Below are 144,179 nucleotides of genomic sequence, written 5' to 3' on the forward strand. Positions count from 1 at the left end.
CCAATTGTAGCTTTATGCTTTTGTAGACCACTCCCAATAACGTGGCTTAAAAAATATAACTGTAAGATTCTCTCAAGAAAATGTATTTCATTTCTATAAAAATCGTTCTTTACAGTGTCTCAATGTTTGTTTCCTACTAAGCTTCTCAATGTTCTTTAGGCTTAACAATATAGTAGAATCAAGCTCCTATAATCTAGCTTTTAATCCCACAATCCGGAAAGCTCTATCTCAAGGTCATCAACGACCTCTTAAATCACCGAATAATATTATTCCCATTTTATAAGTGCGAATACTAGGTTTGAAAGAAGTCAAGTTCATGCCCAATATTGTTTAGCTAGTAAGAGGCAGAGCCTAGATATGACTGACTCCTGCTGTCTGATTCTAAAATCCATAAGCATAACCTCTAGGTATACAGCCAAACATAACACTCTGTATTCTTGCAACAGAATAAATGCATTTGCTTTTTCTTTAATATCTGTAACACGGTTCTTAACTATTCCAATACATTGGTTTCTCCCTTTCTGTAAATGAGAGTGTTCTTCAAAGTACCTTCCTTCCTCTCTGCTCTTCTCTATACATTCCCTCCACTCCCAGTTCTTGAATTCATTTAACAAGCATTTATTTTATTGAGTCCATACAATTCCAGACCCCATGGAAAAACAATGAAAAAAAAACAGTCCCTGGCCTTGAAGGATTTACAGACTACTAGGGGAGAAAGCCCTATAAGCAAGTCCAATACTATTTTCAAAAAAAAAAAAAACAAGTTTGAGTCTGCACAAACACAGAAGGCTATCTATGCCACACAGCACGGGTTTTCAAGCCTTTTCTGAGGAGGACTACAGTTTTTTAAGAAATAGCGTTTAAAATTTCCAAAAGAGCACGCAAGACCTAGAACTTCCCTGATCCACTGTCCCCTTCCCACTACAAGCCATGTTTTTTCTAAGACTCTTAAGAACATCGTTTGAAAACCACTATATTCTAACATCTTAATAGTTTTGCCTTTCATGCCTAGGTCTTTAATCTACCTGGAATGGATTTTTGTGTACGGAGTAAAGTAGGGTTCCAATTTGAATTTTTTCCATACTGATATCTAATAGTCCCAGGACCACTTAAAGAAACGCCCCTCCTTTGCCCTCTGCTCTGTAAGAGCACTTCTATTAAAAGAAATCAAGTTTCTGGATACACGTGGAACTGGATTTGGGTTCTCTACTGTTTTCCACTGGTCTAACACTGTGCTAATACCAAAGTGCTTTAGTTACTATAGCTTTATATATAATAAATCAGGATATCTCATAGATCAAGTCTTCTCACCTTGACCTGCTGCTTAAAAAATATCTTGGCTATTCTTAGTCCTTTGTATTTCCATATGTATTTTAGAAAAGACACGTAATTTTGAGCTCTGTAATTTCCTGGCAAACTGGTAAAATACCCACAAAACAAATCTAGATCAGTGTTTCTCGACCGGGGCAATTTTAACACCCCCACCTCCCACCCCAGGGACATTCAGCAACGTCTGGAAACATCTTTGGTTGTCACAAAGTGGGGGGTAGGTACTACTGGCCTCTAGTGGGTTGAGGCCTGGGAGATGCTGCTAAGCATCCCACAGTGCACAGGACAGCTGCCACAACAAAGAATTATCCCATTCAAATTTTAATAGTGCCACTTTTGAGAAACCCTGTCCCAAATAAATCAAGGGGCAAATTTGCATGGGCCCATTAAAGGCCAGGCAACGTCTACCAAAAACAATAATTTAGTTTTAGAAAAACTGAACTGCCGTGTGCCAAATGAGATTTACCCCAATTCATTAAAAAAAAAAATCATATTATTTGCATAGACCAAAAGGCTATCTTCCTCTTCTCTATAGCAGGGACATTTACAGGAAGCTTATTGGAGGGGTTAAGTCTTTAAAATACAAAGTTATAAAGAAACAAGACGTATCCAGAAGATATTTAAAAAAAAAAAGAAACTCATAGAAATCAGTAAGAAACAACCCAATAGAAATATGGGCAATCTAAATAGGCAATTCACTAAAAGGAATATTCAAATGACCAATAAACATATAAAAAGATGCTCAACCTCATTAGTCACCAGAGAAATACCAATTCAAACTCACGAGAACACCATCCATGCACCAGAATGGCTAAAATTTTAGAAGACTGGACATAGCAAGTGTTAACAAGAATGCTGAACAACGTAATTCCCATATACTACTGGATGTAGGGAAGGGGTTGCATAAACTGGTTCAACCACTTTGGAAAATGTTGGCAGTCTCTACTATAGCTGAACATATCCATACACTATGACCAGCAATGCCATTCCTAGGTATATATCCAACAGAAAATACTTACCTATTTGCAAAAGAATGAACAAGAATGTTCATAAAAGCATTAAAAGCCTAATGTAGAAACCATCCAAATGTCTAATAACTGCAGAACAGATTAATAAACTGTGATATGTTCATAGAAGTAAATAATATACCACAACAAGAACTACTACTATATGCAACAACACAAATGAATCCCCAAAATACAATGGTAAGCAAAAGTACGCAGACTCAAGAGTACAGATATCACTCCATTTCTATAAAGAGGCAAAACTCATCAATGGTGACAGAAGGGAGGATAGCCAATACCTGTGGAGAGAAAGGATAGTGACTAGAAAAGAGCATAAGAAGGGGCTATAGGGTGTTGGTAATGTCCTATTTTTATCTAGGTGGTAGATACACGAGTGTGTTTACTTTGTGAAAATTCATCAAGCTATACACTTAGGATTTGTATGCTTTTCTGTATTTAGCTTATATCTTACTAAAGAATTTGCTTAAAAATAGAAAGAATCCAACCCTGATTTATCGCATCTGATGCTTCAAGAGACTATTCTAAACAGCCCAAACTCACAATGATGCTAAAATGCAAGTTGCGTATATATTGACAACGGATTTTTTACCAAGGAACAAAGGCAATGCAGTGGATAAAGGATAGCCTTTTCAATAAATGGTGCTGAACAATGAGCTATCCATAGGCAAAATAAATGAACTTGGATCCATACCTCACACCATATACCAAAAATAACTCGAAATGGATTTTAGACCTAACAGTAAAACCTAAAACTATATTTGATAGAAAAACACTTGTATTCAAAATATATAAAGAACTCTCGAAACTTAACAATAAGAAAAAAAAACAGGCAAAAGTTTCAAAAAGACATTTTATCAGAGAAGATATACAGATGGCTCATAAGCACATGAAAAGACGCTCAACATCATAAGTCATCAGGGAAATGCAAATTAAAACCACAATGAGATACCACACTACATGCCTATTAGAATGGCAGACAAGACTGACCATACCAAGTGTAAGCAAAGATGTAGAGAAATGGGAACTCTCCGACACTGCTGGTGGGAATGTAAAATGGTATAATGTATAAACACTTTGGGTAACAGTTTGGAAGTTTCTTAAAGAGTTAAACATAAGTGATCCACTCATTCTACTCTTATGTATTTGCCCATAAAAAGGAAAGCACATGTCCATAACAAAGACTTACATACAAATGTTCATAGCAGCTTTATTTGTAATAGCCCAAAACTAGAAACAACTCACATATACATCAACACGTGACTGGATAAACAATTTGTAGTATATCCATAGAACAGAACCTTACTCAGCAACACAAAGGAACAAACTGTTGACACACACAACATGGATGAATTTCAAAAGAATTATGTTAAGTGACAGAAGCTAGACAAAATTGGTGTACAAATTGTCTGATTCCATTTATATAAACTCTAGAAAATGCAAACTAATCTATAGGGATGGAAAGCAAATCAGTGGTTGTTTGGGGAGAGAAAGTCACAGAGGGGTAGGAAGGAGGGATAACAAAGGTGCATGAGAAAACTTTTGAAGGTAATGGATATGTTCACTATCTTGACGCTGACTGAAAGTTTCATGGAGGTACACCTTATGGTGGAGGCCATAACTTATCAAAGCGTACCATTTATTTTATTTTATATTTTTTCATTTATATATTTTTATTTGGAAATGTTTATATCAGTACAGTGAAACTAAATTTTAGAGACACGGGATGTCATTAGTTTGGATATCATTAGTTTATTATAAAAGAGAGACATGGAAATTATTTACATGATGAAAGATTTCAGTACTTCAGTGGAATGGGCAGCTTCACGTGATGCCATTTCAATAGTAATTCATTTCAGTCTACATACTTTCCAAGAATGTCACCATCTCTAAATAAGAAATAATCCTTGTCGTCTAGAGCTACTTTGGTGCCTCCGAACTCTAGGAGAAGAACTTTATCTCCCACTTTCACACTAACTGGTTGAATCTCTCCACTCTTTCCTTTAGAGCCCGATCCAACAGCTACTACTGTTGCTTGCAATACTTTTCCTTGAGATTTTTCTGGAAGCATAATGCCTCCTTTGGTTACAGTTTCAGCTGCACTCCTTTCAACCAAAACTCGGTCAAAGAGGGCAAGAGACTTTCTACATGCCTGTCCTGCCATGACTCCGGCCGCCGCAGCCCAGCCCACGCTCTGCTCTAGCGCGCCGCCGTTGCAAGCAGAGACCCGCAGTCCCACCCTCGAGACACGTGAACTTGGGACAAGGCACCCGGCGCGCAGGCGCGCTCGCCCCCGGCCCCTGCCCCTCCCCGCCCCCCGCCCCCGCCCCCGCCCCTCCCCGCGCGAGGGGGCGGCGAGGCAGCGGGCGCCGCGATTCGCCAGGAGGGCCCTGCGCAGACCCTGACGCGAGGACCCCAAAGCGTACCATTTAAATAAATGCAGTTTGTTTTGTCAAGTATGTTTCAATAAAGCTTTTCTAAAAAAAATACAGGTTGTATATAAATATTATAAACCAGAGTTTCTATAATTTGCTCAAAATCAACTCCATTCATTCACACAACAAATAGTTATCTAGCACCTACTATACGCCAAGCACTCTGCTAGGTTCCGGGGTTACAATGGTAAGCAAACTGACATGGCTCCTGACCTCATGGAGAACACAGTCTGCTAGGGGAAACAGAGATCAACAAAAGATGCACACAGACACATGGATAATAAAAACTTCACAGACAAGTGCTGTGAAGGAGACAAACACAGTGAGATGACACAAAATAACAGGGAAACCAAATCTGATCTAACGGAAAGGTCAGCATGGCTCCCTCAAGGAAGTGAAATTTAAGCGATACCTAATGGAAGAGGAGGATAACAAGTTGAAGATGTAACTTTCCTCAGAAGAGACACTAACACAAGCAAAGGCTCTGAGGCAGAAGAAAGCATGACCCTTTGAAGGAATGGAAAGAAAGTCAAAAGGGTCAAAACACTGTAGACAACACTATTGGTCACCTCTCCAGTAACTATTCCATCTCCTCTTCCTCACTCCTAACACAATCACACTTGGGTTCCAGCAGCCACCCTCCTCCACACATAGTCACGTGCTTTAGAGGAAGATGACTCCATTCTTGATTTTAGGAAGTGGATACGTTGAGACTTAAGTCAGTCATGGCCACCTCTTTTCTCCCTGCCAGTGATTAGTTAAAGAATGGCATGAGTGAAAGCAGGAAAAGAAGTTATTGCATGCTCTAAACAAGAGATGGTAGTTTGGACCAGGGAGTTGTCAATGGAGATAGAGATTTGCACGGAGAAATAAGGTAGAGCAACGTGTACAGGATGTCTCCTAGGTTTCTGGCTTAGGCAAATAACGACCAATCTTTTCCATATAGTCAAAGCCAGAGAAATATTTTTTAAAAATTAAGAGTCTTATGTTATTCTTAATATATTTCACTTAAATAAATCTAATTAGAACTATTCAAGGATCATACCTAAAACATATCTCATCCTCATGCAGGATACTGGCTTCAGAAGTTCATGCAAACTTATCAGGAATGAATGAGGCTAACTAGATTTTGTCTTACAATACAAATCAGTGTTTTCTAAAATTCTAACTTATAATTAACAATCCTGCCTACAAATAACATCAATTTCTGAATATCATTTATTTTGCCTTGCCTGCTTCAAAAAATGATTTAAGCTAGCAAAATGTCCAAATCAATTAAAAGCCAAGCCAAGAATAAAGTAGTCCAAGGATTTCTGACCACTCTTGTGTTATCTAAAAATAATTCCAGAGAAATTAGATGGCGGTACCTAATGAATTATGCTCATCAAATTTATCAAATTAGGTCTCATAACAACAGTAATGAAGGTTCCTATTACACATACCAACAGACCCAGGCAAAAATATAACCTACCTTGACAAGTTGATGAAGCGCCATTTCTTTCAGAAGCTGGTGTACTTGGACTGTTGAAATGACGTGAAGCTCCTCGGTCCTCGCCATCGTTTGTAACACTCTTTGAGCGGCACGTTTTGGTGTGCCACAATCCTTCTCAAAATAATGAAATAGAGAGCCAGCTACCTGTTCAGTGTGCTTGATGGAAAAGGATGAAACCTAGAAAAGGAAAAAAAATGGATCATATCCTAAAACATTATCATCCACATTTTGAGAGAATTTCCTACAACCAAGACCAAATCACTTTTATTTTTATGGCACCATTAAAATTAGCTATAACTTATGTGAGTTTTTTGACATATCATGAGAAAGTTATCTAATTTATTCTTTGAAAAATCAACTTTCCAATATCATCTATTAAATAATCACATTTTCCATTAATTTGAAATATCAAATCTAACATATACCAAACAATGCCTAGTATAAGGCATAGTACTTATATTTGTAAATTTTAATTTTATTCCATTGATCTGTTTCTTCATTATTTTCATATAGTGTTCATAAGTAATTCTGTATGATATGTTTTTCTATTAATTTTTATAAATCCACATAATTATACAGTTTGGTATATTGCAAATGCTTTGTTAATGCTGATAACAAATTAGATTATATATTTTGCTCATCAAATTAAAACAAGGAGATTTTTCTGAGAAAGGATTTTAGATACGCTGTTTCATCTCTATAATGAGTATCACTGATGTTTTCTCTCTCCTTGGCCTATATTACTCCTTAATTTTTATATGCACTGCAATTGATATAACATCAATGAGGCCACAATAAATGTTTTCTTCTTCCTTCTTTCCTGGATACAGCTCTTATGCAGCCCTTCCTGGTAAATTATACTCTTATTTTAAATCTATAGTGTTTATTCGTTTCAATGCAGGGCCTCTATGACAGCTGTTCTGAAATGCTACCAAGGGAATTCATTCATTTAGATGCAGTTCCTTCTGAATAACTTCAGTTGCCTGAGATTGCCAATGGTCTAAAGTGTAACTCCTACTCACTTGGACTGGCCTGAAACTTGTGCCATTAAACTAAGCTCGAGGGTTTCAGGAAATCATAGCTAGATTGGTCAATTACTGTGCAATAATCCACTTAGGGAGGCAGCTTCCTAGGACCACTAGGGTTAAGGGTAATTTTGTAAGAATTCTCGATTTATAAGGCAGCACCCACTCTTATACCTGTGCCACACTGGACTCATTTGCCTGCTGCCAACATATCCGTGTGAAGAGATGTGAGAACTGCTGTAAAACGAGAACCACAACGATTTCCCAGTGATAGCATGGCTATGTTCTGATTTTAATATATGGAACTAAAAATCCAAGTCACGCTTCTTTCTTCCAAACTCTAGCTCATAATAACTGTCTACTAAACCAAGTGTGCCTGGTAAACTAGCATAATTGACCCAGTCAGCAACAATAACAAAAGAGTAGAGGCAGCAGCGCTTAGCACAGTGCTAAACACTTTAGTTGCATTTATTATTCACAAGAATCAAACAAGTAGACTCTGCTAACACCACCCTCCCCATTTTAGAGATGAGGTAATGGAAGTTTAAGAGGTTAAATAATTTGTTATTGTCACACTGCTATTACGTTGTGGGCCTAGCACTGGAATGCTAGTCTATGTGACTCTAAGTACCAAGCACTCTATAAATATTTAACCAAATACTTCAAGATGGTGGCAGTTAAATACCCTGTCTCTGAACTGAATTTGATTTCCACCATCCCAGAAAAATAAGTTTATAACCTTTTCTTAAATGCCCCTTTCTTCCTCAATAGCATCAACTAATGCCTTGCAATTTTAATATTCTTTCCAATAATTAATTTTTTGTTTGTTTTCGGAACTAATTTTAATTGGCTATGAAATTAAGAAAATCATAAACTAAGCTTCTTAATTTTCTTTTTATTGAGGTTACATTGGTTTATAACATGTAAATTTCATGTGTACATCCTTATATTTTGGCTTCTGTATAGATTGCATCATGTTTACTACCAAGAGTCTAGTTTCCATCCATCACCATATATATGTGCCCCTTTACCCCTTTCGCCTTCTCCCCCCCCGGCCCCACTTCCCCTCTGGTAACCTCCAAGCTGTTCTTATCTATGTGTTTGTTTGGTTTTTTGTCTTTCACATACGAGTGAAATCATATGGTATTTGTCTTTCTCTGTCTGACATTTCACTTAGCATAATACCCTCTAGATCCATCCATGTTGTCGCAAATGGCAGAGGCAACTATAACCTAGCCAAGTTGACACATAAAACTAATCATCACACATTCTGAATTGAACAAATGAATGAATGAAAACCCATTCACTTGTTATCCCAGCTTTATAATTGCAGAGGATAAGCCATTATAACTGGGAAGAGAATGGAATTTGGAGAAGCTAAAAATGACCAACTCTATCCCAACACAAGAAATACCAGTTTCTTGTGCAGAGGAATTCCTCTGCTACACCAAAATGAAAAGTTCATTATCTCCCTGACTTAGCCCACATATTGTGCTTTCCAATCTTTGCTCAGTATTACATGTCTATTGGAATACCGTATCCTACCCTGCAGTCCAAGTAACAGCCTTCCTTCAAGGTTCAGCTAAGCACTGCTTACGGAGTGAAGCTTGCTTAGAGGGCAATTTGCTCTGGACTTCCATTGCAGGTAAGGTTTACAGTACTTATTTAGCAATTCCATCCACAGCTTTTATTATTATTCATCATTAGAACTAATCCCCCAGCTAGACCATGGTAATGAGTCCATATGCAATTTTGTGTTCCCTAGATGCATAATAGGTCAAAAACGATTATGACCACTCAGGTCCCTGTCAGACAAAGAGAATGGCTTCGTAAGCTAGTCTACTTTTATTAAAAGACCATCCTGATGGCAAAGTGAGCAGAAATATGTAAAGAGATCACTACATTCTCTGCAGCGCAGTATGTGCCTGTTGGTGTGCAGCCGAATCTGTTTTGGCTGCATCTGCTTTTGTTTTTTCTCCTCTTGCATTTCCTTTTCCCTTTCCTCCCCTTCTCACTGCACATGCCCATGCCTCTAAGAAGCCATACTAATATCTCTTGACAAATGCATGGGCTGCAGGTCTTACCCTGCCTCCTCAGCTCCGCCACACAGACCCTGTGCTTTAGCATGACTCACAATAGCAAGACCCAGCTAGGGTCCCGTCACCTCAGAGTGCTTCCGTGCCTCTGTAGAGACACGCTTAATTCCTGCTGGTGTTGCTGGGAGCTTATTTACAAGTGTGGGATCGAGGAATAATCCCCTAAAGGCATTACAAATGATACTTGCTTTTCAAATCTTTTTGTCTAGTGATTTAATCAAACACTGTGCTCAAGTTAAGTATCACAGATTGTAGGATATGAAAGCAGGAAAATGCCACATTACATCTTCTTCTTTTCCCTGCCATAACATGATGATCCTTGTGGTCTATTTCTTGGAATAATTAAACCCTATCTTACACCTAAGTTGTACTACAAAATTAAACCCTGAGTCATTTGTCTGGAACTTGGAATGTCTTTTCCCATTGAAAGATGTTATTACTATTGGTCAATTTCCTGAAATAGGCTAAAAAATCTCAAGATAGACTTAATTCCGCAAACTAGGCTCAGTATATTATCAATATTTTGGATTTTTTTCCCCAGTAAACTGTATTGAAAATGCAGCCATTATTTATAGCACAAGTTTCACTTTGTGACAATGGGAGCTTATCTTCCTGCCAGAAAGGCGCTGGATAGAGATGTGGATGGATATTTGTACTTGTAGATTTCATCCACTGGATGTTTATATGAAGCGTGGCCACAACCCATGTATTTTCTGAATGAAAAAATATATTTATGAATAAGCAGATATCCTATCTGCTATGTACCATGACAGAGGAAAAACGTTAAAAATACCTCGTTTGGTATCAAGCAGCAAGAATCACAGGGAATGTTGGATCACATCCTCTCATTGAACAATTCCCTTTTGCTAAAATAAAAAATCTAACCTTTCCTTGACATTGTGTGGATAAACTCACCCCAAAATCAGGCAATTAAAGACAAGGTGTTGGTATGATGGAAGCTGTCTATATTTACGTAGTTTGTTCAAATGAAGACTAGCATTAAAGACTCTACCAGGAGAGTTGACCATGTCTGTCCCTCCAAAAATCTCAGATGTCTTTCTGTTCCCTTTTTAGAAGACTTGAATAAAAAATGCAGAGTACTTAAAAACATACGCTCAGCTGGAGAAAGCAGATAGAGAAACAAGAGAAAGCTTCCTTGCCTGGTGCAAAGGGAGGGAAATGCCTGCCTTTTATATATAAAACCCTGAGACTAATTACATTAAAGGCATATTCAGTAATATCATTTAATAATTTTTTCCAGGATACTTACGAGTAATTTTAATATATATCTTTTAACCTATACCTCATGTTCCATTATACATAATTATTCTGCTTGCTTATTATACCCTTTAAATTACAATGATTAATCATACACATTGCATAATTGAATTGTGAAAAATGATTAATCATCATTGTATTATTGTTTAATTATACTACACATTTCATTTTAACTAGAAAATGCAAAGTGCTTTAACTCATGGGCTAACCACATTGTTATATGGCTAATTAGCCAGGATTTTATTACAGGTAAAGAAATTAAGGTCCAGGTTGGGTGACTTATCCAAGGTGAAACAAGAATATTCCTTGCCCTTGGTCTGAATTAAGAATAGGTTAGAATGCAGAACTTTTAGCCATTTTTTCACAAAACCAAACCAAAGAAAAACAAAAAGTTTTTCTCTCTTATATGATAACTCTTAAAGAATATGTACTCTTCTTTCCCAGAATCACCTGGTTCCTATAGGGTTTCAGAGAACATAGTCAATGAGGATATCTGATAACCTCCTATTGACATTAAACCCAGGTAGGCACACTATCCCAGTCCCAGCCTCTGACCCTATACAGTTCCACAGCATCCTGGAACAGCTTCAGGATATCTTACCTCATAACTGGCCTCCAGACAGGTGTTGTCTCCAGAGGGCAGTAGCGGAGAACTGCGATCCTGGACATAAACGCTCCATCTTTTCTTTTCTATTATAACGCCTATCCACAATACAAAATGGACAGAGACAATAAAAAGAACCGATGGGAATTGTTCTAAATCCCAAGGCAGCTTTTTCTGATTCTTAAGGAAGTAGTTAAATTCCCTCTCGAGTAAACTGCATTTGGTTTAGTTAAGTCCATTGATGGATCTTTGGATTATTGTTCAAGTTAAGACTCAAGCCTTAACCAGGAAAAGACAGGAAACAAGTGAATGAACATCAACAATAGCAACAAATTGGTCTCTGTTTTATCTCTTGCATGATGTGATATTCATAATTCCTGAGAGGGAAAGTCTCATTGCTCAATGTTAGATCATAGCACTGCCCCCTACCCCAGTTTAATTATGGGGAAGGGAGGACATTTGATATGAGATACTTGACTGAAGGAGTTTGCAGGAACCCTCTAGCTTCTGTTGACTGTAGGCAGAGCACCTACATTAATGTCACACCCAAACTCCACATAACAAGTGGGAAACATTCCTCAAGGTAGATTGGAAAATTGTTAGAAAGGGAAAATAGACGCTGAGCAGCAAAAGGTAAAAATAAAAATATACGTCCACTACAGAGTCTAATTGACACACTGGGATTTTTAAAATATGCATTGGTATCTGAATAAGGTTAATATTATTTCAAATATTCTACATTTATATTTTTACGTATGTGTGTGTTTATATCAAAATTTACAACTGGGAAGATACAACTCAGTTATTCTTCAAGTACCTCTCTCTTAATAAAGAAACATGGGAAAATCCAGCGAATACATTTTTATTTGAAGAGAAACTCTAAAATCAAGGATCATATATAAGGTATATTAACTTGCTTGTAACAATTTTTCTGGTAAGAGCTTCAAATTGCAAATTCTCTAAAGTGAATATTTTTTAAAAATATGGTAAATATCTTTATTATACACAGTCTTCTTACATGCTCTCATAATTTGTCCCTGTTAGCGTTCTTGACTGGATACAACAGACTCAAGAAATAATCCTCCTATTTGACGTTTTTAGATCTGGCATCTAACTGCAGATACCATGGTTACAATGTCAAGTGTTAGGCATGAAACTGTAGGCTTTAAAACGCAGCAAAATTGATATATTGGCTTTTTAGGACATTCAACCACATCTGGCCCAGATCACATATTTATTTATGAAGAAATGGTTGTCAGTAAGATAAGGTGATGTAGACCATTAATTATAGATGAAGCCAGGAGATAAGGAAAAAGATGATTATTTATACAACCTGGTTCCAGAGTGCTGTACGGTGCAAGAGCTAATAAAACGGCTCTAATAACTTTGAACCCAAGAGGTAATTTACATTTTATTAGGTGGAAGAGATTTGAAATTGTTTGTTGCAGAAGATTAAAAAGAAAGAAAATAAAGAGAAAGAGACTGAAGCCTAAATTAGAAATGAGATTCATGATTTTCCTTTTGATCCACAGAAGAGCAACTGTCTGTAGTTCATTATAACTTCATATAATGTCCCATCAGGTTGTCGGAAAATTGACTCTTTAAAGGTGATGCTGCTGAAAAATGGTGTCTAAAAAAAAAAGATTTCTTTTTTCTTTTTTTTAACATTACTGTCTCCTGCAGCATTTTGCTAATGAGATACACAATAAAATTATATCACTCATGCATTATTTAACATCACACCCCCCAGATTTCCATCTCTTGATTTTAGATGACTCTCATGCCCAAAAACAGAACAGCCCCAGGCATTTTAGATTTTGAATATAAATCACCTATATAGTCTAAGAATGTTATTTTAAATAAAATACTCAATTGTCTGCCCTCTATTACATGTGAAAGAGAATATGTATTTTTTATTAATTATAACTTCATTTACATATTGTAATATTTCTTTTGTTCATTGAACAAATTTTTATTGAATGCCCATTGGTACAGATGTCATGATAGGGATATAGGATATTGTTTAATTTAATTAAAAAATCATTAACTCCTAGCATATTCCACACCTCCCATGCCGGCACTTGAAAGAAATACTTTGATAACTTGCTGGTATAAATTAAAATATTTACAGAGATAAGATATCCATTCTACATTCAAAATGGCCCGGGACTTTAACATTTAAGTTGCAGAGGGAAATATGTTTATGTGGCCAAACCATGTAATTAAGTAGGAAGATTTATACAGTGGTGTGTGTGCTGGAGTCAGCTTATTCTGGCTCAAGGGAACTGTTGTAAGAATCTCTTTCAAATCCACGTTCACTACTGTCAAGTTACTGACTTGAAATTGGCCATAGTAAGTATTTACACCAGAGAAATTGTAAATGCAGCAAACCAGTGGTTTTTGTTTTGTTTTGTTGTTTTCAGAGGGCCAGTTGTTAAACATTTACCAGTGCACTGCTGGATTCATGCAATATTGTTTAGAGAATCACGCACACAAATAAAATGCAATCTTGAAAGAGCAACAATCCTTTTGAAAGATTTCCAATGTTGTAAATGTTGTACCAAAATAACGTTACATTAAAATAATATTGACAAATTATATATTTGGCATTTACCTTAAAATAATCCATCTCACCTAAAAAAATGACTTGGTATGGTGATAGGAAATAGATAAAAGAAACTGGTAAAAAATATTAATATTTTTAAAGTTGGGTGATTAGTATATAAGTTCATTTTCCATTTTTATATTTGTGAAGATTTCCATAAAAACATGTTAAAAATAACTAAGAAAAAAGTCAATATGCGTACACATATATATATATTCACTGATATATACTCATATATGCATGTGTATATATATTTACATTTTTATTAATAATTATATGTATTCATAGATAAGTAGTATATTCTCAAAAATAAACACCATATAAATATTCTCAAAAATAAAGACAAAGCATTTGCTGTATAGACATTCCATTATTTTCTTAGTATTTCTCTGTATCAGGAAGTTATAGTTTGTAGTTTAATTATGAAAAGAATATTTTTCATTAATCTCAAATATTTCCTTAACTATGATTCAAATCTCATCTGGGAACAAAAAGAAGGGACCAAATTTTCTTCTTAAGTAAATGTATGACAAATAAAAGCACCAGAGGTTATAGTTTAATATTATCTTAATAGAGGTATTAAGGGCTTGTATATTTCAAAACCCTGTAAGATTGATGAGGTCCTTTGCATACTATTGAGTCCAACTATTTTATTTTGTGAATGAAAAAAAAACAAAACTTAAAAAAGACCAGGGATTTCTTCCAAGTTAGTTAACTAAGTTCTTGCTACTCAAAGTGTGGACCAGCCCCAACGTCTCCTAGGAGCTGGTCCCTACCCCGGAACAACCGGAAGGGAATCTCTAGTTAAACAAGACCCTAGTGATATACATGCGCTTCAAAAACTGAGAAGCACCCAACCAGGCAGTAACAAATTTGGGCTAGAAATCAGGTCCCCTAACTCTTTCTCTGATTCCCCCACCTCATTATACCACACTCCCTAGCGAGTGGATGAACTTCCTTTTGTTAATCATAACAGGAATATAGCCTTTCCTCGTTCTATTTGTATTTTCCTCGTCTAGGTTATGTTTGTGCAGACATATGCAAATACTGGAGAGGCAGCAAGAGACTTCTGCCAGGTTTTGCCTATTTCCTTCAATCTCGGGTTGGTCATTTTATACAAGGACCATGTTGATATTCTGCAACGCGAGAAAAGTTACCATATGCTAAAAGAATCGGCACTAGGGACAGCAGTGATCTGTGATGATGATGATGGTTAAAAAAAAAAAGTCTGCATTCTGCATGACAGAAAAGGAGTCACATAGATTCATCAAGATTCATACGTTAATGAGTTTGAGAAGAACTGAAAACGCTGTGCTAATGGCCACATACTGCCCTTAAACGGGTGTATAACCTTTCCCCTGACCTCAATAGCACTCTCTTTATTTAAAGAAAAAGCGCATGTGGAAAGCACATGGTGTCGAGAACGCAGAGCTTCTCGGACAGAGAGCCTCTGAGAGAATTCAGACATTCAGACGGGAGGGAGCTGCCACGGGTTAAACCGGTTACCCCCCCACACACAGTAAACTTAATTGACGAATAATTTATAGAAGCCAAGAAATGTTAATTGAGCAATGAATCACTTAGACTGAAGGATAAAATGCACCTGGATTGATCACTAGAAAGCAAACAAGATTGAAAAGAGCTTAGGAGGACTTGAGTACCTTGAAACTTGCAGCCGCTAAATAAAGAACGTCATGACAGCAGGACTAGCAAACACTGGAGAGAGAAACTGGCAGAGCTTGTGGGGTCCCAGCGCATGGCTTGACGGCAACAGGTGTTTGTGCTTTTGTTCAATTCTTTTGCGGAAGTAGGGCACTGGGCTAGGAGAATTCTACCATATTTTTTTAACCATGTTCTTCAAACACTATTTCTTTTTTCCTTCAGGCATGCTACCCCCAAGAAATTAAGACAACTGTCATTTCAATATTTGGAACACACAGGGTGTGGTGGGCATTAATTAATTTCCTACAAGGCTTAAGAAGCTGTTCAGGTTACAGTTGAGGGGATGGCTGATGAGAGAGAGAGGAGTCAGGCTTGGTCATCAGGCCAACAGAAATTGGTACAGAATTAAACACAAATCTGAGTGCAACGCCTGGAGGGAATTCTGGTCAAATAGTGTTAGCGTAAGCTTGCCAAATTAAGTAACGTGACAGCAACAGGAAAAGGATACTAAACAGCAAAACACTCAGTTGAGTTAGGATCTGCCATCATACCTGTTTGTCACTGAAAATATAATTGTATTTATACAAGAGCAATGTTTATTTTATTTATTTATTTATTTATTTATTTATTTATTTATTTTTGAGGAGGACTAGCCCTGAGCTAACATCCAATGCCAATCCTCCTCTTTTTTCTGAGGAAGATTGTCCCTGGGCTAACATCCATGCCCATCTCCCTCTACTTTGTATGGGGGATCACCTGCCACAGCATGGCTTGACAAGCGGTGCATAGGTCCTCACCCGTCCTCACCCAGGATCTGAACCTGCGAACCCTGGGCCGCCAAAGCAGAGCGTGTGCACTTAACCACTATACCACCCGGCTGGGCCCTTATTATTTTTTTAAGCAAGGATTGTTTAGCAATTTTGATAAAGTTTTGCTTGTTTTTAAGCTAATGTGGTATGACTGGGTCACAATTTGCTGGTTTTCTAACTCTCTCCAAGTTCTGGTGTGGATCCTGGTAAAATAATCTGAGAGACTTACTTCAGTCTTTGACGTTGGAATGACAGATTTGCTGAGCCTTTCTTTTCCCTGAGAGACAGCACGGAGCAGCAGGGGATCTCGGCAGGCAGGCAAAACTCTGGCTCTGCCCTTCTCAGCTACTAGCCACAAGCAATAACCACGCCTAGTTGTCAGCGTCCTCATCTTTGCATCTCAGATCATCCTTCACCAGCTTGCTGTGGAGACTAAATGAGATGATAAAAGTAGATTGTTCTGCACAGTGCCTGGCATACAAAATGAGAAAAAATCTAAAAGCTCTTTTCTCCCTTCCCTCCATCTGTGATGGAAGATTTCTTCAAACACAAATCACCCAGAAGTGGCTAAACGAAGTGATTTATGGGAAAACAATAATTTCCTCCATTTTGAATAATTTACTACTACGAATTATTGAGTGTGTCACTATGACCATCTAGCTAACTATTCCCAAACAAGGGGATATGTGTGCTCACATTAAAAAACAAAAAAAGTCAAAAAAAGGAAATCCAAATAAAACAAAATTTAAAAGAAACAAAAGTCAAAATTACAGAAAATTTAAATAGTTTTCTTAAATGTTCAGAGTTTGGTCTCCTCTTCTCTCCCAGCTATATTTGTCTGTAAGGTTGACCTCAATTTAGTGATCGTTCTTACTCTGGGATGCGATAACCTTACGTTTATGGAAAATTGCTTTGAATTTTCTTAAGGTGATAGCCATTCGAGCATAAACATGCACTGTCATTTGTTTTGGGCTCTGTTTTGCCAGGAGAGGTTGTGCATCTTTCAGAAAGCATGTTTCCCTTTCACTGCTTGTGTTTTCTAAGAGATCAGCCTGGCAGTGTTATTTTATGGGTTACTTTATGCTTTGTGATTTTCCTGTGATTGACTTCTTGCACTTAAGCTAAAGGGACTTACTGATGTTAACTGAGGTTGTTTCATTCCTGTAAAAGCTCAGGCTTTAACTAGGCAAATCTCAGATGGATAAAGATGCTTCACATTCTACACTGCATCAGGATATGCATAGGATTTTACAGCAAGGGGTTTGGAGAACAGTTAGGAAAAGTTAAATAGATACACATTTGTTAACATCATTCTTCACTTCGCTGTGTATTTACAGTTTGTTGAGAACATACTTCTTGACCCCCAAGAATGATGATGAAGTGACTAATTTTCTTTGTGTCACAGTTGCCTCATTCTAACATGAAAGATTTAAACTAGATGAAACAATGACTTAATAAATGTGAAAAATTTTGTCAAATCTAAAGTGTCTGTAAATATGTATTAGCCAGCCTCCAAGATGGTTCCAGTAATCTCTGTCTCTTGTATTCACGTGCCTGTGTGGTGCCCTCCCATATTAAATAGGACTGGCCTGTTGAACCTACAGGATATCGTGGAAATGATGGTGTGTGATTTCCAAGGTTAGGTCATGAAAGATATCACAGTTTACACCCTGATCTCTTTCAGATCACTTGGTCTAGGGAAAGCCAGCATCTACGACATGAGCACACACAAGCAGTCCTAAGGAGAGACCCAGACATCACGATCGTAATCTCATGAGAAACTCTGAGCTAAAACTGCCCGGCTAAGCCAATTCCAAATCCGTGACCCACACAAACTGTCCAAAATAATAAATCTCTATTGTTGACATAAGCCAATAAATTTGGGGGCAATTTGTTATGTGACTATAGTTAACAAATAGGAAATGGTGGTTCATTCATTCATTCATTCAATGTGTGTAGAGCATGTTGTACCAGACACTGTAGTGGAAGGTTGGATACAAAGATGAACAAGCACTCAATTCACTGAGAAAGAAAAATGTGAAAAAAACCTAAAAAATGTTTTACTTGGCACACTGTATTAATAATGACTTTGATTGTAAAAGCACCATTGCTGTAATTCTTTAATCTATGATTAAGTAGCATTTATATAATCCTTGGGCAAACACAAAGTAGAAGGAAAGAAATTTCCCTCAGCAACCTGGATAAATGCACTGTGATTATTACCACTTTCATTTTCTTTCAAAATGTGTCCAGGCTAACTAATTAATTTGATCAAAAGCATGTCTCATGAACCAGAGTCAAATGCCCAATCCTTGGCCAGAGAGTTTTCCATTCCATGGCCAACACCAAAGCTCCTTAACTTGGCTTCCCTCTTCCTCAGAAGACAGGCCAAGAGAAGGTGTCACAATCAGCAGAAATAGGAAAATTAAATGCAAGCAAACCAACACAGTGAGCAAATAAACCCATCATTATATATATGATGTGCGCCTTATGAAATTTTGAAACTATCTATAGCAAGTTAAAATTGTTACATAAACTTACCTGAGTTTCAAGAATTACAAGGAGTTGTGCACAAAGACACCATGTTGATCACTGATCCAAATGATGCATTTTACAGACGTAGCAAAAGTTACAGATAAAGTAGCTTACCATCAGTCACAGAATTAGTTAATTCAAGAAGCAGAAATATAACACAGAAGTCCAATGCAGATGATTTTGCAAACTCCCTAAGTGGCTTCTTTGGCAGTTTAAGAATCACAATAACAGGGGCCAGGGCATAGTGGTTAAGTTCATGCACTCCACTTCAGCGGCCCGGGGTTTGCGGGTTCAGATCCCGGGCGCAGACCTCTGCACTGCTTACCAAGCCATGCTGTGGCGGCGTCCCACATATAAAGTAGAGGAAGACGGGCATGGATGTTAGCCCAGGGCCAATCTTCCTCAGCAAAAAGAGGAGGATTGGCAAGAGATGTTAGCTCAGGGCTAGTCTTCCTCACCAAAAAATAAAATAAAATAAATAAGAAACACAGTAACAGAAATGTGGCTGAACTCACTGCTCTGTAAATTCTAATTTAGGTTGATGACATAAACTTCTCGCTGTTCCCTTAGTAGGAGTGTCAAATGTCTATTTGATACACATTATACCAAAGAGCAAAACAATTTCTTTCTTATGCCACAAGAAGAGATAATCTTGTGGATTTGACAATGTCACGTCAGAAAGCTGTATAATACTCCCTCAAAACTACACTTTAGAGAGCATCAAGAACAGAGATCTTGCCACAGGGCAATCAGACCCTAGAGTACGACTTTTCAAACAGCAGTTGTTCCCACGTTTAGAGTCAAATAAACAAGATCTGTAAGGCTCCTAGAAATGAGGTGCTGGAACTGGGTGTGCTTTGACATTCAAAACTTTTCCAGAGGGAGAAATTGACAGTCTGACAACAGCATACGTCAGAGTTTTTCACGATTTGATATTGCTGGGAAGGTAGAGCTCCGAGCCTGGAGTAGCCAGGTTTCACATTTTTCTTTCGTAATACAACTTTAGGCTATAGCATAGTGTCAAATGAATTCAGTGATCTTCTTGATTGTTTTATTCTTAGAGAGTACTATTTACAGTTTTCAGGTTTAAAATTAATATTCAATATGTCACAGAAACAAATACGGAAATATTACTTTCCTCATAATTTCAGTGTACAAATAGTGTTATTCTATTTATTAATCTAATGAAAAAGACAACAATCTTCACTTTTTCTTTGATTAACTCAAACAAACTAAACCTCCCCTCAGAAAAGTTTTATTTACAACTCAGTTAGAATTCACATTTAAAACCACTTCAAAATTTAATAATTCTACTTTATTTTTATAGTCTTCAAATGTATGACTTAACAAGCAACACCTTTCCAAGTGCTTAAAAATAGTTTTTAAGAATCTAGCAAATTAAACTTATGAAAATAGTTACTCAAATTATTTTGATTATCCCAACATAGTTTAGAGTAGTGGCCAAATTCCTTTATATTTTTCCTGCTGAAATCAGAAGTCCAAAATCAATTGTGCATTTTAAATTGTAAATTTTAATCTAATAAAATCTCGATAGTCTATGTCAAATTCTCTTAAATGTGATAAACATTTAAAATGCCAATTACATATACTATTCTTAACCCTAGCACCAAAGTATGAATTCTTTAGGTTTGGTTTCTTTTGTCATTTTATTTTCAGCTCTAACCATTTGCATACTGGAAAGATACTTATCTAATAAGGAAATATTTTGATCATCTCAGGTCTGTTGGTTGCCAACTCAATAAGCTATGGGGTCACTGATCAGCCAAAAGAAGTGCTCAGGTCTGGGCCAGAGGGGCTGCACATCCAGAGTGATTCCTCCTCCACCAAAGAGGCGTGCACTGAGCCATTTTCCATATTCACTTTGCAAACTGAGGAGTCAAAGCCCATACTTTTCAGATAGGATGCTAACTTTCACAAGTTAAGAGTTAAAATTCTATAATTCAATACTTTATTTCACTATATGATTACGTAAATACAACTAAAATTGCAAATAACTGAAGTCTTTACTGAACTTCTTATTTTTTCTTTCTCTTCATTTTTCATATTCACAATTCTTTACAGTTACCTTAACGACATTCGATTATATTTTCCATGTGTCTCATAACTTTGGTGATGCACAACTCTAATGTCACCAAATGAAATGTGGAAGAGAGGTTTATAAAATATCAATACAGCAGGACAAATCTACTGAAAGCCCTACACACACAACTGTAGGACTTTCAGTAGATTTAATACTGTCGTTGGGTCTCTCCTCCTAGAATAGTTGAGCAGAGTTGGCCACCTATGGATGCTTATAAGACACTTTGCCACCATAGGATCTGTCAGCGTGATGATGCATTGTTTCATCCATTCTTCACACCATTCCTTTTGACTGGATAGTATATATTTCCTTATTTAAATGTTTTATAATTATGATAAACAAAAGTATTAATTAAACTTGTGAATTTAACATTAAAAGGAATCTTAATGGAGTTGAATACTGTCTCAGAGGCACAAAGAAAAAAATGGGAATTAAATTATATACACTAGAAAGGTTATACTTCCAGTGCCATTTCAGTGACAAAGACCAATTTCTTAAAAGGGATAGTCCTCGTGAGAATGTCGTCCTGAGAAATAGGCCACTTTAACTACCAAGAGAGTGCTCAGCAGAGCTGTGTGCTTCCCTCTCGTATTAGTTTGTTAAGGCTGCCATGACAGAGAACCACAGACTGAGTGACAAACAACAGAAATTTATTTTCTAACACTTCTGAAAACTAGAAGTCTGAGATCAAGGTGTGGGCAGGGTCATGCTCCCTCTGAAGGCTCTGGGGAAAGATCTATTCCAGGCCTGTCTCCTAGCTTCTGCTAGTTCTTTGGCTGTGGCAACATAACTCCAATCTTCACATGGAATTCTCCCTGTGTGCTTGTTTGTCTCTGTGTCCAAACTCTCCCTTTGTATAAGAACACCAGTCATATGAGATTAGAGCCTAGCCAAATGACCTCATCTTCATTAATCACATCTGCAACAAACTTATTCCCAAATAAGGTCACATTCTGAAGTACTGGGAGTTAGCACTTCAACATATGAACTTTAGGGGGACACAATTCAACCCATAACCCCTCTCCAGTGCTGTCTAAGAGCAGAAGGACCTCAGAGTTATTTGAGACTGACGGGAGCAAGCGACAAGTCATCATCACTCTGGGAGTGGAATGGCTTGAGACCTGAGATTTAAACATCTTTCCTGGAGGTGAAACATCTAATGCAGGGGTACGGGAGATGCTCTTGAGTAACAAGTCACTGACTTGGACATGAGGGGATATTTAAGAAAGAAGTAATGCAAAATATTTTTCCATAAATGAAGAACATGTTTTCATATTTTAGAAAGAGTTTAAGGAGATAGAAAATTTTTCTGAAGATAACCTTACTATTTGCAATTCTTAGCCCTGTTTCAACACAGCTTAGGACCCTTAAAAGAGAGAAATTCATCTATCCATTTAGCTCAGATATTTCTAGAAGTAGGTAAATGTGGTCACACTAAGAAAAAGCACTATAATTACCTACCATTGGATCTAATAAAACAGATTACTAAATTATAGAAATTAAATTAAGATCCCTCTGATTTCTAGAAGAAGGTGTCTCCAAAGTGTAAACACCATGATTTGGCAAAAGCTGAGTTCTGTCATTATATTTTTACCTTATTTTTATTCTATGATCTATTTTGTCCTGCTAAATCAAGAGAACTGAAAGACATATTGCACTTTGATTCAATGAAGTCAGAACATCTGATTCCATGCTCAGCCTAAGTACCAGAGCCCCCTGCTCTACCCATTGTCCCCCAAATATGTTTTGTACATCCTTATCTTAGCTTAAGTTGACATCTGTGGCCTTGCCCTATTCAGAATCATTGCATGTATTACTATTGAGGTCTCTATCATGTCAATAAACGACCATATATTCTGGGAACTCACGAAGGACACAGAGTAAATTAAAATTGTTGTAACATTATATTCTCCCGTCGAGCAGTAAAATCTCTAGTGTCTCATGTATTGGGAAGGCAAAGTCTTAAATACCAACCTGGGAGTCTATGCTTATCCTGAAGATTTCTCAACCTCTCTCACAATTTCACTGATAATGCTTTAGTAAAAGCAATCTCCACTCCAAACCTGTACAAGGCAGGCTGGCTTGAGGGACCCTGACACGGTGGACAATGCAATGGCCACGCCCCAATAGGGCAAAGTGGAGCCCAATTTTAGAAGCAGGGATAAGCTCTTCCAATATCACGAGAATCTTCTGCCCCAGAACTGAGAATCTGATCACATTAATTTCAATTGCATTCCTGCCGTATTAACTATTTTTATGACCTTACTGTGCAACTGGGTGTGGCTTAGCCGACGCTGGTGTCTGTTTCAGTTGGCTTTCCAGTCTTCGGTTTGGATCTTGGCTTTGTCAAACCTTAGCTTGCAGTTGTGCGAGCACACGCCCCGCAGCTTTAGCTCTTCTCTTCTTTCCTCACCAGTCTGGATCTCCGGGAAAGTCCAAGGGCTTGTCTCACCTTCACTGCAAAACCTGAGGGAGGTGGCGCCCAGATTTTTGGATTTGGGACTGGTGCTCTGCTGCCCCCTACTGGCCCTAAGCCATACTTGACATTGAAGAACAACCTCTTCAAAAGCCAAGCATTTCTAAAGGAGCTATTCTTTCCAGAACTCAATCAAACATCTATAAAGTTGACTAATAAAGAGAAAAAGCCTAATACATATTGAGAACTTAAATTCCCAGCCACCACGCTTGGACTTTTGTGCATATTCATGAGTTAATCTTCTTAACTTCCTTGTGAGATAACTGTTATTATAACTCACTAGATAAATTGTTTTCAGGGAGAATTGGAGAGATTAGATAATGTGCCTAAGAAATCAAGCATAGGTCATACCTGGGGTTTTGCTTTTTCGGTAACTGTTCATACCTGCTTTTCTCTGACTCAGGGCACAGGTTCACTAACTCTCTTGGCTCAGAGTAAATTCTTAAATGCCTAAAATACCATTTTATCATTCGCAGCAACAGGGTTAAAATTAAGCTATGTACGAATTTGGGCTACAGTTCAAATTGTTTTTTCTACTATTTTCAGGACATAGAGAAATACTACAAAAGAAAATAAACATTGGATAGGAAGTCAAAAAGGCTGGATATAAATTTCAGGCTGTTGCTTGGGCAAGTCAATACACAGCCTGAGTCACAATTTCCTGAAATGTAAAACAGAGAGCACCCTCTTTCTGCCTCAGCAAGGAGTCGTGTGGATCACACCACAGTGTGGGGAACTTAGTGCACGCTCTGCAGAAGTGCCGGCACTTCTTGCGTGTCTCATTCTAGATTCCCCAATGTACATACGCATAGTGACTTTAATAAGGATCATAGATTATGCGTGAGAGAAAGAACACCGGTATTTCCTATTAAACAACAGTAGGCTTATATTGAAAAATTCAAACATTAATAATATTATAGCAATCAATATGCAAAGGATGATGTAAACAGTAGAAAGGAAAATAATTCTTGATGCAGGAGCTTACTCAAATGAACAAGCATGAACCTAAATGCTTTTTATTATTTTAACTCAATAAGTTATAAGACGACTACAACTGCCGCTACTATTACTACTACTCTTATTATAAGGTAGAAAAGGGAAGAAATTATGTTACTAATTTTGCCTCTTTATGTATAATAATCATGTAAGATGTTTACAAACTTTCTACAAAAAACATATAGAAATCATTGTAATGGTTATACAATATGCAGTCAACTTTTTTTCTGGGAAATATTATTAGCAACAATGTTGACTTTTCTCTCCCATTTATGTTATTCCCATGAGAATTAGTTCCCCTGTGGTTAGTGTGTTTTGTTTTCACTGAAATTTAAAATGGAAAATAAGTAGATTATTTCAAAAACAGTGGTCCTGTAAATTAATCCTTATGACTGTAGAACAATGTAATCTATATTATCCAAGGCTATGTTCAAGAACCTCATAAGCTGTTTTCTGCCTCCCTTCTTATCTCTCTCAACCTATTGCATCAGAAAGACCTATGCAAAATCCAATCTCACCAATTCACTCATTTTTTAAAAATACTTTTAATTTATATCCATTGCTTGCAAGGGAAAGTCAAATCTCCTTTGAGGGACGTATGATTCTTTTCATGATCAAGTTCCTGCTTCTCTCTTTAGCGCTCTTCTACCACTCCCCACTTGCACTTTACGATTCAGTCATATCAAACCGATGGCATTTCAAGATTATGACGTCACATCCATCTGTCTTTGTCAACTGCTCACCCTTCTTTATTCCTGGGCTTCTCTACAACCCCTTTCATCCTTTAGAGAGTTTTTATTCAGCCTTCAAGAGCCAGAATCTCTGCAAGAGAACTTTCCAGGAAGTCATCCCTAACCTTCCTCACCAATCTAGGCTCCACTAGTCACAATGATAAATTATATTTGGTTAACAATTTAATTCTAGCTCTGGGCTAAGCATGTCACATACATCAATTATGTAATCCAGACAATAACCATATGAGTAGTTAATATTATTATCCCTTTGTGTATAATGAAATAAAAACACAGAAAAGTTAATCAACTTGGCAAAGACCACACAGCTACTCAGTTGCAAAGCTGAGAATCCAAATTCCGTTAGTTTAGCTCCCGAATCCATCAGCTTTAACATCTCTGCAGACACTATTTTTCACGTACAACACTATACTGAAATGACCCCTTCAAATAGTCATCTCCCCACCAAGATTTACCAGGAGAAAAAAATCAGGTCATTCATGTTTCTATCTACAGCATATCATATGTTATAGCGTTCGATAAATATTTGTTGAGGCTAACCATGCTCTATTTTTTAAATTATGTTATTTTTCAATTACATAGAGCTTTTCAAGGGGAAAATGTATACTTATTGAAGTAAAGAGTATATAATATAAAATGTTCTTCTGAAAAGAATTTGAGATAAGTCAATAAAACCCATGTACATAGTAAGGCTATTAAATTTGCAGATAATAAAATAAAATGTGTAGTTTTCTCAACATTTTTATAACCCGATGGAATAATATGATGAAAAATTTTATGAACTCAGAGACTCTAATACACCTTCCTATGGGAGGCTTCTCTTTCCCTGACTATTTAGAATCAATGATGCAGAACAAGCGAATAGATCAACCTCTAAGAGTAATGATTAAACATCAAGTCTAACTCTGAACTTCTCAGCAACAAAAGCAAAGTATGAAATATGATATGCATGTGTCTCCATTATAATGAAGCAAACTTTTAATTCAAATCATAATTTTAATAGTAAATTAAGTAGTAATCATAATCATAGCATTTTAATAGTAGGTATTTATATTGATTTTTAATTATACATTAATATATTTCCAAGTTATTTGGACGAAGCAAAAAATATTAAAAAATATATATCTTCCTCCTTAAACAATATGACTATCTACAAGAAAAGATTATATATAATATCATATGTATATACTTATTTTATGATAAACAGTATATAATTGTATAAATAGGTAGGTCTATACATATATAGATAAATAGAAAGATTTACCTACTTGACAAAGTAGTAGGTTACATATTTCTATCAGATATTTGCTTGTTTCTGTCCACTTGAAGCAGGTATGTCCAGAATTATTCCTGACATCCAACTGTGAACACTAGATAAACAAGTTCCTTGGATACAGTCTTTGTGTTGACTATTTTTAAGATTTCCAAATTATTTAGAGACAGCAAACAGAATGTTGATGTCTAACAAATAAGACACATATCAGTACCTTAAACTTCCACCATAAATAATGTAGTTTTCTACATTGTTAATATTCTGTGATACAGAATTCTATCAAGATTTTTACTGTTTTTGAGCACTCAGACCCAGGCATGCTCATTTGCTGCAACTCTGAACACCAGGAAATAAATAAAACTTCCTTGAATATAATTCTTATATTGGAATCAGACACTCATCTGTTCATCTCTATAATGGGCCTCAGCAAAAGAATGGTTTCCTCTGGGTTGCAAACATTTGCTATGCAGGGGGAAAAAAGAGAGAGAGAGATCATTTGAGATCATCATGAATATTGTGGGGCAGTCAAGTGGGATATGTCTAATACATTGTGGTCATCATAATCTTTTTTTCTAAAATACATATTTTATAGGACAAGCTAATCTCTGTCTATCTGCCTTCCGTTAATATTTTTCTAAATTGATTCATCTATTTAATTTTCCTAGTCTAATTTGTTTTGCTGATGTTGAGTGGCCTTTTGTATCAATTTACTCAAAGTTTACTCTCCCATCTATTCTCTCATTCTTAGCTGTTCTGATGTTATAAAATTGTTGATATTTCTATAATTTTATTGATGATAAAATTAATATAATTTGGGTTAAAAGGTGACTTAAACTGTTTAAACAATTTCCTTAATTTTGCCTTGGCTCCCAGAAAATTATAGCCGGAAAAGTAGTAAATAGAAATAAATACAAATAAATAAAGCACATACTAGGATAAAGGGTTTTAAGTACTATGTAAAAAAAAAGCCAAAAACAAAGTAAATCAGGGTAAGATATCGTGAGAGACAGGGAGAGAGAATGATTCACCCATTGTATGTTAAGAACATTTTTGGCAATGGAGCAACTACTGACATGTCCCCCCTTGCCCCATGTGCCCTGTTGAAGAATGCACAGTAGCTCACATTGTAAATGAAGACAATTATTATACGCCAGGATTCCATAATGTTAATTATTTATTAGTAAAAAGCCTTTGCATTATACACATTAAAAGAGAAGAAATATGTAGTCAAAATGTAGCTAATATTGCCTTTAAGAGAGGAAAAGTCAAAATGTATAACTAATGAGATATGCTATTAAGTCAATACAATTAATTATATACTCTTTTTGATAAAACGAAGACATTTTAGAAACGAATTGAATATGCAGATGGAAGGGTCCCAAATCATTGAAGAACCAAGTTCTAGAAGAAAAATGTCAATTGAATTAAGGACTATTCTACGTTTATTTTGATAAGAATTGAATATTATTAATATTTTCAGGTTTTAAAACATCATACAGTCTTTAATTTAGATGACAGGAATAACTTGAGGCTTGCGGTGATTTTTTTCCCCTCTTTTTTCAGACAAACTAAGGGTGATTCTCTTTTCAATTATTATTGCCAGGTCTTAGATATAGTGATAATTTTTTCCTGAAATTTAATTTACATATGAATGGGATGAATTTACATTTCTTCCATTTCTCACACTTTTCAAATTAACTTAATTAAAGAATATCAAAGGAATTTAAGTTACAAACAGAATAATTCTGAAAGAGAGAGTTTGGCTCTATCCTTTAAGACAAATAAAGAAACAGATATTAATTCACAGATATCAGTGAAGGGAAAGTACCGAATAAGAGTTTGAGTTAAATAGGAGTCATTGTGTGTGTGTGTGTGTGTGTGTGTGTGTGTGTGTGTGTGTGTGCGTGTGTAAGTGAAGCTTTGGAATCTTTGGAATATCACACAGTGAAAGTGAGATAACTCAGTCTATGAGGATGAGGACGCCAAACCAGAAACCCTGACACTGTCGTTGCCAGGTAGCCACGGGCGGCCACTCCACTCAGGCATTAGGAAGCTGGTTAATCAGGACCTGAATTTCAGGAAAGCACTTAGTCGCCAATGAGCTCGAGTCTGAAAGGGCAATCGAGTCACCCCAAGGCAAAGAAAACAAAGATGAGCATCAGCTGAACAGCAGAATCCATAGAATCCTGCCGCCTGGAGTGCGCTGAGACCCGGAGCAAGGTGGATTCGGGGGTCAGGATTAGAAGGATGGTGAGAGAATGTCCCAGATGAGGAAAAGCAAGAACCAGGAAAGACAGGAAGACAGACCGAATATTCCTGCAACTCCCGTGATGCTGGCTGTCTATTGTGCCTCTCCCTTGACCACCTCAGACTCCCTAAGCTTATTTCACTTTGAAACTTCTCTTAAATTTGGCAATTGATCAATAAAAAGAATTGTGAAGACATGTAAATCAAGTATTTAAAAGATGAGTCATTTTTAAACCACACAATTCTCCTAGTGTATTTTGCAATAAGCAAAGTTGTTCAATAAGAACTGTCAGATCAGGGAACTAACAATTTCAAAAGTGGATAAAATAACTAAAATGTGTGTTATTTAGCATGCAATTTGCACTCATTTGAGTTTATTAATGTTATGAAGCAGCAGCCCATTTTTTATCAGATTCCTTTCTTCATGCCCCAAATAAAATTTCCTGGAAATTCATATATAAATATCTATGAGGATGCAATGAACACAAAGAGCAGGATGCTGCTACGTGCTGGAGAGAAAAATTGATGCAGTTAAGCACATGACACTGGAGGAAGAAGAAAAACCTGAAAATGTGTGAAGAGACATTTCCCTCTAGTGTTTGTATTTTGCCCACACAGACACTAGCTCAGCTTTTATCAAGAGGGCCATAATCTGTTTTTTCTTTTTTCACAAAGGAAGCAATGAGAAGAGTGAGACTAAAGCAGTGTACTGCCACTTCCCTGAGCTAGACAGGGTCAATCAGGGTCAGAAGACACCAGGGCAACACAGCTTATCAGGGCGTGTCTTTGGAGCCCTCAAGCGAGAAACATCTCCTGAGAGCAACGAAAGTCAGAGAGAGACGCGGAGGGATACTCACGAGGTGGGGGAAATTGTAGGACTGACTTGAATTTTGTAAAGTAAATAATGTGTCTGTGATATGAGACGTAGTGGAAACACAGAGCCAATTAGTCTAACTTTTTAGACTTGTTCTCTACTAATCTTAATTATCTGACACAGCAGTGACCTTATCCAGTAATAAAATGAGGTTGAAAAACTCTCTTCTTACAACCACTTTATTGAAACGTGATTGACATACAAAAAGCTATATATATTTAATACATACGAATCGATGAGTTTGCAGGTAAGTATACACCTGTGAAATCATCGCCACAATCTATGTGGTAAACATGTCCATCAGCTCCAAAAGTTTCCTACTGCCCTCTTTAATGATTCATTACTATTATTTTTTGTGATAAGAACACTTGACATTAGATCTACCCCTTCAGCAAGTTTTTAAGTATACCATATATTATTAACTATAGATACTATCCTGTACACTAGATTTCTAGGTCTTATTCATCTTGTATACTTGAAACTTTGTGCTCTCCTATTAATATCTTCCCATATCCTCTTCCCCCCATCCCCTGGTAACCACCCTTCTACTCGCTGGTTCTATGAGTTCGACTATTTCAGATTTCTCCTGTAAGTGGTATCATGCGTATTTGTCCTTCTGGACTGGTTTATTTCACTTAATATAATGACCTCCAGGTTCGTCCATGTTGCTGCAAATGGCAGAATTTCCTTCAATAAACATTAACGTTGCTTCCATGTTTTGTCTATTGTGAATAATGCTACAATGAACATAGGAGCACAAATAATGTTTTTATCTTCTTCTTACTATTTAAGTGGTTAAATATAAAAGAAAGTACAGTGCCAAGAAAGAGAATATGAAAAGGAATATGCAGCCTGGTATATAAACCTATGAAGCTAAATTTAAAAATTCGAATATAGGGGGCTCGCCTGGTGGTGGAGCAATTAAGTGCGCATGCTCCACTTCGGCAACCTGGGGTTCGCAGGTTCGGATCCCCGGCCTGGACCAACACAGCGCCTGTCAAGCCACGCTGTCACAGCGTCCCATATAAAGTAAAGGAAGATAGGCATGGATGTTAGCTCTGGGCTGATCTTCCTCACCAAAAAAAAAAAAAAAAAAAAAGTGAGAGAGAGAAATGATTATTGGGTGTGTATATGTATGTATTTTTTCCTAGATTATAAAATAGTTTACATAATATGAAAGGTGAATTTTTGGCTAGGAAAAATTGCAGAAACATAATGGATAAAAAGCCAATATCTTTTTAATAAGAGACTTTGTACAAATCTATAGGAAATAGATGAAAACTCCAGTAGAAAATGTATAATGATGTATAAGAATATTATTAGACCATTTAAAAAAATTTAATATAATAAACAAATGTTTAACTTCTTGTTCGCTTAAATCAAAGCTAATTAAAATATTTTTGAAAATATTTTAATGCTAATATCAAACATTTAGAAGTTTTGTGGAAAAGGAAAGTCTCATTTACTGCTGGTGACAGTGCAATTTGCTGTGACAGCAACTTGAAAATATGTATCAGTTGATGTATTGGACAATATGTATCAACATATCAAAAACGGTTAAAAGATGTTTTGCTTTATGATCTACACTTTACTACTGGAAATTAATCCTAGAGAAGTAATCACAGACTGTAGTAACCAAAGTGTTAGCCACAGGAATTTACATTGGTGCACTATTGACAATAGCAAAATATTGAAAACAGCTATTCAACAATAAATTGTTGGGATTTTCTAAATCTTATAAATTTTTAAATAAATTTTACAAATTTATAAAATTGTGGGATTTTATTAATAAACTATAACATAGTCCCTCGATGTAGTTACAAAAAAGAAAACTGTGGGTAATAAATGTGTCCTTCTCTCCCTGTTTCTCTCTGTCTCTCTCTGTCTGCCTCTTTCTCTGCGTGTGTGTGTGTACATATATTTTTTTATGTGTGTGTATATATATATAAAATGGAATTGTATACTCCTAATTTTAAGAAGGATTATTTATTTTCGGGTAGCGGCGTTTTAGAAGACTTTAGTTTGCTTCATTTTCTTATGCATATTTTCAAAAGTGTTCTGCAGTAAATGTGGATTTATTTTACAATATGTAAAATATAAAAGTTATAAAAGCAAATCTAAGAGAGCTTTCTCTCATACATTAGAGAGGGAGAATTAAACTAATTAAATGGCCTAAAACTCATTTAAAAACAAATAAAAAAAGCCACTTTGTCACAATGGCTTTCTAAGAACACTACCTCACAGTTGAAAACGGTGGTTTAGCATTTCATTTGACAAATCTATATGCCTGTCTGTTGTTTGCTGAAGAATTGCAACAGTCATTGCCAGGAATGTTTCTGATTTATCAGTCACTCTCTTATGAGTGTTATTTGTAAACTGTGAGAGTAAAATGATTCTTCCTTATGATATACTAAATAATAAAGGACAATGTATATTTCTTAAATGTAAAATGCAGGATTTTACTTCTTGGTGAAATGCTTGATTTCCTTTTATACTCACGCATTTTCTTTATTAACAAAACATTGGATATATGGAGAAAACAATTGGGAACACAGATAGTATTTTTGCACGTCAAGAGATCAAAAAAATTATAGTTATAAATTCCCAAAGATATCTTGAAGAATAATATATGATATGCAGGGATGTGCAGTTTATACTTGATAATCTACTAATGCCCATGCTAAAACCTGCTTTAAGAGGATACAGCTCCTCCTCTTCAATATGCATTTTAGCATCCTGTCAGCAAGCTTTACTAACTTAATTTTGTTGGATGCTCCAAAAAAGAAAGATAAGTATTGACAGATTAATCAATGTCTGCTAAGCCTGGAATTTGTCTATACATTATGAATTTAATGTCACTCAATTTAAAAGGGAAAGAATATATGTTGAGCTAGTCCTGCACATTGTAATACTTCCATAGGCCAAATCTGAAAGTAAACTAGAGTCGTCCTAAGGTTGAATAATTAAAAAAATTAAACAGTATAAGATCCAAGGAAAAGTAATTATTCATATCATTAACATTTTTCTTAAACTGTACTCAGCTTTTTCATTTAAACCTATACAACAGGAGATATAATATTTATTGGTATTTTAATCTAATTAGTTCCTATTTTCTTTTAAGAAAACTGGAAAATTTTGGTTATCTAACCATGTGACTTGAAGGATGTTTTGCCAGTCAAATCATTTTGGGCAACTATATGGGAATACAAATGATTTACAAATGATCAAATGATATTTCCAAAAACAATCCTCATCAGTAAAATAATGGAAGTAATATTTGGAATTATAAAAAAAAAATCAATGCAAATTCAAATTAAAGATTTTGTAACACGAAATCCATGTTTAAGGCTCTTGAAACAAACTATTTTTCCAGATATGAATCTAAACTTTTGTATATGATATTACCAGTATAGTACAGTCATTCAGGCAGATTTTCATGGATTTTGCCATTTTATTATCTGATATAAGTGGGATATAAGTTATATCCCTCTTACTCAAAAATCTTAATTGAAAATGTTATATGTTTTATGTATATACGCATTGTTCTCCGATATGCTTTCAGAATTTTCACTTAAGGAAACTGTGTTCCAAGATATGAATATTCATCCTGTTTAAATACAGAAACTCAGCTGTGGTTTTTTTTCATTTTTTTTTCTTTGCATTGAAAATAGAAGTATTGTCACTCAGTTCCTCTGAGAGTTGGAGGATTAAGTCGTCCTTTTCCTCCTGGAAAAGAAAAATCATTTCTATTTTGCTATGATTTATGAGTAATGGACATGAAAGCATATTATGAAAGAATAAGAGAGGAATGTCTTTTTTGTTTTTAGGAGTAAAAAATTGTTAGAGGTTGGCCAGAACATCTAGAAAGGAGCTAGCTGGGTGAATTCCCCAAAGATATACAGAATTCTGGAACCTAAACCAAAGAAAATCATCCAAGAAAAAGTGCCTGCTCTCCTGGAAGAGCCCAGTCAATGTATCTGATGACGGAATAGACTGTTTCAGAATTCACAGGGGACCTATATTCTCCACCTCCAAGTTTGAACCATACGTGTTTCTCAAGGCTCAATTTAATGACACTGCCAAGGTATATACAGCTGATCCTTATTATTCAGATTCAGTATTTGCAAATTTGCCTACTCGCTAAAATTTATTCATAATCCCCAATTAATACCTGCAGCACTTTCCCAGTCACCGTGGACATGCTAAGGTGCAATAAGACTATGACCTCCCTTCTTATTTCAGCTCTCAGGCTGTAAACAAGTGTCCTTTTCAAAGTCTGTTTAGTATGTTTTTCACATTTTTGTGCTTTTTGTTGGTTATTCCACTATTTAAAATGCTCCCAAACATAGTAGGGTAGCTCTGTCTAGTGTTTCTAAGCGCAAGAAAGCTGTGATGTGTCTTATGGAAAAGATGTGAATGTTAGATAAGCTTTGTAAGGGACTTATAGTATTGTTGGCTGTGAGTTTAATGTTAATGAATCAAAAATATATATTAAGTAAGGTGACTTTAAACAGAAACACACATAAAACCATGTTTGCATTGATTGTTTGACAAAAAGGTTGTGACCAAAGGCTCACAAAATCTTAACCCTGTATTTCCCCTTGGAGCAATGATTCAGTATTCACTAATTCATTGTTTGAGGCAACTTTATAGACCATAACTATTGCAAATAATGAGAATCAACTCCCTATCTATCTATCTATCTATCTATCTATCTATCTATCTATCTATCTCTATCATGTATCATGTGTTGAATGCATACATCTAAGCCAAACAAGTCTACAGCATTCTTATTCAGAAACTAGGATGTCCAAATGCTTAACTTTGATAAACCCCATAGTTTCCAAAAAAATTTAGAAACAAAATAGGAGACTTTTAAATAACTAATGGGTAAAAAAAGAAATCAAAGCAGAAATTAGAATGTATTTTGCACTACATGAAAATGAAAACACAATATATACAAATCTCTGGGATACACCCAAAACAAATTCAAAGGGAAATTTATAGCACCAAATGCTTTTATTAGAAAGAAGAAAGGTCTCAAATCAATGACCACAGAGCTCACTTCAACACACTAGAAAAAGAAAAGCTAATTGAACTCACATACGGAAAAGGAAGAAGATGATAACAATCAGAGCATAAATAAATGAAATAGAATACACAAGGGTCTTCAGCATTTTATTTTACCCCCCTCCTGTCTTTCACATTATTATTGTCATTATTATTGTGTTTTTAATTCTATATATATTTTAAATTGACAGATGATATTATTATGGTTTTTACGATCAATATTCATTTACATTTACCCATCTGTTTATCTTTTTCATTGTTCTTCATTTCTTCTTCAATTCTTATATTTTTATCTGGGATTACTTTCCTTATCTCTGAAAAACTCTGTAAAACTCCTTTAGTATTTCACATAGTGCACATCTGCTGGCTATGAAATCTTATTTTTGTTTGCCTGAAATATTTTTATTTCCCCTTCATTTTTAAAGAATATTCTACTGGTTACAGAATTCTATGTTGGCAGTTGTCTCCTGTGAGCACAATAAAGTTGTCATACTATTGTTTTCTGACTTGCAAACTTACTATTCTCGAAGGTTGGTTCTCAGTTCCAATGTTAACCGTTTGATGATAATGAATCTTTTTTGTCTTTGACTGTCTTTAGTATAATTTATCTTTGTTATTTAGCAGTTTCATTTGGATATACCTAGCTATTTTTGGTTCCTAGATCTTCTTGATCCTGTAGATTCTATATCTCTCATCAGTTTCGGAAGACTGTCAACTAGAACCATTTTAAATATTGCTTTTGTCTACTCTGCCTCTCTTCTTCTGGGATTCAAATTAAGTGTATATTAATGCTTTTCACCATGACCTCTTACAATCATTTCTGTATTTTCCTTCCTTTTATTTCTCTCCATGTCTCAGTAAAGATATTTTCTACTTTCTTTTCTTCAAGTTCACTTATCCTTTCTTTCGTTGTGTCTAATCTATATTTAAACTTATATATTGAGTTCTTAATGTCAATTACTGTATTTTCCATTCAATTATTTTTAAAGATTTCACTTCTCTGACAAAATTTTCTATCATATCAAATGTTTTCATGAACATAATAATCAGAGATATTTTAGACTGAGTAGGCTGGTGAAATACTTGGCTGTGGGTCTGTATCTATTATTTCTTTATTCTTTGGTTTGTGGTCGTTTCTTCCTTGACCCTAATATGCCTTGAAATTTTTTTATTGGATTCCAGTCATTTTGAATAAAAAATTACAAAAACTCTTCTCTGATAATTTTATCTTCTTTCAGAGAGATTTTACTTTTTTTTCCCGTAAATGACAGTCAGAGCATAAACAAATCATTTTGATCCAATCAGGGTTTTAAGATGATAAGAAGGTGGGTTTTAGTCTCTTTGAGGTATGGTCTAGTTCTGACTTGCTCTTTTTTTTCATAGAGCATAACTTTTCAAAGGTCTCAAATGAAATACTAGAGCAATTTCCGGGCCCCTTTCTTCTTGACAGACCCTAAATTTCCAATTTTGTTTTCCCAGCACATTGAACCTGACAAAACATCTGCTTCAGTTTTTACCTTCTGAGTGTCAGCTGTCTTCTTGTCGTCTTGGTCTCTCAGTCCACAACAGCTTAGAAATGGACAAACGCCTTACAGTGAATATCAACTTAGAAAATCAGACACACTTCTCTGTGTTTCCTATTTCTTGAGGATCTTGGTCCCTCCAATTCTGACTGGTTGGTTATACCTGTACTTCATATTATCTTGTCTCTTTAGCCCTGTAAGACTGTCAAGAGTCCTGAGTTTTTGCTTTCTGCTTAGTTTCTCTGCCTTCAGCCACTTAGCGATGGAAAATACCTCAAGGGGAAATTTTGTGGAAAGTTGGGCTCATACTGTGTATTCCTTTTATTAGGATATTGTCCTAACAATTGCTGGATGCCCTAGATACTCTCCAATGCCTCCAATAAGTAAGGTGTTTTCTTTTTCTTTTCTTAAATGTGATTTTTAGAGTTATTCTTGGTCAAAGTTGGTTTGATACAAGCTAGTCATTTACAACTATATGGAGAATTTTAAATTCAGAGAAGTACTGTTGTTAAGAAATTGTGAACGTAGATTGCCTGTTACCAAATAGATAATCAGCAATTTAATAATATTATGTAAAGCTACTTTTGAGTCACAAAAATATTCTTTAAAGGAATATTACTTGGAGGAAATGTCTACATTAATTAATATGGACAAGTAGAAAAATATATATCTATTACCATTTTTCAGGCCCAGTTTGCTAATGACCTCTGTGTGTTGTTTTGGGCACAGTTAATCATCAAAAGTGGAGGACAGACAAGAATTGTTTGAAGTCTCTTTCAGCATTTTTTTCTGTTTAGTCATAAGTAATATTAGAACAAGTGATCTTAGAGCCAACTTTCAATGAGCAGTTAATGGTGGTATTTGAGCAGTCAGAAGATGAGTTCTGGAACATAACATAGAGTTAAAATATATGCAATAAATCCAAGAAGGATATCAAACACTGAGGTCTTACTAACCCCTTTGGAAAACAAAACTGTGTAAGTATTTGCACAGCATAAGTAAATGAGATAAATACCAAAACAAACACAAGTTATTTATTAAAAGAGGTAACAATTAAAAAATTGAACACAAAGTCAAAAAACAACTCAAAGTAATCAATCATTACAGTAAAAAGAGTTTTTTGTTGTTGTTGTTGAGGAAGATTGGCCCTGAGCTAACAGCCGTGCCAATCTTCCTCTATTTTGTATTTGGGATGCTGCCACATCGTGGCTTGATGAGTGGTGTGTAGGTCCACACCCAGGATCCAAATCTGCTAACCCTGGGCCACTGGAGCAGAGTGCGTGAACTTAACCACTATGCCACCAGGCCAGCCCCCCTCAAAAGATTTTTTTAATATTAAAATTGATTATTATCTAAAAAGCATGACTCTTGGAATGTGTTATTTCTCTTTTGTTGTCATAATTATTACGTGATTTGTAATTTGCAGTTAAAGTACTCAGATTCTTGAGGTTCATTCTCATTCCGCTGGAGTCTAGGAAAGTCATCTCTTAGAGGTTGAGCTGAAACAAAATAATAATAACAATAAATAGTTTCTTTTTTTATATAACAGCCTCAGCCTTAAGGGGAAACCATACAGTTTTGGACAACACGAAGGGGTGAACTCAGTTGGAACAGGTTAAATGTCCCACTCAATCTCCATTGTTGAGTGAAGGGTGAGTGGACCACTGGCCCTGTTTGCATTAATCTGTCCACAAACAAAACCTCTTCTTTGGCAATGTCATGTGAACGTAATCACTAACTTCAAATTCGTCTGACAAAATATTCAACATTAATAAGGCAGTAAAATTAAGATTCTTACCATTCTCAGTCAGATTTCCCTATGCCAGCAAAAATAGTCAATCAGTAAAATCAGTGATGTATTTAATAGTCATAGCTGATCATTCGATTTTCATTGAAGACATATTTGAACTCTCGATTTTCCTAAGGCTTAAACACTAGACTTTGCAGCCTTCATATTATACAGAATATTCTGTTCGTGCTAAAATTATATCATACAACTGAAAATACATTTACCACTTTGAGCTTATTTTATGCAAGGCAAAAGACAAAATAGGCATGGCTATAACATTGTACTTGTCATTATCTTCTTCTATGACATTCTTTTTTTTTGTGAGGAAGATCAGCCCCGAGCTAACATCCGATGCCAATCCTCCTCTTTTTTTTTTTTTTGCCGAGGAAGATTGGCCCTGACATGACATCCATGCCCATCTTCCTCTACTTTATATGGGACGCTGCCACAGCATGGTGTGACAAGCAGTGCGTCGGTGCGCGCACAGGATCCGGGCCCGTGAACCTCGGGCCGCCTAAGCGGAGCGTGCCCACTTAACTGCTTGCACCACTGCGCCAGCCCCCAACATTCTTTATTAACTTCAAATTTGAAGTGATATGTTAGCAATTTGAATCTTCATGAGAATGATTGAAATGTATTTTTGTTGCCTTTGTGTAGAATGGAGTCCAGGCTCGCGTCACCCGTATGCCATGCTTTTGTACATATGTGTTAATGATTATAAGTGATCATTCATTAGATCTAGTCCACAGAGAGTCTTCGTCATATAGTCTACATAATAGCACATAGAAGGTTCAGGATAGAATTATCTTGAGAAGAGTAATAAGATTATATAACATAGTTTTAATAATATTCATATTTTAATAATATTCATAATTTTTTAAATTTTTATGTCAAATTTTAAAAGGACAACTTTATCACTTCAGCAAGAAGTTAGCATGCTCTTTGGATAGATTCTGTACTATGACTTATAGATAGAAAGTCATCTTTGATGATAAAATCACATTTTAAGCATTTTCTTTCCTAGTCTCTGATATTACATCAGTTCTTAATATAAATTCAACTCATAAACATCTACTAGGTATCTCAATTCATAGTTGTGAGACATTATGCTTACCTAATGTATTAGGCACTTTTTTCCCCCAGAAGTGATATTTTCTGATGTTACAACCATGAAAATCAGGGTGAAACTCTGGGATTTCAGGGAGGCATCGGAAGACAAGAGTGAAGAATGAAGTACAAAAATAAAAACACTTTAATTTCATGATTGGAAAAGTCATTACCCTAATCCTTGAGTATATCTTCTATGCCCTTCTCTTGCATATGCCTATATCGTTGCTGTGGTATCTGCCTCCAGTGCACCAGAGAGCCACCAAACCAGGCACCTCCATGCTAATGAAACCCTTTGCTGACCACTCAGGGCACATTGTAGAAGAGGAGGGGCCTGCAAGATTTGTCAGAGCTGGTCACCAGGGGTGGAGAGTTGGAGAAGGTCATCAAGAGTATGTGATCACCAGCTGAAACTCTAACTAGACCGGAGCAATTGGAGGCTCCTCATCCACTCCCCTGTCCTTGGAATGCACATTTGGCCCACCATTCGCACTAGGAGCCACTTCAAGGACACAGCCTTGAGCAAGTAATGTGTTGTTGAGACCATGTGGATGGTATTCATGACTGAATCTCATTAAGGACTCTAAATAAACTCTTAAATTAAGAACTTGGCAGGCGGATGTGGAGATCTACTCGTCTTGCGGCCAACCAAGATTAGCCTTGTATGTAAGTTGCCTTGCTTATTAAAACAGCCACCTAACCCCCTCCCCATAAAAATCGTAGTATTTTTATATTGTATCGGTGGGTTTTTTCCTGAGCAACTACAAATAAGGTAGAAGGAAAGTGAAATTGCTCAGGTATCTGCCCCCTTGAGAAAGACTGCATTCCTAATTGCAGTCAACCGCGTTACACATATGCACCATATATAAAGTAGTATTTAAGAGTTCAGACTGAACTGGCTTTAAATGTAGGCATATCGCTAAGTGTAAATTTACATTTTACACTTAGCCTCTCCAAGCCTTAGTTTCGCTACCTGTGAAATGTTCTATGGTTGCTGTGAATTTCACAAAAAATACAAAAAAGTCTAACACAGTACCTGCACATGGTACGCATATTGGCTGTTTTATCATAAGTATTATTATAGCTGATTTTATTAGTAGGAATGAAGAAATGTTTATATAGTTGAATGGAAAAGTAACTCATGTATTTATGGCAGAATCGAACATCTATACAGCTCTACAGTCCCCTATAGAGCTCTCAAACTAATCATATTCAACTGGTCCTATATGAATAACCCCAATCAACATTTCTACTTATGATTTTCCACTTCAAATTTTTTAAGAAAATATTAATAATTATAAATACTTATGGGAATTTTATTTTTATGTTGGATAAAAAGTAGAATCATTCTCCAGATATTACACAACAACCTGCCTTTTTCAGTTACCATGAACATCTTCCTAGTTCAATACATACTTGTTGCTATTGTTAATCATACTACCAGCTACTCAATCACCAAAGCAAGAAAATTGAAAAAATTATTCTTATTTGTCTCTTTCCCTCTCCCTCTATGTTTGGTTTGATCACCAGATTTTAATTTCTAAATATTTATTATATCAAATCTTCTATGTCCTTATTATAACCACTTTATTTCACTCTCTCAAAATTTCTTCTCGTAAACATTGCATTATCTCCCTAACCAGGCTCCTTCCATGCAGACATTTATACCAAATAAAAATACTCAATTATATTCTTACTAAATTGCGTCTCTGATTTTATTACACCTTTGCCTAAATTTTTTCAAATTCTTTCCTGAGAAGATAAGGTCTAAGCTCTTTATATGTCATTTAAGACCTTTCATAATGCAATTTCTATCTGTTTCTCCAACTTACCTACCACGCTTCCTACCTTATACTTTATCCTCAAGCAAGCTATGCTGCTTATAAATTTTCCCATATCGACCTTTCCCTTTTATATCTTCAGTTTATTCTCTTTACATGAAATTCCCATTCCCTAAATTCATCATTGGCTAACGCAATCGAAGCATCACTCAGTAGAAGCAACACCACCACTTCCCACATCAGTCTCCCTCAGTATGGCTTAAATGGCATTCTTCAGAGTCCTGTGACACCCTCTGTATAATCCCACCATTTTTCACATCACATTGAATTATAATTTTCTATTCATAGGTCTAATTATGAACTTTTGGAAGTTGGGAGAATTTTCTTATTTTAATCGTATTTATTGTATGTTTCTAGTATATACATAGGTGGTAAGTGTTTTTTCAATCAAAATGGTGGATTTGAGAGGTTGAATGAACATAACCTGGCTGCTTTTTAGGTCTTAGGAATTGAGAAAAAGAGTAAGAGAGACAGAAAACTTCAATGTTTCTATTTTTTGGTAATGAGAGTATGATATTACCATATTCTGAGTTAAGGAATATAGAAGGAAGATCAAATCTGGGTAACAATATGAAAAATTCAGTTTAATAAGAGATATCTACACTATACCCAAATGGAGAGGTGCAATAATAAATGAGATCTAGAAGCCTAAACATCAAAGAAAACAAAGAGAAATACGGTCTAGAAATATAAATGTATGACTTTTCACTGTAAAGTTGAGATTAGAAGCCTCCTAGAAAGATTCCGTAGGATGAGAAGAAGGCCTTTCATAGTGTAGTCCTATCTGTTTTTCAGATAGGAGCACCATCATTTAAGGGATGTACAGGTGATGAGAAGTTTAAGTAAGAACTCAATATAAACAACCCAAAAGTAGGATTAAGTGATGCAACCAGTAGTCAAAAATCAATTACCTATAGTAGTCAGTCTTATAACACAAAGGGGGAAAGTGAGCCTCACGTAAGGATTCTGGTAATGTCATCATATTTTGTTCTTAGTTCTGCAGCTGACACTCTGTCTCAGTGTTAGAAAGACACAAAGGATTGGATTACTGAAAATAGAATATCTTATAGCAAGGAGACCGCAGCTCTTTAGCACTATTCGATGATTTCCACAAGAAGACATAGAATCTTTGTTGCCCAATATTCTCACTTTTCAATCCAGACTTTTATGCTAATTTCTTATTTTTAAATATTAAACAGTGCATGAGACAAAGAAAAGACAGCTCTAGGCTGGGTTCAGGATGCTGACCACAATTTTGGAACCTCTGTACTACTTGGAAAAAAGTCTGTGTTCAAGATGGTATAGAAATATCTGATTTAAATAACTGAGGTTCCAAACATAGGCAACAATTTTAATATATGTGTGAAACACTGAAATTTATCTAACAGCAGTGTAGCTGAAAGATGGCCAGATTGGGTTTCAGAAAACCTGTTCTTTCATTCGATTATATTATTTAGTAAATATATATGAACATCATTAACTCATCATCTATTTTATGGGAATAAAATGAGAAAAAGAAAATGCTTGGGAAGTCATAAGATATTAAAAAGTTCATAGCATTATAATTAAATTTATTAGTCATATGGTTCATTTGAAATCAATAACTTCAATGTGGTTCTTCGTAATTCATGTCAATGTATATATGTAGTACATATAGAATGTAGAGAAGTATACAGCAAAAATTCATCTCCTCCTACCCTCTTATATAAGCAGCAGCCCCAACATGATGCTTATCACTCCACCTCACCACTTAATGAAGATAGACAATATTTGGTGGCGGTAGTGGTGTGGTTATGACAGGTAATTTGTATTAAATACTCTCCTAGATATAGTAATTTATAGTAATACACTTAATTCTGAATGATAATTCACATATACCATTAATCAGTTAGAGAAATGAAGATGACTCACGTTTGATAATTTCCAGATATATTTAGAAGTACAATATGTTCCTTGAAGTATAGTCACTTACCAACCAAAATCTCCAAATCATAGAAGAATGATTTCTGTCTGACCTCAATGTTTAGTAAGCTAGAACTAGATGGGAAATATTCTCAAGCTTCAGAAGAATTAAAAAAAAACTTCAAAAAGAAAATGTAGTCATCTGAAAAAGTGTGATAAAGTATGCTCATTGGAATTGAAATGGTCCTTGGTTAAAAAGTTTAAGAAAGTAAATTAAAATGCCAAGCACGACGGATAAGTTGAGCAATAAAGAATATGTTTTATTCTCTCTCCACAGTAACAGGAAAAGAGTTCAGTCCGATTAAATATTCATGAAACAAAAGATCAAGGCTTTAAGTCTTAGATCAAGTTCAAGACTGGGCATGAACTAATGATCCAATAGTTTATATGAATATTAAACATTTAGTAGAGAAATAACTCAGACTTACATTTTGGAAGGGATTCCATTTTAATTTAATTCTCTGATAGTTAATTTTACCAATTCTAGGTAAGAAATTGATTGACATTTAACACAATTATATCCAAGACCATATACTGAAGATTACTCAATTGATGGTTGCCCTAAGTTTCAGCAGTAAAAGATGCACTGAGTAATTTTTATTATATTGTGGTAACAGTTGCTGTTCCTTCCCCAAATCTTTTAACTTCTCACACATAGGAAAATTAAATATGAGCTGATAGGCAAGGATACATGTGTGAATTTAATTACTATACTTTGCCCCAAAACTTGCTGCAAACTTAGTTTGAAGGGGTGTTCCTATGTATTATTTTTAGCATTAGTTGTTAGTGAGGCACACATTGCATGTATTAATCATTTGAAATGAAAACTCCCTCCTGAGACCTCCCTAGAAACAGGTGTAAGCAATTTCGTTTCAAAAGATTGATGGAATAGAAATACACCCAAGGAAGCTTTGACAGGTTTGACATCCTCCTTTTAAAGATCCAGGAAAAAGTGAGGTTAATCCTGCCACAGGCAGAATGCCTCCTCTAAGTGTCTATAAACCAGTGAAATGTGCAGGGGGCCTCAGACACCGCGGAGAGGTCCAGCGAAAATAATCATCTGCTCTTCATGCCGAAAGGCAGCAAGCACTGCAGGGGAGATCAAGTCCCAGACTTCCAATCCATCCTCCGTGCAGCAGGCCTGTGGCCATACTTCCCCGGAGAAGGCGCCTTGTCCGTCACTACAACCAGTTCAACCAAAGTATTTTACCCATTTATTTATTTTCAAGTTGTCTACGGTGTTTTTGGAAGCAACGGCAGACAAAGCTTCCTCTAGAAAGCCTAAGGGATCTGTATTCCTTTTGAGCAAAATTGCCTGCAGACATTTTTGCAAAACTACTGATAAAAGAACTCTGAGTACCAACATGTTGGCTGAACCAAAATAAAGCATGTACCAGTACATGCCAGTGTACACACCAGTGTAGTGTGATGAAATGGGAAATTTAGAAAAGAAAAAAACTAAAGGGAGCAAAGAGGCTAGATAGAATATAACAATTTATTATTACATGAATTTATTCTCATTTGCCCAGCCTAGTGTTTACTCAAGATATCAGGAACTTCTACCTAATGACAAAATATTATTTGAAATTACACCATGCACTTTCATTAACAAAGAAAGAAATCACTGAGATAAGAATTCATATACTTTCCTCAGAGGTGTCTTGTATCATATTTTATTTTAACACCTGCATGAGCTTATGTTTTATACTATGAGTATCTAGGGTTCATGAGTTTCAATTTACTTTTTTCTGTACACACAATATATTTCACAGTCATTGCCATATAACGGATATTCAATAAATGTTTGTTGAATGTTTTGATGAATAAAATTCTTTTTAGATCAAAGAGTCTTAACTTTGAGTCAATAGAGGATATTTAATAGACTCATGAGCCCCTAAAAGTGTACACCAGGTGCTTGTGTTAATGTTCAAAAGTCCATTTTATTCCTGTGGAGAAATCCATATATTTCACCATATTTCCAAAGAGCATCATGATTTCCCTCCCATAAATGATTGTCTCTTTTCTTTAAAGAAATGTAAAGATACACTCTTTCAAGGCAGTATGATATAACAGAAAGGTCTAGGACTTACCGAAAACTCTCAGAAAACCTCATACTTTACAGTGATTTGTTAGAAACGTTTCTGTAAAATTAGAAAAGACAAGGATGTTGATCAGGACCATTTGTTTTTAACCCTGTAATGAGGTCTTATCCAGAGCAGTAATAAAAATTTTTTTAATATTAATAAGAGATGTAAAGTTTGGAAAGAATTGTAAAGAAGAGCATGATTGTGTGTAGATGGTATGATCATCTATATAACAAACATGGGATAATGTGTAGATGATAATTAGAATTAATATAAGAATTCAACAAGATTGCCAGACAACAAAATCAATATTTTAAAATAATGGGAGTTCCAATAAATTAGGGAGAAAAAAGTAAAGAACACATAATTTAAAAGATTCATTTACTAAGAAGCTAAAATTATAAGAACTTTGGAATATATCTAGTATCGAATGTACATTTTATAGAAAAATGTAAAAGTGTATTAAAGAATATAAATATTGAAAAATAGAAATTTCATAAAATAAACACTTAATAAATGAAAAAAGAAAGTTCATCTAGTTTCTTTTAACAAGGCACAACAAAACGCTAAAACATAATAATAATAAAACTGATTATATTGAAATTAATGATTCATTTAACATGTAACTCCATAAAAGACAGTCTACCCAAAGGAATCAGAGCTTTTCAATGTATATAACTAGCAAAGATATGGTATCCAGAATACATTCAAAATGTTTACAAATCAATAATAATTTTAAAAAATAGGTATGAACTGAATATATAGTAAAATTGGGAATAGGCATAGACATCAGAGTAGAAATAGTTATGATTATTATTATTAGCATTAGCATCATGATTACTATGGTTATTTAACCTGGACTTGATTTAAGCAATCTTTTCTTCCAGTTCTTTCCTTTTCCAGATCAAGTTTTAACAATCCTGAGAGGTTTCACCCCAAATCACAAAGATTTCCAAAACTACTTTTTTTTAATCCCAAATCTAAATTTCAATCTATTATCACAACACTTAATCCATTGACTCCAATTATTAGATAAATAAATGCTTTTCTATGCACACGATAATTAAGATGACCACCAGCGAATAAGGGAAAACAAATACTCACAGCAAATTATAAGGGAACTCAGTATAGAAAAAGTTAGCTCAGCCTAAGAGTAGCAGAGTGAGACTCAGCCAGTCATCACAGCAATGTAAAGCAAACTACAAACTAAAACACTCTGACAAATAAATTATGATTTATTATCATAATTCTAATTAATCTTTATCAGTTAATTTTGTGGTTGATATGCATAAGTAACAGAGATATGAAAATTAAATAGGGGGCCGGCCCCATGGCCTAGTGGTTAAGTTCGGTGCGCTCTGCTTTGGCAGCCTGGGTTCAGTTCCCAGGTGCAGACCTAAACCACTCATCAGTGGCCATGTGGTGGTGGTGACTCACATACAAAACAGAGAAAGATTGGCACAGATGTTAGCTCTGGGCTAATCTTCCTCAGCAAAACAAAAATTAAATAGTAGGCATTTTCATCATATTTTCTAGCAATAAGATTAATGATCTTACATCATGACCCCTGAAGATAATTGGATTTCAAGGTATAAATATTACATATAAACAACGCATTTTCATTTAGATGTCATGACTCTAATTCAAAGTATTTTACCAAGTATTAGTTCTGTCAATTAAGGACTTTTTGAGGCTAAGGTTCATAAAGTAAGAATTTTTGTATATTTCTAATTTTTGAATATTTTATCTGTATAGCATGACCTTCTTTACATCTAGTGATGATTTTAGCTTTAAATCTATTTTGTGTCTTATTAACATAGTCATGCCAGATAGTATCATATTGTTTTTCACCTTTTTACTTTCAGTTCTCTGATTTCTGATATTTTAGATATGATCTTTTGAATAGTATAAAATTGGAATTCATGTTTTTATGCAGCCTGATTTTTTAACTTTCATACCAAATATTTATTCCATTAACATTCAATTTAATTACAGATATATCTGGGTCTATAACTACCATCTTATTTCATTCTACTAATTTATTTCTTTCATTCTATGTTTTTTCTTCTCTCCATTATTGTCTTTTGGTGGTTATTTTGTGTATGTTTGAGTAGGTATTTTTTCTCACATTCTACTCTTTTTAACTTTACTACATTGGACTGTATGCTGTCTATTCTATTCTCTTAAGGTTATAATAACACATATATAACTTACCAATGTTGAAAATTAATCAATACACTTATTCTCTTCTCTCATCTTACAAGGACGTCAATTACTACTCTTCCTCACTTATATGTTATTATTTTGTTTGTTTTAATTCTATCTTGTCCCTTTTAACCTCACAAAACAATATTGTTTTTAAAAGATTAAAGATCACTTAGATTTACTACACATTTACCACTTATTTTATTATTCATTCCTTCTCACAACCTCCAATGTTTTCCTTGTTATCACTTCTGCTTTTCCACATCTTTTAGATTTTCCTTTAATGAGGATCTACTGGTGGGAACATTTTTGCTGATTTTGTCTCTTTTAGGACGTATACCTTTTTACCCTAATTCTAGACATCTGCTTTCACTAAATATAGAATTCTAGGTTGACACATTTTCTTTCAGCACATTGAAGATATCACTGTTCTTTGTCTTGCATTGTTTCTTTTGTTGATACTGAGAGGTAAGCTGTCCATCTAATTGTTGCTCCTAGAATCTGTGGATTGGTGTCTTTATGACCAGAAATACCCCAAGCATTATTTATTCCAATATTGTTTATTTTCCACTTTTCTCTTTTCTCTCCTTCTAGAACACCAATTAGATATATGTTGGACTTTCTTATGTTAATACTCCCTGGATTTTTTCTCTTTTTTATGGTTTCCTTCTCTTATTACCTCTATATTCTAGATAATTTCTTCTATTCAATCTTGTAGTTCACTAATTTTTCTATTGCTTCATCTAGTTAGCTGCTAAATGTATCCATTAAGTCGTTAAATGTTATTTTCAATTATTTTATCTATTATTTCTTAGATAGTCTTTTAGGTTATTTTTCAAATCGGTTTGATCCTTTTTTATAGTTTCCTATGCTGTGAAGATCTTTTCAAACTTCTCTTCTTTCAAATACGCTAAGTATTGTAGTTTAATAATGTGAGCCTGATAGCTCTAATATTTGAAGTTTTTGCAGGTCATTTCTTCTTTCTAGTATTTTTGTTTTGGTTTATTTTTTACTCTTGCTCATGGTCAGCTATTCTTTTTCCTTGGCGCGTTATTTGTGGGAATTCTTTGAGGTCTAGAATTAGTGGGCCTCCTTCCAGAGAGCATTGACATTTGCCTCGGCAAACCACCTTGGGACACTTCCACTTTATTTGTTTATTTTTTTGTGAGGAAGATCAGCCCTGAGCTAACATCTGTTGCCAATCCTCCTATTTTTGCTGAGGAGGATTGGCCCTGGGCTAACATCCATGCCCATCTTCCTCTACTTTATATGGGACACCACGACAGCGTGGTTTGATAAGCAGTGCCTTGATCTGCGCCCGGGATCCAAACCTGCGAACCCCAGGCCACCAGAGCGGAGCATGCAGACTTAACCACTATACCACCAGGCCCGCCCCAGGACACTTCCACTTTAAATGAAACTTACATCCCAAGGCATTTGGGGCAGCTGGCTGATGTGATTTGTCCTATAAAAGAGCATCGGCAAGCTTGTGGTTGTAGTGTCTGACAGGGTTTTTTCCCTTTTCTCTGTTAAATGAAAAGGCAACTTTCCTTGTAGCACTTGGGGATGGCCGGTTTCCTCCTGGTTCACACACACTTAGAAGTTACAGTTCTTCCAGCTCTATGGTTGCTACCAAAGAATTCCCTCTTCTAGCCAACCTAGAACAGCGTTTCCTCCTCACTCTTCTCCCCTTTCCTTAGTATAGATTGAAAACTTAAAATCAGATTCTCCAGGCAAAACCCCATAGGTTAAAATTAATTTCTTTGCTTATTACAACATTCTGGGTTCCAAGTTTCATTAAATTTTTGTCTGATAATGCTTTAATAACCTGTAAGCTTCTAAGTGTTTTTAAGATGATTGAAAGAAACATACATATTCATAATTTTAACTTTTCAGCAGAAAGGTGTCAAGTCCCTAAGCAACAGCAATGACTACAGGTGTTAGGTCAGCTTGCCACTGTTCCATAGAATGGATTGGGAAGGAGACAACAAGCCTGAATGGATTTAGACAGCTTATTATCTATACCATAGCAAGCAACATTAGCTTCTCATCCACACTGGTTACTCTTGCTCTCCCAAGTCCCACGGGGTAACGCAGAGGCAGGCCAAGGCAAGGACCACATATATAAGTAGGACCTTTGTCACAGCTAAGGAATCTCAAGATTAGGAAACTCAATCTTTTAAAGATTCTAAAACCTGCCTAACCTTTCCCCACAGAGAATCATCATCTGTATATTCCTGGTCAGAAAAAAAAAAAAAAAGAATCTGCTGATGTGGAGAAAGACATGTCTCTTGCTTCCAGAGGTATCTGCATTTCAAACACAGTTGACAAAACCTGTCAATGCCCTTGGTTCAGAAGACATGCAGATAAAACAATTATCTCACAACAAAACATTAAGTCCCAATATCTAGCCAACCATATCAATGAGATTAGAAAACATCTCTCTCCAATGTCATATATGCTAAATACAAAAAACAATATGCAATAATATATGTGCCTTAAAACAAAATAAAATAAGAAACACTTGTATCCACCATCAGCCCAGAATTCTGAAGGAAAGAAAATATGTTCTGCTAAAAAAGAGAGCAACCTCTTTGAATTCAGCAAGAATTATTTCAATCATCCATAAGGTTAAATATCATTTATTGAGTCCCTACATTGTGCAGAATCTGGTGATAAAACAATTAGAAAAGGATTTATTAAATAATCAAATAAATATATAAATGAGCATTTAATTAAACAAAGGGAAGAAATGTGGTTCTTCAAAAGTACAATAAAACATAAATAAAACCTGCCCTAGACTGGAGAATTGAGATTATCAAAGAGGACTGCTCTGGGGAAGTGATGCTTCTGTTGAGAGCTTTAGGCTAGGTAGGAAATAAATGACTTCAGTTTGTCACTTATTTTTCTGGAAATACACAACTTAGCACAACATTTTTAAAGGGAAGTTTCGAAGTGGAAATGATGACAGTTCTATTAACATATCCTCACTTTTTGGAAGTTAATATTTTGAGAACTTAGAATATCATCCCGTGATGCCATTGGTCCTGGGCTCTTCACATTCACGAATCTTTCTGATTATTCTCCCTGGATAATTCTCACACACGCAGCGAGGTCAACTTGCATTGAGTGGCCTCTCCTCTTCAGACCATTGGGATAACATCCATACCTAGCATTTGATGCTATGATCTATTCTGCAAGGCTCAATCTTATTTGATTTATTCTAATTTAATTAATAATTTCGTAGAAAAATAACAGTGCACTGTGCTGATTTAATCAATAAAATAACTTATGTATGGTTTACAATTAGAAAGCAAAGTGAGCGCTGCCCCAGTGGCATAGTGGTTAAGTTCACGTGTTCTGCTTCCGCAAGCGGGGGTTCGTGGGTTCAGATCCCGAGTGTGGACCTACACATCACTCATCAAGCCATGTTGTGGCAGCATCCCATATACAAAATAGAGGAAGATTGGCACAGATGTTAGCTCAGGGCCAATCTTCCTCACCAAAAAGAAACCAAAACAGCAGAGTGAAATAATAATCCAATACCAAAGACAAATGCCATGCAATATCTAAAAGGAAAAATACAAATACCGCAGAGTTTGAAAAATCTTTATTCATGCCTTGAAAGCAAATCTTGTGGGTGTATATGTGTGTGTATTCCAAAACAAACAAACGTTATTTAATAATTGTATTTTTCTTTTGTTAGTTTCTTTTAAAAAAATCTACTTGGCTGACTCATGCAGGTTACATTGAGCCAAAAAATGACTCAAAATGTTAAAAATATATAGTCCAAATTATTTAAAGATTCCTGTGAAGAGAAAAATAATGGAAGGTCTTTTAGTGTACCCCAAAATAATTAATTCACATATACAGAGATAACCGAAAACATTCACGTATTTTTTTTTAATTTTTTAAACTTTTAATCATTACCTGTTTTAACCCTTATGAGGTATCTGTCCTGATATCTGTCTGATTTGGAAATGCTGATTTGGGGCCTCTGTGGAGACAATTTGAGTCTAACAGAGTAAGACAATCATTTGAATTGCTGTCTGGAGTAATGGCTCCATCCAAGATTTTTTTCCTTTTTCTACCCAATAAAAATCTGGGTGTATTCTATAATTTTTAGTGTCTTAAGGGCCATGGCATGTCATGAATCAGTAGAGACACTTGGCAGATTTTATGAGTATCACCCTGCACCTGTTCTGGTGGCCATCCTTGCTCCTTTATAATCCAAAGAGGAAAAGAGAACCAGGGAGCAGTTGTGCACATTTGTTCTCGTTAACCTAATGTCAAAACAAGTAGGCAGTTAAATTAATAGCTATGCAGAGGAATGAAGAGTGAGTAGAGGAATCCATCTCTGTCTCATAATTTAATGTCATATGGAAAGGACATCCTGATGTTTGTCTCATCTTATCACACTTCAACCAGTTTTTTATTTATATTCACATTTTATACTTTGCTATGTACTTGCAAGGCTCAGAGTGGCTTTCAGAAATACAATACCAAATGAATTTAAAATAGCTGAAAATTTGAGGTAAAGAAAAATACAGTTGTACGAGTAGGATTGAAAAAAAAATGTTTACTATGAGATTTCAAAGAGAAGACTCTGTATTATGTAGTAAACAATATCAACAAGTCAAAATAACTACAATAATGACCATCAGAGAGAAGTTTCTTCTAATATCTCTTAGTATAAGATGCTGACAACTCACCAAACAATTCAATAACAGGCAGTTGGGTGGGAGACCGATGTGAGCCAGACACACACAACTGTCTGAGGCTCTTGACAGGTACTTAGAATGTCTAGAAAAATGGGTGGATCAGCTATACTTAAGCAAATAGAGTTGTTTTCAAAGTGACTTTTATAGCTATTGAGCAGCTCTCAGATCCAGATTTTACTCCCTGGTAAGTATCTGAAATACAACTATATATCCTATTATGTAAACTTCCATGTGCATTAACAATCTGAGAAGATAGGTATTTTCTTGGAGAAAGCGAGAAGTTTAACAAGTATACTTTACTTCCAGAGTACCCTTAGAAAATGTATTTTTCTACTTTAGAACTGACAAATAAAATCATCAATATAACAGTCACTTCTACCCATTCTGTTGGCCAAAGCAAGTCATATGGCTGAACCTCAAGTCAAAGAGTAGGTAATATGGTGACTCTGTGAAGATGAGAGCAAGAGAATATATATGTTTTAGCAATAGGCTAATCAAATACAGTTAAATATACAAACATATTGCAACAGTTTTTCGTTAACATATGTTTAAGATGTTCATCAATAGAGAATACATTCTATAAAATGAAGTGTTTTCATATAATGAGAAAACTATATAGCCATTAAAAAACTATTATTTCTGTAGGTTCTGATAACAAGCACAATACAAACATATCTTAAACAGAATAAAAGAGAAGTGTGCACAGTGTTGTGAGATAAGGGTTATAGCAACAGATCTTCAATCCACTTATATCCTGTACCTGGGGAGGGATTTTGGTAGGTAACACTCCTAGAAAAGAAGGCGGCATATAATCCAGCCCAGTCTCCTTGTACATACGCTGTGTTTTTTGCTAGCAGTAGATTTCTTTTCTTCAGTATGCTTTTAACAGAATGTACCTGGTTTTCAAGAATTGCTATGCTAAGCAAACTTTTAATCTATAAATTTATTGAGCATGGCTCCCTGGAAAATGTCACAAAAGCAGTATAACTGTATGAGCTTGTGTTAGTTTTCTAGGACTGCTATAACAAAACTCTACAGACTGGGTGGCTTAAACAACTGAAATTTATTTTTTCACAGTGCTGGAGGCTGGAAGTCCATGATCCCAGTGCCAGCAAATTTGGTTCCTGCTGAGAGCTCTCTTCCTGGGTTGTAGTTGACTGCCTTCTTGCTGGGTCCTCCCATGATCTTTCTTCAGTGTGTGCACACAGAGAAAGAGCGAGTTCTCTGGTGTCTCTCTCATAAGGACACTAACCATATTGGATCAAGGCCCCACCGTTACAACTTCATTTAACCTTAATTGTTTCCTCAGGGGCCCCATCTCCAATTATAGCTATACTAGGGGGTTAGGGCTTCAACATATGAATTTGGAGGGGACATCTGGTTCATAACAGAGCATAAAATTAAGATATTTCCTGATTTAAAATGTTCTTCCTTTCTAAGGAAAGCATCTATACACTTCATCTGTTAACTGGAGTCAGAGGGCATCCAGTGAGAGAATAAAGAGTTGAGCAGTCATTCTGGGGGACTTGAACATCTTCTTGCTTCACCTGTGCCTCTTGACTATTGGATAATTATTAATAAAGCATGGCCTGAGTAAGATCTTCACTTTGTGTACATTTGACTTAACAATCTGATCCTGTGTGTTATCTCCAGTGTGTATAGTGTTTTAGCAATTATGGAGAATTTTTAAATAAAACAATAAATCAAAGGATGAATAAGAACATAAATTACTTATCATATTTAGTCAGCCGTTTAAAGATTTTCAAATTTACTAATGAGTAAATTCTAACATCAAAATTCAACTCCTCAGAGAATGCTTGTGCATAGTTAAAGGGCCTATAAGAGTTAATTTTATTAACCTTAAATCAACAAAATTAAATTTAGAGCTTAAAAATATAGGCTAGTACATAAAAAAATTTAAAAAGAAATAAAAATTAAAACAGACAAAAAAATAAAAAATAGACTAAGTGATAAAGATAAAGAAAGGATCATAATAGTACCAATAATCTTTGTTTTTAATTAGATTACATAATGAATAGCAATGTGTAAGCAAAAAAAAAAAGTGACAGGGTTTGCATTGTGTTTGTTATATTTATTCTCACCTACTGTGATATAACGGCAGGTGCTAGTCTCATAACCAAGTGTTAATGAATAAATCCTAATTCTCACTGTGGGATGCATTTCTTGACACATACTAATTCCCATGAAAAATATAAAAAAGGTAAAATCTTTTCAAAACTGAAAGCTAGAACTTCTAATTAAAAGTTCTTCAATATGTTCCATAATGTGGAGGGCTCCAATAACCTCTGTACATAGGTTAGAAGGATGCAAAGTTCTTGTTGGTGGAAAGTTCTTGTCTTTGCCACAGGTGGTGTACCTATAGATCAGCAGATCAAACTGAGAACAGAAGCTTATCTTTTAAACTGTCAAAATAGAATCACACCCCTCCGCTTATTTCTGATCATTTAAGCATATGCCTTGCTCAGTGGTACAATAAGGATGTTTTTCCCTACATTTAAATATTCACTGAAGAATTCAGTCCTGGGACATTTGTAATCCAGTCCCGGGAAAGTCTTACTGGACCATGTTAGCATACATTAATTATTATTTTGTCATTATACTCCAAGTTCTATATAAAAATAAATAAATAAATACATAAAACATTTTTCTTCAGCTCCTTAGAGAGTCTTTGTCTTTTTGAAATATTTTCTCAAAGCATTATTCACTGTAACTCAATATACCTAATATAAACCCCATTTTCTGAATTGCTGACTTGAGAGTTCTTTCCACACCTGCTTGCTCCTATCCACATCTTTGGTTTAAATACAAGCTTTTTGAATCAATAGATAAATCAACCAAAACTGTATAACTTTTTGCCTAGACCCCAAAACTAATGAATCGTGCAATTAATTAGCTCACCGTATAGGCCCATTAAGTGATCTAGAGTCCACTTTTGTTTACTTTTTTTTTTTAATTTTATTAAAGCTGGGTTGTGTAAGTGCTATGTGGAATCATTTTGTAAGTGAGAACAAAATCAAGGTATAGACATAATTTTCCTCTGTTTTACATTTGGGTACAAAATATAATTTGCTCTAATACCCAAGGAGACTATTTGACTTGAGGAATGTGACTTAGAAACCCAACTATGCTCTATGAATATCAAGGGTAACAAGAAGAGGGCTGTTGGGGAAAGGTGTTAGTCCATAGCAAGTCTCTATTATTCCTAACAATCCAAAGTAAGCCTATGATTTATTTATCAAAACAAATGAGTTTATATGCAAAGACATCTTTAAATCACATTAAATTATTACACAACCAAATTCAAAGAGTATTTTCTATTCCCAGTTAGTGTCAAAAAGCAGCTCTACTAGCCCTGATAGTCTAGTGGTTAAAGTTTGGCACTCTCACCACTTTGGAGGCCTGGGTTTGCTTCCCAGTGGCAGAACCACACCGCCCATCCATCAGTTGCCATGCTGTGTTGGCAGCTCACACAGAAGCACCAGAAGCATTTACAACCAGGATATGTCACCATGCACTGGGGCTTTGAGGAGGAAAGAAAAAAAAAAAGAGGAAGATTGGCAACAGATGTTAGCTCAGGGCAAATCTTTCCCTGCAAAAAAAAAAAAGCTCTAGTCCCGGCCCAAGCCCCTCCTAGAAATTTTGAAGGTGCCACTGAAGAGTGCCCCCACCACCTGCTTCTCTCTGTGACAGTGGTGAAATAATGTAATCTCAGCTCCTTCACCTCTAACTTGAGAACAACAATATCCAGTTCCCTGGCATAGCTGTTACTTTCTCCTTGAACCCTTACTTCCTGGATCTAAAAATACTGAGTAGCACATTGCTACCAATAACCTTCAATTTTAGAAGGCAATTAAGTGAGTTTTTCTAAGCAAAAATTGTTGCTAATTCATTGAAATTATAATTCCACCTGTTTAAAAATATAAATTGGATGATTATGTGATAAATCATCAATGAAGGAGGATCTTACATTTTAATGCCAGCCTATGGAATCTGGGTACCACTGGGACTGAGGCACCTAAGATAAAATTTATTCTGAAGTAGGGAAAGTTCTAGAAGCAACACCATACAAAACAAAAGGAAGAGCTATTATCACTTTTCATTACTTTTAGGTGTTTTTTTTTTTGTTTTTTTTTGTTTTTTGGTGAGGAAGACCAGCCCTGAGCTAACAGCTGTCAGCAATCCTCCTCTCTTTGCTGAGCAAGACCAGGCCTGGGCTAACTTCCATGCCCATCTTCCTCTACTTTATATATGGGATGCCTGCCACAGCATGGCTTGATAAGTGAAGCGTAGGTCCGCGCCCAGGATCTGAACCTGGAAACCCTGGGCCTCTGAAGCAGAGCATGAGAACCTAACCACTATGCCAGTGGGCCAGCCCCACTTTGTGGGTTTTTAAAAAACATTTTTGATATCTCTTTTTGATATTTAATGTGAAGATTATTAGTTATGAATTCTCAGTAAAAGAAAATATTCGCACAAAATGTTTGAGAAGCCCTTCTCCCTTGATTTTAATGCCCCAAATCATCCAGTCTGCATAATGAAGAATTGTTTAGCCACAGAGCAGAGAAGGGAAAAAAGACAGCAGGAATCAGGAGAAGTAGAGCAATGTGAATGGAGTAAAGATAAACAATGCTTTGAAGAAATGTTTTGGATTTGAAAAAGAGAAATATTAATTTATATAGTGGATTTCAATTCATTTCTTATATAAGTAAAGTGTTTTTAAAAAGAGATACTATTCAGTTAGGTGATTTCATTTCACTTTATCTATTTTCTAAAATCCTAATAAAATACCAAAACAAAAGAAAAAAGCATCACGTGTCAGCATTACATGTGGACTTAATACAAATATTTCTTATCAATATATTCCTAATTAACAAAACTTATTTTTAGCTAATGTTATTTGAGCATCATTAAATTAAATATATACATTAAATATTTAAAGAATTTACCCTTTGAGATTTAAATAATGTATACAGTAACATTTACCTCATATGCACCTCATCTCAGTATATATTTATATTTCAAAGTGGAAAGTTGAGAAATAGGAATTAAGGAATTATTACAAGTGAAAAAAACATGAGGGGGAAGAAGATCTTTAAAGGATCATTTACAGGCTTAGGAGTTCACTAAATTGAAAGCGCCTATGACCCTGACAAAGCGGTACTCAAATTCCAGTTGAAATAAACCATTTAAACTCATAAAATGATTTTTATTACCCTCTGAGAAAAGAAAAATCCAGTAGAGTCATCAATCGATTTGTTACATTTTTTTGTGCGTGGCGTTTGAGAAAGCGTCCTCAAAATCATTTTTCTGAGTTTATTATTTCAACAGCAAGGAATGCTTCCACAAGGCTTTTGTTATTAAAGAACGTGCATATAGTGTGATAATTTATGTCTAGTTCATTAAGCGGGTGTTCTGGGCAACATAATATAGGGGAAATGGCAAATATGACACACTGTTTTCCATTAACCCCTCTGGCACTGACAGGCTGAAGCTCCCTTCTGAAGACTAATCCATTTTGCTGAATGCTTAGCATTTTCAGATCCTAGCTCTGGGTGCCAGAAAGATTTCATGTTTGAAGTAGAAGAAAAGTATGTGGGCATTTTGGGCACCTAGTCAGCTATCCCTTATGAAAATCAATTGATAAAATCCCCAGTCATCAAAAGGAGAAAGCCTTTGTACACACAGTGCACACCAAACCAGGATGCTTCATACTCTGTCACTGGAGCAGATGCTATAAATCCCTTCTCATCAAATAGAAGGAAAGCTTTTTTTTTTCTTTTTTAATGTGACCACTATTGTCACCCTTTAGAAGGCTCCCTAACCCCATTTATATTTATTTCAAAGACTATTACTTAGGAAAGGTCGGGGGGGGGAGAAAGATATTGAATATAATTATTCACAATATCTAAACCAATGGTCACAGGACCACAAAACGCCTCCCCTCCGTGGTCAAATTTAGCTCACAAACTTCCTTTATCATTTTGGACTTGAATGGATTTGCACGTTGTACTTTAGCTCCAGTTTGCCAGGATTCCCACCAACCCTGCTATTCCTAATCTGTTTTCCACATTTACTTGATCTGCTTAATCCCCACAGGCATTGGAATCCCATCTAAACATTCATCTCCCCAAGTAAGGCTCTACTAACTTTTTCCCTTGGGTTTTATTTTTTCTAGGATTCAACAGAATTTACTATTGTTCACGGTTAGGACCACTCTGCTCTCAGATGACCTAGATTCAAATTTGAATCAGCTTCTTTCTATGTAGGCTACTTACTTAACCTCCCCAAACCTCACATTTTTCATTTGTAAAGTGGCAATTGTAATAATACTACAGTAACATTTATCGCATATGTACCAGATCTGTCTAACCACCAGTGCAGACTCCTGGGTATGCACAGAGACCCACACTCAGAAGGGCTACATGATAGGTAAGTACTCTATTGTCTCTGACTTTAAATTCTTAAAAATATTCCAACAAAGAGCCTAGCATTTCATTTTGCACTAGGCCTTGTAAATTTTATAGCCAGTTGTGCTAATCACAGAGAACTCTTCACCACTTAGTTTAGAGATTTCTCCACATTACATCTTAAAATTGATTAATATGATGTCGAAATAAATGGACTTACAATGATATGGAAAGATCCACATCCCATTTGACCCATTATTTTCTTTTTATTGCTTCCATTTTCTCAGCTGTATTTTTTCTTATGTATATATATTGACTCAAAATTATTGACATTTTTATTCTATAACTTTTGGAAAGATTTAACAAACCCTCAAAACCCAACTCCTTTGGGTTGCCAGATTTAATAAATAAAGATATAGGATGTACAGTTATATTTAAATTTCAGATAAACAATAAATAAATTTTTTAAAAGACATCTCATGTAACATTTGAGAAACACTTACATGAAAAAAATTTAATTTGCATTAGAATCAATAAAGAAAAAGAATGGCATTGCATTACATTTAATCAATAATGTCAGCAAAATTCTAGAATAATTCTCCAGATTTCAAAGAAAAGAAAACAGATGGAAATGAAGAATTGTATGAATATGTATGGAGGTCAAAAAAAAAGAGACAAAATCATATGAATGTGCATCCTTGAAAAGATTGGGCTATTCATTATGCCCTATAAAATATTTAAATAAATTATAAAATAATTTTCTTCTAAAAATAGAGGGTGTACTATTAGTCTCCGGGGTACACATCTCTGGTCAAGCTACTATCTCCCCATGTTTTAAGCAGAAGAAACAGCATAAGCTCTTAGCCTGTAGAGGGGTCTGAGGGTTTCCACTCCTACCATAGATGGATCTCTCAGATGTTCTCTCAAAACCAATTTCCTGATATCTTCTAACCCGCCATCTTGCCTTTCTTCAGGAGCAAGGTATATGTTTACTGTTTATCTCCATTACTCCATTAAATAAGAAATGTCATATGCTCTTACTTCTTTAAGAATCTAAAATTTGTTGACATTTCTCCAAGCTCTATATGACTGATGTATCGAGAAAGTGATAGAAATCAAGGCTCCACATTTCGGCTTCAACTGGTTGTGAACGGCTCTGATTCCACAGAGCTGGGGGAGACAGCCAAGATGGAATGACAGGCTTCCTATCTTCCAATCTGGACCCACAAAAGTAAAATTAAGCTGCTAACTGCTGAAATTATTCAAAGTATTCAGCCAAATATCCCCAAATAATCTGAATTTATTTATGAAAATGTTTTCCTATATACACTGTTAGTAATCTTTCTAAAAATAATATTGTATTACCTTCATTTCTAGGGATGTTACACAAGTAATTCAAACATGAGATGGTTCTTCCAGCCCCACTCCCCGAGAATGAAAAATCAGTTATCTCAAGTCCATGTTACAATTTTTTTAAGTAGATGGTCATTATATTAATTATCAAAACCGTGAAAAATAGAAAAAAAAATCAAGTGTGGAACATAACATTAATTTCAAAGTGCTTCTTTTTTCCTCCAAAAAATCTGACGTCTGAAGAGAGCATGCTGGTGGAAGTTTAGCTAGATTTATCTACTCGGAAAAGTAACCATAAAAATCCACACAAGGAAGTGGTAACAATATTGGAAGTCAGTTTTAAGTGGGACTGGGTAGCATAAACAACAGAAATGGATGTTTCCACAGCTCTAGAGGCTGGGAAGCACAAGATCAGTGCCAGCATCTGATGAAGGCTCTCTTCCTGGCTTCTAGATGACCACCTTCTAATTGTGCGCTCACAGGGCGGAGACAGAGAGAGAGCCAGCGCTCTGGTGTCTCTTCTTATTACGGCACTAATCCCATCACGAGGCTCTCACCCTCACAGTCTCATCCAAACCTAATCGTCTCCCAAAGGCCTCCACCTTCAGACACAATCACACTGAGGGTTAGGACTTCAACACACAAACGTTGAAGGGACACAGTTCGTTCCGTAGCAGTGGACTTTGCATTGTGAAACAGAAACTGCTTGAAAAAGATGGGAAGGCGCCTTGCACATTCTCACCATATAGTCGCTAATTTAAAGATGTATGAACCCACGAGAAAACAGAGCAGCTCGCTTTCCAAATCCCTCAAAAGCTGTTTGTGGTTATGACAAACACAATTTCTTTGACATTTATTCCACCAAGTCAAGCCATCCTTCTGCTTTCCCTAGTAATTTTCACCATCAACATTTTCTATGTAAAATCATCAAATCCAGAAAACACCTGCCCAGATATTGAAAAAAACTCTCAGTAAGCTAACACATATTGAGTGGTGTATTCTAGGAGGCAGACCACACAGTGGTTAAAAGCCTACTTTCCAGAACCAGCCTGCCTAGGTGTGGAGCCCAGATCCACCACTTACAGCTGGGAGAAAGTAGTATCCGCTTGCCCTCCTGTAAAATAGAAAGGAATTGTAGTGATAGCAGTACTTATAGGGTTGTGAGGATTTAATGACGTAACGTGTCTAAAGCGCTTAGACAATGCCTAATACATGGTAAATAAATCTACTGGTTTATATCGGTATTATCTGCAAAGACTGTTAAAAATACATATGTCCGGGTCCCATCCAGAGCTAGTAAACACCAGTTAGGAATATATGTTAGTAAAACTAATGTGCTGGTGGCTAGTCCTGTTAGGGAACCACCTACGTATTCTCCAAACAGGAAGCTTATTCAGGTGCTTAGTGAGACAGATAATACCTGTAGCAGCGTTTGCTGTAATTATAGGTTTTTATTTACTGTGTAAGATTGGATGGAAGGAGTATACATTCAACTGCAATAAAGTGCATGTGAGAAGAGTATTTGACTACTGTCTCATTGGGCAGAGAGCAGAATCTGTCCCCAAAAAACAAATCAAACCAAAATTAAAGTTCACAATATAAGCAAATATAGCCTATTCAAACTGAGCCCAGGGAAATAAATGCAGCTTGAGAAAGAATATGGGAAAACAAGGGAAAAGAAAGAGCCCTTGAAATACTTAAAAGGAGGCGAGAGGAAACTTTTGAAATGAGCAGAAATCCTCAAAAAAAAAGTACATGGAAAGGGTTAAATAAAATATTGCACATCTACATAAAAAGACTCTATGTAATTGTCAAAAACAATACCAGATTAGTATATGTATTAATGAAAATGTAAAATAAAATTGGACAAAGTAATCTTTTATATAAGATTGTAATATTTCATTATCATACATATACTAATTATTATGGGAAAACCAAAATATAAAGATAAATAGTCTCTTATTATAGCTGTATTCAGAGAGAAGAAATTGAAGTTAAGATACTTTATGCTTATATTTATGTACACGTATGTATTCATATATGTATGTATATACTTACAATATCTTCTTGGCATCCTCATTTGATCTCTTTATTGTCACCCTTACTTACCACTCACGTTTTCTCCACTTTATGACAAAAGATTATTTTAAAAATATAAATCTGATTATAATACCCTGATGTTTAAAACACATTCCAATATCTTCTCGTATCCCTGAGGACCAAGTCTTAAATCCTTAATATGTGTGGAAAGACCATCTATACTCTAGTTTTGTCTAATTTCCTGCTTCCTCCTTCTCTAACTACTCTAGTCACACTTACTCTACCTGCTTAAGTCTCTCAGACGTGGCATAATTTTTCTTTCCTTCAAGACTAGAGAACTCTCCTCTAGGATCTTACCTATCCCTCTGTCTTTTCCCTAGATAACGTACTCATTCTTCAGCTCTGCAGTATTTTGAACCAAATGTTTCTCAGATTAGAGCATTGATAATAGTGCAAATAATGCTTGCAAGACTTAAGAAGAGGTAGCAGAATTTAAATTGGCTTTTGCTAGAAACCCAAAATAATAGGTTAGGCAACACATTTTATGAGATTAAACGATGAGTAAAACGTAATCCAGACCCCCAGGCAAGGAGAGAAAGGTAAATGGACTAAACATTTATAGAGTATTCAATATGCTCTATATGCTTTACAGACAAAATCCCATATAATTACCAAACAATCCACAAAATACGTATTTACCCTATTTTACGAATGAAGAAAGTAAAGATTAAAGAGATGACGAAAGATTACTGATATCAAACTGGATTCCAATCTAGAACTGTCTAAATCCAAGACACACACGTGTTCCGCCATCCCCGCCACCACAGCTCAGCAGCTTACAGCCCACAAATAACTCTAACACAAAGCACAGCATGATTGGCGTGGCAATAAAGGTGTTGTGGTAACGCTCTGAAAAAAGCGTCTTTCAGTAGAACTTTATCTGGTTGCTACAAACAGTGTTAGAGAATCATAGGCGAGGATTCGGGAACCCTTCCTGAGGGAGGGAGTATTTGAGTCGGACCTCACTTACCAGGATTTTGAAATGATTCATAAAACACTTAGAAATGAATCATAAGTAGAAAAACCAGAAAGAATCATATTAGAAATATAGGCCACCAGAGGTGCTATTTTCACACTTTGCTAGGGTTCACACATCCTACCCAGTCCTCCTATCCAACCTCCCGATTGTCACAGATAGCTTGGCAGAGGAGGTAACTCTGGCAACTTTTCAGGGAAGGCAGTTAATCAAATTCTTACAGCCTTAGACAACAAGTTCCTGAGAAGTTCCCTTGGGTAGATGCAGTGTAGACTATCTGTCTTTCATATCTACCAAGGAGAGAAAGCTGCGCTTAAATGAGATGGTAGCAATGAATGATAAGGTTTAGGTATATGACAACTCAGGACCTTTCCCTGATAGGATAGGCTGCCACGCACTGAGGTAGATTGAAAAGAGAAGTTGAGGATATTTTCATTTGTTATTGTGAATTAAAATTTTACAAATTCTGGTATCAAGAGTATGCCTAAATCCCCCTTTTTTGTAGATTTTTTTAAATGGAATCACCAACAAACATCCTTATAGAAAGATTCTAAAGATAGATATAGAATAACAAGCATATGGGAGCAGATCATGAACACAAAATATGTTATGCTTCCGGGAATATTTTCTCAGTCATGTTCTGGGATAAAAGTATTTGTAAATTCTGCTCTATAAAATTATACAGAAAAGTCACATTTCTTTAGCTTCTTGTTTGAATGATAAATGCAAGTTCTACTTGAGAATTTCTTCAGAGAAATAACTATCCATAATTGTATCAGAGACTTATTTGAAATAAACAGACAGACTTAAATCTTTCACATATGGTTAATTCTAACAAATTATGTTTTTCCCATATTTACAAGTAAAAAACATAGCATATATTTTAGTTGCCTAATTACTATATATCTTTATTAACTATTTTATTTTATTAAGTTGGAAAAAATAGCTATGAATATATTTTGCAATTTAAATCCCCAAAATTAGTAGAAACAGAAGCATGGGACATTCACATCCTTTAGATTCCACAAGCAGGAACAGAACGGCTATCAGTAAAGTAGCAATATGATAAAATCAGTGAATCTTTCTAAAAGAGAGTCGCATTCCTTGTTCTGTCAAACCTTTTATTAAATCAAAACTGAAGTCATTTCGAGCAACTGAAATTTACAAATGTGTCTTTCTACAAATAGATTATCTAATTGTCTGGATAAGTGAATAATGCAGACTCTTCTGTTCCTCTCTACTCAGAGCACCTGCACGGGCTGCTCTTTTTGCAGAGAAGGTTCTTCTCCCAGGTGGCCCTGTGGTTGGCTCCTCTTCATCACTAGCCATTGGTTCAAAGTTCACTTCCTCAGAGAAGTACCACCCTATATAGAATACTGACCCAACACACACACACACACACACACACACGCCTATAATGCTCTACTGCATTAGCATATTTTATTAAGTCAGGGTTCTCCAAGTGTAGTACAAGGACTTCTGGGGGACCGCCAGAGTTTTTCAAGAGGACTGAAATTTAAGACTATTTTCATAATAATGCTAAGGCATTATTTGCCCTTTAAATTCTCATTCTCTCATCATTGTAAGTATGAATTTCAGTGATATGGTTTCAGATTCCACATTGCAACTAACCCTTAAGTTATATGCTTCATTTTAAGTTATAAGAAACACTTGTTCTATATACTCAGGATATGCTGTCTACATGCCCTAAAAAACTTTAAATGCTACATGTACACACATATATGTAACATATATAATGTATATATCTTAAATGTTACACATATATATGTAATTACTGTGGGTGTATACACACACACTAACATTTAAGGTGCTTTAGAGCATGCAGATAGCGTATCAGGAACTTTGAATTGATTCAGATAATAGTACCGTTACTATTCCGTTATATACACTATTCCAGATAACATACCATTACTAATAGTTCCATTACGTAGAACCATATGAAATTGCCAATATTGGACTATGTTTGATCTACAAAGATTGCAATTTATTATGACCCAACAGTAAGAAAAAACCTTATATGAGGAAAAAGTTAATAGGAAAAGTTTACCTTTTCATATAAATAAGCATATTCATTATAATCGAAAGTACTATCCAGCTCTTCTTTTCCCCAAGAATTTAACCTTGCACAGGTAGTACAAAAAACATCTGCCATAAGACCCTAAAAAGAATGTTGCAGTCTTTTCAGTCAGCGGGGACAGGTGTACCAAGAAGAGCAGGCTAGTTAGTTCCATCAGCTCCGGAAAAGGATTGATCCCAAAGGCAATGAAAGGGGGACTTGACCATCTGCAGTTCCCAAGAAGAAAAATAAATCAGCTTCCGGTGTCTGCTGCAGCTCTGGATATGATCAGAATGTCCCCTAATTCTTTATAGCATGGAACAATGACATATAATATATTGTTGCCAACTGGCACCAACTGCTCTACTTGGCAGTCAGTCAAGGGAAAGAAGGTGGTTTTCTCTCCCTAAATGTCTTCAATCATGCTTTTATTTTAGAAAATAAACAAGGGAGGGTAAGTACTAGTTATATATTACATGGCATAATATAAATATTGTTAGATAAATGGTAAAGTGTTGCTTTGAAAATAGCATATCCTATGTTTGGATCATTTCAACGTGTGTGGTGATGTGGGAAATGCCCTATTTCTAATATTTCTCTCCAGGGGAAGAAGTTCACTGTCTATAGCAACACTGGCCTGTCTCAATTCCCTCCCTCACTTTTCACCTAATTATGAGTTTGAAAGGAGAGTTGTATGTGAGTAGAACAGAGACTGCTTCTGGCCTTCTTGGAATTGAGCTCTTTCAGGAAACACATGTCCCAATCTGTTCCTCCATGCCACCAATTTTAAAGGAGCCTCCCAGAGTGGCCACAGAGAAGCCTGCCCAGTCCAGCCCTGTTGTGTGGCTAAGGCTACTACTTCTCAGGTTCAGTGTTGCCCGTAAATATAAACTTTTATAAAAATAAAGGTGATATTTTGGCCTCCACGCGCTAACCTTTTGATCTTCTTTCTCAATTGGATCAAGATCTCCGTAGAGAAGATTATTGTTAGGTGTCAAGAGCCTCAACATTTGGCATAATCAACTTCACTGAAAATAAACACACATTTACAAATCAATTCTCTGAGCACTATCATCTTTCTCATCTCTACAAGCTTGGAATTAAAGAGGTTGCTGGCCGTTGCCTTACACGGCAGCTCAGAGAGCCTGGGAAAAAAGAGAATTGGGCAACCATTGGCTTGAAGATGTTACATAGTGACTTGTTTCCTTTTCTGCTTTCTAATGGATCAACTCAGGACGTATCTTCTGCCACTTGAGGCAAAAAGCCAAATAAACAAAAAACTCACAAAGCTATCCTGCCTTTTAACACTCTGTGAATTCTGATGGATTAATACAAATGGGGCTGGCAAAACCTGTGTCTACACTGGCGGGTACCGCCAAGCTATGGTGAAATAACGAACTGCAGCCAGTAAAAGCTGCAGCCAAGACTAGAGTTACAAGAACTTCCCTTACTTCATTTTGCTATTGTGAGAAGACAGTTATGAAGAACTTTGCTCAAATTAAATAGCACTCTATTTTTACATAAGATAGATGATCATAACAGTCGATGACACTTTTTAAGGGAAATGCTGCTGGAAAAATTATCAGGTGGAGCAGGCCTAAACAGCTGCCTCTGTTGGACTGGGTCTTCGCAGCTGCACAGAGCCCAGGATAAATGACAAGCAATTCTTCTCACTCAGTCCTCTATTACTTCTAAATCTTCAGACTCATATTTCATACTTCAACATCACATCATTTTTCTTATTGAGCTGCCAGGGGAAAAAAAAAGATAATTTCACTAAAGATGATAAAATAAAGTGGACAGACTCTTTGTCATAGGTATGAATGAGAGGAAAAAGTCATCTAATTTTAACCCTGAGTTAAAGAAGTATTTTCAAGTTTTTTACCTGGGTCAGCATGGAACCTCTGGGACAGATAGTAATAGAACTAGAGTTTCATAACCAACAAATGAATTGAGAGGTCACATTAACACAGTAATCAAAGCAGTAATGTCATATTACAAAAATAGTCCTGCTGTATCCAGAGTTCCTGATTTCCCAAAATTAAGCAATAAAACGAACTAGAGTCAAGCGAACCTGCCTACAAATCAGGAGATAACCCTGTCACAACATAAACTCTTGGAGCTCAAACACCATCATCTGTAAAATAAAGCTGTGAGAATTGCTGAATTTTAAGGTTTCTTTTAACTGTAAGATTTTCTGTGTCTATTATCTTTGTTTATTGTAAGAGAAACAGATGGATAACAGGCACTTCTGCTGAGGGAAATGGGAAAGAAAACAAAAAGTCAGTACTAATGATAGCTAAACATTTTATGGAGGAAGGAAATCTAGTTATTCTGCTTTTCATTCTGTGCTATTTCTTTTAAGTAATTATACTATCAGTTCCTGATTCTAAAATCTTCATTTTCATTGCTTGCGTTTAAATGTGCCAATTACAGATGCATTTTTTAAATCATATTTATTATTTTTTTCATATTAGAAAAGTGCTACATATTCATTGCAATGAATACAAATACAAAAATTCACAAAACGAAAATGAAAATTATCTATCATCCTACCACCCAGACATAACCATAGTTGACATTTTCTATATCGGTGTATGTGTGTGAAATGTGAAATAAGTTCCCAGATATTGGCTTATCAAGTGGTACTGAAGTGCTTTGAGAATGGGTCCCTGTTTAGAAATATTCAACTACATACCCTCAGTGGGCAAATTGAAATTGGCACCATGAGAATAAAGAAATCACTTCCAAACAAGTAATTATTGAGGTCCAAGAATCCACTCTGGGGAAACTGGGATAACGAGGGAAGAAGAAAATAAACTCCTATGCTACAATTTGCTAAGCAGAATGGACTAAGAAATTGAGTGCCCCAATTGAGAGAGTTCCACTTATTAATTACCCTGCTACATGGCATGCCTTCTTAATTGGAATAACCAGCAAGGCAGAGACTTAGTTCAGAGCATTCAAATGACTCCTAATAGTAGTTAACTGGCATGCCCATCTCATTTAAATGGAACACCTGGCCTTATATCTCAGCCTCCTTCCCAGGAGTTGGCTCTACGATATTTACTCACAAAACTTCTACAGGGCAAGGCTTTTATGGTTGCCTCACTGCTACCCCGTGGGGAGTGCTAAGAAAGTTTCATCAGGGCTTAGTTTCCTTCATAGCACCTTTATCAAGTAATTGCACATTTGACACTGAAAATCCAGAGTGGTAGACTGCGGTTAGTGACACACTTAGAGCTTTACTAAAGAGTATAGTCTTCAAGAGTATATCTTCAATTTTATGAAGTACCTATTCTGCAGCCTTACAATTATAAATCTGATGTCACATTCAGCTATTATGGTGAAATTTCATTGATAAGAATGACAAGGAGACACAAAAGGTCAGCCTCAAATGAGTTTAGTTCAAATTATCCAATTAAATTTAAACTGCTAGAAAACAGATTCTCTACTACACCTGCCTCTTTAGACAAATAACCATTAAGACTATTGTTCTGGTGGCGATAAACAGTGTAGAAATTTCATTCAGTTCAAATCTTACAAGCTAAAATTAAAAAAAAAAATCAATCTCAATACCATGACCTGAAAAGTACTCAGTATTTTTACAATTGAATACAAAACATATGAAAGCCTACTGCTGTCTAACAACCATTGAAATATACGCAGCACTTGATCATTTTTTAATATCCCACAAACAGTTTCTTGGCAAGATGGGGAACTAACGCAGACAGTTGGCTCTCTCTCCTAAACCCAACTCTAGTGAACTGACAGAATCAACAAGGAAATTGTTGGATGTGAGAAACTAACAGTCAACTTTTAAGAAATTTTATATTTATGTCCCTTTGTTGGAGGAAAATGGCAATCCAGAATGGAAAGACCAAAGGAGAGCTTCTAATCATGTTCTTTCCCTCCTCCACATTGCACAGGACTGCACATTGCTCCATGCACTAAATCTATGAGCCACAGACAGGGATGACAGGGTGATATCAGGGTAGCTATCATAGGTTGGGTTTTTCTGAGGCAGATGCTGAGATAGGGTTTGAGGGACAATGCATTTATTAGAGACCAATACCTATGAAAGGAGAGAGACTAAAGCAGGCCTGGACAAAGGGAGAAGTCAAACTATGATGCTGGCCTAACACAGCTTTGGCCTAACAAGCAGAGAGTTTGGGAGCAAGAACTACCATCACAGGTGTCCTGTATCAAGCCGAAACAGTCAGGTATTTGTACCCCTGCCTCACTCAGTCACCAGATGTGGATTTCTCTGGAAAGGGAATGACCTTGTTGAGTCAGCTTTCTGCTTCTGATGAAGACCGTGAAGGAGTTGACACATGGCTGGGCAGTAAGTCCTCTCTTGAAATGGGGTCTGGGTGGTACATCTCCTGTCTACTACAGTGGTCTAGCAGCCAGTAAGGATGATGAGTGGATAACAGTATCTATCTGCACCCACAGACCCACAGTCCCTTAGCTCTTCTTGTTTCATCCTCATCCTTTATACTCTCAGGATTAAATTACCGTAGTTAAGAAAGATATGGAAAGGGAAAGTATAGATGAATTTTACTAATGAATATAGAAGCAATAATTATAAATAAAATATTAAAAAATTAAATATACATATATTTCACTTGTATATGAAATGTAAGTGTTGGAACTATGTGTACGCAATGACTGAATGACTTCTCCAGCATTTCTCCCATATGCATATCTAGGCTCCACAGTCATGAGAAATTCATGTGGCAGCCATATTTGTTGTGGGGGGATTCCTCAAAGAATTAAGTTAACAGCAAGGCTTAAAAACATAAACCAATAAACAGAAACCTAAACGTGGATGACTTTAGTAGAGGCTTGGTAACAGACTTATTGTTAATAGTTTATCACGGCTTTGAATGTCTATGACATGTAGCTCTTTGCAGTTCTGTTGTGCATGTGATTTGAAAAAAACACGCACGGCAGGCAGGCAAGTGAGATAAGCTGATCGCCAGAAACCACTGCTCCATGAGGCTGTAGTAGTGGTTGTAGTGTTTGGAATTGTATTTATTTATTCATACAGAAAATCCTCGCAAACCTCGTTTACGTAAAATGTAACATGGTTTAGAAGTGAAAACCTACTGAGAGTGGATATAGAAGTGAAAAATATTTGATAAGGCCAAAGAGATTCTAAGCCATAAAACAGTAGTCCTGTGGACAAATTATATGTTGTCTTCGTGCTCACACACTGGGGTTATTGAGAAGCCCTCTAGATATGTTCCTCTGTGTCAAAATCTATTCCATTTCTGGCCTACCTGACAAGGAAGGCCATAGGTTTTGAGGCACAGGTTTTTGAGAATAGATTTCTTCAGCCATTCACCAGCTGTATGACCTCGTTCAAACTACGTAGGTTTCTTCAGTTTCAACTTCCTTGTTTGTAAAATAGTTTAGAATATATTTAGAATTGTATGATTATTAAATGAAGTTATAATAATGCTACTCACTTATCCGTATCCACATCACTCCCTCCTCTTTGCCAATCGCTTGCAAAATTGGATTCTTCACTTGATTATACCACAATTATAAATTTATGTATTCTAGTGAAATTTAAAAAAAATGTGTCCAGGGCTATATAACAACTCTTACTCTATTTATTTATCTAAATAGATATTTATTTGATGTGTATTATTTCAATGTCTTCCTAGATACGAATTAGCCTATTCTAGACAAATTTTTTCAAGCTCTTAGATTATTACCACATAATGGAAGAAGAGGAAGAGAAAGATAAGAGTCTTAGGGATAATCAGTAGTATATCAAGTAAGAAAAAATATCTAAAATCCACATCTAAATCCAGTAGAGCTAAAATTATATTTCAAAAGTCTAACAAATGGGAGCTTTTTGAAGTATTATTGAGAAAATTAGTATTTTTAATAACTCAGCTTCATGAAATGCATGATGTTTACATTCTGTTATAATTTTAGATTAGGAGAGTGGCATCAAATAATTCATTGTAATAATCTGAAATTCACTTCCATGTGTAAAATAGGCCTAAAGACAGAATACTGAATCCAGTTTTATTTAAAGAACCAGGAAAATTTATTCAGATATATGTAAGTCTAGGCACCGAGTGCAAAATTACTATAGTCTGTATGGGATAAAAAGCTATAAAATTTTCCTTTTTTCATTAAAGATTAATTTGGAATGTTAATGACTAATACTAAATCTAAATAAAAATTTTCTTTGCACTTATACGTCAGTATATTTCTTCTTTACTTTTGAGTAAGCTGTTACCTGGAGTTATTGCAAAATAAATTACAAATAGACCCCCAGTACTAAAATAATGAGATAGTAATTCAACTTTCTAGATAAATATATAATGCCATTTTCCAATAACAGAAGAGAGCTAAACAGCAATGGACTTGGATATCTTTAGCGATATATGGCACTCAAATCCATTATTAATTTTGTGCCTTACCCAGCACACAGGGGTGTAGCTAAGATTAGAGCTCACTGGATAATTTAAAATTCATAAAGTTTCTTGAGCTTCTCAGAGTAAGGTGCTATATAAATATTAAATAGCAGTAATCATAATGACGAAATTATTATTCCAATCTTCATCTTGCACATGCTGTAAGTAATTCTCAGCCACTTTATCACTTGGCTATATGCACATACACACAGTCAGGGAGGTTTTTGGGAGTATGGAATTCCCTTTGAAATCAATGAGAGTTCAGCAATCAATTCAACTCAGCAGGAGGCTTGGGGGTGTGGAAGAAAGAAAAATTGCACCATAACACTGAACAGAATCAAAGCAAATAGAAAACACAGTTCAATGGTTTCAAAGTTAAGAAAAATGAGGTAAGGCTGCTATTTTTAATTAAAAGAAATAAAATTCTAAATATTATTTTATAGGAAAAAAATAAGAGCAAAAAGAATAAATTAAAATTGTAAAGAAAAAATAAAAAAGCCATGCACTTTCTTGTATAAGAAATGAAAACTCTCCATTCTTTTAAATAAGATCTAACTATGTTCATTTGTATTTCTTGCAAGTTCCTAAACCTTATTTTGGATTTGAAAATATCTCTTTTGTATCATAATTTAAAATCCTCTTTGTGCCTGCTAAAATTGGTTGCTGTAATTGTCCTGAAGAGAAGGTAATAGATTGTATTAAAAAAGACAGCCTTCTGCATTACTGAAGACTACATCAGCACCTGTGGCCAAGAAAATTATAAAAATGGATGCCTTCCGAAAAGATGTGATAAAGTGCATTTCCTTATAATTAGAATAGTGGAAACTACAAATATGGTCATTTTTAATATTGAAAACATGGTACAAGTTTCAGGGAAAGGTATCTTTATGAACTGCTATTTATATAGCTTAAAAGCTGTCTCTTCCCTAAATTTATTCTCAGACTCATACTTAGCCCAGAGATGGAAACCATATTTACAGAAACAATCTTCAGATTCTTTAAGATAAGAGGGCACAAACCAACACCTACAAGTTTGTAGTTTACTCAGCCAGCCTGTAACCATGGAAACAGATGGCCCATTTACACAGAGCCAGCCCTTGCGAATTCAACCCTGTCTCCCTGTCTTGAAAACCACTAACAATGTAATCTGATTACTTTGTCTAAGAATGTGTTACCATTCAAACAACCAACCAATCAAGAAAGTATATTAAAAAGTTCTTGCTACATTAGTGTATAAAAAGGCTTAAAACACGTCTCACACAAAAGTTTAACATAATCCTTTCCACTGAATCTTCTTTTATTGGAGAAAGACAGAGATGCTACATCAATAAGGCTCTTGATTCTGTGCCATCTGCCCACATTGTTCCCCACTTATTGTATCCCACACTTTATTGTTCTGTGCATCCTCAAACCTGCACACTCTGTCATGCACGTGTTCTTTATAACATTGACTTCACATCCTGTTCAGCCTCCGTGGAAATGTGTAGAGAACAATGACTATTGACAATTCTTTGAGAGATGAGATATATCATGAGTCTTTGGTCTTAAACAATGACAATTACCTATTTTTATTATATTATTAATATAAATAACCATAAGCATCACATTTGCTACTTTAGTATATCTTACAGCCTAAAATGAAAATCTCACGTATATTATTAATGTTGACTCTAACAGCCCTGTCAGAAACACATCCTCATTACTGTTTGCACAGAGAAAGTTCAAGAGACTTCAAGTATCTTGTCCAAGGTAAAAGTAAATGAATAAACAAAATAAATACAAGTAAAGTTTTTTATGGCAGACTCAGGATTCAAACTTTGATTTTTTGACCCTAAGTCTGTCTTGCACTCTGTACCTACAATTATTCAATTCCCAGGTAACATCCTAAGATAAACTGAACTTTTTTAGTTAACCATATTTACTGAAAAACAAAGTTTCTCTGTACATCTAACTGTCATCATACATCATTTATTCTTCTTATATGGCCCGTGGTGACTATAAATATTTTTATTGTGGCATAGTCTATGTAATCAAATATCAAAGATTAAAAGATTATGCTAAAAAATATTATCAAACTAATAACTTTCCTTTTGTTATTACAAGTCTCGTATTGTGATAAAATATAGATTTAAAAAAAAAACCCTTGACACTTTCTGCCCATGATAACGAAGGCATAGTTGACATATTGGAAAAAATGATTCCTTAATATTTCTACAACACTATAAATTGAGTGCTTTTATTTTCACTATCTTAAAGGATACAAAACATAGAAAGATAAATGAAGAATAATGTACTTGTTTCAGTTTTTATTGGAGGAGATTAAAAATTAAATTGTATCCTATTCATATTTTGTTGTTTATAATGAAGATAGAGTTCAGGAAAGTATTGCCTGTGGCATTTAAACAAATATAGTAAAATAAAATCCCTTTAGTATACCCTCTACTACTATAAATTTCTATATGCAGTGAATCAAAATTCTTTATTATCTTCGCATATTTCTTATAAAATTTATCACATTTTATGTTTCTCATCTGTTTCTATGTAACTCCTGAAAGGTAGAGACTATAAGTTATTCAGGATGTATATACAATTTCAACAAAGGACATGGCACTTACTTGACATTCAGTGGAAAAATTTATGAATAATGTAACTGAGTAATATATCATAGGTGTTAGCCAGGGCCAAAGACACCCATGAAGTTGGGATTACTCTGAAGTCTGTAATAGATTATATACACACACATATATTATATGTATATAGATTATATATGCATATATATGCACATATATGTTTAACATGAGGAAAGACATCTTTTCCCTTGATATCATTTAAATAAATTCATTTTTTTGGAATAGCATTTTTCAGACTTTTTTCTATAAAAGTGAAAGTTTAGAAATTCAAAGCATTTCAGAAATCTTAAGGTATAGCATTGCAAGTTACTTATGACTCTGATTTATATCGAGCCAGTGGTAAACTGATCCCACACGTGAAATGAGTCAAACTCTTTCAAAACATTAAAGGCGTATTGAAGGGAAGGGAAACTAGTAAACAGTTCGTGCTGTTCTACGAGATTTAATATTTCACAGGGGAAAATTTCTTTCCTCCAAGAGAGCGGCTTACTTGTGAAGGCTCGCTGTGTTATCAGATCTATTTGGATTGGACCTAAGCCTAGAAACATGGGTTAAGACCTTACGTTTACAGAAACTGCATCATACGCCTCCTGTATAACCAGACCCCTTTACAGAGGCTCTCAAAGAAAAAGAAAAAAAAAAACCTCCTCTTACTGCCAACGATGTAAAACCAAAATAGATGTTTACAAACATATTAAATCATCTGAAGCATTTTAATTAATTAAAAAGAAATCAGAACATTTTTATGATTATTTATGTTTTAATATCATATTAGTTTTCTACCGCTGTGTAACAAAGTACCACAAACACAGCACTTTAAAAACCATTCCTACTACCAGAGGGGAAGGGGGGAGGGAGGAGGGTGAAAGGGATAATTCGGCACATGTGTGTGGTGATGGGTTGTAATTAGTATTTTGGTGGTGAACATGATGTAATCTATGCAGAAATAGAAGTATAATGATGTACACCTGAAATTTTTACAATGTTATAAACCAATGTTACTGCAATAAACAAAAAATTAAGAAAAAAAAAAAACATTCCTTATTTCCCTGTTGTCTAAGTTAGAAGTGTAGGTGGGCTTCACTGGGTTTACTGCTTTCGGTCTCACAAGGCTGAAATCAAGCTGTCAGCTGGGGTAGCTCTTCTCTACAAACTCGGGGAAGAATCCACTGCAAGGATCATTTAGGTTGTTGGTGGATCTAGTTCCACGTGGCTGTAGGACTGAGATCGCAGTGTCCTTGGTGGCTGTCAACCAGGGTGGCTCTCAGCTTTTAGAGAGTGCACCTCGGTCCTTGGATTTGCTCGTCCCTCTTCAAAGCCAGCAATGGAGCAATGACTCTTTCTCTATGCTTTGACTCTCTCTCTTGCAAGTGGGAAAACTTCTCTGCTTTTAAAGGGCTTGTGTGATTAAATTAGGACAGACAGAAAAATTTACCTTTTTCCATATAACATGACATAATCATGGAAGTAACACCATAGGGTGAAGGTCATGGGAGCCATTTAAAAATTAGGCTTACCACAAATATGTATTAAAATCTTAGTAGTTAAAAGAGCAAGCAATTAAAAAAATTACTATACTAATGTTGAATCTAGAGAATAATAGATTTAGTTTAAAAATGAAACCCCAATGAAGGCAGAAAGCTATTAATAACAATTTTAATTGTGTAAAATTTCAACATACGACGACATACATAAAACAGAAATAGTAATGGTTTTATATTAAAAGTATTTAGGCTATTAATCTGTATAGCTAATAACCTAATAAGTAAACCATCTAAATTTTAATTTATAAGATAAAAAATAATATGGATAAAAAGAAAGGTAAAAATGGTTTCATCACATGAATTTTAAAAATTCTTTGAAAGTGTCAATTATATTTAACAGTAATCATGTTACAATAAATTAGCATTCAGGTATAATTTAAATGTTAGAAAATCTGATTATATTTTAACTTCCTTCAAAAGGTGTTGGAGTCAGTCTTTTCCACCCATTTGCCTCTTAGCATCCTCAAAATAAATCAATAAAATTAAAAAGTACATGAAAAGAAAACTTCATCTTTAATTTAATTATGCAATAGACACTATCTGCAATTAAAATAGTATTATTATCTATAAAACAGAATGGAGTATGGCCCAAATCAAGGAAAACACCAGTTATTACATATACCAGCCAAGATGTCTAACGAGATGCATTATTCTCATGTATTATGACCTACAAATAATTCACATAATCCTTTAAAACTCCAACAACATTTCCCTGAAGCCATGTGGCAAACAGTACTGACAAGCCAATGGCAAAATCAAAGATTCCCATCGAATCTTAAAGATTTCCTTAGGAAACATGGAGCAAAAAGTGATAAAACTCAAACATGCGATCCTTTTCCTTTTCTGTGACTGTCTTCAACCAACAGAAATGGCAAGAACTTGAAGAGTAAAAAAGAGAGAAGGCACAGTCACCGTGTAGCTGTGGACCAGCGTCAGTTCAGCAGAGATAATTAAACACAAGATCGATAGCTCAAAATGCTGTGGTTGTACTAGAGTCAAGAGAAACCTCTGCTAGACGCTCTTCCTCCAAATTTTCTTGATTGTTCGTGTCATTCAAGTCTCTGCTGACATATAACCCGCTCAAGACTGCCTTGCCTGACCAACTTATCAAAAAATACCCCTCACAAACACATATACATACCTAATACCTTTTATTACCTTAACTGCTGTTTTCACATAGCATTAATTATTCCTAAAATCATGTTTACTGTCTTTTCTTCTAGAATATAAGTTCCAATAGAGGAAGAAGGAATTTTTTCTACATTTTTTACTGCTTTATCCCTAGCATTTAGAATAATGCCTAGCGCATATTGGGCATTTACTATATACTTAATGAGTGAATGAATGACAAATATTAAAACAATTTTAAATACATACTTGAAAGAGAAATGTCAAATTCATGATAGCAGTTTCTTCTGGGGAAAGATCAGATAGATAGATAGACAGATAGATAGATAGATAGATAGATAGATAGATAGATAGATAGATAGACAGATTGATAGACAGATAGATGACAGATAGGCAATTACAGATAAAGAGAGAAAGACAGAGAGAGAAGCATAGAAACAGAGTGAGACAGAGAGACAGACATAGTGAATATGTTCTCACAGGCTATGCTTTGCCTTTTTACTTTCTTATGGGAGGGGTCGAAAGAGGACTATAACTTTGGGGCAAGCTTATATTTCTTTATCAAAAATTTGAGGCTAGGGGCCATCCCAGTGGCGCAAGCGCTTAAGTGCGCCAGCTATGCTGCGGTGGCCCAGGGTTCGCCAGTTCGGATCCCGGGTATGCACCGACGCACCACTTGTCAAGCCATGCTGTGGCGGCTTCCCGTATAAAGTGGAGGAAGATAGGCATGGATGTTAGCCCAGGGCCAGTCTTTCTCAGCAAAAAGAGGAGGATTGGCAGATGTTAGCTCAGGGCCGATCTTCCTCACAAAAAAAAAAAAAGAAAAAAAAATTGAGGCTAGGGGGCCTGTCCGGTGGCATAGTGGTTAAGTTCACTCGCTCCAATTTAGTGGCCCCGGGTTTGCAGGTTTAGATCCCAGGTGTGGACCTACACACCGCTTATCAAGCCATGCTGTGGTGGCGTCCCATATAAAGTAGAGGAAGATGGACACGGATGTTAGCCCAGGGCCAGTCTTCCTCAGCAAAAAGAGGAGGATTGGCGTGGATGTTACCTCAGGGCTGATCTTCCTCACAAAAAAAAATAAATAAATTCAAAAAGGGGCAGAGTATTTACATAAACATTTCTCAAAAGAAGATACACAAATGGTCAATAACCACATGAAAAGATGTTTAACGCCATTATTCACTCAGAAAATGCAAATCAAACCAAAATGAAATACTACTTCATGCCCACTATAAATGGCTATAATTTAAACGCCAGACAACGACAAGTGTTGACGGGGATGTGGAGGTGCAGGAGCTCTCATATGTTGCTGATGGGAATGGAAAATGCTGCAGCTGATTTGTAAAACAGTTTGGAAGGTTTCCTTCCTTCCTTTAAGGAAAGAAGTTTCCTTCCTTAAAATGTTAAGCATACGTGTTTGACAAAATGTTACCTTATAACCTAGCAATTACATTTCTAGCAAAACAAAAAAATGAAATTATACATCCGTACAGAAACTTGTACATAAACGTTCATAGCAGCCTTCAAAGTAGCATAAAACGTGGAAACAATCAAAATGTCTATCAACTTATCAATGAATAAACAAATGCATGGAATATTATCTGGGAATGAAAGGGAATGAAGTGATGATATGTACTACAATGTGGAAGAAACTCAAAGGCACGCTAAGTGAAAGAAGCCAGACACAAAAAAAGCACATACCGTGTGATTCCATTTATATGAAATGTCCAAAATAGGCAATACCAGCGAGACAGAAATTAGAGTAATGTTTGCCCAGCAGAAGGTTGTGGTGGGGGGAAAAAAAAAAGGAAACTAACTGGAGGGGTATAAAGCTTCTGTTTTGAAAGGCAAAAATGTTCTCAAGTTAGGTTGATTAATTGGCAACGATTGCATAACTATGTGAATGAATTACCAAATAAACATGGAATTGTATACTTTAAATGACTGAATTTAAATGGGTTAATTGTATTGTATATGAATTATACCTCCATGAAGCAGTTGAAAAATATGAGTAAGATCAACTTACCTATTTATTAGAAGGAAAAAGTGATGTCAGACTGAATCAAGAAACAATATCTATTTTTTATGCAGTAATTAAATTAAAACTGCATCTTGAAGAAAATAACTCGGAAATGTTGCAAGTAGCAGGTTACGCAAATACACATCAGAGAAAAACAAAAAGAAGAGTTCATGATATCAATACCATATAAAGTTGAACTCAATGCAGAAAGCACTAAGAAAACAAGGAGTTCTCTCTCATATGAAATGTTTCAAATATATAAAAAATCATGTAGTATAATATGAGGAAGAGCTATGTGCCCTCCACCTAACGTTTACAAATTTTAACTTTATGCCATATTTGCTTCAACTTTTTTAATTTCTTTCATTGTTCTGTATGAAACTCCATGTGTTGTCCCTCATCCTATCTGCCTCCTTCCTTTAATTTTGTTTTTTTACTTAATTATTTTATGGAGGTCATATTGGCTTATAACACTGTATAATTTCAGGTGTACATTATTATGTATCGGTTTCTGTCTAGACTGCATCGTGCTCACCACCAATAGTCTAATTTGTATCCCTCACCGTACATGTGCCCCTTACTCCTTTCATCCTCCCCTCCTCTTTCCCTCTGGTAACCACTGATCTGTTCTCCTTATCTGTGTGTTTGTTTATCTTCCACATGAGGGAAATCATATGGTGTCGTGCCCTGTCTAGCTTATTTCACTTAGCATGATACCTTTAAGGTCCACCCGTGTTGTTGCAAATGGCACAATTTTCTCTTTTTTATGGCTGAGTAGTATTCCTTTGTGTGTGTGTGTGTGTGTATATATATATATATAGCAAATCTTCTTTATCCACTCATTCATGGATGGGCACTTGAGTTGCTTCCATGTCTTGGCTATTATGAATAATGCTGCAATGAACATAGGGATGTACACACAGATCTCTTTGAATTGTTTGTTTCATGTTCTTTGGATAAATACCCAGAAGTGAGATAGCAGGATTCCACTAGTATTTCTATTTTTAATTTTTTGATAAATCTCCATACTGTTTTCCACAGCGGCTACACCAGTTTGCATTCCCACCAGCAGGGTATGAGGGTTCCCATTTCTCCACATCCTCTCCAACACTTGTTATTTCTTGTCTTGGTAATTATAGCCATTCTGACAGGTGTGAGGTAGTATCTCATTGGAGTTTTGATTTACATTTCCTTAATAATCGGTGATGTTGAACATCTGTTCATGTGTCTGTTGGCCAACCATATATCTTCTTTGGAAAAATGTCTGTTCATATTCTTTGCCCATTTTTTGATTGGACTGTTTTTTTGTTGTTGAGTTGTGTAAGTTCTTTGTATATTTTGGAAATTAACCCTTTGTTGGATATATGATTGGCAGACATTTTCTCCCAGTTGGTGGGTTGTCTTTCATTTTTTTCATGGTTTCCTTTGCCTTGCAAAAGTTTTTTAGTCTGATGTAGTCTGATTTGTTTATTTTTTCTTTTGTTTCCCTTGCCTGAGTAGACATGGTATTTGAAAAAATACCACTAAGGCCAATATCAAAGAGTGGACTGCCTATATTTTCTTCTAGGAGTTTTATTGTTTCAGGTCTTACATTCAAGTCTTTAATCCATTTTCAGTTAATTTTTGTGTATGGTGTAAGATAATGGTCTACCTTCTTTCTTTAGCTTTTCTACATACTTTCTCTCTAGAGAAAACCTCATGCAAGGTCATATTGCAACAGTGTTCATAGCCACATTATTCATAAAAAGAAAAAATAGTAAACAATATAAATTTCTATCAATGTGTATGTTGAGGAATATTCTTGCAACTCAGTATGTTATGGAAATTAAAAATGAATGAAATGGGGCTGGCCCCGTTCATTAACCATTAAGCCGTAGTGGTTAAGTGCCCACGCTCCGCTGCTGGCAGCCCAGGTTCGATCCCAGGTGTGCACTGATGCACCACTTGTCAGGCCATGCTGTGGCGGCGTCCCATATAAAGTAGAGGAAGATGAGCACAGATGTTAGCCCAGGGCCAGTCTTCCTCAGCAAAAAGAGGAGGATTGGCATGGATGTTAGCTCAGGGCTGATCTTCCTCACAAAAAAAAAAAAAAATGAATGACGTAAGGCTACATTTATCCTCTTAAAAATATATATATATTATTAAATGAAAAGAAAAACCAAGTTAGGATGTTATTTATGAAATGTTCATATATATAATGTTTGAAAATCCATAAATATGTAATAAAGTATTAAAAACAAGTTAAGCAATAATAAAAAATGAAGTCGTGTGATATCTTTTGATACTCAGAATACTTAAATTTTAATGAAGTCAATGCATCAGTTGGTTCCTTTAGGGATTGAGCTTTTTTGTCATCTTGAAATTATCCTTGCCAACCACCAGATCATAAATATGACACCAATATTTTCTTCTGAAAGTTTTTAAAGGTTTGCTTTTTGCGTTAAGGTTTTTTTATCCTAGCTAGAATTGATCTTTGTGCCTGGTGTAATTAAAATCTAAATTGATTTGTTTCTATAAGGTTAGTCAATTGTCCCAGAACCATTTGCTGTATTCTTTCTCCACTGATGTGCATGCTCCATCTGTCATGGATCAGGGCTCCATATACTCACAGCCTGTTTTGGAGCTCTCTATTTTGTTACATGGCTCTATTTTTATTTATCTCTACCCTAATACTACTCTGTCTTTATTCTCCTAGATTTATAGTAAGTTTATATAGGATAAGGAAAGTTTCTCCAACTTTTTCAAAAATGTCTTGGCTCTTCTTGGCACTTAGATCTTATGTATAAATATCAAGATTAGCTTCTGAAAGTTTTGTGAATCTTATGATCCCTAAAATGGCATATCCTTCGTTTATTCAGATTTTCTTTTATATCTTTAAATATCTTTCTATAATTTTCTCCATATACACATTGCCATTTTTTGTTAAGTTTATTCCTAGATGCTTATTCATACCTTACTTGGGAACATGTAAATCTTTTTATCAAAGTACCAGGCAAACAGTACATACTCAAAAACTGTTAACTGCTATTATTAATGTGTTTTTTATTATATTCTCTATTAGTTTTTCTTGTTGTGTAGGGATGCTTTTGAGCCTTTGCATGTTGATTTTTTATGTAAGAAAACTTGCTTCACTTTCTTATTAGTTCCAATGCTCTTTCTGGGGATTTTCTTGGATTTGCTTCTGGTTTAACATATTTTATCACTTTATGGATATACTCTTCAATTTCTAGTTTCCTAAGAGATATATCTTCAGTAAATGTTAAATCATTCAAATGTTTTTCCTGTATATTTTTCTTTAATGTACAGTCACAAGTCACTTAACAATGGGATGCATTCTGAGAAATGTGTCCTCAGGCAATTTCATCGTTGTGTGAACATCATAGAGTGTCCTCACACAAACCTAGATGGTACAGCCTACTACACACCTAGACCATATGGTACTATTATAATGGGACTACCATTGTATATGTGGTCCATCATGGACTGAAACATCATTATGCCACACGTGACTGTACTAGTATTATTTCATCTTTAGTTGGGTTTCCCACGATGCAGATTCTGAGATGGAAATTAACATGTAGGAAGATGATCAGGAATCAAGCCTTGGGATCATCATCTGTGGAAGGAAAGGGAAAGAGGCAGGATGGGGCAGAGCGAGAAGTTAGTCTGTAATGAAATCTCAAGGGAAACATCAGCCAACACTACAAGAGGCTCCACAGCTGAGGTGGGATGGTATGTCAGACTTTTCTTAAATTGGCGGGAGGGGGCCATGGCCTTAACTTCCTTCATGGACCAGTCATTTAATGCAAATTTTTAGGAAAAGGAGCTTAACCTCGGACAAGGTGACTCTCTTCATCCACTCATTTCTTGGAAATGACCAGTAGCTGAGGACTATCTGCTAGGAAATAGCATTCCCAGCCATAGGAAAATAGTCCTCAAGTCCAAAAAGAGTATCTAGTGGTACATCACACTATCAACTAAATATACACTGCGATAATAGATTTTGTGGTGTTGAACTTCCTTGGATTACTGGGATAAACCATATTTGATCATAATATGATTTTTTAAACGTATACACTGATAAATTCAGTTTGCCAATATTTTATACTTTTTTATAAGCACTGCTAAGTTTTATTTGCTAATATTTTATTTCATATCTTTAGTCTTATGTTCATTAGTGATATTGGTCTATTTTTTTATTAATTTATTCATGGACTATTTATTGAGGGATTACTATGTGACATATACTGTTGGAGTGTTTAGGATATAATTTTTGAGAGCATAATTTTTTATTCTCTTTTCATAGAAGCTAGGTATTAATTCGATTTGTTGAACAGCCACAACATACTTAAAGTCTCTATCAAAATATTATAGAAAATTGTTTTTATCCAGGAAAAATTATTTTTTCTTTTTTTTTTTTTGTGAGGAAGATCAGCCCTGAGCTAACATCTGCTGCCAATCTTCCTCTTTTTGCTGAGGAATATTAACCCTGAGCTAACACCCATGCCCATTTTCTTCTATTTTGTATGTGGGACGCTGCCACACCATGGCTTGAGGAGCAGTGCATAGGTCCGCACTCCGGATCCAAATCAGTGAACCCCAACCCGCTGAAGGGGAGCACATAAACTTACCCACTACACCACTGGGCAGGCCCCTTGTTTTGTCTTCTTAGCATGATATTAAATGCACTTTAAAATTTTATTCTCAGGTTCACATTTGGTGGAAGATTTCTGTTGTTATTACTAATACTGCACATGCTCTTCCTCTCCCTCTTCCCCACTCTCTTTCCTCCTGTGCATCACCCCACTTTGGCTCTTTTAAAGATGCCTGTAGCTGGCCCTATCTGTCAAAAATATGGGTCTACTCCCAGTGTGTTAAGGGACATGGCAGAGTCAGTCAAGGTACTTTGACTGGGCTCTCGGAAATCAATTTACAAACTTGGAGGCAGTTTTCTCCGGCCACATCTTGTGAGCAGGTGTCACATCTTAATCTCTATTTTCAACCAATGAAATATTTTATTTGAAAATCATTTCTAATGCACTTTACTGATAGGAGCTAAACTTCCGGCTTCCACTGCGCATCTACTAACCCAGAGGCCAGCAGGCCCACAAAATCAGCTCTGTTTACCATGGTGCACATTCTGCTCCGTGGAGATACATGCCTTATATTTGAGCATAGCTATAACTCTATATTTGTTTTTATTATGTTATCTTCCATTAACATTTACATTTAAGCACTAACTCACTTTACCACCTTGTCCTAAAATATCTGGGAGGCATGTTAAAAGATAAATAGGGGCCGGCCTGGTTGCATAGTGGTTAAGTTCATGCGCTCCACTTCTGCAGCCTGGGGTTTGCCAGTTTGGATCCCGGGTTTGTTGTGTTTGGACCTACGCAACACTCGCCATGCTGTGGTGGCATCCCACATACAAAATTTGGGGAAGATTGGCACAGATGTTAGCTCAGGGCCAATCTTCCTCACCAAAAAGTAAAAACGATACATAATGTAGTACTGCCTTGATCTTCAGTGAAACAAATAATAGTATCTATATTATTTATACAGATTATTATCTGTATTATTATCTAATATATTATCTATATACTTATATAGATTATATATATTCTATATTATATATCTATAATAGTATCTATATAATAGTATCTATAAGCAGACATAAAATTATTTAGATAGAGAAAGGAAGAATACATAGGAATCTAATAAATCAAATAGTAGGTGGATCTAACAGCTATTTCTCCCTCTCTGCAGTTTGGGAATGCAACTCCTTTTCATAAACACATGGAACAATTAGATAAGTGTTTTAGGCACTGTTAAATAGTACCTTATTTAAGCCTCAAAACAACCCTATGATGTACATGCCATTATTCTATCATTTTAGAGATAAAGAAACCAAAATACAGAGAAGTTAAGTAATATCTTTAAAAGACACACAATTGGTAAGTGGTAAAGCAAGGATTCAAACCTAGGTATCTAACTTCAGAACCAAACTCTTCATCATGAGACACCTGAGGAAAAGCAGCTGGAGATGCCCAATCAGCAAATCACCATGTTCTACAAATGAAGACATAAGAGTTATACTACTGATGATAATTACACTGTTGGAACAAATGAGGTTACTCAAGGTGGCGGATAGCAAGAGAAGGAACTGAAGTCAGGATTTGGAGAACAGCAGGTTTAAGTAGAGGTTAGAGACCAAGAAGCCAGCGCAGGAGATAAAGAATCAACCCAGAAGTAGGAGGAGACCAAGAGATGTGTCTTCCAATAATCCAAGGTATTCTGCATATAATACAAAATTTTTTTTTAATTTTTTGTTTATTGCAGTAACATTGGTTTATAACATTGTATAAATTTCAGGTGTACATCTTTATACTTCTATTTCTGCATAGATTACATCATGTTCACCACCCAAATACTAATTACAACCCATCACCACACACTTGTGCTGAATTATCCCTTTTGCCCTCCTCCCTCCCCCCTTCCCCTCTGGTAACCACCAATCCAATCTCTGTCTCTGTGTGTTTGTTTATTGTCGTTATTATCTACTACTTAATGAAGGAAATCATACGGTATTTGACCTTCTCCCTCTGACTTATTTCACTTTGCATTATACCCTCAATGTCCATCCATGTTGTCACAAATGGCTGGATTTCATCGTTTCTTATGGCTGAGTAGTATTCCATTGTGTTTGTTTTGGGTTAGGGTTATATGTTGTGTCTAAAATTCTCTGTTAGACTAAACAGAGATAATTTCCATAATAAAATTCTACAAAAATAAAGTGCGAATCGAATAGACCAGATGATTCTAGCAAAGTTTAGAAAGTAGTATTTTTCAAGTATCATTTAGAATTAATTAAATTGGCTCAGATTTCACTTCACAAAAAAATTCAAATGAGTTAAATATCTTGAGATGAAAAGTACATTCATAGAAAAAAGACCTTATCCTAATTTTCCTGGTATGTCATGACCCATACATTCAGCTTTTAGTAAATTATAATATATTAGAACAAGATTTAATCACAACCTTTACTGATCTGGATCAGCATTTAGTTTAGATTCTTAGAGTGATACTGTTTATATTATTTGAAAAAACATATTCGAATTAGATTCTCAAACACTATTTGTGCTAATTCTTTTTAATACACTGATTGTAGACAGAGATACAGAGCTTTCTCAGCCTCACCCTCACATAGCACAGTATGACTTTCCTGCAGAGCACTCATCAGTATTTATGATTAAACCACTACATTTGGTGATGAATTGATAGATCCTTGGCTTCCACATTAATCAGTCAACTCCAGGAGAGCAAGGTCTGCCTCCGTTTTCACTCACCTTTGTAATCCTAGGCATATCACAATGTCTGCATCATAGGAAGAACTCAATCACTATTTTTGAATAAATAAATCATTATGGATAGAGAACTTTCAATGTTGTATTTCAAAGCTGCTTGGGGAAAAATGCGGCTGCTGTTGAACGATGCATCTTTTTCTCCCTCTTGCCATAGTTAACTTAGATGACGCCCAAAATAAAATTCAAAAAAACAAATATCAGACATACTTTTATGAAGGAAAATTCCTAAGATGTCTACAGAATGCTAAAACAACTAAGTGAAAATCAAAAAGTGCATTTATCTGGTTACTCGAATAATCAATCTAATTTTTAGCAATTGACTTGAGTAAATCATTCAAACAGCTGAACTAATCATTTTGACATATCATCTCAGCCTTGAAAAGGAATCTTCAATAGAACTTCTGAACTTACTGCTGATTCCCAAGTAAAGTTAGTGATTTATACACAGAAATAAATTAAACATCTTCTTTGATTCCCTCGCAAACCTGCTGGTTCTCCTCTTTCCCGGCTCAGTTAAAAACTTCCTCCTCTTTCCAGTCATTCAAGCTGGAATCCAAAAATATTCTCCTTCATTCCCCACATATAATTAGTTACCAAATCCTCTCAGTCACACCTTTCCAAAGTCTCTCTCCTGTGTCAATTTATTCTTATTCCCACTACCCTAGTTCACACCGTCATCTCTTCTCACCTAGACAATTCAATAGCTTGCCCCTATTCCTAATTCTAGAGAAAAGATTACTTGGGTTAAAAATTCAGAAATCTGGGTTCTATCATTTCCTGTGCTATCAATTGATAATGAGCCTCTTTTATCATGTATTAAATACGGGGATTGTGTTCTCTGAAAATTCCCCTAAAGTCATGTAATTTTTCCCCAGCTAAATCCTCCCTTCACATTTCCTCCAATTACATTCTCAGAACATAGATCAAACATCAACTTCCTACTCAAATCCTTCCACAGGAACTCAATGTTGATAGAAAAAGGTTCAAATTACTTAGAATGGAATTCAACTCTACCCAGCATCTGAACCCAACTCACCTTCCCGTCGTTTTCTGCCACATTTACCTTCTAAATTGATGCAGTCCAGAAATTCCTGATTTGTTGGTTTCCCAAATTTGCCCTATACATTCCTACTTCCATATGTTAACCCCTCTGAGAAACCCTCCTGGATAATACCATCTGTCAGTATCTTTCCCATCCTTCAAGAGCCATGCCAAATGCCATTTCCTCCAGCATTCCTGATTCCTGGCCACACTTAGACTCTCCCTCCCCTTTGTATCCATCAAGATTTGTTTAGACATTTATTTACTTCTCTTCTCATTTTGTTTAGTCTTATCAACCAAATTTTTAGTTTAGACAAGATCTAATTCTTTCCTATTTCTCACAACACTTACTGCTTTACAATGAAAATAATCAATGGAAAAATACTTATAAATATTTCAACTCCTAATCTATTTCCCTCCTCCTCCTTTTTCTCTATTTTTTCATTCCCTATTACCTCTAATTTTAAATTAAAAAATACTTTTTCTTTTTAAAATGAAAGTTATTTGTGTAGTGCTTGCTTAAATATATTATTTCCTCAGTATACTGTGCATGCAAAAAAAGTGCTAAAATCACATAGGCTAAGATCATTGATGAATTTTCAATGAATTAGTGAGATTCTTTTGTGTTATTGTAAATTATAATAATAGCTCAATAGTTTTCACAGATATATATTTGCCAAAATCTACTCTTTGATTTTTTTTGGCGAGGAAGTTTTGCCCTGAGCTAACATCCATGCCAATACTCCTCTATTTTGGATGTGGGTCACCACCACAGCATGGCTGATGAGTGGAGCAGGTCCACGACCGGGATCCAAACCCATGAACTCATGAACCTGGACCACTTAAGCAGAGCATGCAGAACTTGAACCACTCGGCCACAGGGCAGGCCCCGCCAAAATCATCTCTTGATGAATACTTGGATAGTTTCTAGTTGAGAGACATTATGAATAACGCTGTTATGTGCCTTCTTGTATATATATTTTGCAGCATTCATTTCTCTTTGGGAAATATCTAGGAGTAGAACTGCTGGATGATAAGGCAAGTTGGTGCTAAACTTTAGTAAATACCGTCAGATAGTTTTACAAAGTGGTTATACCAATTTATAGCCCTTCAAGTAGTAATCAAGACTCCCACTTGCTTTACACTCCTGCCAAAACTATGCAATGTCAATATTTTAGATTTTAGCTATTCACGTGCCAGGTTTTGCATTTGACACCCAAGAGATGGCCCCTAGATTGCCTGGCACTGATAGCCAATGGGGCTTGCACTCATGAGTTATAAAAGACTGTAGCAAACAAAGAAGCAGTTCTTAACTAGTGCTCACATGAGCACTCACCTAAATCATCTGCCCAGGGCTCAGCACAGAGGGAGTAGGCAAAAACACCCATCTCTCAGTCCTTCCCTGAAAGGGATTTGACTGTGTACTTTACAAACTGCTGCCTGAGCTTGCAGCTTCTAATTAACGTGTTGGTACTTCCACTGCCTTCTCCCTCCAGCTCACTCCAAGGATAAAATCAGGTCACCAACATCTCTCTGGAAGGAGCTTGTACACATGCCTGGAGCCCTAGCTTTTGTGGCTGCCACCACATAAAACATTTTTGCACCAATGTCCTGCTGTACTACCTTTGTCATTCTGGTTCTGGATTCTCCACTTTGTTCCGTTAGGCTGTATTTAGATGAATCTCATACCGTCTTCATGAAAGTGTCTTTACTAAACGTTTTGATATGTTCTTATTTTCAAGATTTTCTTGGTTATACCTGGTCCAAGAATTCTTGATCCACATAAAATTAAAAATCAGCTTGAAATTTTCACACACAAAACATCGTGGTTCAATGTTAATTAAGATTGCATTGAATCTATAGATTCACCAGAGAATAATGGACATCTTTACAATATTGAGTCTTTATAAAACTAGCTATAATTTTTAAATCTCTAGATCAAAGGAAATGAAATAAATTAGCTGAGCAGAAAGAAGCAACAAGGAAGGATGAATTTGAGACAAGAAAAAAGAGAAATAAACAGTGTTAAACATTTCAAGATGAAAAAGTTATTATCAAAAGAGCAAGAAGTTGTATCCTCTATATCACCTGAATCAACTGATATAATATCGGGTTAGATAATTCAGCTAAGTCAGCAATTAGTTTGTCCTTCATTATCGTAAAGAGATGAATTAACTAGAAGAAATCTGGAGATAAAAAATTGGTAAAATGCAACAAAATTACTCATAAAAAGAAAGGAAGTACATTAAGTGTATACAAACTCATTTAAAATGATATCAATTTGAAGGACAAAGCACCTAAAATGCTTACATATTGAAATGTATTAGAGATTAAGGAAAAGAGCTTTTATTTCAGGCTAGTTCACTGATTGGCTAAGAAGATCATTTGAAATTGAATAAATACGTGGTCAATGTGTTTTAAACTTGCTGATAAAGAATTATTTTGATCTAAGTGATCTTCCCAAGCAAAATGGCAGAAAACCAATACCTAAATCAGTTAAAATTAAAAATGTTTAATGCAACAAGGATTTTATGGGTATAATCTTATTCTCAGTATCAATACTTTCTCTGCATCTTTTTCTCATGCAAAGCCTTCCAACTGAAACGATTGTGATAAAAGCTTGAATTTAATGATATCTATAATAGCTCCATTTTTAGTGAAGCATATGGCATAATTAAAATATATCTAAACTCAAAGCTCTAAGAAGTGAATTGTCTCATTAATGAAATGCCTAAGTGGCCAGGAAGAGAACAAAACAGTCCATCAGAGCACGAGTAAGTATAAAATAAATATTACTGAGGATACACTTTCTCCTAATGAAGTAGCTTTTCGGTATCTTCGATGTGTCAACGGAAGATGACTTTCTGGTTTCAACAGACAATTAGTCATAATATTTTGCAGATATCCCATATGTTAGAGAGAGCAATGTTTATAAAAGTTATAAAGCTAAAAATGTTCCAAAAATGAGAGGAAAGTTATATTTTCTACTTATACAAATATATTTTTTTAAGAATATATATGACAAGAACAAATAAAAATAAATATAGATATATAGAACCCAAAAATAAATATATAGAACCCAAGGATTTTCAGTAGTCTTTCTAGAAGGGTGCTTTTAAAAATCTATCATGGAACTTATGAAAGTAATGATAAAAATTTCTATGTGGAAACCTGAGGAAAGAAAAAAAACTCCCTCAATCTGAATGTTCATTCAATACAAAGCATTATATGGAACAAAAGACCCCAAATAGCCAAAGCAATCCTGAGAAAAAAGAACAAAGCTGGAGGCATCACACTCCTTGATTTCAAAGCATACTACAAAGCTATAGCAATCAAAACAGCATGATACTGGTACAGAAACAGACACACAGATCAATGGAACAGAATGGAGATCCCGGAAATAAACCCACACATCTATGGACAGCTAATTTTTGACAAGGGAGCTAAGAACATACAATGGAGAAAGGAAAGTCTCTCCAATAAATGGTGTTGGGAAAACTGGACAGCCACATGCAAAAGAATGAAAGTAGACCGTTATCTTACTCCATACACAAAAATTAACTCAAAATGGTTTAAAGGCTTGAATGTAAGATCTGAAACCATAAAACTCCTATAAGGAAACACACGCAGTACGCTCTTCGCCATGGGTCTTAGCAGGATCTTTTTGAATACCATGTGTCATCAGGCAAGGGAAACAAAAGAAAAAATAAACAAATGGGACTACATCAGACTAGAGAGCTTCTGCTACACAAAGGAAACCAGGAACAAAATGGAAAGATAACCCAACAACTGGGAGAAAATATTTGAAAATCATATATCCAACAAGAGATTAATCTACAAAATATATAAAGAACTCATATAACTCAACAATAACAACAACAACAATAACAAAAAACTCAATTAAAAAAATGGACAGAGGATCTGAACAGATATTTTTCCAAAGAAGATAGACAGATGGCCAACAGGTATGTGAAAAGATGTTCAACATCTCTAATTATTAGAGAAATTCAAATCAAAATCACAATAAGATATCACCTCACGCCCATCATAATGGCTATTACTAAAAAGACAAGAAATAACAAGTGTTGGAGAGGATATGGAGAAAAGGGAACCCTCATACACTGTTGGTGGGAGTGCAAACTGGTGCAACCTCTACGGAAAACAGTACGGAGATTCCTCAAAAAATTAAAAATGGAAATACCAGTGGGATCTAGCTATTCCCCTTTGGATATTTATCCAAAGAACATGAAAACACTGATTCAAAATGATATAAGCACCCATATGTTCATTGCATCATTATTCACAATAGCCAAGACTTGGAAACAACCTAAGTGCCCATTGACAGATGAACGGAAAAGAAAATGTGGTATATATATACGACTGAAAACTACTAGCCATAAAAAAAAGATAAAATCTTGCCATTTACAACAATATGGATGGACCTTGAGGGTATTATGCTAAGTGAAATTAAGTCATATGGAGAAAGCCAAATACCGTATGAGTTCCCTCATATGTGAAAGAGAAAACAACAACAACAAACATACAAACAGACACAGAGAATAGGTTGGTGGTTACCAGAGGGGAAGGGGGTGAGGGGGAGGGCGAAAGGGGTAAAAACCCACATAGGTATGGTGATGTATGGCAACTAGATTTTTGGTGATGAACACAACGTAGTCCATCCAGAAGTCAAAATATAATGATGCACACCTGAAATTTATATAACGTTATCAATCAATGTTACTCAATAAAAAAATAATTAAAAAATATATTAAATACAATTTTTATGTGAATGATTTCTAGACGCTCAAAGGACCAAAATCTTTGTCACAGCCTCCAATAATTATTGTTCCAATATCATCTCATGTCCCTCTCACACTTTCTCACTACAGTGTGAAAACATTGGTCCCTTTTCAATTTCTTAACTCCTCAAGTTATAGTCTGGCCTCAGAGTCTCTCGATCCACCTAATATGTTTTGGCCTCAGGATTTTTGCACATGCTTTTCCTTTACCTAGAAGGTAATTCCTCTGCACTCTCAATCCAGCTAAGTCCTGTCTATTTGGCTGGTCTCAGAAAATACCACTTAAATACCACTTGCTCAGTGATATCCCCAAATCTGTATTCAATCCCCAGTTGATCTCCTTTAAAATTCCCTTCTTTTTTTATCTTAACAAATACTATAATATACAATGATGTATTTATTTTTATTGTTTCTCTCAGTAGTCAAGCAAAAAAAATATTCAAAAAAAGGCAACTAGAATTACCAAGAGATGGAGAAAATAGAAAAAAATATTCAGATTTTCACTTGGGATGATAACCATTGAGAGGAAACAGGAGGCAATAAAATTGAGATTGGTGGGAAAAGATGAACAGAAATTTCTCTGCAAAATTCTATAAATGGATAAAGTGAGTTTACCTGTTTCTACAGCACCATAAGCCCATGTACTTCTCTTGTAGAATCACAACTACTCAAGATATGGATAACTGGAAAACATTTAAATGTTTAAAAAGTAACTTCATGGCTAATTTCAGATATATTTTAACTTTAACATTAGTTTCAAAATGTTCTGTCCCTTTCATGAGACTCCAAATACCTTTTTTAAAGACAAGATATGGGATTGAATCAATCACTAATCTCACACAGTGTAGAAATAGGAATGGTTTTGACCTCTTTGTTTAGAGAAATAAAATTCTAGCAGAGATTTGCTTCTTTTTGCTTTCATATATTTACTTTATATTCTAATTACCAGAAACTTACAGCATATATAGGGATAAAGAACAAAATGCTCCTGGTTTGCAAAATACAAAATACCAAAACTTAGAAAAAGAATAAAATGTAAAAAATTCTACTTGTGTGTAATGATCATTGTTTTCTTGAAGTACAAAGAAATCAAAACAGATAAATATTCCACTGAAACACAAAATAAAGCATGCATTTTAAATATGAAAGACATGAGATAGAATAATCATAAAACATTCAGTATAATGAGTCAAGATGTTTTAATACGCATAAACGTTAGGAAAAAAATCCCGCATCTTCAAAATTATTGGATGCTAAACAATTGCATTGTCTTTTAAACAACCAAGAAATTGTGATAAGGGAGACATTTTGGAGAAATCTGCTCTATTTCCCTAAAATGTACATGTGGCATTTCCTATATAGCTAAACTTTCTTGGACCAGTTTTAATAGGTGTAGTGGATTTACCATTCTGATTTTCAGAAACACTAAGTCATGATTAGAATAAGAGAGAGGAAGCTAAAATAGAAACGCCAGAGAATGAAAAAAGTCCCCATCTTCAGTCCAAGCACAATAGATTCTTAATATATGCTTATAATAATAATTTCTGAGATCTTTATACCATAAAATATTGCTGTTCAGTGCAGTAGGGTGTAAGATAATAAGGACCGTACAGGTAAGGATGGGTAGAGAAGAGAGAAATGTCATATTGATAGGCAGATGCTGGGCACCAAACAGGGACATTCACGGGCTAGGTGGCAGTTCTCACAGTGCAAATGATTTAATTTTTTGCCTAAACAAAATTTCAGAGGTCTTCATCAACTGTAAAAACTACCAAATTAGTGAAACAAGGCAACACAATTGACTTAGATGCATATCTAAAATCCTAAAAAGTTTTTGGTTCTTGTACTTCCCACAGTTACCCATAATTGCAATGACACTGCGTATTGAGGACTCCAAATTTCCTTGTCCTGCATTACCAAACTTCCTTGTCCTGCACTAACAGAAGGGGCCCCCACCCTCTGATTATTAGTCGAGTGCTCACTAAGTTATCATGAACCAAGTCCAACGTGTGTGAATTCCTTCTGGCCACTGCCTTGGCTGATAGTCTTCCACTGACCTATTCGAAAAGAAATAGAGATGATTTAAGAACCACAGAGAAGGAACTGATTATCCCAAATTAATTCTTTAGCATTCCTGATTTTCTGTCTGAAATTTAGCAGTTAAAACTTAGTCTATATTAACTACATTGTAAATTTTTCAAGGAAGAAATAACACTTCGTCAATCGTGTATACATTCATGTGAATAGAAGATCAAATAAATGGCTTGTTAACAAGTAGAGGGAAAAAATTAAGTTCATGGATTCCTAGGAATGGACAAAGGAGGGGTTTTTGAAGGCTGGGAAGTTATGGAAGTTAATCTTCAGCTACCTCACAAATTTGTGAATCCATTATCAAATATTCAGCAAAGAAAACCAGAAGGAAAAAAATTGACTCTGCATTTGAGGTTTATTTTTTGTTTGTGTTTGTAGTGGGGCTGGTTGAGAGACATTTTCCCGATAGGCTAGAAACTTCGCCCTTTCTCTTCAGGTAGCTGAGAGATCAAAGAAACTTCAAAGAAAAGAGGGAAAAATGAAGGGGCTGTTGAAATCTCACAGCAACATTAGAACTGGAGGTGCTGCTTCCAGGGGTCTGTGGCACCCAAGGCTATCCTGTGCTGAGCCAAGATTAAGAATTCGTCACAACTCAAGATTCCATTTTCAGGTAACCGAGACTGAAAAAGACCCGTGACTTCACATTCTGCGATGTGAGCAGCCATTTCCAGCGACACGGCCAGTGCTCAGGATCTGAATGAAATCAAACCAGCTAAGAAAACTGAGTTCAGTAATTTAATAGCAAAAGCTCCACAGCTTTCTTTTTCCTCTGGATTGCTAAAAGATTCGCTGGGGAATTTAAATCATCGCATTCATCTCTTCTCTTCCAAAGTTCACATTTTCAATCTAGAGCCTTGCTGCTCAGTGTGTTCCACAGACCAGCAGCTCCGCTATCTCCTGGAACTTGTTAGAAAAGCACGATGCTGGGTCCCACGCCAGACCTACCACATCTGACTACAGTGCGTTAGGTTTGCATGAATTCAAGTTGGAAACATTAATCTAAAATCTGCTTCTTTGAGAAGTAAACCAAGTCTATGGGCGCTTCCCTAGGAGAACATAAACCACTGATTATTTGTGCACGGTACGCTGGCATAATCGAATTCGATCTTAATGACGATCTTAATTTACTGATCCTTCAAAATTTTGTTTCTATTGATTCTTATTTTAAGTGAAAGGAGAAAAAGTAATCCAACATTCTCTTTGGATAGTACTGAATGCTAATTATCCTCCTTCTCTGTCTTTCTTCTCTTTCTTGAACTCCCTTCTAACAATTACCGAAATTTGAGCACTCAAACACAATCTAGCCAATGACTAGGGAAGTATTTACATATTAAATTCCTTACCAATATATGAAATATTTTGTAATTATAAATATCATTATAAAATGTACAGCTAATGTCACTAATATTCAAAATATTAAGGTATGTATAAGGAATAATTTTGAATGTGAGATTTGTCTTAACTCGAACATACTATCGTCAGCTTGCGTTTCCACATAAACTCTTCCCACAAGACAAATTAAACACAACCAAAGCTAAAAGTAAGCAAGGAGGAGTTTTCGTTACACGAAAAATTCCTTTTTTACCTATGTTCTCTTTTTTGATTAATGGCATCTCCACCCTCACAAATTATTCTGGATAATAACGAACTCATGTCAAGTTCTTTCTGTCATCCACATCTAATCTGTCAGTTCTTCTTCCTTTCCATTCCTTCTTCCAGTACCCAAATCAGATCCATATCACATCTCAAATGAATCATGGTAATAGCTTACTAACTGGGTCTTTATATCTTTACTCTCTACCTTCTCCCAAATTAATTCCATGATATCAACCATTAAAGTAAAGTTCAAATTAGATCTTGGTCCTCAAAAACTTTTACCATATTCTATTGCTTATAGGATAAAGTTTAAACTCCTTACCCTAGTGTTTAAGGCTTTCACAATTACACATTTGCAAACTCATCTAGCACCACTGTTTCCACGTACCCTGGAAAATAGCAGCCTCTTCGAACTGCTTAACACCTTTCAATGTTCAAGTATATTTTCACTCCTGCACTTCTGTGACTTTAATTATCCCGTTCTCTCAAACTGTACTTTCTTTTTCCCTTCACTCTTTATCTATCTTTTAGCATTTGCCCATTGTATCAACGTTGAGCTTCATGGCAATGCCCTTAGCCCTTATTTATTTTCTTCTGTTTTTCATTGATTTTTTCTTTCCCCTATATTCCCCATTTATGTTAAAGGTCATTATTTTTGGACAATCTTATCCAGTCAACTGTAAGGTCCTTGAGAAAAGTGTTTTTAGATAAATCTCTTTGCTAAATAAGATGTAACACAATCACAGCCATTCAAAATATTTGTTGAATTGAATATTCATTTTGTTATAACAGAAAAAATTAAATAATTATACTATAATTAGTATATGAAAATTAAAGAATTATAACATACTATAATTAGTATATTAAAAAGTCTTGGAGATACAGATTTATGGTTGAATCTACTAAGTTTAATTTGACATAGGTTTTGCACTTTTTAAAATTATTCTCTGTTGCATAGGGACAGTTCTACGTGATTAGAATTATGAGAAAGATATTTAAAATATCCAAATGTGATTTCTACTGGCAAAGTAATATTGATTTCTTTTGATGTGAGACATCAAATCTTTTGATGTGAGATTGTCAGATAATTTATTTTTCTAACCCATGTAAGTCCCAGAAATCATACAACTGCAATAGAAGGAAATTGCCACTAGAATATAAGCCACAGAAAGTCATTTCTGTTCGCTAATGTATTCCAATCATCTACAGTGCCTGACATAAGAGTAGGTACTCTGTAGATATTTGTTATGTGAATCAATGACTGAATAGATGAATGAATTAGAGGGACTGAATTAGAGGGAATGAATTTTGGGACTATTGAATCAAGAAGAATAAAATCAATTTCAGATACTAACAACATATCCATAAAGTAACATATATATGATATTAAAGGAAAATGACAGAGAAAATGGTAGAAAGATTTGTACTGGACTTCTTTCTGATATGCTTTTATATTCTTTACTTGTATGAAATCACAACAGGAAATTGATTTGTATTTGAAAGAGGTATTCACATTCTCCTAGCCTCAGACGATCAATGGAATGAATTAGGAGGTCCCAGAGACTGTAGGCAATTCCTTAATTCTTCAGCAGTTGTTAGTGATGACCCAGTACAAATGCACTTAGCACAACCATCCAAAGTCAATTAGTCACCCCAACTCTCCACAAATTTGTAGACATTAATTCAAAGTTTGTGGGCAAAAAAATAAGTCATCATTTTAGTAAAGTAAGTCTTTCAAGTCAAAGTGTTTTTTTTGCTACTATTCTGTTTTCTCTTATTTCATTTTCCTACATGTGTTAAGATAGAATTTATGGGATTGCTTTTCCGATGATATGATTGTATTTTTATGTTTTCATAAATAAAACAAAAGAAGTCAAATTTGATGTTTTTGGTTTTTTTAAAAATTTCAAATGGGACATTACTGGTATATAAGGAATCTACTGATTCTTTTATATTTACTTTATATTTAACTGTTATTCTATGTATCCTAACAACAACAATAATAATAATGAACAACATCACCAGCACTCACACTGTGCCAGCCTCATGCTAAGTGTTTGAGGTCTGTAATCCCATTTTACTCTTTCAAAATAGGGGACAGGCACAAGTAGCACCTCTATTTTAACCTATATAAAATAAGACAGTGAAGTTGAACTACTGTCCAATGCTAAACAATTGCCCAAGGAGCAAACGGCCCAGCTGGATGTCAGACCTCAAAGACACAGCCATCACTATACACGCTACATGTCTTCTTTTAGTTTTCCTGATGATTCTGTTGCCCCAAAATACACAGATAATTTGTCTGTAAATAATGAAAATGTTGCCTCTGTTTTAGAATATCTGTAGCTTTTAATTTGTGCTAAATGAACCAGCCAATTAAACAAATTAAGATTAACATGAATCATGATGCAGATTTTGAATCTGAGATATATATTGTATACAGTTCTATTGGGTCAAGGCAAAAATTCTAGTCTTTTATTTTGAGCTAGAAATGATAATTATATTCAAGCAAATTTCACTAGGGATAGTTAAATATATTTTGATGTAGATCTGATTTGATTTTGATTTGATTTTGATTTAGATATGAAGGATCTGATTAATAGATTTCCTGGTAATGATCCATTCTTGCATTCATGAAATAAACCCCACTGGCCATGATGGATTAAGTTCTTTAAATACAGCTGGATATCATTTGGTGGTAATTTACCTGCCATTTTTGCATCTATATTCATTATTGAGATTGATAATTTCTTTCTACGCTCTTTGTTAGGTTTGGTTATCAGCATTACAGGGTAGCTTTTCTTCTTTTTCGGTGTTCTAGAAACATTGAAATAGGCTGAAAATTATCTGTTCCTTGAGGATTTGAAAAAAGTATCTTATAAAATAACCCAGATCCACTCTTTTAGGGGATAGGGCAACATTCCCACTTATTTCATACTTCTCAGGTTTTCTATAATGACTTTAGTCAACTTTGATAATTTCCTGATGATTCATCTATTTCACAGAAAGACCCTTGAAATTAATTAATAAGATTTTTACAGAATATACTTATTTTAATATTTCTTCTCTATCTACTTTTATACACTTTTTCTGGGGCTGCCCAAAAATATTTTGAACATCCGTCCCACAGTCTGATAGTTCTCCACAAGTGAATCTCACCTTCCAAAAAACAAGCAAATAAATACAACCTCTCCCTTGCTTCATATCCGTGTCAGTACAGTGCCGATGCTAGATTTCAGCTCTGCCAGTCAAGGTACCGACAGGATTCTTGTGTTTAGAAGTTAGTTGCATGATAATCCAGGCTAGGCATGGAAACCCCATCTTACTAGATGCTGCAGATTGAATCTTTGCGTCCTCTCCCCACCCAAATTGTGCTCTAACTCCCCGGTGTGGTTGTATTTGGAGACAAAGCCTCTAAGGAAATAATCAGGGTTAAATGAGGTTATAATGGTGAGACCCCAATCTGATAGGATTAGTGTCCTTATAAGAAGAGACATCAGAGTGCTCCCTAGCCCCCTCCCAGCACAAAAAAGAGGAGGCCATTTGAACACACAGGGAGAAAGCATCCATCTCTGCAAGCAAGGAAGAGATCTTCACCAGAAACTGAACATGCTTACACCCCGATCTTGGACTTCCCCAGCCCCCCAAAACTGTGAGAAATCAATTTCTGTTGTTTAATCCATGCAGTCTGTGGTATTTTATTAGGACCGCCCAAGCAGACTGATATACTAGAGTAAAAAGAAGCAAAATAGAACGATCTGGAGACAGCAGTACCTGTAGGCAGCTTCTACTCCAGAAAGATAAAGCAGCATCTTTGGGATAATTCTGTGTTTGGTTGTATTGTTGCAGCCTCCTAAAGGTTCTGTGGGCAAGATATACCCCTTACCAGATTCCTTTCTACTTAAACAGCTAGAGTGTCTTCTACTAAGAACCTATCCATACAACACAAACTCACTTTTAATTACTTTATTTAGATATTTTCATTTCTAATTTCTACACTTTTTTTCCTCATCAAAATTGCCTGTTTTATATTCAAAGAGGCAGTACGTGGAAGATTAACATTTTAAGCATGCTTATTGTGGCAGGCCCCTCAAAGATGTCCATATCCTAATCTCCAGACCCTGTGAATACAGTATGTAATCTGACAAGAGGAAATTAAAGCTCCAGATAGAATTCATTGACTTTAAAATATGGAAATTATACTGAATTATCTGGATGGGCCGAACGTAATCAGAAGGATCCTTATGAGAGGAGCAGGGAGGCAGAGCAGCATCCGAGTAAGGCTATGTTCGAAAGACTCAGCAGACCATTGCTGGCTTTGGAGCTGGAAGGGGCCATGTGCCAAGGAATGTGGTAGCCTCTAGAAGCTGAAAAAAGGAAGAAAATGAATTGTGCCCTAAAGCTTCCCGAAGAAACACAGCTCTGCCAACACCTTGATTTTAGCCCAATGAGACCCATTTTGGACTTCTGACCTCCCAAGCAATAAGACAGTAAATTTGTGTTGTTGATGTCACCGGGTTTGTGGCAATTTGCTACAGCAGCAATAGAAAACTAACACACTGGTTAAGAAATGAACCTTGGAATCAGAAAGAACAATGATCAAATTACAACCTCACCACCTGTGAACTATGGATGCTTACAAAAGAAATTTTTTTTTTATAGCTTTATACTTTATTTATTTAATTTTTTGTTTATTGCAGTAACATTGGTTTATAACATTGTAAAAATTTCAGGTGTACATCATTTTACTTCTATTTCTGCATAGATTACATCATGTTCACCACCAAAATACTAATTACAACCCATCACCACACACATGTACCAAATTATCCCTTTCACCCTCCTCCCTCCCCCCTTCCCCTCTGTATAGAAGAAGAAAGGAACAGAGAAGGACTACTAAAACACTGAGGAAAAAAAAAAAAAGTTAAAAAATGGCAGTAAGTACATACTTATCAATAGCTACTTTAAACATCAATGGACTAAATGCTCCAATTAAAAGAAATTTAACTTCTATAACGCTTTAACTCCTCATCTATAAAATGGTATAATAATAATATAATAATATTCTATAAAACCATGTAAGAACTGCCCCAGAGGGCAGTTGTGAGGATTCATCTATATGGTCTATGATATGTAGTTGGCAAATATTTGACATATAATACTCATTGGAAAAAAATTTACAAGAATTAATTTTCCATTTATATAATTTATAGTCATAATTTTCTTTGTAATTATTCTCTTTTTCTGGCTTTGCCTAGTTTTATTTTTAATTTAGTCTAATTTCTTGAACTATTGATTAGCTAATTTACTTTCTTTCTTATTTTCCAACAAAAGCTTTTAGTGTTATTGCTTTTCTTCTAAGTATAGCCTTGACTGCATCATGTAAGTGTTAGTGAGTAGTGTTCTCATCATATTATTTGTTTACTAATGGTTTTAATTTCTACTTTGACTCAAAAATTGTTTGGTAAAGTTTTGTATTGTCTTAAATTTAAAAATGGTTGTAGTTTGTTGATGTTGTTATTGATAATGTTTAAACCTTTGACAATAACTTTCATCTATATTGCACACAAAGGGCCGGCCCTGTGGCTTAGTGGTTAAGTGCGCGTGCTCCGCTGCTGGCGGCCCGGGTTCAGATCCCGGGTGCGCACAGACGCACCGCTTCTCCGGCGATGCTGAGGCCGCGTCCCACATACAGCAACTAGAAGGATGTGCAACTATGACATACAACTATCTACTGGGGCTTTGGGGAGAAAAATAAAAATAAATATATTGCACACAAATCAGAAAATGTGTCTTATATAATACAACCTTTGTATTTATAGGATTTGCTTGAGATCTTGTCAAATAGACACTCAATCTTCTCTGTTTCCACAAAAATTAAACTTTTTAATAGATTATGTATAATTCTGCAAACATACTTAAAATTTATGTCTGCTTATTCTGGTAAAGGCTGGAATTTTTAATGTATTGAAATTATCTTCTTGATTATTTTTCCTCAGATTCCTTAAAGTTATTTTTCTATATATTGCTGTTCTCTACTATTCACTACATAAAGCATGTCATCTCATTATTAAGGTCTGTATTTTTTTTCTATTTAAAATTTACCTTTTTTCCCTTCTAGGACTTTTTACTTTGATGACAACTTTGCCTTAAGTGATTATTGAATTATTATTTTGCATTTGCCATTTCAACATTTGCCCCTTAGTTTTTTATGTTTGTTTTTTGTATATTTCAGGTAAACAGCATATATTGAAATTTTATTACCTTTACTCAAGCTGAAACTTTTTTCTTGTCAATACAATGGTTTAAGCATTTACATTTTTAACAGAATTTTTAATGTTTTGACAGATATAGTTTTGTTATGCATGCACACATACATATTTATCTGCTGTAATTATACATTCCACATTATGGTGGTGTTAATTTTATTACTGGTTACTTTTAAGAAGTTTTAAAAACATCATTGAGGCCATGTGTATTAACACAACTTAGATAAACCTGAAGACCACCTATGTCAACGTGATTTAGTCATTTGTTCCAAAAAAACGTGGTCTATGAATGATAAGGCTGAAACCACTATACAACTTCACTATTTCATTCAGGAAATTCTCATGATCAATTTATCAGACATAATCTGCTCCCTTGGGTAACATTTTGGTTATCAGTCAAGACTCAGTTCAAGACCCCCATTTTGTTGTGTCCACCAAACTTAAACTAATCCATCATGAATTCAGCCCTGTCTCCATCAGATACCCACTTGGAAAGACCTGCCTTAAATCATTTGATCCTAGGTTCAAAGTCTATAAAACCCCACTTTAGTTTTCCCTTTTTGAGACAGTAAGAAGACTTTGTGGTAGTCTCCCTTACTAGAGGGAAATAATAAATTTCTAAATTTATTAGAACGTTCTAATAAATTTCTAAATTTATTAGAACGTTCTAATAAATTTAACTTCATAACAAGTCTAGAGATAGTTTGGAACATTGAATAGCATTAGACTCAAAATAAAGTGCCTCTTTTTTATAATAAGCAGTTTAGCACCCCTTAATTCTCCCCTGCCCATTCCCACATTACAACATTTACTAACGTAACATGATTTACACCAAGGTTATTGCGATTAATTTTACATCTCATAAATTCTCTTGAACAATGATTTAGGCTTAATTTGTACTAGTTGTCACATTTTTATACCTGACTTCTCCAATTATGAGCAATTAATTTGGAATTATTTTATAATTAGTTGGAATATTACTAAAATATATACTGAAAACTTTTAAACACTTTTCAAAGTAATCTGTAAGAGCATCTTTTGTATATTTGAATACTTGTTCTATTTCTAAGGAAATTTATTTGGATAAAAATTATCTCAAGTCTCCATAAGCATCCTCCCATAACATCTCATATTTAGAGTCACAGAGAATTTGGAGGCTAGACTACTTCTTTTACAGATAATCTGTTTTCCTTTTTCTTTGTTTCCTCTGTGTTGTAGATTTTCTTTTTCCTCATGTGCCTAGTGGACTTTTTCTAAAATAGAGGTTTCTTTTTTAAAAAGTTTTTCCTGAAGTGGTAGTTTTCCTGGAGGCTGTTTCATTTGGTATATGTTGGTAATTATTTTTCTGAAGAAACATGTCTCCAACAATAATTTAATGTCTTCAACAATAATTTAATCTAATTATCTTGTTTTTTTCTCCTGCTGAAACACCTATAATTCCATTGTCTGTCATTCCTTTTTATTTTTCTTTCCCTGCTATGAATCAAAGTGTCTAAAGTCGATCTTCCATATCATTAAATTGATTCTCTTCTTCCAGAATCCTGTTCGTTAATTTTTCTGATGAAAATTTAATTCAGACATTGCATATTTTGTTTCCTTGATTACTTCTTTATGTTTTCCTTCTCTGTTTTAATCTTATCCCATTCAGTCTTGATGGTTTTCTATATCAAGGATGTCAAAGTGTTTTCTGAAGTAATTTTATGGTTTCTGTAATAATCGCTCATTTTCAGAGGTACGGTCTTTTTCTGAGTCTTCATTTGATATTTTCGCTCCTTTGATCTGCAGCACTTTTACCCTTCTCATCATTAAACTTTGTAGGAGTTATCCAGAGTTGGTGCTTACCAAGGGATTTGGTGTTGGGTTGCTTTGGCACAGCTTACTGTTTGGGTGCTAGCTAAATCCTCGTTGTGGAGTCAGGGCTGGAGAGCAGGTTGATATACACAAGTCCCAGTCTATTACACAATTTCCAGCAAATGTTCTGCTTAAAGCAGGGCTTCTTTATGTTTTTGTGCCATCGAAAGATTTGCCAGAACACTGAACCACAGAGAAACCTTAAAAAGGCAAACAGAATTCCAAGAAAATAAATTATGCTGAAACACAGATAGCAATCTACTTTAAAATAAAATATACATTATATACCAATATATATGTGCTTCTTTATTAATCATTAATATCAAGATCTAGTGAAAGGTCTCATAACTACCATAAATCCAAAGTATCAATGAGCATAAAAGATATTTTGAGACACCTGAAGTTACTTAAATATGTTATCAAACTATTAATGATCTCTCTTGGGGAGAAAGTCACGAATCCTGCTAGTATAACTGTGGTTTATTGCCTACATTTGTACTTGAAAGGAATGCTACATTTCAGTTACAGACTAATGAAAATAAAGATTTCTTTTTTCCCATCCAATTTCATGGAGCCCCTGAATTTGGACCCCAGGTTAGGACACTTGCTCTAGTGTTATTCTATTGGATGTAAGTGGAATAACCTATTTCCTTGCCTGACATCTTAAAACTCTAAATTAAAGAATTCCATGAATAAATATGAGACATAGAAATACAGTTTTCAAGACATCTCCAGTTTTGCCCTTATCCATCATAGCTTAGTTGGGGGGATTTGGGGTCCTAGAAGTCATAAGAGGAAAAGGATCGCAGTCTGCTGTTTTTAAAAAGCCACACCTTCAAAGAAGATGAATAGCGCTCGGTTTTCTGCTTGATACTGATCCTGTGTCTCCAAGAACAGTTAGAAGATAATGGTTAAAGAACAGAATACACTTCTACTGTGCATCAGGTGATGGGGCTGCTGCCGGATCTCTTGAAGTGTATCATATTTTAGTTACCTATCAAAGAATTCTACCATCAGATCCCTCAGTCTTTTTTCTGCGTAACAATCTTGAAGTTTTTGGAGGTAATAACTACATGACAGTTGCTATCCAGATGCCAAATTAAAATAAAGGTATATAACACTATTTTAATTTTACACAGATAGCATAAACACAACTAAAACATAATTTTCAAGATATAGCTTGGTCTTTTGGAACACCATTCCAAATCTATGTTATAATATTGCTTCACAGGATAAATTAAATAATTTCCATGAATAAAATGGATCAGAACTATCCTTGAGTATAGAATCCCAGGAACAACTTTTCTCCTAAGAGGTTCAACTTTGTGTTTGTTGGGTTTACCTTAGGTCAAAATACACATTTGTGAACTTGAATTTTCTTTTAAGACATACACATGCACACACACACACACACACACAAACTATAAGTATTGTACTAAACTAATCCACACATTTAAAAATTCTACTTTATGAATAAGTTCTTTTAGTTATACATATTGGATAGATAGATGGATGGATGGATAGATAGATAGATAGGTAGACAGACAGATAGAAAATCAATATAGTTATACTTTTGAGTCTTTATTTTCTTCTCATTCTTGTTCCTATGACATTACTGAATAAGCAGTTAGCGTTGTGGAGGGAAGCCCCTAAAGTATTTTTTTTTAAATTGTGACCTTAAAATTGTGTGTTCTAAACTGCTGCATGGTCATCATCAACTAAAGCATTCTTCTCAGTTTCTGCCTCACTATAACGACACTCTAGGCTTGCTGATCTCTGGCCCAGCTTCACACAGAACCACAGAGAGCACAGGGCTAGTAACAAGTAACCATGACAACCAAACTCCATACATGTTTGCACAAAAAGGAGGAGGTTATATCGCTGTGGACTTTCATCTAAATGAAATTTTCTGATTGTTTTATGAATTCAGATTCTCTGGAGAAACAAAGCATTTCTCAAGTCAAGAGGTTATCCGTCAAATGCAGGAACTGTGCTCTCAGGGAAAATGATGGAATTCCATAAGACAAATATTTTCAAGATTTTACAAAAACGAAATACAGAAAGCTATCCCAGTTGAAAATACTACTTGGCAAGGAGAAAAGAAAGGGATCTGTATTTGCTATTGAGCTGGAGAAGACAATCTTTAGAAAAGGACAGCCATCCGAGAATGAAGGAAACTTTAAACTCCATTAACAGATGGACTCATTAATATGACTTTGCTGCTCCTTTTCAAAAGGAACTAGTGACTAAACAAAACCCACAGAGGGAATCTTTGGGTGTGGAATTTATAAATAAAATATTGCCTTGATCTTTGTGTACACAATAAATGTATCAAAACAGTATCTGCAAAATTTAACCAAATATATTCAGCTGAATATAAAAAAAACATTTTGGGATGCAAAGATATTTCCTCCAAATTATTTTCTTAGAAGAGTTATGAAAGATAGTCAAAGCTAAGAAGGGTAGTTATTTTGAAATATTATTGGTAATTTGTAGATTCTCACATATTTCTATATCTAGACTTTCTTGTTAATTCAATTTTTTTAAACACCTAAAGAAAAATAAGGTGCTATATCTCTTTCCTCTCAAAATTTTTGCACAAAATTTCCATCTCCTTTTGATTCCTTTGGGCATGTTTGGTCTATGATAAATTCCCCCATTGACACATTTTGGTTGTTATAATCATCTTTGACAAAGAAGGTGCTATAGTAAAGTTGCCTCTCAGTCCTCATACTGAAAAATATCTCAGATTAAAAATTTGAGACGTGTAATTGACAATAGTGCAACAGCCAGGAGTAGAAATAAAGGGATCCATGCAAGGCCTGCAAGAGACCAGAATGCCTCAATTATGATAACACCAAAAACCAACCACCACAGAGCTTATAAACTTACAACTTTCCCAAGTAAATTCTCTTAGAAATTATAAGTAAATTCTCTTAGGCAGGTTTGGCTGTGAGATAAGGCTAACTGGCTCTGATTATTACATTTGATCCCTTGGTATGTACTTTGAAAACCATATAATTTTTACCAATAACGCAGGTACCAGGAGATTCTTTTGTTATGCAAAGCCAACTGTGAGTAAATCGGCAGAGCACGTCAAACTTAACCAACAGGCCACCGGGGCTGGCCCTCATCCTTAAGGATGTTAAAGTGTAGTTGACTTATCCCCATACAAAGGTGAAGAGTACATGAGACTACGCAAGTGGGGCAGAGGAAATATCACGTAGGAATTCAGAACAAGAGATCAGTGTAGGACAGAAAAAAACAGAGAACACTTGAAGAAGGAGGTGAGACTTGAAATGTGTTTTAATGGATAGGAAAGATTTCAAGAGGAAAAACATATTTCTCATCTTAATATTCAAATTAAGATGGGATTTTAAAGTGTGGTTACTAAATAGTAATGTATTTAAAAGAGCACATAAATTCAAAATGAGCAGTAGTGAATTTGAATTATCTCTATGCTTGTGATATTTTACAGATGATCTAGGAGACTTGAGATTTCATTGAAAAGGAAACAGATGTTAAAACAATTATTTTTGTTAAGTTAGATGTTTTAAAAAATGCTAGCATAACAGTTGACTATTTTAATATTTGGTGCCCAGATTTCTTTTCTAAAGCAAGACAATGAGAAAAAGAATGTAAACATGCTAGGAAAAGTGTAATTATACGTTGCACTTTTTTGCTAATGCTGTGAATCTTAAATTAAAAGGCCAGTTACACTATTAATGCTGCTTTTAGTTTTAACCACCAAAAGTGCAGAGCTGTTAATTTAACCATCTTTGTTACCTTACAATTCTTTCTATAAATCAAAGAAATCTAAATTAGACACCATTGTCTTTGCAAAATAACATGGTAGCAATAGATTTCACAGCAATTTTCACTGAATTCTTATTGAATTTCAGAATATTTTATCCCATTTTAGCTAATTCTTAAGAAGACTTTAGGAAATAATCACTTCCTTTAGTATACATAATGCTTTCTGAAATTTGCTTCATAGGAAAATAGATTAAAAATTAGTAATTAATAAGTCACAATTGCCCCTTAAGGTTAGTCATCATTATTTTTATTCATTCTTGCAAAGTTGTAAACTCTATTTGACTGAATTAACAGTTCCCAATATCACATTTATCAGCTCCAGGAATTAACAGAATATTGGCACTGAGGATGAAGAACTGGTGTAATTGTTTTGGTAACCCACCATCTTTACAATCCGGACGTAGATGAAAACATAGTTTTGGATTTGGATATGGGTAGGAATACTTATTGACACCTGCATCATTTTCAGCTGTATTTTTGAATTTAGTTTCAGAACAATGTATCTGACATAACTTATAACTTGGGACAATCACTGGTGTCTCTCTGAGCCTCCTTTTCTTCATCTGCAACATGTGCTCTACTGCTAAGAACAGGTGTGGGGCAAACAGGATAACACATGCAGAAGGGCTCTGAGGTAGGAGCTTCACTGTAGAAATTGTGAAAATTAATAAAGGAAAACCTCACTTAAAACGGAGTCAGGAAGCTCCTTAGGGGAGGTCTACAGGACACAACTTCCCTGAAGCTTACTTTACAATTTGGACAGGAAGTGCAACTACTACTCCAGCAGGAGGAAGAAAGATTTTCTCCTTGCCCAGCAACAGCCCAGCCAATGAGAAGCTTCACAGCTCAGCCAACGAGAAGCCATCTCCACCCCAAACTCTTACTTTCCTCCAATGAATTTTTGTTCAAAACAGCCCCTCCCAACCCCCTCTTCTTCTCTATAAAAGCAAGCTCCCCTCCCTTATTCTCTGGATTTGCCTGTGGTCTGCCATAGTTTGCATTTAACAAATTGCAATTCCTCTGTCTACTCTCGAATAAACTCATTTTGCTGGTAGGATAACTGGCTATTTTATTTTAAAGTTCACAAAATAATATACCTGCCATTTCTTGTTTCCTCCATTTCCATTATACTCTCTTATATCTGGCAAATTCCTCCACCTTTGCTTAATTGGTGAAGAACCTTAAATTTACAGTTTCCGTAATTCTAAACTGGTTCCCACACCTCACACACATTATTCCCGTTCTTTGGGTATCATGCTGCTAGGGGCTGGAAGAGTGGTACAAATACCACCAGGTAACCCTTTTTTGAACCACATGCACTTTGTGTTCTGAGTTATGTGCATATAGAAATGTACATGTACATACTTATATTAAAATATGGCAATAAACTAAACCATTAAATATTGAATCAATATTTAAATTAAAATATGGCAAATAAGGATGGGCAACTGATCCACATGCTAAAAAAATCTTTCTGAAATGCTTCTATTCACAATATTGGTTTATATTCATTGATAAGCTGTCCTTATGCTTAAATTAATCTGAATTTGCCTACTTATATTGTGTTGATTTACAAATCATCTCAAGTTTAGGAGCTCAAATTTCAATAACTATAAGTAACCCAAGATTATGGTAATAAATAAAATAATCTAAAGAAATCACAAGAATCTTTTAAAGATGCTCTACTACCATCATGCAAGAAATTATTTTAATTATGAAAACTTTAAAAAAAAATTATTTCTACTTCTAACCATGACAGAACGTGCCTTGGTCCTTGACTTGCCGTCTCACCATAAAAAGCAAGAATACTGGAAAGCATGAAACAACTCTTTTCAGATATCGGGAAAACACACAATGCAGGGCTGTGATCCTCAGGAAGAAAACAAAAGAAGAAAACACTAAAATCTCTCCCTTTTACTGACGGCATTTGCTCTCCAAACCCAGAGCAGGGACGGAGAAATAAGCAAAGATGGGAGTTCAAGGAGACTGAGGCGTCTGAATTTTAGCACTTGTACTGAGAAGCTTGGAAACAGTCAATGTCTCAAGGGAAAAACTGGAATATTTGATTCACTTCTCGTGCCTCCCTTCTTTCTGGGATCTTGATGTTCCTCAAACCCAGGTGCTTTGGCAGAACCAAATTCTAATTTTTGTCTCTCCAGATCTGAAAAATTGTTTAAAGCTCTCCTGACTCCCCTGCCTTTTAGGAGCTTCTCAACCTGCTTTGTCTCTCCTCTCCCACCAAGAATGAGCAAATGTCCTATGGGGCATATGGGGTAAAATGAGAAAGCAACCTGCAGAATGTCGAGGCCCGACTCAATTGGTTTCCCTACACATTGGAAATTTGGCTTCTCACTATTGCCTTAATTTTCATTTTCCTACTAATATATAATAATTCTAAGCAATGAAGTTTGTCTCCCAAATACATTAGTAAAACTTGGCAAGAAAAACAAGGAGATGGCAGAATATTCTCAAATTTTAAAACCTGAAGGTCTGGACCAAAAAAGAGGACTATCAGGTTGGGGTCGAGATAACAGATACGGCCAGAGTAATGACTAACTCCAAAGCTAGCTTCACTGAAGAGAAGGCATTTTAAAGATTGAAGAAAAATCTTGTCAGAAGATCCCAGAAAAGTTCTAATTTTCATTACCAGTTAATAAAGTTATTGATACAGAAGTGTACAGAACAGAACATGGCTCTTGTTTATTTTCCTTGCACTTTTTGGCCTGGGATATGGGTTTTAAATAGACATTGTCTGTACCACCTTCATTAAAATAAACAAAATATTTGTAAAAACCACGAAAGAAGAAAGGAAGGAAGGGGAGGGGAGGGGAGGGGAGGGAAGGAGGGAGGGAGGGAGGGGGGGAGGGAGGAAGGAAGGAAGGAAGGAAGGAAGGGAGGAAGGGAGGAAGGAAGGAAGGAAGGAAGGAAGGAACTCTGTGCCTTTATTGGCCAAGCAGGCCACCTGAGTGAGATGAAGTGGGAGGTGTGGGTGGCGCCGGTGCCTGGCTGGCCATGGTTCCCGGGCCTGTAGGTGATGAGAACGCACCTAGGTAGTGGCCAGTCATCTCTCGCTAGGTTTCTACCTGGCTGAAGGTCTTGCCATTGTAGACGCCCACCATCTCCAGCAGGACGACCATGTCTCCAGGTGCATCTTCAGCACCTCAGGCCTCTCCCCGGCAGCGCCTCCTTCCTGGGCTCGCGCAGGCGCGTCAGCGGAAGAGCCGCCTCCACGGCAGGGCGGATTTAGTGGCTGCGGCTGCACCCGCTGCTCCAGCTGCTCCTAGAATGTGACCCCGGCTGGGCGAGAGCCGCCCCGCGGTAGGTGCATTTGCAGAAGGTCCGCTTCTTCTTCGGCTCTACTTCCACATCTTGTCGGTTCTGCTTTTCAGAATGTTGGTTTTCCCGTACATAAAGGAAAAGGTACGAACATATTCTCTCTCTAAATATTTTTAATTTTAACAAAGAAATTTTTATTATTTTTAGTTTCGAAAAGACAGCTACAATCAAAGAAACTCTAAACTGGTCCTGTCCAATAGAAATATAACAAGCCACATATGTGATTTTCACCTTTTTGTAGCCAAATTTTAAACCGTAGGAATGAAACAGATGAAATTAGTTTCAATAATATATTTTTATTTAACCCAATGTATCCAAAATATTATCATTTACACGTTTAATCAATATAAAAATGATTAATGATATACCTGTCATATTCACTACAACACAATAATGTTGATGCAGTGGTTAAGGTGAAATGTAGTCCCACTAAAGCAATAAAGATTTATGAAAGAAAAAATGTTTTAGGTGCTTCAGTTTTTAAGTTAAAATTAAATAAAATTTAGAATTCACTTCCTCCATAGCTCTACCCATATTTAAGTGCTCAACAGCTTCGTGTGCTTAGTGGCTGCCATCCTAGACAGCACAGTTCTAACCTCACTTGTTGATGGAAATTAGTGATTTTAAACGGAGGCTGCAGATCGCTGCCAGAGATGTGTTGGTCAAAGAAATATCTCCCTCAAAAGAGAGGCAGTGTTGAGAACGACAAGATGAATTAGTCAGTTATAGCTCTGACTTTAATTTTCAAAAGAATAAATAAGCTAATTAAAATAATTATGAACAATGCTGTTGATCTTAAAATCAATTCTCTTGTCATCCTGCCAAATAACAGTATTTCAAAATCTTTCAATCTAAAATCCTATTTTCTTACTGAAAAACATTTACCCTTTAGCATTTTTACTTTCATATTCTCACTGTACAAATTATTGCATTTCATCAAGACCCCAGAGCATGAGCCATTTCGTATACTGTGTCATCAGCCTCCTAGTGACTGCACTTTTGTCCCTTGTTGAACCTGTGGCCCATCACTTTCAAATACTCTCCACCCGCAACCCACAACTGCTTTGTTTTCTTGTCCTCCCACTACACTGGATCTGTACATCACTATCAGGAAATCACTCCAAACATTTGCTCTCCTGCTTTTATATGCAGACCATTAAGCACTGCTGGGAAAAATCATACCTCTGTACCAAATAAGTTTTCTCTGTTCAAGTTCACTCAACAATCCTTCTATTTGTTCTCTCTGTCAACTCCATCAGCCCTTCTACATGGCAGAGTCTCCAACTCTTAGACATTTTTCTCTATTTCTCCATTTTGTCCCCATGCTCATGCGCACCTCCATGCCCGTCTTTGATAGAGAAAATGTATCTTTTTAAGTTACAGCAAAGACAAAAGCCAAGTAGCAGAAATTCACTCAACCTCTACCTCCACCCACAAATGAACTGATCTTCATATACCACTTTCCCTCCTTCTTTTATATCTCACTGAAAGAAGGGCCAAGTTATCTGTTCAGTTTACTTTGAACTTAGTAGAACTTTGAACCTCCTCAGAGACCTTTTTCCTCAGTATCTTTCTTTCTTTTATTTTTTTACCTTCAGTGTATAATTATCTCTTCTGTGCTAAAAAGAAAACCTCCCAGCATTTTTTTTATTTTCCTATGTATATTATCCTACCTTTCTCCTTTCTTCACATTTGTCCCCGAGAAAAACATTGTCTTCTCACATTGTGTGACTTTCTTTATCTCCCGTTGATTCCTAATTACATTTACTCCTGGCTTCTTTCCCCACAGTCCACAGAATCTGGTCTCAATGAGGTCAAGGTTATTGTCTCTAGTGCCAGATTCAGTAGATGTGTCTAAGTACTTTCTTCACCTGATCTCCCTCTGTGCCATCTGATTAATTCCCCTTTCTTCTCTTGGCCTTCTTAATGCTGCTCTTTGCTAGATTTTTCCCAAATATTCTGGTCACTTCTTTTCAGTCTTTGTTATCACAGCTTTTTCTGATTGCATATTAAGAAGTTACGAATTTTAGTAATATAAATTTCTAAATAACATTCTCAATATTATAATATGAAAAGTGAAAGTGGTGGTTTTCTTCTGAAAATCATTCAGCCTATTGACTTGATGAAAAGACAATTCACCAAGCCAGGTGAACTGATTTGCTTTACGCGGGAGCTTATACTCTTGAAAATAAAGCCTCTATTCTTCAAATGTGTCCTGAGATAAAGTTATGTAAAAACCTTAATAGCAATATAATCAGACTGTTACCACACAATTGCACCATAAAGAATACCAGTCATGGATATAATCATGGAAAATTGCCAGACAATTGCAACATTAAAATGCATCAATCATAGACACAATCACACAAATGACTACAATCAGTAGTAAAATTTAAAGCAATTACAACTTTTAACGGAATTATGTGGGAAAATTATTTAAATAACAATACTGTGTTTCTAGCTTTTACATAAATTCAAGAGAATGTCTCTGATACATGAATGCCTCCCCAGTAGAAGGGCACTTCTGCACTAACCTCCAATTTCTTTCAAATGTCCTGGCCACTTAATTGTTAATGTATCTGAATGTCAAGTCTCAATTCCAAAGAAAGAGATCTCCTAAAATGTAAGAAATAAGGTACGCTCATATTAGAAAATTGTAATTGTGTCCTACAGGAGAAAAAACTGATTTCTAAATATTATAAGGAGATGACATCAAAATGGTAAGCTGTTTAAATAATTTTTCAAATGTGACTTTCTAGCTGTTGCCAAGACATGAGAAATTAGTAACACTGTGTATATAAAGCAAAAATGTAACTTAAGAGAAAAGCAGATGCCCAGAAGCTCATAAAACAAAAGCATGCAGTCACCCTATCTACTCATGTTTAAGATGATGTCTTAAATCATTTTCTTTTTAAATTTTTTTTTGTTTTTTGCTTTTTATCTTCTTTATTCCTATTCACAGAGGTCATAACAAACTTAGATATATTTAATTCAAGCCTCCCTATTTTTGACTAAAATGAAAATTCTGTTCAGTTGAAATTAACCAGTGCAAAATTGCCACAGGCATGTTCCAGACAGAGAGTGCCTGGGTGTCAGAGCCCTCTGCCTGTCTAAAAGTCCCACATCACACTCCAGTGTTTTCTCCAGGCAGGCAGCCCATCCTTTGATGAGTTGATTCATGCTTCCGATCTTCCTGCCTCTGGCCTTGACCTGAGTACTGTGGCTAAATACACTAACAATACTTAAATCTTCAAAACTAGAGAAAGTTAAGAAGGCATGAAGGGCGGTATCAACTTAGAGACAATAGAGCCCACAGAACACTATTGCAGAACACAAGTTGGCCCAAACTTGTCAAAAACTCTCTCTCAAACACAAAGCCTAGAAAATAGCCAATTATTTATTTAATTATCACATATATTATTTAAAATGTAAATATCTATGAACGTTTTAAATAAATTTTTTTTCATCAAGACATCTAGCAAAGAATCCAAAATGCCTTACTGATGCAGTAACTTTCCCTAAAAATATCTGAGTTCTTCACCCAAGAAGAAAGGAAAGGTGTATGTGAATATGGCAGGGCAGGAAAAGCTATAACAAAACTGTTATGTTGTTATAAGCTTAAGACCCCTGGGACGGAGGATCGCCAGAAAGTAGAATAAATGACCAGAAGGAATGGTTCCAAAGACAAGACACAGCTTAGGTCAAGATAATTCACATCAATCTTGCACCAAGCAATAAGCTAAAAATGTGTATTTTTGCCTCTTTCGCATGCATCCTTCTCCAATTGAACCCATATTTCCACAGCCCAAATCAAAGCTATTACTCTTATTGTCAGTTCAGCTACGTGATTGCTAAATGGACTTTCTTGATCTACCTTGAGAAAGTACTGTTATGTAAGAAATAAGCAGGTAGGTAATATATAGCATATAAACAAATTAGTTGCAAATGACCAAATTACTAGGAAACTCTTGTTTTAAATTCTACACTGTCAGAAAGAAATTCCTTTAGCTATGATTTTTATTTCAAAAAAAATTAAAATAAACTGAGACATTTTGCTTTGAAAAATTAAATATAAAGCCTTGTACACTGAAAACTGACACATTAAAAAAACCTAATGTCTGAAACTTGGAAACATGAATGCTTCAGAGGCCTTCAAATGAAAAAGGCAATTTAACTCACTTTCCTCTTTGCCTGAATATTGGTGCAATATTATTTAATGCCACTAAACCAGCTTGTCAGTTTTTTCATGTTACTTTCCATTGGCAAATGTATAATGTGTCCAATCTTTTATGGAGCTCTGCTTATATGCCAGGCACTTTACCAAATGCTTCGCATATGTTATCTCATTTAATCCCTCCAACAACCCCTTTAAAATGCAACTTTTTCCCTATTTTACAGATTAGGAAATTGAAGCTCGGAAAGATGAGTACAACTAATTGCAGGAAAGGTAGAATAAAATCTAAATCTGTCTGACTCCAAAGCCAGAATGCTCAACCTGTGCAATAAATTTCCTCCCTAAATGACTAAGGTAGATCAACTTGCATCTAGAGAAAAAATAATTCAGCTTCCAAAAGTACATTGCAATGTAATTCAATACAGGAATTTCTAGTAATTTGAAAGAGTTAATAAGCTAAGGTAACCCAAATTGAGCAATATTTTACGAAGTTACTAGCCAATTCTCTTCAAAAACCCCAAGGTTGTAAAGTACAAAGAAATTCTGAGGAACAATTACACATTAAATAAAACTAAAGAAATATGACAACTAAATATAAGGAGTTATCCTGGAGTGGACTCTGGACTGGGGAGGGGGGCGGTGTAAAAAGTAGCTACAAATAACATTATTAGGACAGAAATTTAAGTGTGGAGTATGGATTAGACAGTAGTATTATATCAATGTTAAGATTTCTGACTTTTATAACTGTACTGTAGTATATAGGAGGTTTTTGTGCTAATGTTGCAGCTCTAAGTTTGAAATTATCTCAAATCGTAGCAAAATAAAAAGTGGCTGATAGATAAAAGCAAACAATTAAAATAAGTCAAATAGGAAGAAAACAATCAGATTGATAACACTTCATAATTTTTATATTCTGACAAATATATATACTAGGGTGAATAAGGAAGAAAATGAGAAAATACGTTGCTTTAAATTTTTCATTATTTGAGGGAATAATACTGCGTATTCCCTGTAGAATTCCTCCAGGGGCGTTATAGTTGATTAGTATTAGTTTTTTTTTAATTGGAAAGAGTCTATCAGAGTCTTGCGTGAGAAGATTTGGCTACTACTTTAAGAGTTTATTATGCTCATGCTCAAGTAATCTTGAATTACAACATAAATCCCTTGAAAGAATATTGATAGTCACATAACTACTATATAAAATCATTGCCACAGTATTTTAAATATTCTCCCTTGATATTCTTAGTCTCCATATAATATAGAACAATGCTGATATTTTAACAAGAATGGAAAGAATACTGATTGCTACTACCTTTGAATGATACGTCACTTGCAGCAAAGGCTCAAGATGAGAAAAGGAAAGAAAGCTGAAACTAAAGACTATTTTCCAAAACTATACAAACATAAAAATGTAAAGATATACCTCAATTTGTTGCTAGTAAAGTACAGCTAAGTGCATTCAGTATCATTTTTTTTAAGGTTTGAGGTAAATATAAATTTTTTTTCAGTAAAAAAAGTCATATGAATGTTGGTAATATATTTTAAACATCTCTATTTAGGAAACTCAGAAAACAATTAGACTGTATAATCATATCTGAGTTTAGTAAAGGGTCTGAGTTTAGTAGAGGGTACCCTATAAAAGTACACATACTAGACTATGTGCTCTAAAATTATCTTTTAAAACAAAGTTTTGACTGGATTTTGACTATTTTATATCTTTCAAAAAGAGATATAGGAAGCAAATATGTCAAAATGTCTGATAGATCTGGATACAGGGAATAGATATCTCACTATTTTCGGTAAGTTGGTTTTCCTTCAAAATTAATTTTTTTTAAACTTAGTAGTTTGTTAGAAGATTTTTATTGGAAAATGAGGTGGTATTAGGAGAAAATGACTATTTATTCCCAAATCTTTGTTTTAATTTTCCACAAAACACTGGTGTTTGTAAAATCAGGAATTCTAGGTTTAGTCAGGATCTTCAGTCATCTGTGTAATATTTTTAACCTCTCTAGGCTTCCTCATCTGTAAAATTATGATATCTTAGAATCCTTTAAACTCTGAAATTGATTCTCAGACATACTATAGAAACAATAGCAAGAGAATATTGTTAAAGCCAGGATTGTTGGGTTTAGAAATCTTCCAAAACTAACTTAAGTAAAAATAAAATGGAGACAGGAGAGGCAAGAAGTTTCGGCAACTCTAAGTGAACTGTAACCAGGACCTGAAAAGCAAAGACAGCTAAGCCCTTGCCTCTCTCAGGAGCTCTCTCGCTCTGGTTTAGACTACATACTTTCCTCTCTTCTTCTTTGTGCATGTCTCCTTCATTTTTGTCTTTCTCTGAAGACTGGCTTGCTCTTCTTTTCCATGCACGTGACCACATATGATGAGGTCACCAAAACCTCACTGTTATATGACTTCATTGACTGAATAGCCAACTAGGGATTTTGGATCTCAAATTCAAATTCCCAGGAGAGAGACATTTTGTCTGACTATCTGTTACCATGCAACTGTGATCTCTTGGGTCACGGCCCAGTCCTCAGGGCTGTGGAGGCACATTTGTTCTAGCACAGATCCAACAATCAGTGAGATTTTGGGAATCAGAAAGTTTCTGCAAGGTAGGAACAAAAAGAGTGTGATAAGGTATGACAGTTAATAATGAGGATTATGAAGAAAAATAAAAGGCCAACCTGAGAGTGAAAATCACCCTAATAACAAAAGTAAGAAGAACTTTAAGAAAGGTGGTTTGATATGTCGACTATGTAAGAGGTTCGATCCATAAGACAATAACCAATATAACAGCAGTGAGTTCTTCTGATTTCATAGGGTTTTACCACCACCTAAGAATTCCACTGTGTGCATTAGAGAAGAAAGCATTGAAATACCTATCAGGACAAATAATAGCCCAAATACTTCAATCCAACAATCCTTCATTTTCAGCCTTCCAAAGATCTGTGGGATGCTTTCTAGGTTAAGATGCCAAGCATTAACCCATTCTTGAAATTCTTCACTTCATGTAAAGAGATCCACAAGAAGAAGTATAAAGATACGAGTTACAAATGGAGGTCATATGCTTTCATGATGTAGAAGAATAGATAAAAGAGTTCTCCCAATAGGATGATGAAGAGAAAAGTATGGGGGTAATGGGCAGATATGTATGGTGACGGATGGCAAGTAGACTTTTGGTGGTGAACACGATGCAGTCTATACAGAAGTAGAAATATAATGATGTATATCTGAAATTTATATAATGCTATAAACCAATATGACCTTAATTTTTTAAAAAAGAGAAAAGTATGAAGGGAATAACAAATTGTTCAGTGAGAAAGAGTATAAAAAATGTACAGGACTGGTCCAGAATCTTGGGAAAGCTGTCTACTCAGCTGTCGTCTCCTTCAATTCCTGGAAATCTTACTTTCAGGTCACCAATTGGTGTGCAGGTCCAGTCAGGGTTTAGTGGTCTCTTTAGATGTAACTGATGAATCCAAGGGTCTATACCTTGGAGTCTAGTGACACAAGGGCTGGTTAACAGTAGCTGATAAGTTTCCTTCCAGTGAGGTTGGAGGGAGTCTTTCTAAAGGTGTCTTTTCCAGTGTCTACAGGAAAGTTCTGGGCTGCAGATTATGATGTCTGGTGTTTTAGTCTCCCAGGAGTGCACTGTGGAAAGACTGTTCTACCAAAGTGTGATTATTCTCTATGGATTTGATTAGGCCTTTGCCAAATTGACGTATATCCCCTTTTATCAGCTGTGGATCAAAGGAAGTAGGGGCTAGGTGCATTGAGCATCCCGTTATAAGGAGAACAGATTCTTATTGAACTTATGCAAATATGTATGTTGTCATGAAACTAATAATATTTAATAAGAATTTCAGAATTCTAGAGGGATCAGGTATGGAGAAAAAGATAAACGCTTCAACCTTCGCTGCAAAGATACACTTTACCAAATTGCTGTAAGTTACAGATTGCTTAAAAGAGAGGAGAAAAGAGGGTCCTTTAAATCTGGAAAACAAAATATCAAAGCAATCAGTTTCCCATTAGAATTTTAGAAATTCCCACCCAGTTCAGTGTTATGATTTGATAACCCAAAGTTATCAAAGACCTGTACTCTAAAGTACTTGTCAAAGTCTTTTCTATGAATCTCTTTGAAGATGAAGCGCTTTTGCAGCCACAGTTCTTTGGCAAAGCCCATCAGAGTAAAGCAAAAACTGTCTGTAAATGACAAAAGACTCTAAAATGCCCATTATTAAAGATCTGATGAGCAGTCATTATAATGCAATTGACAAAGGAATTTGGTTATTTTGGGGACATGCAACATTTTAAGATAATAGTTGGAGTTTGATGATGTTATATTAGGACACATCCGATTTCCAGGAATTTCGTATCATTTCTGGAGCACTAACAATATGTACCTACATAGATATGATGTAAAGAAGGCTTAGTATTACTTCTTATTTGATACTTCCCATGTAATTTAACGTATCAAATAAACCTAATTAGGTTAATATCTCTCAGGTCAAAAAGACTGTATTTAGAATTTGATTCAGGGATGTTGGTTAAAAATATCAAAAGGTTTTAAAACATTTAATCCAAAAGATTCACAGATTTTTATGAAACAATATTTAATTATCCATTTAACCAAAGCAACAAAAAGATTTTAAGGGAAAATGCAGAAGGTTACATAGTTTTAAGCAAAACCCAGTTCTTTTTTTTGTTGTTGTTTTTTTGTGAGGAGATCAGCTCTATGCTAACATCTGCCAATCCTCCTCTTTTTTGCTGAGGAAGACTGGCCCTGGGCTAACATCCGTGCCCATCTTCCTCCACTTTATATGGGACACCGCCGCAGCATGGCTTGCCAAGCAGTGTGTCAGTGCGCGCTGCGGATCCGAACCGGTGAACCCCGGGGCCCCACAGCGGAGCGTGTGCACTTAACCGCTTGCGCCACCAGGCCGGACCCAAAACCCAGTTCTTTTAATATTGAGAAAATTCAGCTTTTCTAAGTAATCGAAGACCTAATAAAGACAAAACAGAGAATCTTTGTTTTCTAGGCAAATTACATTAAAGATAAAGAAACTTTCTTTAGAATTTCTTTCTTTTTTTTTTTTTTTTGTGAGGAGGAGCAGCCCTGAGCTAACATCTGATGCCAATCCTCCCCTTTTTTCTTGAGGAAGATTGGCCCTGAGCTAACATCCATGGCCAGCTTCCTCTACGTTATATGGGACGCCGCCACAGCATGGCTTGACAAGCGGTGCGTCAATGTGCGCCCGGGATCCGAACCTGCGAACCCCAGGCCGCCACAGCGGAGCACCCGCACTTAATCGCTTGTGCCACCGGGCCAGCCCGCTCTTTATAATTTCTTATTAAGAGCAGATCAATAATCTGAGAAGACTTTGTCCAAGGACTTTGTTCTCTGTACTTTTAATTAATGTCCGAATTTTAATTTTACACCAGTGTACTTTTGATATTAAAATTTATTTTTCAATAAATTCACTTTAATCTTAGCCAGCTTGACCACACATTAAAATTTCTTTTTAAAGATTCCTTTTTCACAGTCTTCTACAATTTTTTATGTCTTGTTTTGTCCTTTTTTTTTTTTTTTTGGAACAATCATTTTATTTTAGAACAAAATTACTTTCTTTTTCCTTCAACAAAATTCCCTCTTCATTCTTCATATCGTCTTTCACTGAAAATACATAGCCTACTTTTCTTGCTTACTTTTCATTTACAGTCATTCTCTCAATTTCAAAAACTTATAAAGTTTATCTAGAAAAGAAATGAAGCAAAGCAGTTGTTACAGAATAATTACAGATTTTACCTTGGAGGGTGGCATAATTGCCTATGCATTACATTAAATGAATATAAACTCCTTCCACATAGTACAAAGTAAGCCATATGCTTTTTGGATATTATAGAACGAGATTCACTTGGGTCTGTAGGTTCATCCTGACATTGCTCTGCCACACTGTTCATGATAGAATAGGCGGATAGAACAAGATCCCCACATGGTTGCTGAAGACGGCTGCTGTAAGTTGAGTAGGCAGAATAAAGATTTGAAAGATGGAACAACAGCATCTAAACTGATGGCAGGGCTATAAATATCTGGGAAGCCATCACCAGAATTCCCAGCATTGTAAGTAGTTATAAGAAATGTATTATCCATTTATCTATATTGATAAATGTAGATACCATGTGCATGTTCTGTTTAAATAAACATTAATCATAATTTCTCAATGGTCTGTGACAATAGTTTGAAAAATAAAAAGTTTCAGTGAATCCTTCCATAGTAGGAAAAAGCTCTCAAGAGAATCCCATTGCTTCTCATCTTTCAGAGGCTCCTGCTGCTTTGCCTGCACTCTCTCAGCGTCAATGCACACAGTTTGCACAGAGTTAATTTATGTTTATCACTCTAAGTGTTCTGACATTTTCTCTTTGGTTCACCTTATATTCTCAGCTCTTCTTCCAACTTTTTTAACTCTTTGCTTTCCAGTGAAAACTAGGAAGCATGAAATTGTGAGCTATCAGATATTATAAGCTCATCTATTAGCATCCTGTAGTAGATTAGCAAACCCATAAACAAATTTCATAATTTCTAGAAGCATATTTCTCTTTACAGCAAACTTTTCAATGTGGCACAAAACGTGTCTATTGGTGGACCCAAATATTGTTTGTTTCCCTGTATGTTTAGCAGTCAATGTCTCAGTGACTATCCTATCTGGAAATGATTTAGATATTTAATGGATATCCATTATTTAGTTTAGCTTAGTGTAAGCTTTTATCTTATTTACATTTATTTAAACACTTGTTTTTAACAATTATGTTTGGATTAGACATTAAAGAGTTAACCATCATCTTAAGTTATTTTTCTTGTTGACAAATTCTGTAACAGAATTATTTGACTAGTAAACAATTATTTGATTAGTAAACCCAGATAGAAAAACTTGTATGCTTGTATTTCATTCAGTATTGATAACTCTAAAGACATGCCTGATCTCAGACAAGGTGAACTTGAAAGACGTTTGGGTTAGTTTCTATATTTCTGAGAATTTTAGGAATACTTAATATATATAAATGTTTAATTTTGGCAATACCATCCAGAGGTAGAAAAATACCATACATATATGTGTATATATATATATATATATGTATGTATATATGTATATATACATATGTATATATGTATATATACACACACATATGTATATACATACAGAGAGACACAAAGATCTTTAAAATATTTAGCCATGTCTCAGGTACAAAACCCAAAAGAATAGTTGAATCTAAATTGTGTTTCTGGCAGATGGACTAAGTAAAGTTTACCTGCTCAGAAGGCCAAGACTTTTACTAAAGATTTTTTTTATTTGCATGCTGTGAGGACCCTTTTATAGCTGTTTTTGAAGTCATTTTTTCTTTTAGAAGCTTCTGCATAGGAATCAAAGAATGCATTCCATTGTCTCTGAGAGGTTTGGAATCCTCTCTTTTAAGGGTGCCCCTTAAGGTGGACTTATCCAAAAGAAAGTTTCTCCAGAATGGCTGTTACAATCCCAAATTATCCAAAAGTTCACCCATTTCCAGAAAGGCACAAGATCCTGGTCCATAGACCAAGTGGAACCTATCTTGCCTTTGGATTCCCTAAAACTTCCTTACTACGATAGGCCTTCTTGTTCAACAGTGCCTAAAACACTGGAATCACATTTCCCCGCCTTTTGAACAGGATGGGGGACTTCCCAGGATACTTCAACATACCAATCAAAATAAGCTTCCCGTTCCACTTGCTTAGTTTTAGATCTCTTATTTTCTAACTGTGCATGCAAATAAACTAATTTATATATTTCAAAAGAGCCCCATTGGGGCCAAGCAAGTTTTAAATCATCCTTGGTATACCAGTGCCATTTCTCTAAAAATTGATATGCAGAGGGCCCATAATTTTTTAACATAAATCCAGCAGGGATCCCCAAAGAGCTGAATCCCTGTAGCAATAGACTGCATACTTCCTGCTACAAGTATGGACTCACCAAAAGAGGAAGTAAATTCTCTTAAACTAGTTCCAAAAGACACCCAGATAAAAGCCAGAACCTCAACCAAGGTGGAGGTTCAGAACTGAGAGGACTCACCTGGCCTGAGGCTGTCAGGGAGATGACAGAGCACAGGAGGCTCACACAGGGGTCTTGCTCCAAACCAACAGCAGCCCTAGAAATAGGTGGAAAGTCACTTCACATCCCATATCTCTAACACCAAATATGCCAACTTATTAAAAAAAACTGTAAAATAGAAGAGTAGCATTTATTTGGGGTCTTAGAATTGCAATTCAAGGAACACAGTTCCAGCAGCAGCTGGAAAGTCCAGACTTTTTATTAGCAAGAAAGAGAGCCCAGAACAGTTCCCTCCATTGTTTGTTAAGGAGGGTAAATTTCTGCTACAGTTTATTGGCTTACTCAAGGGCATATGGTTGCTACCAGAAAAAGTATGTTTTTGGACAGTCCTTCAGAAAGTTCTGTCTCAGCAAATAACTCCCTTTTTGGCAAGTCAGCATGGTCAGCACAGTTTCATATTTTTAACAAGGTGAAGTCCAGGGTACAAAATGGAGTCACCACTGACAATTCATTTCATAGGTGCAAGGCTAAAGAAACTTCTCTTGAGTCTGATCATAGAAGGCCGTATAGACAATTCATTATAATCAGTTTGTTATCTCCTTAGGCGAGTCCTAAATATGGCATGAAGTTTGGGCCTATCTATTGAAGACGTGGTATACCCCTTTCTGTTCTGTTCTCTACCTAAAGAATACTGTGGTAACAAGTTCTATAGATAGTTACATTTAAATTAATAAGGTTACTTGCTCTGACTAAGACAATTTGTTAAGCATATAAGACCATTACATGGGTTCAGAACCCATCTATACCATTCACTAACTGTGTTATAATGGTGAAGTTATTTAAACTCCATAAGCCACAGTTTCCTCACCTGTACAAAGTATTAATACTAGCAGTTATTTAATAGGGAGCTATGCAGAGCAATTTAGCCCAGTGCCGGACACATAGTATGTATTCAAAAGTTGATTTCTTGAAAAATAATTTGTATAATGGCCAAAATAGTGTTTACGTAAATAAGGTTCAGTATAATAGATCACCAATACTTCTAAAATAATTTAGATTAGAATGTGTAAATCATTGTATAATTTGATATTTCCCACAATAAATTTATCATGGAAATAGTGGTCATATTTAGCTTTCTGCATTTTTTTACATAAACGAGGAAATAAGTTCATTTTCCTTTCTTCTTAATGGAATGTTGTACCTTACATTTTCTTATGTTGTTTTGTGTTATTGTGTTCTTTTTTTTTTATTGAGGTATAATTGACATATAACACTATATTAGTTTCAGGTGTACAACACAGTGGTTTGATATTTGTATATATTGCAAAATGATCACCACAATAAGTCTAGTTAACAACCATTATTATACATAGTTACAAATTTTTTTTCTTGTAGTGCGGACTTGTAAGTTCTTTATTAGCAACTTTCAAATATGCAATACAGTATTATTAAGTACAGTCAACATGCTGCATATTACTCCGTCTGGCCCAGTCATCAAGGCTAAGGAGGCACGATTTCTAATGGACAAGTTCTCCCAAAAGAGGAAGAGAAGTGGGGAGAAAATAATGCTCAATTCCTTTGCCTCTTCATATGATCCCTAATAAGAGTACAGTTAAATAATTTTTAATACTTTCTTGGGCACTATGTTTCATAAGGGGAGAATTTGGTACCAGCTTTGTAAGTCTGTAGAACCAGAAGGATCAGCATTAACTGGTAATTGATATTGCCTGTCCACAAATGTAAGATCTCAAATTTTAGGAGTTGAATCTTTAGAAATAATTAGAGAGCTAAGTTCTCTGTGCTGTGACTTTCTTCCCAAAGACGTCCTACAGTTACTCTAATCTAGAGAGAAAAATCATTAAGAACTCTACTGAATGTTCTAAGATTATTATCTTTCAGATACTCGTTCTAAGATGATCCTATAATTTTTATCTTACTCTAAGATATTTTCAAGATTATTATCCTTCATATTCTTAGGATATTCTTATTATTTTATCTCCCATTAAATACACTTATGTTTTAGTGGAATTTGTTATGTTTATTATCTGTGTCAGACACAATTGGTGGTTTAATCAACAATCGTCTCATACCCCTTTTGTGTTTTTTAAAAGAACACAGAGTTTAAATACCTGGTGGTCCAGGACAAGAAAATATTTATTTATCTAAAAATAAATCTTGGTAAACTTATATATAATTTTATGAAATCTGGACAAGAAGACATGAAGGAAAAATACCAGGTTTGTGGCAGTGGGGGAAGTTAAGGTTCTGAGAAAGTTTACCTTACTCCCTCAAGAAAACGACATTCTTCTGGCCTTTGCTATTTCTTACAGAAGAACATTCTTGTCCAAGTGATTTAGACCATAAGACGGCAAATGTGAAAACAAAATTCAATATGACAACGTGAAGGGTAAAGTAACCTGTGCCTTTGAGAACAATAAGTCACGGAATTAACCCAACTTGGCCTTTTTGTAATGAGAGATAATAAATCCAACCTATATTTAAGCCAGTGTTAAGTTGTGTCCTCTGTTATTTGAAACTCATCATTCTATCAATTTTATCCAAGTAGCGTATTCTCTTAAGTATTTTAAACAGTTTTTGCTTATCTTTTTCTTTCCTTGTATAATTTTTATTTTACTCCTTTCATTTTGTATCACTACTTCTGAGGGAGAAGAGCACATAGGGAAGCAGGAGGCACACATTTGAGACTTCATGGTGAAGGGCAAGATGTAAAAGAAAAAGAAAATTTATTTTTCCAAAGGAAGAAAAAAAGACATGATAAAAAGAGAAGACAAATCAAAGCCTCTTTCCCTGAAAAGAGTAGTATCCATTAAATAAACTGCACTTCAAAATATTAACAGAAGAGAGAACTCTTGAACAGAGAAACCTAATTAGCCATCTGAAAGTCTTGTATGTAGACATTTGTTATTCCCAATCCAGAATAATTTTTTTCAAATACTGAATCAACTAAAAATTGCAGAGTACTTCCATATGGACCTAATATAAAAAGAAAACAAGAAAAGGAGAATCAAAACATCTCAACTGATAAAAATTCTCTCTAATAAAAGAGCTAACAAGGAAATTAATTAATTAACTAAATAATTAAAGTAAAACCTTTAACACAACACTCCAAACTGAATTAAACAAGCTTAAGTAAAAACTGGCATTAAAAAACTTTGAATTATAAATTCCAAAATTTAGAACAGAAATGGACATCTAAGTTCATTCACTCTGAAAATAAGTTTTCAATATTAAGATAAATATTAACATGTGTTAATATTAGCTACATTACAGAGTGTCCAAGAGAGAAAAGCTTAAACGTCAAAGTTAATAAGGAAGATTTAGGAAAGGCATTCTAACAACTAAGACAAACCAAAATTGAAATAATGAAAGAAACAAAATGTTCAGAGAGAAATTGATCAATATAGGCAAAGAAGATAAAAGACAGGCATAGTTGGAGATGTTAAAGACTAAAATAAAATAATTGAAAATATTTTAAACCGTAATTCAAAAAAATTCAGAAACAAAGAAGTCCCGAAGCTATGTAATTGAAGAGATCACCATATACTGAAAAAAATATGCCCTTTAATGTTTAGCTTCAATATCTTTCTGTAAGCGTAAAGAAAATTATCCTTGGAATATTCGCGCAAAAAGACAAAGTCACGTATCAATGAAAGAAAATCTGATGACATCAAAATTCTAGACAAGGACGTTGAAACCAAGACAAAGGTGGGACCTTTGTTCCAATAACTCAAGGAAAGAAAGTGTGAGCTACGGGTGTTAAATCAGCAAAACTGTTTTTCAAGTGTCAAGTCTATAGAAACTGTTTAATCCTGTAAGAACTCCAGGAATACTGTATGAGCCCTTCCTGCAAAATCAATTACAGGACAAGCTTACCCCACTCAAGACGTGATTGAAGAAACTTGAGCAAAAGGACTGATTTTCAGCACTGAATATATTTAACTGTAGGTCTAAGATGAAAACAGAGGTGGTAACAATGGTTGAAGAACAAGGGTGAGAACAAGGATAAAACAGCAATTGAAACAGAAGGATTTAAAATATTATGAGAAGACTGTGCAAAACTTTATGCAAATAAATGCCAAAACTTAGATGAAATAGATAATATCTCAGAAAAATATAATTTATCAAATTTGATTATAATAGAGACAAAAAGTTTAAACAGATGATTTGCATATGACAAAGAGAGAAAGAGAGAGAATGGAAAGGCAGAAAGACAGAAAGAGACACAGAAAGAGTGAGAGAGTTATTAAAGAACTACCCAATAAAAAAGCATCACATCCAGATGATTCCACAGAGAATTCTATCAAAACTTCAAAGATTAGATAATTCCAATGCTGTATAAATTGTTACAGAACGTAGAAAATTAAGGAACCCTTTAAAATATTTTTAGAAAGCAAGAATAGCATTGATTCCTAAACTGAAAAAATTTAGCACATACCAATTTTGTTTCTTAACATCAATCTAAAAATCTTAAATAAAACATCAGCAAACAAAATCTAATACTACATTAAGAAAAGATATAGCATCATTAATTGAAGTTTATTTAATAAATCTAAAGATAGAAATTCATTTGTAAAACTCACTATATTGATAGATATAAAAGAAAAATACATAATTATCTCCATAGATGCTAAAAAGCCCGTGATAAAATCCAACACCCGTTTCTGATTAAAATTTATTCAATAATATAGAAATATACACACATACATATAACATTATATACTCAGCCCTAAAGCCAGCATCTTAATGTGGAAGAAAAAGAGATATACCCATCAAGTTCAAGAATAAAGCATGAATACTTTCTATCTCCACTATTATTTAACAATAAATTAGAGGTATTGCCCATGAAATTAGATTAGAAGAAACAATTAGAGGCACGAGAATTGGAAAAGAAAAAGAAACCCCAAATGAATCAGTGATCTAAATACACAAATTAAATCTATGCAATTGCCAGGGAAAAATACATGGTATTCCTTTATAAACTGGGTGAAAAAAAGTCTACCTATAACTCAAAATCCTGATGCAATGAAAGGAAATATTGAAAAAAAATTCTGTATGACATCCCCCCAAAAAAACATGGAAATAAAATTGATACATAGAAAGGAAATTATTTGTATATATCACAGGTAAAAAGTGATCATTCTAAGTATTTAAAGAACATTTTAAATTACAGGGGAAAATACCAAAACCAAATAAAAATAAAGGCAAAAGATATAAATGGCTTACAAAAAGAGACACAAGAGACATACAAATGACCTTTAAACATATGAAAAGACATTTAACTTCACTCATGATAAGAGAATTTCATATTTATCTCACCTATACTAAGATTCCATATATTCTTTATCAGATTTATAAAACACAAAAGTTTGAGAACACTTTGTTTGAAGGCTTTGGAAACAAGTACTTTCATATATTGCTGATATAAATACAACATAGATTCAGCTCTCTGGGAAGAATTTGGCAGTATCTAACAAAACTTCAAATTTAGGAATTTACTGTTAAGATACACTTACAAAAATACAATTAAAAAATGTAGCTCATATAGAGGAGATTGACTGAATAAATGACTGTTCACCACAAAATGAAGTTCTATGCAGTTTTAAACCAAAATATGAAGAAAATTTCTATGAACTCATATGCAGTGATTTTCAGGACAAGCTCTTTAGTGAAAAAAAAAATTAAGTTCAATAAAGTACCTATAATGCACTCCTTTTTTGGATAAGAAAGAATAAGAAGGAATATTTAGTATATATTGCTTTAATTTTGAAAAAATAAGTACAGGAAGTGAAAACCTGAAGCCAATGAAATGACTACCTGCAGGGGGGTGAGTGGCAATGGCTTGGAAATGGATAGAAAAAAACACGGGTCCCTTGGAGAAATATTGATTCCGGGGCTAAGGCAAGGAAAGTACAAGGTAAGACTAGAAAGTCTTCTTGTTACAGAAAGTAAGGAATTTCTTTTAAAAATTATAGGTACATATCAAAAGGATCCTGGAGCATGCATGAATAGGCTCCCACTGGCCAAATGGGGAATGGCTTGGCTATCAATCTGAATAAGAACATAACACACTGCAATAAGAAAGGAACCTAATATGTATATCGCTATTAAATAATAGTAATTACAAAGTGAGGAAAAGGAAAAGCTCTACTTTATGGACAAATATCAACTAACATGTCGAAAAAATTACAGAAATTAAAATTTATTCTTTTTCACCTATCATAGTAATGACAGAAATAATCAATGGAAGCTAATAATTAGTGGATTTATGAACATAATATTATGTCCTCATAAACTTTCCCCCACAGATTACTTACTAAAAAGAACTTGTGCAGTGAGTAAATCTGAGAGATGACACCTTGGAGAAATGATCAAGCCATATTTCACCAATAATGGAAGAAATTGACATCATGTTCTGTACAGAGGACGCAAAAATCACCTGTGTAGTATGCCTGGCAAAAATGTTTAACTCCAGTCAAATCATGAGAAAAACCTTAAATGAATCCATATTGAGGTGCATTCTTCCAATTTGGAACCGTATGAACTTTTTCTATTTTGAGAATCTTACTCTGTCAAGATGATTTTCCCTTGCTTCAATTAGTTGTAATAAATTTAGCTTTGATTTACTAACAATTAACAAAGCTTTGCTTTATTAGCCAACTAAAGAGAATAACAACTGAATGCAATGCGTTATTCTTTATGTACTCTGGATCAAAAAACATCTGTTAAGAATTCTGTTTGGACGATTGGAGGAATTTAAATATGGACTATATATTAAATAATTGTATTTTTAAATGTTATATTTTCTGATTGTGATAATTTTATTACAGTAATGTAGAAGAGTATCCTTGTTTTTAGAAGGTACATGCTGAAGTATTTGAGAAAGAAAAAGCAAATGTGATAAAATGATGTCCTTTGATGAATTCTTACAACTCATATAGATTTTAATTTTTCAAAATAAAAAAATTGGAAAAAATAATGCAGAAAACTAGATAGTGATACTAATAGAATTGTACTTTAAAATTTTAGTTTTTAAAGTTCTTCAAAAATTAGAAGATTTCTAACATTTGAGTTTCTTTTGTTCTTTGGTTTTTACACTTTATTTCTATATTAATTGATAAATTTATATAGATTTCTTATTTTCCAAAACTGATTTTAAAAGTTTGGCATCTCAACTGAAAAGTGATTTTTAAGTAGTCTTGGAAAAAGCTCCATGGTTATTTTTGAGTTCTTTAAAAAAAAAAATCATGTTAAAAATATTGAGATTTTGCTAGCTCACTAACAATTGAACCAAAATACTTTCCGTTTAGCATATGTTAAAACATTTATGAGAAATGGTCATTGACCAAAATGTAAAAATATCACTTTTAACCATCAGCAAGTCTCCTTCTTTTGCTTACTTCATATGACTCACTTAATGGATAAATTGCTCATGCCCTTTGTTTCCTGCTGATTAGAAGTTGCTACTAGCACGACGTATATGAGAAAAATAGCAAATGTTTCTCAGAAACCCACAGAGCAATGTTTTTCCAACTTTGCAGAACATTGCCAAAAATATCTATCTGAACCACAGGCACCTGGAATGGATATCAGAACATATCACAAAGTTTTAAATCAACATAATCTCATTTTTCACTTCATTATAGAAACTGCCCACTTGCAAGGTGGTCAGTTGAGGAGCATAGCTACCAAGACCATCTAAGCAAAAAGAATATCCAGTCAGGTTTGTGAATTTTTGTGCTAAGAAAGTTTATGTAAAAATATAGAGATTGGTTTCTATTCTGCAGAGGCAATGATCGAGGCAGTGTGAAGACAAAAAAGTTTTGGAGCTTTCTTTATGATCAAAAAAAGAATTCACAGTTACTGCTTGGCATACAGGAAACTTGACCTGGGATACTGTAAAAAGCCAGCTGAAAAGAGAAGCAACCAACGGAAATACCAGAGTCATTATTGAAAAGTAGATTGTAAGAGGCGTAAGGACAGAAGAGTTAACAAACCAAATTGAAAAATTGTGCCTATTTCCTTTGAGTATTTCAAAATTAATACTTTATGAACTTTATGACCTATTTAGATAAACCCAAAGAAGAATTCAGTAGATGATGGCATGTAGTTTGCCAAAATATTCTACAAATTTAGTTTTGTCTCATGTCTGTGTGCTTCACAATTACTCTTGTCTCTGTCATGAAAACATGCTTCCTCTAACATCTACTCCTCCTTTAACACTCAGGTTATGAACCTGGTATAGAAATCTTCTCTGAGTAGTCTTGACTGCCCATCTAAATAATCCTATATCACATAGCGCATTCCTCTTTCACAGTGTCCTGGAAGTATTGATCTACTTGTTTGTTTTGTCCAACACTGCCTTCAATAAAGGGGTTTGTGTTACTCAGTTAAATCCTCAGCATGTTATCTAAGGCCCCAATAAATCTCGGTTGAAGGAACGTGTAAATGAATGAGTGGACAAATGCCTCTCTATGCTGCCATACACCTGTGCCAAAAGGGCCTCTAGTGCCGATGTCACCAGTAAACACTCTAGGATCTAAGACATGTAAAAGGTGGCTTCACTCTGCTCAAGGTCCTCTGCACAAGTAAGGAACGTCATTCTCTCTTTCTTTCTTCACATTTCTCTTGTGTGGATCCCAGAATATTGGTGAGTTACGGTACCAACGCCTAACAGACCTCTTAAGGAAGTAGCTATTTGAAATATATGTTTTAGTTTCCACTCCTCTGTACTCTGGCACAAGAACCTGGGATAAAGAGAAGGGGGAAAGAAAACCATTAGGGCTAAAGGTTAATATGATCAACACAGGCCCCAGATGGCCAATCTTCTTTAATCTCAGCCTATCCTCAGATTTATTTTTCTGACTCTTTTTTTCTTAAAATGAACTTTTCTTTAGAAGGCTCCTTGTATCTCATGCAAATAGGCTCCTCCAATCATGACCACACATAAATGACCTTGTGTGACTATTGTTTAGGTTCATATTCATATTCTACTACCAGAAGTGGTATTATTAAATACTGTGTTTACGTTCACAATTGACAAAGCACTATCATTATAAGATTTACGTTTATATTTCTCCTTTCATAATGAAAGAATCTCTAAAAAATGGGTTAGAAAGGTTTTACCAATAGAGAACATGATATTTACAAAGCTTTAAATGACATTCATACATTCACTTATTCATTCAACTATTCATTCAACAAATGAGTATTGACCATCAACTTTTGACCCTGTTAGGTTTTTAGAAGAGACTCACACTTTGACCAATGAAGTGGCTTAGAATAGCGGAGCCATGTATTGACCAGCAAATAGTACCCTAGGGAAAGTCACAATGTATAGCAAAAGCTTACTAACTGTGAAGTAGCTAAAGGTCCCCTGCCAAGGGCCCACCTTGGTCCCACTTCGTTCTTGGAAATCAACAATTCTTTTGTGACTATGGTCCCTACTCCATTAGTATAGATGTCACCTCCAATCCAGCCAGAAAAGGATTGAGTTAAACCATTTTTTTGGGTGTGATTCTTACAGTAGATTCAACTTCAGTAAAAATTCTTATGATGTATGGAAAATGGCATGGCTTCTTCTGTGTTCAAAACAGGATGTAACTGTATGAATCATTTACTACAGGAATAATTTTCAAACTTAGCATAAAATCCTTTCTCCAAATGAAACATTATTCATGAAGCCCAGATTCCAGACTTGGTTCAACACTTCCAACCCCTAAAATTCTACACCCCATGGAAGTCAGACTCTCCTCACGGATTTATACAAACTCCTGTGGTGACATTTTCATGGATTCCTCTACCTCAGTGCCCCTTTCCAAGAGAACTGCTTCTAAATACATTGTCAAACATCTCTCAGCCATCTTAGCAATTTAAATTATAAGGAAAATTCATCAATAAGCTCTACTTACTGTATGGGAGAGAGCCAGATGACGGTCTTACATCAGAGAAACACCATAATTTCCAGTGGAAGAGTAGGCATCGCCATTTGGTCACTCCACCACAAGGAAGATTTATTAACCCTCCTTCACTCAATCGCAGCTTCTCTTCTGCCTCTCTCTCTCTCTCTCTCCTTCTCATCCACTCTTACCAGATTTCTTTATAGCCCCAAAGTATTTTGTTCTTTATTTTATAGAACAATTAAGCACACCCCTTCTCTTACTGCTGAATGTGCCTAAACAAATTTACTAAAATGTTCTTTTAATTACTAATTTGATTCTAATTAAAAGTAGCTGTGATTAAAAATAGCAATTTGCCCCTGTCTCCTATCGTGTACGAAAGCTCAGTGTATAAGCAGAAAAATAAAGGAGTTATTCTAGTTGAACTGGGAGTGAGCCCTGAGAACTCCACCTTCTCATCTCCAACCTCTCCCCACCCAGTGTCAAAATGATTTTCACAGAACTTCTGGGAACACGTATTTGAAAATAACTTCCTAAGAGGCTATTCCATCAGGAATAAACAAACAAAAAATAATCAAAAGTTAGAAAAGAGAGTACCAAATTAAAGATGCCTTTTTCTATGCATTATATTAAATGTTTATAAATTCTAATTACATATATTTCAAGTTGAGCATATTGTATTTTTTTAATGATTCCTAGGAATCCATTCTCAGTACCACAAGGTATTTCTATTTTTTGTTTGTTTGTTTGCTTATTCATTGACTCGGGCACTTATTTTTCTTTGTAAAGTGAACTTGGACGTTTAAACCATTTTATGATATTCATCTCTACCTCTACTAAACAGTAAAAAACTAATATTTGTTGAATGCTTATAATGTGCTAACCATATTATCTCCATTTTAGCAAGGAAAAAAAAGTTATTGTACTAATTTATTTTCCTATCAACAGCGTAAGAGTTCTAGTTGCTTCACATTATTTTCAACTCTTGGTATATGTATTTTTTTCTTTATCCTAAAAGATAGCTGAGCTACCTAGATTTACAGTGATATTCTCCCAGCATTTTGAACATACTATCATATTCTGGCTTCTTTTAATGCTGCCAGTTTAATTGCTGTCCTTTTGTAAACACTGCATTTTTCGTCTGGCCACCTTTCAGATCTTCTGTCTCTATTTTATATTCTGCTGTTTCACTTCTACTTGAATTCGTAGGTGTGATTTTTCTGCCTCCAATGTTTCCTAAATCAGAGGATTCATGTCTTTCATTGACTCTGTGAAATTCTCAGATGTTATCTTTTGAGCAGCCACTTTCGTTTTCTATATTCAGCTAAGGAACCCCTATCGACTAAATGTTGAATTTCTCAGTCTATCTGACCGATGTCTTAGGTTTTCAACATCTTTATCTTTGAATTTCTCTTTCTGTGTAATATCTTCAATATATAATACCAGTTAATCTTCTTCTTCTAAAATTACTATGTGTAATTTTAAAGAAAATATGTTCATTAATTGCTCAAGATCTGTTCTTTTTTAAGACTATCTTTTAGTCATAATATCCTGCTCACTTCCTATTTTTTGTAAATTATTTTCTTATGATTTTTTTAATCTTAAAAACATTTATTTAATAGCTTTTCTCCAACATTTCTATTATGCAACAAGTTCAGGAGACTTGTACTACTCTTTTGGTATCCACTGATTCTTGCTCATATTGGATTGTTTCTTTATGTTGTTTCTTGTAATTTTGGACTGAAGTAATGTTCAGTGGGGCTTTATCTTCCGGACTTAGCAACAGCTTGGGTTGGAAACAAATCTTCAGTAACGTTTTGTTTATTTTAAAAGCCTCCCCAGGAGTATTATGGGACTTGGAATACTTTTATGTTAATTCCTTGTATATGAACGCTCTCAGATTATGTAAGTAGAGTAAATTCAGATCCCAAACATATGTTTGTGAATTATCACTGGAAAAAATCCTACCTATAGAACAAGTCAAAAAGTCAATCTTTCAAGTCATCTCTCTTTCGAAGGGATGGATTTTATTCTAGTCCACCACTTCACTACAGGTGGCTAGTTGAGAGTTCTTGGATTATTAGGTAAACTAAACTGGGTCTCAGTTACAACTCTCTTTTCTGTTCCTTTATGGGCATTAATACTCAATCTCCTAGTTACCCAGACTAGCAAGCACTCTCAGAATGGCAAGTACTGACAAGCCTCAGCATTAGCTCGCATATTTTCTTCTCAAGTTTCGTTTTTTGTTTTTGTTTTTTTTTTTGCTCCTTAGAGCTGTCCTTTCCATCCTAGTAAACTCAGCCATGTGTTTTATTTAAATGTTTGTGTTTTGTGCTTTATTTTATTTTATATGTATTACTTATTGTATTTTATCTGTCATCTTTTTTTCCCGTTAAAATTTTCAGGAAATCTAATTTGCCATATTGCTGGAAATAGAAATCTCTTCTATATCCCAACTTTACATATTATCAATATTAATATTGCATATTTACTTTTTTTTTTTTTTTTTTTTTTTTTTTTTTTTGTGAGGAGATCAGCCCTGAGCTAACATCCGCCAATCCTCCTCTTTTTTTGCTGAGGAAGACGGCCCTGGGCTAACATCTGTGCCTATCTTCCTCCACTTTATATGGGACGCCGCCACAGCATGGCTTACCAAGCAGTGCGTCGGTGCGCGCCCGGGATCCGAACCAGCGAACCCCGGGCCGCCGCAGCGGAGCGCGCGCACTTAACCGCTTGCGCCACCGGGCCGGCCCCTTGCATATTTACTTTTTATATTAAAAAATTTTGTCATTTTAAACAAAACTAGGACACTGGAGCTAACATTTATGGCTTATTGTTTGTTATAAACTTTAAAGAGTAACTCTCATGCTAACGTTCAGAAAATTTTTAAACTTCTATTTTTACAATATATTTACAACTCTATCTGTATCTGTATAGGTATTCTAAAGTGAGCGGGTAGGCAGAAAACTGCCTAGCTCACGTCACTATCTCACCAAGAAAATATCAACCAAAAGAAGGTAGTCTAGGTATGAGCTCTATTTTACCGACCATCAAGGTACTGCATTGTGCTTTCAAACAGGTTTATGCAGCCAAGTGAAAAATATGTGTGAAATAACAAATGCAGCTGAGTAGGTATAAATGTGAGTAAGCGAAAGAAATAAGCTGTATACGTGAGGACACAGAATCTCCTATAGATTTTCATTCTGAAGATTTCCTTTGACTACTTACTCTAACCAAATCCCACCTTCTAAAAATAGCTTCATATGAATCCCAATGATTTATTCAGTATTTACTGAATATATTTTTTTTTCTGGTCACTGACAATACAAAAATGAATAAGGCCACATTGCCTGGCCTTGGTGTTCATATTCTCAGAAGAAGAACAGACATGGAGCCAGAAAAATATATTACACTATGAAACATACAATATTGGGGGCATTAATCAAAGTGCGGTATGGAAGATGGGTTGATTGTTGGGAGGGAGGTGAGCAAGAGAAAGTTTTGTGAAGGAGACGGCACTGTGCTCAGTCTTCAAGGACAATTATACATTTGAGTGGTTGGGAAGGGCACTTCGGATAGAAGCAACAGCACGTGAAGAACTCTTCAAAACTAGGGACTATGCCTCTAGAATGTTCTTCGTACTTTGTTCTTGATGATACTGAATGAATTTAAACTTCCCAGAATGCATACTTAGTTGACAGTAATTAATGTTCCTAGGAATTCTGGGAAGAGATTAGAGAATTTCTGTTAATTTTTGTGAATGTGTAAAATAAATAGATGATATTCATGCCTTCACGATGTGTCTATCCAAATCAGAGATAAAAACATATACCATAAGTATGAAGAATCACAAATTATTTATCAACAACCTCAATGTCAAATAGAATCCCATCCCATTATGATAAAAGTGTAGGGATATTAGAGATGAATGTGGATGAGACATAATAGGCTAAATACTTACTAAAGTACAAAAACCTTAGCAAGGTTTATGAACACGAGATGAGTAAGGGACCAAACAACGCAAAAAAAGAAGAAAATGAGAAGCTGAATAAAGACAATAGAAACAACAGAAAGAGCACTGCACAGCACAGTCATAAAAGAGATATTCAAACAGGAAACACATTCATTTGTTTTATTATAAATTACTTTTATGATCACAAAAAGAAGTTCTTAAAACAGAGTTGCTGAGAACAAATGAGATGGAACAAATGGTGATGAGTACAGAAGGAAGGTAAAGGAAATTGTACAAAGGTCAAACCAGAGCAAGTGGCAAGATGGATGTTTTTTAATGGGAACTGTATTTAGTAGGAATGCAACCACTATGCAAATAATATCTCTCTGTGTAAACTGTGAAAATCAGTCTTAATGTGACTGATTAAAAAATATTTCATCAAAATTATTAAAATTGAATCTTACCTTCCATAATAAATAATGATTCAAATAGGTGATACAGACCAATAGTGTAAAAGTAAGATCACAATCTGGTGATCTAGTGGTTACAATCCCATGCTCTCACTGCCACAGCCCGGGTTCGTTTCCCAGTCAGGGAACCACACCACGCATCTCTCGGTTGTCATACTGTGGCAGCTGCGTGTTACTGTGATGCTGAAAGCTGTGCCACCAGGATTTCAAATACCAGCAGTGTCAACCATGGTGGACGGGTTTCAGCGGAGCTTTTTGACTAAGACAGATTGGAAAGAAGGACCTGGCCACCCACTTCTGAAAAAATTGGCCATGAAAACTCTGTGAATAGCGGTAGAGCAGTGTCTCATATAGCACCAGAAGGTGAGAGGATAGCGCAAAAAGACCGGGCAGGGTCCACTCTGCTGTATACAGGGTCGCTCAGAGTCAGAATGGACTCCACAGCACTAACAACAACAAAACATCACAAAGGACTAGTATTAATCAGTGAATTCTTCCTGGAGAAAGTGAGATTAAAAATAGATTTTGTATAGTTACATAACATGGATTGATGACTAGAAGCAGGGAGAACTTTGCAAGTATGTGAAAAACAAAATCCCGACCCAGAGCATGGTACAGAGAGCAGGACACTGTAAGTAATAAATGTCAACACATTCACTTGAATAAATTAAAAATAGAATGCCAGAAAGGAGGGTGAGTAAAGGGGGAGGAAATTTCACTGGGTTCTTTAATGCTAACCTAGGTGAGAGAGAGTATGAAAAGCAGAGAAACTAACGTAGACTTCAAAACTTCAAGCAAAAGGGAAAATTAGGAGAGGAAGAGGTGCCCCCAAAGAAGATAGAACAACTAATTTGAATTACATAATAAAGAATATGGTCTTCAGAGACATGAGTTGCACAGGAAAATGAGTACATGCACATTTACCATTATAGCTTGAGTCAACTATGCATTTTATCACATTTTCAAAATAGAATACCTCACAACTCAACCGCGTTAAAAAAGAACCTCGAAGATTGTATGATATCAAGAGTTAATTAGAAAAGCATTAATGTGCTTTCTCTTTTACTTCTCTGTGTACTTGACTTTCACTTTGTTAGCATGAGGCATCTTCTGTCCAGAAGGAGAACAGAATTTCTTACAGGAGGAATGAAAAGAGAAAATATATATTAATATTCATTTCTGGGAGGCAGATGGAATTACTCTGAAACTATAATAGTTGTACAATGAGCCTATTGTATTAAGGTTTTTTTCCTCCAGTGTCCTGGTGGCCACCTTGCCTTCTGTCACGTAGGGAAGCCCAAGACTGGTGTTTCCAGCTCTTAGTGTTGAGAGATTGCCTTTAGAAGGGCTGTTAGCTCTTCCACCTAGGACCTAGAAGGCAGAGGCCTTGCTGCTTGATAGTAGAAGGCGGAGAATATAAAGAAAGTAAAAGGAGAGACTGTGCTGTCTCTAGCCTGCGGGTTGGTAAGAAGAATGGGGGAGAGCAAGAAAGTGATATGTGTGTCCCTAATTTCCCCTCCCCAGACTTTGGCCCCAACAGGTCCCTAGCAGCCAGCAGACAAGGGACATGACCGCTTACCAAAGGACACTACAAGGACACCACATGGCTCCTGGATTGGCAGTTCCCTCTGATGTCACAATCATACAAGCCGATTCTATTGGTTCATGTACCTGTGTGCTATTGTAGGAGAGGAGGAGGCAAGCGGATGGCTTGTTCACTGCGTGACGAGACTGATTATCGTATTGCATTGGAAAAGGTTAAAACTGGTTGGGCGTTTATTTATCCTTCCTCCCATGAAGAAATCCAAATTAGCTTAAAAACAAAATAAATAAATTAAATTTTTCTCAGCACATTTGAGTACAGTGTGAGCTAAATTTTATGACCCAGCTTCAATTGTATTGAAAACTACAAGAGAAGATCGCCATGTCTAAGATGTTTGATTTAAAAAAATTACCAGCGAGTATCATTAGTCAAGTCAATAACTAAGGATCAGTTTACAGCAAGACACTTAGTGATATTAAAATATTAATGATTATTCTTATCATGATTATATTGACATTGCACTTCTGAGAACTCCGAGAAGTTTGCACACTTTAACTCACTATTGCCTTGATGTTAAATGGAAAAAAATTGAAGCCCATTTAGTCAGAAACATAATTTAGTTGTACTGCCAATTAGTAGTTTAATTATATGAAGAAATACTTCAGATCTGCTAGGCAGTGTTTGATACTTTTATCAGTTCCTGTTTTTCTTTGTATTCTTGAACATAATTCTTTGTAAAAAATTTGCAAATGGGAGGGTTCATTTAAATAAAATATAAAATATTTAGTTTGAGTTTTGCTGCACATTAATGGAAACTCACAACTGATTTTTTTTAATTTTCATATTGATGGGATCTACTTTTTTCTTTCTAAGTCTTATAGGAATGTCAAATTGAAAGTAGATGCTAAATTTATTCATACACCTGAGTGTACATAGGAGTCTTTGTCATGTGTGGTCCAGTGCTCATTTCATCTGCAAGATCCTCCTGGCCATTCTAAAGTTGATACTTTATTATAGATACTGTTTGTATAAATGGTAATGACTCTACTTCAGTTTTACCTTAATTTACATTTAATGGTAAAGAAAAATAAAACATCACCTATTCAGTTTCTCAGCTAATGGGCCCACTTTTTCCACTCATTGCTTTGAAAGGTCTCTGTGTTCACACAGTGTGATGAAGGGGCACGAGTGGGAGGGTGTTCACTGGAGAGCCTTCTGTCCTCCAGATGTGGCTTATAGACTGCCATAATGAAGGACAGTTATCCACGCCAGTTCTTAATTTCTTTGTTATTTCGACATTCGATTTGAGTGGTGGGAGAAGCTATTAACTGTATTTTACCCAATCTTTTCTCTTATATAGTTCTTTTGAAGGTAATTACTGAAAGAGCTAATATATACATCTGTACAGGGGAAATTTTCTAATTGCATTCATGGGCTTCTTTAGAATTTTTTGTACATATATTTGAACTTTTTCATGACTTTTAGTACACACACCAATTTACACACACACACACACACACACACACACACACACACACACAAATCTGTTCTAGTCCCAGCCATGCCGTGAGGAATAGTCCAGTCAGCGCCAGCCAACTCAGGCACGTGGGTCATTGCGAGCCTTGCCGGAACTTGAGCAGCTGGCCCGTGCTCTGAGGCGCATGCGACTTTCCTAGTGCTCAATCAACAAAATCTTGTTTTACTTTTTCCCTGAATTTCTGGCTACCCGGCATCAGCAGGGCTTTTAGTCCTTTCCCGGCATGAAGGATAGTTTAGGAAAGAGAGATGTCCTCCTAAAACAATTTAAGCCAAGAGTGAAATGGAGTTGGGCGCAGGCATTCAGAATAGTTTCGTCCTTCAGAAAGGGCAGAGGGCTTCACCATTTGTGAGCTAATAGAAAGAAAACTTCACACATGCAGCTGTACCACGTGCTGCGCAGCCTGAGAGATGGGGCAAGATTTCCGGTCTCTGCTTTTCCCCTAATTCACTTTTGACCGTCCACTTGAAGTCCTACAAACTCTCCACCACACTGTAAGCTATAGAAGGGCAAAGACTTCCTCATTCGTCTTTAAATCCTCAGCTCCAGGCTTAAGGCTGGCACCTGTCACTCAGTGAATATTTTATGAATTGATTATTCCATATGTTTTATAATCACCTCTTCATTTTTGGGAGCCCACAGTAAAGCGAAGAACTGTCCCACCAGGGAGCACTCCTAAGCACTTCTGGTTTGACACTACCTGATTTGAATCGATTTTTACTCAAGTGAACTCTTAATGTTTTAATATGCCTCAGATTATCTTTGAACAGTTTTGGTGTCAGAAGAGGAAAGCAAAGGAGACTCCCGGTGGCCCCTAGGCACGCTGAGCAACAAGGTGTGGGACCCTGTTAAGCCCCTTGAGGTCACTGCTTTCTTGCTGCCCCTGGAGGGCACGGGCAAGTCCCGCTCGGATCCTGGATCCTACCTCCACTGCTTTTTTGTTATAAGCTTTCAGACTTCATTTGAGCTTTTTTTTTTTTTCTGGACTGGGTCTAGAAACTGGCTGGAGTCAGAGTGGATCCGAGTTAAAAACTGGACTGGGTCCGGAGTCAGACTGGGTCCTATTTAGAAACCAGACTGGATTTGGGGTGGGACTGGGTCCAACTTGAACTAGACTGGGGCCAGTGTGAGGCCTCAGGTGAATAAAATTTTGTTTTAATACTGAATGAGTAAGTTATCCTCACCAAAGATCTTCTTGAATTACAGTGGCCACAGTGGAGAACTTTTAACCATCTTAGGTAAGCTTATCCATTTACAAGTGCCCTGGAGGGGGTACAGGGAAAATTATTTTCCCTCTTCTACAGTTTCTGGTGACCTGGATGAGACCCACTGGGACACCCTACTCGCTCCTAAGCCTGCAGGTGGCATCCTGGGAAAACTGGCAGAAACTGGCAAAGGGTAAGAATTCATACCAGTCAGCTCTCCTGATCTTTGTCTGTGGTGACTGGTCGAGAGAGGAAGGTAAAATTTTATGCTGTCCCTTCCTTTCCAAATTCAGATTGGCAGGAAAAACATTGGTTATCAGTCCTTTCTTTCCCAGGGACAGCTATTTCCTTCTTGTTTGTCTCATTTTGTGTCCTGAGAACTTGGCTTGGCAACCATCAGGTTGGGGGCCCCCAAAATATGAACAGAGATGTAAGTGGCACCCCATTTGTGGCTAGATATGGCTGTAAATAAGTGTAAGTTGCACTCCATTTGCTGCGATGGTCCTGCTGACTGTTGCCAGCTCTCAGGGGAATCATCTAAGTCTTTCTTTTGGTTGTCTTTGGGAGTGGCTCTGGGTCTTGGGAGGACAGTATCTTTTACACTCTCTTTAGAGATGCCTCTTGTCCCCATGGTATTGTTCAATACTGTCAAGAACATTTACTGTTTCTCCTGGCTGAAACTTGATAAGATATTTAAAAGGATTTTTTTTTTAAGCAGCTCTATGGTCAGAAGTTGGCCATATTGGAAGCTGATATTCAGAACCTGATAGGCAGAATAAAAGTATTTAATGCTGTTAACTCTACAGACATGCCTGTTTTAATTAAACCAACAAACTTAAACTAGCTCTTATTTAGTGAAGATTATCCTAGATCACATGAACTTGAAAAACTTTTGGGTTAGTTTCTATATTTCTGAGACTATACTTGATTTATATACATGATTGTCTTTGAGCCAATTAAATAGAGCTCTTTACAAATTAATTTTGGCAATATATCATCCAGAGATAGAAAAATATCACACATCTATAACTTACATATATAGACATACATAAACATATAGACAGGTGCAGAGATCTTCTAGCTTTTGTTTTTAAAATTTTAGCCATGATACAGGTATGATAATGCAAAACTCACTAGTTTATCAAAGAATAGTTGGATCCAAATTGTATTTCCAGCTGTTATAATAAGTTAAGGTTACCTGCTCAGATGGCTAAAGCTTTTACTAATATTTTTAGAAAAGGCTCCTGTAAGTCACCAAAGACAGAAAATCCTTGATTTGTCAACATTGCCAAGATCATCATGATATCTATTTAAATTTTAAAAATAAATAGCTGCCCACAATGACAAAGACCTACAGTAACAATTGTACTTATAAAGATAAAAGTTAATGTAGAGAAAGATGTTAATTAGGCTCATAACATTCTAATAATCAATCATAATGCAAGTTGAAAATAAATATGATATGAGAGTATTTTTATGTTTTTCTTTCAGGCATATAATTTTTTAATTATGTGACACTTTCTTTCAAAACAGAAAATCTGGTGGTTTTCTTAAAATTAGGGTGAAGGTAGGGAGAAATTACTTAATGGGAAGTAAAAGAAAGAGTCACATTATAAGTAGGTTACATTCATAACATAATAAATGTACCACAGGTCAGACTTTTAAATAATTGCCTGCCTTATTACTCTAGAAATGCTGCCGCATAAACTGGGCTAAAGAAATTGAGCAATTTTGTCACAGAAATTTGAAAATGATAGCACAGAGATTTTCGGTCCTACTGATGATTTGCCTGTCTATATAACTTTACTACATATGGGGGAGGAAATAAACCATTATTCCTATTATTCTGTTTAATAATTTACTGGTAAATATCCAGTAGTTTCATTTAAACACATGATTTAAAATTATACATATCTTCAAAATTATGCCATGTATTTAGGTTTTTTGAACACATACAGCAATATTTATAAGGAAATTATGGGTAAGATTAGAACGTAAATAATAGAAATAAAGTGACTCACTTTTACCAAATAACTAAAATTTATCATATTTTATAAATATTTTGCTTTATTTATTTTATGGCACATGCAGAAAATACATAATAGAACATGTAATAAGAAAATGTTGAAGAAATAAACCAAAAATGGGTTGGATTGGTTATGATATTTAGAAAAATGTAGTGAATCTCCCTTTTAGTTGTGAATGTTGATTTTGGTATGAATTTGATGGTATTGAAATTTTTCCACCCAATGCTTCTGCATTGATTATAACTAATATTTATATGTTATCAATCATGTTGCAATGATTGAAATTTATTTAATTTTGTATATTTCAATACTTCAAGTGATTGAATTTTTATGTTTTCAATCATAATGCCATGTTCCTACTAGCATATTAATCACTTGAGGACAGAGGCATCGTGTATCTTGTTTAGTGCTTTCTTCCCAACTCTTAGAGCAGGACCTGTGTATAGTAGAAGCTCAATAAATATTTGTTGAACGAAAGACTATTTGAGACCTTTA

The 144,179-nt window shown here is 35.4% G+C and overlaps 1 long non-coding RNA gene across 2 annotated transcripts; it reads right to left on the bottom strand.

Annotated features, from left to right (window-relative positions):
- Positions 1-37,577: 37,577 nt before the first annotated feature.
- LOC131402626 (uncharacterized) lies at positions 37,578-110,607 on the bottom strand. 2 transcript variants are annotated; one of them, XR_009218827.1, is made up of 3 exons: positions 110,486-110,607; positions 44,994-45,044; positions 37,578-37,703 (listed from the first exon to the last, which is right to left on the bottom strand). It is a non-coding gene; the product is annotated as an uncharacterized LOC131402626 (long non-coding RNA). The 2 variants fall into 2 exon arrangements; XR_009218828.1 differs by lacking the exon at positions 37,578-37,703 and adding an exon at positions 39,131-39,182.
- Positions 110,608-144,179: the final 33,572 nt, after the last annotated feature.

This window comes from Diceros bicornis, unplaced genomic scaffold (genome assembly GCF_020826845.1).
Source record: "Diceros bicornis minor isolate mBicDic1 unplaced genomic scaffold, mDicBic1.mat.cur scaffold_196_ctg1, whole genome shotgun sequence".
Taxonomy (NCBI): Eukaryota; Metazoa; Chordata; class Mammalia; order Perissodactyla; family Rhinocerotidae; genus Diceros; species Diceros bicornis.